This window comes from Bos mutus, chromosome 8, assembly GCF_027580195.1.
Source record: "Bos mutus isolate GX-2022 chromosome 8, NWIPB_WYAK_1.1, whole genome shotgun sequence".
In the NCBI taxonomy this organism is placed as follows: Eukaryota; Metazoa; Chordata; class Mammalia; order Artiodactyla; family Bovidae; genus Bos; species Bos mutus.
The window spans coordinates 27,752,643-27,883,096 of NC_091624.1; the positions used below are offsets into that span (position 1 = coordinate 27,752,643).

The 130,454-nt window shown below is 49.4% G+C and overlaps 1 protein-coding gene across 2 annotated transcripts; it reads right to left on the minus strand.

Moving 5' to 3' along the window:
* Window positions 1-28,649: 28,649 nt before the first annotated feature.
* Window positions 28,650-121,692, minus strand: PHF2 (PHD finger protein 2). 2 transcript variants are annotated; one of them, XM_070375251.1, is made up of 22 exons: window positions 121,195-121,692; window positions 68,863-68,948; window positions 63,518-63,632; window positions 56,551-56,711; window positions 53,454-53,595; window positions 52,467-52,653; window positions 51,224-51,386; window positions 50,167-50,254; window positions 49,593-49,699; window positions 47,923-48,014; window positions 46,545-46,634; window positions 45,578-45,937; window positions 43,772-43,891; window positions 43,224-43,342; window positions 41,232-41,410; window positions 41,015-41,085; window positions 40,007-40,167; window positions 35,447-35,721; window positions 32,991-33,086; window positions 32,370-32,479; window positions 31,286-31,676; window positions 28,650-30,621 (listed from the first exon to the last, which is right to left on the minus strand). In XM_070375251.1, the coding sequence occupies exons 1-22, from the start codon at window positions 121,290-121,292 to the stop codon at window positions 30,533-30,535; spliced, it is 3,300 nt and encodes a 1,099-aa protein (XP_070231352.1). In that variant the 5' UTR covers window positions 121,293-121,692; the 3' UTR covers window positions 28,650-30,532. The 2 variants fall into 2 exon arrangements, with proteins under 2 accessions (XP_070231352.1, XP_070231351.1); XM_070375250.1 differs by having other exon boundaries at window positions 40,007-40,170; window positions 121,195-121,691.
* Window positions 121,693-130,454: the final 8,762 nt, after the last annotated feature.

The window sequence follows — 130,454 nt, forward strand, 5'->3', positions numbered from 1 at the left end:
TTTATCAGACCAGAGGTGGCGAAATGCAGGATTTGAAAGCAGAAGGTTTAGCTCAAGTCTTTGCCCCCCAACTCACTGTATGTCTTTGGTCCAGTTGTTCCATCTTTCTGTGCCTTGTTTTCCTCATCAGTAAAAGGAGGATCAGAATCTGCCTCAATGGACTTATAGCTGAGCTCTGCTGAGTTGCTGTGGAGCATAGTCTATAAGCCTCTTTGGGGGAGATTTACTGGTGGCTGGCCTGATTCCTTCAATGTGTTTCACATGGACACCTTGAAAGAGGCACATTCTCTTGGTCTGATATATTTTTCCTCCAGAAATGTTAAGATGGAAGTGTAAGAAAATAGGCTCTCAAAGCAGAGTGATCACCCAGAAGGGAAAGCAAGGGATTTGCTTGTAACTGGACAAGCAGCCACTTGACGGAATGCACAGAGGTGATTTCTCCTCTGGAAAGGAGTAAGACTAAGTTTTTGGAGACCTTACAAAGCCTGATGACCTTTGAGGAAAGTAGGTGGAGAAGCAGGAGTGCTTTCCGTTCCCCAGGGGAGCTGCACAAGGAAATCCTGTGAGCAAATGTAAGCATTGGCTTCTGGCCAGCCGCATCCTCTCTGCACTAACTGTGTGGCTTTGATCAGGTCACCTAGGAGCCTCTTATTCACAGTGTCTACCATCTTCCTCTGAGCCCTTAGAATAGAATCTGCACAGGGTGACAGTAGAGTAGATGGCCATGGGTGTGGTCAGACTTCCACGTGAGGGCAACTCCCTTCCACTGATTTTGTCATTTCTTGAGTGCAGGAATTCGTTAGTAGCAAATACAGTACAAGCATCTACCATCCCAAGCTGCCAAGCACTGGATGCCAAGGTCCCTAGAGGGTAGTTTTCCCTCCCACATGAGGATGTCTGAGTCTCCAAGCATCTCTTTGGAGCAGAGGTTCACAGTAGTGGGAGACTCAGAGTGACGGAGGCCTATAGCATGAGTGAGTAAATGGGAAACTGAGGCAGAGTGGGACAGTCTTGCCCTCCAATAAAGGTGTCACTCAGCCCATCCACTCAGGGCCATGTGGGAAATTTAGCCTCATGTGGCCAGAACTCCCAGTTTTTTCTAAAAATTCAGACATCTGGATAATTATGTAAAATATCTATAGCACACAGGACAGTCTTGGTTCTGCAGCACTAGAAAACAACCTCAAATCCCAGGGGCTGGAAACAAGAGAGCTTTTTTTTCCAGCTTGCTCACTCATTGTCTGTGTCCCACAAAATCTTCAGGAGCCCCTCATTCCCATTGTTTACCATGATTTTTGTCCTGTGTGACTCGTGGAGAGGACTCTTTCTGTGTGGCTGGAGGAGCCGCCTCCATCCCAGATGTCTCCACACCAAGGAGAAAGCACTGTAGAATTACCCTCCCTTACAGTCAAATGCTCAGACCCAGAAAAGACACATCACCTTTGCTCATCCACAGGGCCCCATGGGCCATGGGGTACAAGTCAGCCACAACCTTTGGAGGCAGTCCCAGTTAACACCACAGCTAGCCATCCCATCTCCTGGTGAGTCAAGTCTGGCATCAGCCTGCAGGCCACACAGAACCCATCTCAGGTAGGATGTGGCCCAAGCGCATGGGGTTGTGTCTAGGGACTATGAGATAGTAAGGAGAGGTGCTGGAAGCCAGACATGACAGATAGCCAAACACAGAGTCTGCCCATCCCACGTGTGCAGGGACTGGTAAACACCATCACCTCCTGCCCTGACCATTCCTCCTCTCCCCTGAGAAGGTACCTCTCAAGAATCCCGTCCCTCGGGCCTGTGAGTATATATTCTCAGCAGGCTCCCTCCTGCCCTTTGACCTTTTTGTCTGGGATCATCCCATTGTTCCTCTCCTCCTAGCTGAACTGCAGCCCCCAAGAAGGGCCAGCCCCGTCCCAATTTCAGACTCACAGGAGAGGTACTCAATAGTTTGGAAGAAACAACAAATGAGCACATGGGATCCCCATCTTTAGATAAAAATTATTGTAGCCAATACTGTTGCTCATTTGCACATGTTGAGTACTGAGGCAGTTAGTCAGTCATTTCAGTCACTCAGTCGTGTCCAACTCTTTGCCACTCCATGGACTTCAGCATGCCAGGCCTCCTTGTCCATCACCAACTCCCTATGTTTACTCAAACTCATGTGCATTGAGTTGGTGATTCCATCCAACCATCTCATCCTCTGTCCTCCCCTTCTCCTCCTGCCTTCAATCTTTCCCAGCATTAGGGTCTTTTCCAATGAGTCAACTCTTTGCATGAGGTGGCCAAAGTACTGGAGTTTCAGCTTTAGCATGAGTCCTTCAAAAGAACACCCAGGACTGATTTCCTTTAGGATGGACTTATTGGATCTCTTTGCAGTCCAAAGGACTCTCAAGAGTCTTCTCCAACACCACAGTTCAAAAGCATCAATTCTTCGGTTCTTGGCTTTCTTTAAAGTCCAACTTTCACATCCATACATGACTACTGGAAAAACCATAGCTTTGACTAGACAGACCTTTGTTGGCAGAGTAATGTCTCTGCTTTTTAATAAACTATCTAGGTTGGTCATAATTTTTCTTCCAAGGAGCAAGCGTCTTTTAATTTCATGGCTGCAGTCACCATCTGCAGTGATTTTGGAGCCCCAAAAAAATAAAGTCTGACACTGTTTCCCCATCTATTTCCCATGAAGTGATGGGACCAGATGCCATGATCTTAGTTTTCTGAATGTTGAGTTTTGAGCCAACTTTCTCACTCTTCTCTTTCACTTTCATCAATAGGCTCTTTAGTTCTGTTCTTCTTCACTTTTTACCAGAAGTGTGGTACCATCTGCATATCTGAGGTTATTGATACTTCTCCCAAAAATCTTGATTCCAGCTGTGCTTTATCTAGTCCAGCATTTCTCATGATGTACTCTGCATAGAATTTAAATAAGCAGGGTGACAATATACAGCCTTGACCTACTCCTTTTCCTATTTGGAACTAGTCTGTTCCATATCCAGTACTAACTGTTACTTCCTGACTTGCATACAGATTTCTCAAGAGGCAGGTCAGGTGGTTTCGTATTTCCATCTCTTGAAGAATTTTCCACAGTTTGTTGTGATCCATACAGTCAAAGGCTTTGGCATAGTCAATAAAGCAGAAGTAGATGTTTTTTCTGGAACTCTCTCACTTTTTTGATGATCCAATGGATGTTGGCAATTTGATCTCTGGTTCCTCTGCCTTTTCTAAATCCAGCTTGAACATCTGGAAGTTCACAGTTCACGTATTGCTGAAGCCTGGCTTGGGGAATTTTGAGCATTACCTTACTAGTGTGTGAGATGAGTGCAATTGTGCATTAGTTTGAGCATTCTTTGGCATTGCCTTTCTTTGGGATTGGAATGAAAACTGACCTTTTCCAGTCCTGTGGCCACTGCTGAGTTTTCCAAATTTACTGGCATATTGAGTGCAGTACTTTCACAGCATCATGTTTTAGATTTGAAATAGCTCTACTGAAATTCCATCACCTCCACTAGCTTTGTTCATAGTGATGTTTCCTAAGGCCCACTTGACTTGCATTTCAGAATGTCTGGCTCTAGGTGAGTGATCACACCGTCATGATTATCTGGGTCATGAAGATCTTTTTTGTAAAGTTCTTCTGTGTATTCTTGCCACCTCATCTTAATATCTTCTGCTTCTGTTAAATCCATGATATTTCTGTCCTTAATTGTGCCCATCTTTGCATGAAATATTCCCTTGGTATCTCTAATTTTCTTGAAGAGATCTCTAGTCTTTCCCATTCTATTGTTTTCCTCTATTTCTTTGCACTGATCACTGAGGAAGGCTTTGTCATCTCTCCTTATTATTCTTTGGAACTCTGCATTCAAATGGGTATGTCTTTCCTTTTCAGCTTTGCCTTTAGCTTCTCTTTTTTTCTCAGCTATTTGTAAGACCTCCTGAAATAACCATTTTGCCTTTTTGCATTTCTTTTTCTTGGGGATGGTCTTGATCACTGTCTCCTGTACAATGTCACGAACCTCCATCCATAGTTCTTTAAGTACTCTGTCAGATCTAATCCCTTGAATCTATTTGTTACTTCCACTGTATAATCGCAAGGATTTGATTTAGGTCATACCTGAATGGTCTGGTGGTTTGCCTTACTTTCTTCAATTTAAGTCTGAATTTGGCAATAAGGAGTTCATGATCTGAGCCACAGTCAGCTCCTGGTCTTGTTTTTGCTGACTGTATAGAGCTTCTCCATCTTTGGCTGCAAAGAATATAATCAATCTGATTATGTCCATGTGTAGAGTCTTCTCTTGTGTTGTTGGAAGAGGATGTTTGCTATGATCAGTGTGTTCTCTTGGCAAAACTCTATTAGCTTTTGCCCTGATTCATTCCGTATTCCAAGGCCAAATTTGCCTGTTACTCCAGGTGTTTCTTGACTCCCTATTTTTGCATTCCAGTCCCCAATAATGAAAAGGACATCTTTTTGGGGTGTTAGTTCCAGAAGGTCTTGTAAGTCTTCATAGAACCATTCAACTTCAGCTTCTTCAGCATTACTGGTTGGGGCATAGACTTGGATTACTGTGATATTGAATGGTTTGCCTTGGAAGCGAACAGAGATTATTCTGTCATTTTTGAGATTGCATCCAAGTACTGCATTTCAGACTCTTTTGTTGACTATGATGGCTACTCCATTTCTCCTAAGGGATTCCTGCCCACAGTAGTAGATATAATGTCATCTGAGTTAAATTCACCCATTCCAGTCCATTTTAATTCACTGATTCCTAAAATGTCGATGTTCACTCTTGCCATCTCCTGTTTGACCACTTCCAATTTGCTTTGATTCATGGACCTAACATTCCAGGTTCCTATGTAATATTGCTCTTTACAGCATCAGACTTTACTTCTGTCACCAGTCACATCCCACAACTGGGTGTTGTTTTTGCTTCGGCTCTGTCTCTTCATTCTTTCTGGAGTTATTTCTCCACTGATCTCCAGTAGCATATTCGGCACCTACCAACCTGGGGAGTTCATCACTCAGTGTCCTATATTTTTGTCTTTTCACACTGTTCATGGGGTTCTCAAGGCAAGAATAGTGAAGTGGTTTGCCATTCCCTTTTCCACGGGACCACATTTTGTCAGAACTCTCCACCATGACACAGCGTGGCTCATAGTTTCGTTGAGTTAGACAAGGCTGTGGTCCATGTGATCAGATTGTTTAGTTTTCTGTGGTTGTGGCAAGCACTAGCCTAATAACCCAGCACTGGGTACTGCATGCTTCCTGAGTGGCAAAACCTGCTCTCATTTACTCCTCACAGCAGCCCTTGAGGTTAGCATCATCTTCCTGGTCTACAGATGGGGAGACTGAGGCATGTAGCTTGCCTTTAGCCACTGCCTCCACCAACTCCCAACAGCCACCTGAGATCCCTAGAGTGAGGAGGGGGCTGGGCTGGCCCACTGTGGGCCACATCAACCTCTGGGGCCATGTTCCTCCCACCTGCAGGCTCAGAATCCAACCCTGGGTTCCACCTCCTTCACCCCCTCTAGAAAGCTCTTGATGCACTAGGTGTCAGCAGGGGGGATCCAACTCCTGGAAGCCAGGCACGTCCAAAGACAACGTCCACTCAGCTCAGTCCTTAGTGCCCCCATGTTGATCCTGGACACCTGACGGGATATCTGTTCCATTGTCTCATGCTGAAGAGAGGCAACGTCCCAATCTACAGATGAGAAAAAACAAGTCCACAGGGCCAGCAAGCGTGGGGGCGCATCCCAGCCAGACCACCGCCCCCAGGGGACAACTTTGGATAGAGCCACTACACCAGACGGGACAATTGATTTGGCAAGGTGGAGATCACATTGTCAAATTATTTTTAATTGTGGTAAAATGTACATAAGAAGAAGTTGACCATTTTAACCAATTTTAAGTGACAATTGAGCAATGCTAGGTACCTTCACTGTGTTGTGCAAACATCACCACCATCCATGTCCAGAACATCTGCGTCTTGCATAACTGTAACTCATTGTTAAACACTAACTCCCCAGTCCCTTCTCCCCCAGCCCCTGGCACCCACCTTTCTACTTTCTGTCTCTGAGTGTAACTACTCTAGTAACCTTGTATAAGTGGGATCAAACAGTATTTGTCCTTTTGTAACTGCCTTATTTCACTTAGCATGATATCCTCAAGTTCCATCTGTGCTTTAACTTGTGTCAGAATTTCGTTTTTAAGTTTGAATAGTATTCCACTGTATGGCTATACCATATTTTGTTTATCCATTCATACATCAGTGAGTTGCTTCCCCTTTGGGCTTGTGAATAATACTGCTATGAATATGGGAGTGAAAATATCTCTTCAAGACCCTGACCTCAATTCTTTGGGATATATTTATCCAGAAGTGGAATCATTAGATATATGACAATTCTATATACATTGTTTGAGAGAGAGAGAGAGATTTTTAATGAATTTTTTAATAATTTACATTGATTGTAAGAGAGTGGGGAAAATATAGTTGAGAAAAAAAGAAAATGAAAAATGATCGCTTTTTTCAATTTTGCAGAAGAAACCCACTTTTAACATATGTGTATGCTTGCCTCCAGAGGTATCAACACGCTGTCAATCCGTCCCTCAGTTTACCTCCTGTAGGCATCGTTTGCAGCTGATTGCCCTGGGCTCAGCTGCACTGGGTGGTTCTGCTACCTCATGGGTGGACATTAGAAAGAGCACCTTGGCCTCCAGGTGCCACACCAGGTCTTCCCCCAGCAGAGGCCAGTGCTGCTCAAGGGCACCCACCCACAGGGCCTCGGGTCCCCAGCACCTCCCCCTCTGCCCACCATAGGCCAGGCGCCAGGCTCCGCGTGCCTTGCAGGTGCTGGGGGCCCAGCCTGCCCAGCCTCCCAGCGGCTCCAGAGTCATCTATGGAGTATATTCGAGCTGTCGTGTGGAGTTGAGTTTCTCTTGGCAAACGCTGGAGACTGACAAAAATATTCACGTCAAAACATTTCTGGTGCAAAATTTATGAAAGCATTTGAATTTGGCTTGGGCATTTTTTTCCTTTTTCCTTCTCCCCCTCCCCCGCCTTGTCCTGAGTTGGGGGTGGGGAGAAGAGATAGAGTCCAGATGTTGGTGGGAATTAACTTCTCTTTTCTCCCTCCCCCCAACCCCTCTGGCCAGAGGGACAGTGGAATCAATGGCCGCTGTGTGTCCACACAGCACAAAAGGCCGTGCGGCTGAGACCTGGGCTCTCCCTGCCTTGTGAGCACCGAGGAAGTGCCCCGGCCTGGAGTTTGCCCCCTAACCCCAGGGTCTGGGGTAATTGTCTGCAGAGGCAGCCCGGGGCCGGGCGGGCCATAATGATTTAGGCAGGATCTATTTCACTTCAAGCCTTTTCTACTCCGAAGAGGCCTAATCGAAAGTAATCTGAAAATTAGGGAAAATAAAAACCATGCCCACCGTTACATAAATACCCATTTCCTCGCATCGGCTGCTTGAAATCACCTCATTCCAGAGCAATGTGATGTTTGCCTGATGGGCAAGGCCGAGCCCCCAGGGGGCTTTTGATCCACACCGCCTGTGCCCTGCTCCCTGACAGGGACCCCAGAACAGAGGGTGGGAGCGGGAGAAGGAGGAGAGCATCTGGCCACAGGGCTGGCCCAGTCCCCATGGGGCCAGCCCTGCAGACATCGAATGTGGCCTGTGTGTAAAGAGGGTTTGGGTTTGAGGTAGCCCCGTGGACTGTTCATGTATTCCTCCATCCCATTTCCTCCTCAAGACTCAAGACTTTGCAAGGCCCTCATGACAGCTCCATACCTCTGCACTCATACCCTCTCCTTCTCCTGACTCATTTCTTTCAGCCCTCAGATACTCCCAGCTCTGCTGCCCTCTAGGGCCTTTGCACAAGTTGGTCGCAAAGTCTAGAGAGCCCTTGCCCAGGTTTTCACTCACCTCAGGCCTTCTTTGCTCTGCCATCTTAGATGGAAAGTCACTTTCTCAGAGTCGCCTTCCCCGGCTCTTTGCCACAGGACACCTCCTCACAGCACCCTCACTCACTTGACCCAAGCCCAGCATGTCGTTGCTGGGTCCTTGTTTTCTGAGCCCTGTGCGTGAACTCCAGGAAACAGGGGCCACATCCAGCTTGGTCACCATGACTAGAACTCAGTAAACATTTGCTGTCAGAATGAAGACGTTTTTCATGCAAGAATGAAATTCAATGTTTACAGAAGTGGGGCGGGGGAGGGATCTAGAGCACAGAAGGAAACCAAGTTAAATCTACCTGTACCACCCACCTCCTCAAGGGTTTGGCTGGAGACAGCAGCGTCCTGAGCCTGCAAAAACTCCCAGACCAGCATCCAACACTTAAACGGTAGTATTCAACATGGCTACAAATCCTCTGACATTTCATCAAAAAGTGAGGTCTTCTCTTGGATGTGCTGGGCCTGTGAGGAAGAATCTTCCAGATGGTTCTGGAGGTCTGCAGTCATTTGAGTCTTCCAAGTTAGGCCCCACATGGAATGTGTGGGCTCCATCTCTGGGCCAAACCAAGTGCTAGGCATGGAGATGTGACAGGGAGCCAGATTCTCTGTGTCCTTGAGAGATGGACCAGGATCAAGTGCCCCTTTGCTGACAGGAGTGGCAGTAGATGTGCCCAACTCACTCGGGTGGGGAAACTGAGGTTGGAATTGTACGTGAACACCTACAAGGGTGCTGGCCAGAAGACACATGCTTTGCTGGGCTCTTTCCTCCCTGCCTCCCTTCCTCCCTCTTCTGGCATTTCCTGGGGGCTCCTCCTACTCATTGCTGCACTCAGACCCTTGATTGAGGCTGACTGAGGAGGAGCCAGCTCCTCTGGGCCTCCATCTCTTCACTGGAATGAAGGACAATTGTCGATGGTAATGGATGATGGGATATCTGTAGGCCAAGATGAAGGACATGGACTGCCACAGCCCCACAGCCAGAAAATCAGCCATTCTTCCCCAGCACAACTATCTAGCTGGTTTGAGTTTTGCTCCTGGCAACATTTATAACAAAAATAAGGTGACTGGGGTTCCCCATAATAGAGTCAAGTCTGCTCCCTAAGGCCTTGTCTGCCCTGAGCTGCAAAGATTCCAGAACACTGTAATATCAGGGGCTGAGGGCCACCCAGTGCCACCAGGCAGGTCAGAGTCTCTGAATGCCTGAGAATGAAAGTGAGCCCCTGCAAATCAGGATAAGAGTCACCAGGACCAGTGCCCACAGCCAGCTGTACCCATGACTTTTCAAGCCCCTCAGTCCCACGTTCCTTAGAGGTGGGGCCCTGGCTCGAGAGTGAGGGCATTTCTAGAATCGATAATTGTGTCACTAACTCATATCCATCACATGCTCAGAGGTGGTAAGAATTTCCCATGTAACTATCCTTAATACTCAACACAGTCCTACAAGTTCAAGACGAACAGCCCCATCTTTTTATAGATGAAGAAACTGAGGCATAATGAGGTTGAGTGACTGAGTCCATTGTGACCCCCGAAGCCACAGAGAGGCCTGACACCCAGATACTAGCAGTTCCTTTTCTGCCTCTCAAGACCCATCTCTGCACTATCTCTGCCTCAATATCTGCCCAGTTGAGATCTCAGTGGTTCTGTGGGAGGCACGTCCTCCCAGCTCAGGCAGGATGGGAGGAGATGCCTGGGAAGGGGTGGGGCTGTGGCAGGTCACCCTGGAGCAGGACAAAGCTTCCAGTCTTGGGTGGAGGCTGGACTAGGGGGCCTTCAAACCCTCTGACCTCCAAGTTCCATGGGCCTGTGCGCCATAGGAAGAAGAGGCCCCTCCCCTGGCCACATGCAGCCCCCACCTACACCACTATCATACCGAGGCCTTTGTGTTGTCCCCCACCTGGAGCACAGTATCACCCACTGCACCACCCCCCACCTGGCCAGCCCCCTCTCAGGTCCTACCTGGGCTGGGCCAAGGGTTCTGCTGGACTCTGAAGCTCCAAAGTTCCTCTGGGGTTGCATGCATATCTGCATCAGCCTCCCCACCAGCATGGGCCCCTCAAGGATTCACACTGGATCAGAGCAATGCCCAGCAGAAGGTGCTGGTGGACGAGGAGGGGTGACTAGTGAATAACAAAAGGGAAGGACTCTTCTCTGGGTTCTGGTGTCCAGCTCCTCACAATGTTATGGGGGTACAAACACATAGCTCCCTGAGGCCATCTCATACAGGCACACTTGCCCCCTCCATCCCTTTACATGTGCCTCGTGCACCCCCATGCCTGCCCGGGATGGACACCAGCCTATCCAGACTTCTCCAGGTCCTAGAGGGTGAGCCATCATACAGTTACTCTCATTTCTAATCTAGAACCTGATGCTACATAGAGTGTGTGGCAGGGCAACCATCAGACCCACACAGAGTATGGCCTAGGTTCCAGGAGACAGAGTGTGGTCCCCATGCTAGTTGCCATTGCAGGCCCAGAGATAAGGCTTTGTCCAGCAACCCCTGGTGACCCTCTCTGCTCCTCTAAGCTAGGGGTCTCTCAACAGAAGAGACAAGTCTCTATAGGTCCCACAGGACCCTGACCCCATTCCCTGGACCGTGCTGGTCAGAGTTTCAGAAATTCCAAATCTGCCTCTGGAATGTCCCACTTAATGTATCAGGGGACTTTGATTGAAACTTCCATTTAACAGTACTGAACCCTGGCCCCTAAAGGAAATCAATACTGGCTATTCATTGGAAGGCCTGACGCTGAAGCTGAAGCTCCAATACTTTGGCCACCTAATGCAAAGAACTGACTCATTGGAAAAGACCTTGATGCTGGGAAAGACTGAAGGCGGGAAGAGAAAGGGATGACAGAGGATGAGATGGTTGGATGGCATCCCTGACTCGATGGACATGGTTTGAGCAGGCTCTAGGAGTTGGTGATGGACAGGGAAGCCTGACATGCTGCAGTCCATGAGGTCGCAAAGTCAGACACAACTGAACTGAACTGAACTGAACCCTGGATAAGGCTTCTCAGGCAGGCATGGGACCCAACTCAGGGCCTGGATATGCAGGCAGAACACACACAGGACCCTGAGAAAGTTCAGGAAAGCTGTGAAGCAAGAGAAAGTCATGTAACTGGGAGCACTGGAAGGACTGTGCTGAGGTATAGCAGGAGGTGAGATTGCAAAGAATTGCAAATGGCCAGTTCCAGGCAACAGCCTCCCCGGGAGCTGGGCAAGGAGAGCCAAGCAGGCTGGGGGCACATCGTGGGAGCACCAGGCTGGAGTGTCCTCCAAGCTGAGGTCGGAGGGGGCAGGCCCAGCTGGGGAAAGCTGCAAGATAGACCTGCAGGAGTGGGCCTGGAGGCTGGACACCATCCAGAAGCTGGGCAAGAGCTGTTCAGACCTGAGCCAAGGCAGGAAAGGATCCCCAGGACTTGACTTTGTGGATTGGAGTTGAGGGGTAACAGAACTAACCAGCAGAGGTGGGGAGACAGTGCTTCCCGAGGCCAGAAGCCCCAGGAAGGTGGAAGCCTCCTTTCCCCACAGAGAGAACCCTTCTAGAAGCCCTGCCTCTCAGACTAGGGTGGGGACCAAGCTGTCTCATTTTCGACCCTTGAAGCTTTTGGGGGGTGGGTGCTTTGAGGGCAGGCAGGGGCTCCCAAGGGTAATGTGTGTTTACCCGCAGTAGTCGGGGAAGGCAGGCCATGTGAAAGCTCCCGGAGTGGAGCCGGTGCTCTGTTGCAATTACCCGTAAGCCTGGTGTTTACATGGGGGTTTTACAGAGAATTCAAAGCATATCTTCCTGTTGCTTTGGCAGCAAAGGCGTATCAAGTGAGTGTTCAAAAGGGCCGAACTGCGTTTGCAAAAATAAAAACCAAATGGCTGAGTAATTTCCACCAGAGAAGGACTTACTCTCACAATTGCACGGTCTATTTAGCATGCTTTCATAAAACCTTTTAACGAATCAGCCGTGAACTTGAGTACCAGCCCAACCCACCTGTCGGACTTGCATTTCCAATCACAGGTATGGGTGCTCAGGAGAGCGGATGCAGGTTTCTGTCTCCCACGTGGAGTAGAAGCCTGGAGCAGGAGGCAGGCTCTGCGTGCCCAGCAGTAAGCATGTGAAGACCCTGTGCCAGCCAGGGACAGAGGTCCTAGCCCAGAGGGAATCCCAGGAGAGGGGGAGACAGAGCAGTAGGTCAGTGCTGTGACATTGCATGGACACGGGGGGACCCACGGAAGACCTGACTCAGCCTGGGGAATCAGGGGAAGCTTCTGGAAGGAAGGACTCCCTGAACCAGACACTAGAAGGATAAAGTAGGAGGCGACAGACCAGGAGTGAAGGAAGGCCCTGTGAGAGGAGTGTACCCTGAGAGAAGGCCAACCAGGACCAAGGAGGGTCAGTGGTTTGTATGTAGTCACCTAAAGGAGACAAGAAGAAAAATGCTTTCACATGGAAGATTCCATTCCAGAAGTACATAGTGAGCCATTCAGCCAAGCTGAGCCAATGGGGGTTGTTAAAGGAGCAGGATCTCAGCCTCCGATGAAGGGAGACATGTAACATGTTACTAAGTAAACCTTACTGAGGTATTGGGTTTTAGGGTAACTATGTGTTCAACTTAACAAGAAACTACCAAGATGTTTCACCCAGGGTGACCCATTTGATATGCTACCTGCAGTGTATACGAGTTCCAACATGCTCCACATTTTCTTCAAAATATGGTATTGTCAGTCAAAGTAATATCTGCATTCTAATGGATACCTAGTGAGTGACAGCTCATTACAGTTGTAATTTGCATTTCCCTGCAGAGACATTACTTTGCCAACAAAGGTCCGTCTAGTCAAGGCTATGGTTTTTCCAGTGGTCATGTATGGATGTGAGAGTTGGACTGTGAAGAAAGCTGAGCACCAAAGCATTGATGCTTTTGAACTGTGGTGTTGGAGAAGACTCTTGAGAGTCCCTTGGATTGCAAGGAGATCCAACCAGTCCATTCTGAAGGAGATCAGCCCTGGGATTTCTTTGGAAGGAATGATGCTAAAGCTGAAACTCCAGTACTTTGGCCACCTCATGCGAAGAGTTGACTCATTGGAAAAGACCCTGATGCTGGGAGAGATTGGGGGCAAGAGGAGAAGGGGCCGACAGAGGATGAGATGGCTGGATGGCATCACTGACTCGATGGACATGAGTCTGAGTGAACTCCGGGAGTTGGTGATGGACAGGGAGGCCTGGCGTGCTGCGATTCATGGGATCGCAAAGAGTCGGACATGACCGAGCGACTGAACTGACTGATGAATAATACGGGCTTCCCCAGTGGCTCAGTGGTAAAGAATCTGCCTGCAATGCAGGAAATGTGGGCAGGAGACGTGAGTTCTCCTACGTTGGGAAGATCCCCTGGAGAAAGGAAATGGTAACCCACTTCAGTACTCTAGACCTCTCCAAGTGCTTACTGGCCATCCGAATATCTTCTTCTGAAAAGGATCTTTCAACTCTTCTGCGTATTTTTGATGTTTGTCTTACTACTGATGTGTAAGAGTTCTTTGTGTGTTTTGGTTACACACATTCTATTTAGATTTTTTTCCCTTCTGAATTTTAGCTTGCCTTTCTTTTATATCTTTTTATTTTGAAATAACAATAGATTTAAAGCATGTTGCATAAAAATGTATGAGGAGTCCTATACATTCTTCACCTCACTCCCCCGCAAACCTAGGATATCGCATGACGATAGTGCATAATCGAAACGAGGAGATTCACATTGATCTGATCCATGGAGTTTATTCAGATACCTCCAGTTATAGATACACTCATGCGTGTGTGTGTGTGTGTGTAGCTCTATGCAATTTTATCACATGTAGCTTAACATAACTGTTACCCAGATCAAGATACTCCGTAGGACTACCTCATGCTACTCCTTTATAGCCACTCCCATCCCATCCCTACCTCATGGCAACCAGTAATCAGATCTCCATCTCCATAATTATGTTATTTAATAAATGTTATATAAAAGGAATCCGCAGTATGTGTCCTTTTGAAGTTGGCTTTTCTTCACTCAGCCTTGTTCCCTGGAGATTCATCCATATTTCTGTGTGTGTCAATATTCATTCCTTTTTCTTGCCGAGCAGTGTGTTTCATGCTATGGATGTACCAGTGTTTCCATACTCACTCACTGAGGGTCACTGGATCCTCTCCAAACTTCAGCTATTACAAATAAACATTCCTGTCCAAATTTCTGTGTGAAAATACATTTTCATTTTCTGGGATAAATGCCCAAGAGTACAGTCGCTGGGTCTTCTAGTAACTCCGTTAATAAGTTTAAAAGGAACTGCCCAAGTATTTTACAAAGGGGCTGCACCATCATGCATTTCAACCAGAACCATAGGAGGGATCCAGTTTCTCTGCATCCCACAGGATTTGGTGTTGTCACACTTTTTTGTTTTAGCTGTTCTGATAGGCATGTAATAATATCACAGTTCCCTAGTGATACTGCCTTTGAGTATCTTTTCACAACCTTATTTGCCATCTGTGAATCATCTCTGGTGAAATGCCTGTTTATGTGTTTTTCCCATTTCCTAATGGAATTGTTTGTCTCTTAGTGTTAGATTTTGAGAGGTCTATATGTATTGCAGGCATTAGTATTTTGTCATGTATGTGGCTTACAAAATTTTTCTCCCAGTCTGCAATTTATCTTTTCATCCTCTCAATAAGGATCTTTCACAGAGGGGCAAAATTTTTTACTTTTGATTTATTTTCCTTTTATGGATCATTCTTTTGATGTCAGGCCTAAGTAGTCTTTGCCTAGTCTAGGTCCCAAGGATTTTGTCCTGTTTTTTCCTAAAATTTATTTAGTTTCACATTTAAATCTATAATCTGTTTTGAATTCGTATTTGTACAAGGTGCTACATTTAGACTGAGGTTCACTTCTTTGAATTACGGCCCACCTCAGTCACCTCATTTTGACTTGATTACTTCAGTAAAAACTGTCTCCACTGAGACTCGATTACATGAGATCACTGAGCAAGCCACTTGGTGTAAAAAGGCGGCTCTTTCAATGGGGTCTTTCTTTGACATTTGATTTTGATTGGTTTGGGTCTTGCAGACCATGGCTATAAAGTAATCTCCAGTTCCCCTTGACGTGTTAGATGAGATGCTGCCTGATTCATGAGTCATTCAATAAAGCCAATTAGATCTTTTAAATTAAAAAAAAAAAGACTATATCACCAAATAAGGTCACAAATCTCCAAATACAGGGAGAACTGACTTGTTTACCATGTTAAGTCATGCAGTTCATGAACATGGTTTGGGTCTGCATTTGTTTAGGTCTCCTTTGATTTCTTTCATCAACATTTTATAATTGTCAGCTTTTCAGATTCTGTACATGTTTTGTTACACTTGCACCTAAGGGTTTGATTTTTTTTGGCATAAGTATAAATGGTATTATGGCTTTAATGTCAATTTTCAAATGTTCATTGTTAGTGTATAGAAATAAAGTAAACTTTTGTTTTTTGATCATTTATCTTTTAACCTTGCTGAACATGCTTGTTACCTCTAAGAGCTTGTTCTCATATTTTGTAGATTTCTTTGGATTTTATACATATACCATAATGTTATCTGCAAATAGAGACAGTTAAATTTCTTCCTTTATAATTTGTGTGCCTTTTCGTATCACAGTGGCTAGAACTTCTAGCACTATGTGAAATAACAGTGGTGAGAACAAACATCTTTCCCTTGTTCCCAAATTCAGAAAGAAAGAATTTAGCCCTTACGTGGGAAAACAATCCAAAAAAGAGTGGATATATGTATTTGACAACAGATTCATTTTATTGTACACCTGAAACTAACAGAAAATCGTAAAGCAGCTGTTCTGTGTGTGCTTAGTCGCTTCAGTCGTATCTGACTCTTTGCGACCCTATAGACTATAGCCCATTAGGCTCCTCTGTCCATGGGATTCTTTAGGCAAGAATACTAGAGTGGGTTGCCATGCCCTCCTCCAGAGGATATTCTTGACCCAGGGGTCAGACCTGTGTCTCTTATGTCTCCTGCACTGGCAGACGTGTTCTTCACCACTAGTACAACCTGGGAAGCCAAAATCAACTGTACCCCAATAAAATTTTTTAAAAAGAAAGTATTTAGTTCTTTAACATTAAGTATAGCGTGATATTAGCTGTAGGTATTCTGGTAGATTTTCTTTAGCAAGTTGAATGAGTTTACCTCTCTACTTAAGTTTGTTGAGGCTTTTGAAAATAATAATTGGCTATTGGATTTGTCACATTCTTTTCCTGCATCCATGGATATAATCATATTTTTTTGCCTTTGACCAGTTGATGCTGATGGTATTGGTTGATTTATAAAATATTAAACCAACCTTGAATTCGAAATAAATTCTACTATGAGTATATAAGGTTTTGCTTTATACTCCTGGATTTGATTTGCTTATATTTTGCTGAAGACTTTTGCTTCTAGGTTCCCAAAACATATTAGTTTTTCATTCTATTTCTATCTCTCTACTTGTACTTTCTCTGATTTTGGTATAAAAATAACATTGGTCTAATAAAATAAGTTGGCAAGTGTTCCCATTTTTGTATTTTCTGAGATAGATTTTGCAGAAGTGGTGATAATTCTCTAAATGTTTTCTAGAGCTTTCCACTGAAGTAGTTTTGGCCTGCAGATTTCTTTTTCAGGAGTTTTAAATCTGATTCATTTAACAGTTACATTACTATTCAGTTTGTCTCATTCACCTTGATTGAATTTTGGTTGTTGTAATGTTTGAGGAATTAGTCAATTGGTTTTTTCTAAGCTGTCAAATTTATTCTCATAGAGTTTATTGTATTATTCCCTTACTATGTTTTAAACGGCTGCAGGATCTCTTGTAATATCTCCTGTTTCATTCTTGATATTAATGATTTGGGTCTTTTATTTATCTTCGTCTTGCTAAAAGATTATCAATTTTAATGATATTTTTCATTAATTTTCTGTATTGTTTTATTTCTTTTCAATGTCATAAATTTATGCTCTTATCTTTATTAGTTCTTCCTTTAAATTGCATTGGCTATATTTTGCTCTTTTCCCCCTAACTTCTTGAGGTTTGAGCATGTATTATTGTTTTGAGAACTTTCCTCATTCCTAACATAAGCATTTAGGATTAAACTAAGATCATGACATCCTATCCCACCATTTCATGGCAAATAAATGGGGAAAAATTAGAAACAGTGATAGATTTATTTTCTTGGGCTCCAAAATGACTGCAGATGGTCACTGTAGCCATGAAATTAAAAGATGCTTGTTCCTTGGAAGAAAAGTTATAACAAACATAGACAACATATTAAAAAGCAAAAAGATCACTTTGCTGACAAAGGTCCATATAGTCAAAGCTATGGTTTTTCCAGTAGTCATGTATGGATGTGAGAGTTGGACCATAAGGAAGGCTGAGCACTGAAGAAAAGATGCTTTTGAACTGTAGTGTTGAAGAAGACTCTTGAGAGTCCCTTGCACTGTGAGGAGGTCAAACTAGTCAATCCTAAAGGAAATCAGTCCTGAATATTCATTGGAAGGACTGATGTTGAGTCAGAAGCTCTAAAACTTTGGCCACCTGATGCGAAGGGCTGACTCACTGGAAAAGTCCCCTATGGTGGGAAAGACTGAAGGCAGGAGGAGAAGGGGGCGACAGAGGAGATGATTAGATGGCATCACCAACTCAATGAACAAGTGTTTGAGCAAGCTCAGGGAGATGGTGAAGAACAGAGAAACCTGGAGTGCTGCAGTCCATGAAGTTGCAAAGAGTCAGACACAACTGAGAGACCGAACAACAACAAGGGCTATAAATTTTCCTCTTGGCATGGCTTTTGCTGTATCTCACAATTTTTGATATGCCATGTTTTGATTTTTATCCAGTTCTATTTATTAGTATGTTTTCTTTGAAATTCCCTTTTTGCTCCATGGGTTATTTAGAAATATGTTGATGATTACTTTCCAAGTGTTTGGAGATGTTCCTTTTGTCTTTACCTTATTGATTTCTCTGTATGATTTCAGTTCTTTTAAATAAGTTGAGGTTTGTTTTATGGCCTAGATTATAGCCTATCTTGGTAAACATCCCATGGCTGTTTGAAAGGAATGTGTATTCTGTTGTTGCCTGGTGATATGTTCTGTGTTCTCTCACTTGCTGAGAGTGAGATGTTGAATTCTCAAGCATAATTATGGCTTTGTCTATTTCTCCTTTCATCTCTATCAACTCACATGAAAGAATTGTTGTTTCATGCATAATATTTAGGATTGCTGCATCTTCTTAGTGGACTGGTGCTTCTATTATTATGTAATGTTCCTCTTTGTTTCTAGGAATTTTCTTTGCTCTAAATTCTACTCTATGTGATATTAACATAGCCACTCATCCTTTTTAAAATTGGTGCTTGGAATGTATATGTCTTTTTCCATTCTTTCACTTTCAACCTATCTATGCCATTATGTTTGAAGTGATTTTTTTTTTTTAATTCATGAGATAAGTTTTACTCTGTTTGCTGTGAGAAAAAAAAGAAAGATCAGCTTCTCTGAAACCCAAATCATTATGGTGGAAAGATTATACTGAATATGTTATTGGCTTATAGATGACCCTATAGGAAGTCAATATGTATACAGTTCCCATTAACCTGAAAAAACACATTATTTAAATTTAGTGTCTCAAAGAGACTTCTTTTTTCCTCTTTTTTTCTTTTTATGGCTCTGATCAATATTTTATGGTATCTGCTGTCTTGTCCTCCAGTGCAAACGAATGCATATCAGTCATTTGTATATTTAACGTGATAAACTCAGAAAGGTTTTCTGAACAAAACTTTGGTCCTGCTTCCAGATGTTTCATCTACCAGAAGTGAGGTGGTCTTGTATTCAAGGAGGTATCTTGTTTAGGTAAATTGTTTCTTAATTTCATAGAATATTCTCATCCCTACCTTCTAATGTTTATGGTCAGCCTTTCACCAGAAACATATATAAAGTGAATTTCTTGATGACAGCCTATAATTGGAACATTTTTAATCACTTTATCAATATCTGTCTCTTAATTGATGTACTTGTATCATTTACATTTAAAGCAATGATTGACATGTTAGTGCTTAAATCTGTCATTTTATTATTATTTTCTGTTTGTTCCTTTTGTATCTATCCCTCTGTTTATTTTTTCTTGGCTTCCTATAGGTTATTTGAACATTTCTGAGATTACTTTTTTAAATAATAAGGCTAACCAGACTTATTTACAATAGTTTTAAATAACTAAATACACTGATCTGTATAGTTTCATTAGTGGTTGCTCAAGGTATCACCACACCAGATACTGCTCATCACAGCCTAGTGGTATAGCTATTTTACCAGTCTGAGTGATGTGCAGAAGCCTTTCTTCCATCTAAACTTTTAAAATATATTTATTTATTTGGCTGCACCAAGTCTTATCTGTGGCACCTGGGATGCCTCATCATGGTGCATGGACTCTAGTTGTGGCGCACAGGCTCAGAAGTTGCAGCACGTGGGCTCCAGAGCACGTTGACTTCAGTAGTGCTGCCAGAGGGCTCTCTAGCTATGGCTTATGGGCTTAGTTACTCTGTGACATGTGGGATCTTAGTTCCCTGACCAGGGATCCCCAGCATCCCCAGCATCCCCAGCATTGCAAGGCAAATTCTTAACCAATGAACCACTGGGGAAATCCTTAGGCTTTCTTTATTGTATTTATTTTTCTGAATTTTAAAATTATTTTTTCTTTAGGGAATTCCCTGGTGATTGAAAGGTTAGGACTCTGTGCTTTCACTGCTGAGGCTTGAGTTCAATCCCTGGTCAGGGAACTCGGATCCTACAAGCCATGCAGTGTGGCCCCCAAATAAATAAAATTTTTTCTTTGTCTTTGCTTTTCACAAATTTAACTCTGACATGTCTGGTTGGTGTGGATTTCTTTGGATTCATATTGTTTGGAAACACTCAACTTCTTGAATCTGGATGTTTATATCTTTCATGTGGCTTGGTTTTTATTTTTTAAATGGAAACTTAGAGAAAACAAAACATTTTTATTTTGATATAATTCAATTTGCCAATTTTTATTTTTTGTCCATTCTAAAAAATCTTTACCTATTCAATGTCATGAAGGTTTTCTCCTATGTTTTCTTAATGATGTATGTGTTTTATCTTTTTAAGGTCTCTAATCCTTTTGACCTTAATTTTTGAGTGTGAATGACATAAGGATCAAAGCCCTTTTTTTCCTGGTAGACATTTAGTTTGTCTAGTTTTCATTTGTTGAAAAGAGTTTTCTATTCATAGTGAATTTTCTTTTCATAGTGAATTTGAATTCATATCAAAGCCTTGGTAACTTTGTTGGAAATCAATAGACCATATACATATGGATAAATTAATTCACTAGTAAAGCAATCTGGGCCTGGAAATTTTTTTTTTGAATGGGGGCTTTTTAATTATTAATTCAAAAAAATTTACACACAGAAGACTATCCAGATATTCTCTTCTTACATCAATTTTGGTTGATTGTGCCTTTCAAGGAATTTGTCCATGTTATGGCACTTGTCAAAAATTTATATAAAGTTGATCATAATATGCTTTTGTTGTTTTTTTTTAATGACTGAAAGATCAGCAGTAATGACCACCCTTTCACTCTTATATTGGAAATGTGTATCTTCTCCATTTTCTTATCTGTCCAGCTAGAGATTTATCAATGTTATTGATCTTTACGAAGAACCAAGTTGGGAGTTCATTAATTTTCTTTATGTTTTTTCCATTTTCTATTTCATTGTTTCACATAGCCATTTAAATGTAAACTTAAAAGTAATTAAAAGTAAATAAAAATTAAGAATTCAAAACTCAGCCACACTAGCCATATTTCAAGTGTTTAACTGTACTATATGAACATTTTCTTCATTGAAAATAGTTTATTGGTCAGCACTGGTCCAAAGGGTGGAAGGTCTTTTTTCTCAGTTGATCTCATCTCTCTTAACTAGACATTTTCTAAGCTTCTTGAGGGTCTTGGGAGGGCCAGGTGGCTCTTGAAACCACCCTGTCCTCTTGATGACTCTGGCCTTGGTCCCATCTCAGGCTTTGTGGCCACCTCCCTTCTTCTTGATCCCTTTTCCTCCTCTCATTCTCCACCTTTGCTTCCAGAGGGAGCCTCCAACACAGTGATATGTCCCTATACCACCTTTCTCAAATCACAGTGCTCCCATTACCTGGGCCCCACAGGACTTCCCAGCAGAGCATGATCTGTTTCCCTTATAGGCCTGAGTTATGCTTTCTAGAAGCAGCCCCCACTTTTAAATGGGCCACCAAGAACATCCATGTCACTTGCACCACCTGGCTTCAGTCACCCAGTGGACTACCAGAAAATGGAGACAGGGAAAACTGCCCCTGAGCTGTAGGGCTCCTTCTCTTGGACCTGGTTTATGACATAGGCCCCAGAGCACCTCCTCTCCAGGCCTTCCAGAGCCAGCCTAAGAAGGCAAGTTCCAGATCTCTGAGTTCAGCCAAGTTTAAGAGTGAGACAGAGAATCCAGGAAGATGTGCGTGCCCCACCAGAGGTATCAGGGGTGTGGGGTTAAAGGCCAGACAGCACTTGTCTGAAGTGGGCTCCCAGGCTATAGCTAGGGGATCTTGCACTCTGCCACCCAGGCTCCCAGGAGCCTGGTCCTGCCTGCACAGGTCAGGCCAGTTCACCACAATAGGAATGTCCATGACCCCTCCCTGCTAGTCTAACCATGCCCCTGACCACCTGCCCATCAGCCCTCAGGCCATGAATCACCAGCAGCCTTACAAGAGGAAGCAGTGATAACCCCAGGTCCCAGAGGGGCTGCCCTGGCTGCTTGTCTGTCTTAATCCACCCCTGCAGGGCAGGAATTAATAGCCCTGTTCCACACACTCCATGAGTTTCTCTATCTGGAGCTCTCTTCCTTGTAAACTCCCTCCCCCTATTTGAATATCCCTCTTCTCCAAGTCCCCTGTTGTCTCCCTCCCACCTCTCTGTTCCCTCCCTTCTCTGGGGTCCCTGATCCACCTTGCTTTCCCACCATGTACCAGTCACTGGTGCCCTTGCCTGCCCTGGACCAGGGGCTTCCCATGGCTCCAGGGCCCAAATCAAGGACATAAACTACCTTCTGGAGTGAAATAGGTCAAGAGGGGGTCCATTTGACCACACAGAGCATCCCCTGATGGGGCTGTAGGAGTTGAGCCATGAAAGAATAGAAGGCCTGGGATGTGGGGATACTGCAGGCAGTTAGTGGCTAAGCTGAAGAATGACCAGAGGAGGTAGTGTTTGGGGCTGAATATGGGGACTGTGAAGAAGGGAATCAGGGAAACAGAGTCAACGCAGGTCTAGTATAAGGCATTCTGGGGAAGGCTAAGATGCGGCCAGCAGGGCCATGAGACCTGACGAAGCCAGAACCAACCCATCTAAGTGTGTTGGCAGAAGGACAGAAAGGACCTCTGAAGCCCAAGGCAGTGAGAAATGAGTCTGGAGCAGCTGAGTGAGCACAGCTGAGGGTCCTCCAGAAGACTGCAGAGTGGAGCCTGGACAGCTAAGCCCAGAGAATGTCAGCATCTGGGGAGAGGAGGAGGGAGGGTTTGAACAGACAGGGAGGGAGCCCCTCCTTCCTGAGTGGAGACTGTAACTGGAGCACAAGCCCCTTTTCCCCACCTTCAAAACTGCTTCACACATTGTAGCACAGTAATTCAAGAAGCAAAGGGAAGGTCTGATAGATTGGAAATACATCCTAAAGCTGCAATCATGAAAACTTTATGGTCTGAGTCAGAACAGATGAAACAGAGAGGAAAAAAGAAAAAATTCCCTCAAAAGCATCCTTATTCACATTTGCCACACACCCCCAGATGTCTCCTTCTCAAGGAACCTCTCCCACCACACACACACACACACACACACACACACACACCCTAACCCTAACACTTCTCCTGGTAACCCCATGGAAAGAGCAGAGAACAGACACCAATAAACTTTCCAGAGCTTAATCCACAACCACTGAGAGACAGCCACCAATAAACTTCTGTGTGATATGGGTCACAAATTCCTGTATGTCGATGGAGGATAAACTCAGGATCTTAACTCTTGGCCATTACAGTTCATCGCAGGGGGTCACAGTTAGGTGGTCTAAAAAGAAAAGGAAAAGAAAATAAGACTGGGTTTTCCCCCAGGTTTGAAGATGAAGTAAATGACATTTGAGCGAAGATACTGATCTCAGAACACATTGCAGGAACCCATCGGTGAGCCTGGCATTGGTTTACCCTATGACTCCATCAGAGGTAAGATATCTGTCCCCATGTTGCAGCTCCCAGAGGTGGCATCTCCGTCAGCTGCAGGTGCAGAGCAAGGAGTTCCTGAGGCCCCATCACAGGCAAAATCATGCAGTTTTCCTAAACTCTAAGAGAAATGAACCAAAAAGGGAAAAAGGAAGGAAAGATGAATGTGGCAGACCAAAGCTTACTCTACAAAATGTGTAGCCCATTTATATGGTATTTCTCTTTGAAAAGCAGAAGTGTTTGTGGTGTACCTATACACACTGATTGTAGACCACATTCTAGAACAGCAGTCTACAAAAATCCTCCCTCTTCAGGCTAAAAAATCACATGTTGTAACACATGTGGCTTTACACACTTACTAAATCAGTCAAAATGAGTAGAAAAGATAAGCGGCAATGCCAGGCGCGTTGAGCGCACATCCGGGGCGTGGAGACCCCATTGACCCATGGAGGCCGCTCGCTTAGCACCTGATCCACTCGGGCCAGGCAGCAGAGACAGTGTGCCTGTGGGTGTGCGGATGCTCGGCCCAGCCTGAGCCAGGCACAGGCGCCCCATTCCCCTGACTGTCGAGGAGGCCAGGACGACGCCTCTGTTTTGCAGAGAGGAAGTCGAGGTCTGCAGAGCCAAGGCCATCTCCATTCTCCTTCCTACAAGCTCCGGCACAGCCGCCGTTTGGTGAATGCAGTTTGGGAGCGGGGGTGGCAGGAGGGATTGAAATAACACTGGCTGGAGTGTGGGTTCAGGCCGGTGGGCCGGCAGGCGGACAATTAATTACGAGGATCCCGCTTTGAGCCGGGCGAGGGCCCAGCTAGGCCGGGTGTTTACATGCACGCTCGTCTGTTTGGGGCCTGCAAATCCGTGTCAGATGTTAATGGAACAGCATCATTTTTCTGCCGAGGTGGCATCCCCTGGGATGTTTGGATGAGGCAGCCGATGGGACTCGGCCTGGGAAAGGCGGGCTAGCGTCTAAGGAGGGAGCCCATTTGTCAGGCTGCCCGACAGCCCACAGAGCACCCCTCCCACCACCTCTCTTCACGCAGCCCCGCCCGGCGTCCTTCCATCCAAAGCACTCTGGGGACGCAAAGCCCTGGGTCGTGAGAAGTAAGGATTCACTCCAAAATATGGGAGGGAGACTGCAAGCTGGAAGTGAGTAAACATTTAATTGAGCGTGGACACAACCACCTGGGTTCACACCCAGCCCAGGGCACAGCCTCTGCTCCACACACCTCTGCAAGTTGGGGTGTGCATGGCACGTCCATTGGCAGACCTCTCAGGCCAGGCCTGGCCACCTGAGGCCTGGCTGTGTCTTGTGTCCTGTTGCAGCTTCCCTCCCGAGTGGGCAGGCGTCTGCGGGCCATAGCAGAGAAGATCTGGGGGAGACCAGGTGGGGACATTCCACTCCTTTGTCTCCAGCTCCCTGCTTCATCCATCTCCTCCTCATCAGGAAGGCCGATGGAAGAAGAGGCCCAGAGAGGGGAAGTGACCTGCTGAGATAACACAGCCAACAGGCTGTCGGGTCAGACAGGTGGAAGAGAAGGCCCAGCAGAAGGTCAGGTGGGAATGGTGACCCATGGGGAGAAGTTGGCCCCATAGAATTTCTGTGTGGGTTTGAGATATCAGTCACTCAAGATGAAGAAGCTGAAGCCAGCCCCAGGTTTCCACAGCCAGGCAAGGTGAGGCCTTCCACAGGCTCCTTGGGTCGGGAAGGGGCAGGGGACACAGCCTGGACCAAGGATTGGGGCAGAAGAAGCCTTGCTGGAACCCTGGCCCTGCCAAGCTCTCAACTCACACCATCCCCACTGTTCTTCACAAAGCTTGATCCTGCCCCTGGGCCTTTGCTCTACTGTTCCCTTGGCCTCGGCACTCTTCCCGCATGATCTCTGGGGTCTGCCCAAAGGTCACCTCCTCAGAAAGGCCTCCCAGCTCCAGGACCCAAACCTGAGGTGTAGGGGGAGGTGGCAAGTGGCAAGCCTTGGGAAACCACATGGCACTCTGTCCAGCACACAGTAGGCACTCAGGAAAGTGTACCACACTGGCAGCATAATCACAACATGAAACCCATGGAATTTAGCACCAGCATCTAATGTCTTTGACATGAATTTTATGTACCATTATCATTACTGCTAAGGAGGTTTTTTCCACAGGGCTGGGAACACAGTCTTAAGTTTTATATCAGCAGCATCTTTTTCTTTAAACCTTGGATGGTAAGCACTCTTCACTCTTTCTCCCACACACTGTGCAGCCTCTCAGAACCATGGGCAAGGAAGCAGAGACCCCCGGTAGCCATGTGTCCAACAGAAGACCTGCCTCAGGGTCTTCATCTGCAAAGAGGGCTCCTTGTTCAGGGCTGTGCACAGAGGGAGGCTGGGCTGGGTCCAGCGGGGAACGTGAGGTTTGGGGAGGGGGGATTCGAAAGTCTCTGTGCAGCCTGGGAAAGGGAGAGACCCCCGTGATGGAGCGGAGAGTCAGGCAAGAAAACTGCTGCCCTGCCTGACTTCTGTCCCCTCCCCTGTACTCATCCTCTACTCCAGCCATCCTCAAAGATGGCACTTCACCTTGTCCCCACCTCAGGGCCTTTGAATGGTAGCTCCTTTCTGCTCTGGCACAGCTCTTTCTTCTGCATCTTGGGGAGTCTGCAGCAGGGTGTCTCTCACAAGCTCAAGGGCCCTATAACTGTCCTGCCTAGACTTGACTTGCACCGTAGCTCCACCAGCTGTGAGAGTCTGTACCTCAGCTTCCCCCTCGGCAAGACAGAGACAGTTGTAGGACCTTCATCAGAGGGTAGTTGTGAGGCGTGAATGTGCTAATAATATATGCCAGATACTTAAACAGGCCCTGGCACACCCAGCGCTTAAATAGTTCAGGACCAAGGTGAACTGATTATTATCATCTCCCTCCCAACCCTCACAGCATGCTGATGACTTCTCTTTGCCCACATCAGTCCCTTCTGCCCTTAGCCCCAGGGTCTTGCCCGAAGGACACCTAGCACAAAATGAATTCACGTTGCTATCGCAGGAGGACAGGTCGTTCCTGGCCCTCCCCTGCCCCCTGGTGGTCACTCTCAGTATTGCCCCAAGGCACCACACGGGACCCTTTCTTGCAAGTTTGGGGACTGGCCCTTGGGTTGGTTTAAGGCTCTGAGCATCTAGGCAGCACCATGCAAAGCAGACTGGGCTGTTGGTGGTGCTGAGCTCCCTCTCCAATTGCACAATGGTAACATGTGCCTGATGGGCATAAGGGGTGGAGGGAATAGGGGGGCAGATGTCAGAAGGGGAGGGAGCCCTAGAAGGAGGGGGACCCTAGGGAGACAGGACCCCGGGTGGAAAGTAATCCTCTTTTCCTCAGCCTACCCTGCAGCAGGCTGCTTGCTCACCTGCAGGGGCTCCCCAGGGCCTGCCACATCCCTACTGTGTGGACACCCTCTGTGGCTCAGCCAGCTGCTACCCCACCTCCCACCATCTGATCACCCTAAGGTCTGGTCACCTGCCCTGAGGCCTTTGCTTGTGTTGCTGAAGACATTTTCATCTCATGGGTTGCTCCAGGGAACTTCCCAAACTCCCTTCTTTCACCCGGAGTATAAGACGACACGATGGATGTCTCATCACAGACTGTCCCACCGCACAAGGGAGCAGGTGACAGTGAGCCGCAGGTGAGGCAGAATTTCCCCTGGTGAAATCGACCCTGAGGAAGCCTCTGTAAGTTTCTCAACATGGAGCCTGGAACTCAATGGGTGCTCAGGAAAATGACTGTAAAATTCAGCTCAACTTTGTAAGTTGAGTTGAGGCAATTTGTTATTTATGCCATGTTCAATGCACAGGACCCCAGCCACTCACGAGTCACAGGCAGAGCTAGGGCAGCCTGCAATAACAAACAAACAGCTCCAGCATCTCAGGCTTAACATGCAACCCTTTGTTTCCTTTTGAGAAGCTTGTTGCTGGTCAGATGGCTCTTCAGGACCCTGCTGCCAGCATCCTGTGGCCCCCTGGGGCTGCCTTGATACGATGGTGGTGTTCCACTTACATGGCCAGCCACCTGTTGCCAGGAGGTTGAGAAATAATGATTGAGCAAGGGACGATCCCGGAGCACTCAAGTCTCATCCACAGAGGGCTTCAGTCTGAGCCTTAGTTTATCTGTCAAATGAGGGCTTGGGTCCGTGGGGCCAGGCAGGGAGCTTTCTCAGTGGCCTTGCATGAAGATGAGAAGACCCCGGAAGGGCCACAGTGAGCACCAAGCATGGAGCAACACAGGCCCCTTGCTGCCCCTGCTACAGGCATACCGAGAAATGCACAGCCTGGGTCCACCTATAGTCATTCCTGGACACCTGGACTGCTGGGGTTAGAGGGAGGGCCCAGGGCTCAACTAGGCCAGGCTGCCCCAGGATGATGTGGGTACAGCCCAGGACAGGGCCTAGGGCCAGGGAAGAGACTCTGGGCACCTTCTGGGAGCCCTCCCCAAGCCCAGGGCCCTAGGTCCCAAGTGGCCCTCTGAAGACACAATCCCCACAGCCATGCTAGGGTGGGGAGACCCAAGGAGCACCCAGATAACTCAGCCTCAAGGACTCCAACTCAGAGGCTGGGCAGCCAGAGCCAGTCCTGGCGGGCAGGATGCACAGAACAACCCAGGGCTCAGCCCAGTCCTTTGGCGGCTATGGGATGAGGGTGTGGGGACCCCTGGAGGATCCTCAGGGCAGAATCTGGCTGGATCTGGGCAAGGACAGGAGAGCTGCCAGACAGGGTGAGTGCCTAACCTGGGAGTGTGCAGAGGCCCCAGTTGTGGGGTCCAGCAGAGCAGATTCAGGCTGTGCAGCTGAACACTTTATCCCAGGGCCCAGCAAAGTCTGAGGTGCCAGGCAGCTGGGGCAGCCCCAGAGTGGGCCCAAAGTCTCCTCTGTGGCGGGCCCCTCCGGCTAGCTGCTCTTTCTCCCTAATCTTCGATCTTCACTGTGCCCTTCACTGTGCATCTGTTAGGGTGGGATGGGGGATCTGCTTTTGTTCATCTGTTGTAAATAACATCAGATTTAGACTGAAATCCTGCACACATTCTCGGGTGCCTGTCACTGGACTCGCTAAACTGCACGCCTGTGAACACTAAGACACCAAGAATGTTCTACGGGCACCTAAGGATGCTTGGTGCTGGGGCTGGTATTGCCAGGGTCTCAAAGGCTGCCCACTCTGACCAAGGGTCTCTTCTGCCTGCTCCTACAGGCTGGCTCAGGGTGCTGTAGCTTTGGGGTACAGGGAAGTACCTATGCCCTGTGGGCAATCCAAGGGCTTTCCAAGGGGAATGTTGGCAGCCAGGGCCTGGGCCTTGGTAGGGGGCCTGGCCTGACTGCCCACCCTTAAACCCAGCCCACCACACTGGTCCACTCCTCTCCCCAGTGTCCAAGACCCCCACCATCTTCACTGCAGAGTGGACAACAGCGAACGAGGCAAAAACGACAAAGACGTGGTTCTGTACAAAACCGGAAATATTTTTACTCTTTTAAAACTTTGATCTAAGTTACCTTAGACCTCATGGACTCGATACAAGAGTAATATGAATTGGGAAATAAAACACTTTAATAGCCACAATAAACTTTGTTAGAAATGTACATGTTGCCAAAATAATAATAATAAAATTAAAAAAATAAAAGAGAGGAAGAGAGAGAACAGCTTGATGGCCAGGTTAGATTATATAAATGTTCAACAAGGACAGGAAAGGAAACCTTCAAAACGCTGGGTCAGAATAGTCAGGGCCCCGTGAGGCTCGCCCCTTCCAGCCTCTGGGCCCCGGGGCTGTGTCCCCCAAACAGGATGAGCAAGGATGGCAAGGCCCACACAAAGCTGCCTCTCCTCATGGACAGAACACCCAGGGATGGGCATATAAACAAAGCTCATAAGAAATGTACAAATATAAAAAGCTACAAACATTAATAAATTACAGCATCACAAAACACAGAAACACTTCACAAGGTGCTAGTAAAATAACTGTACCCCACCCCCTTCATCAACAAGAAGGAAAGAAAGAGCTGGTATTCAAGTTGAAGATTCCTCTTCAAATGTGTCTGAAATAGATCTTTTGTGTACTGTTTGCTTCTGTCAAGACAGATATAAGGCTGCACAGACATCACTTGTTTTTCAGGCAATACCTTAGTTCCTAAAAGAAAAAATAATAATAATAACCATAATAATACAAAGAAAGAAGGAAAAGGAAAAGCATCGGAAACCCAACTGTTCATCATACTCGGCAAAAAACTCGTATAAATGTTAATGAAGGACTCTATAGAAAGAAATTCCTAAAGATACTTTTACTCTTATAAAAAAGAAGTTATTTAAAAAGCTATTTACACGCTACATTCTATGAAAAATATGCTTCAGGAAATACATCTAAAATTAAAATACAGGATTGCCTGAGAAACAAATCCAGCCCCTCCATGTCGATGGGCAGACGCGTGGTCCAGGAGCCACCCGTGCACTCGACAAGTGACAAGATAGAAGTGCCTGGCCCCAAGTCCTCGGCCACCCGGCCACCAACTGCCCCACCAGGCATATGGCGGAGTGCTTTGGCTGGGAAGTGCTTCTCGGAGTATAGATGGTCAGGCTGGATGAGGCCCACCCACGTGGCTTAGCCTGGGCCCCCGGGATGCCACACTGTGGCTGGGCCCAAGCCCTTCCCCGGGGACCCCATGATGGCTCCAGTTCGCCCCCACTGACACACTGACCCTGCTGCCAGCCCCAGCCGGCCCCAAGAAATGCCCCAGACATTCAGGGCACAATACCCACCATCCGGCCCACCACCCACTATCTGGAGAGCACAGAGGCTCCTCTCCTAACCGGACCGAACACTCTCTGGACTTGTCTGAGAATCACTTGGGAAGAAAAGGGGGGCACATACACACCCCGATTTCTCCTCCTCTTCCTCTCTAGTGTTCTTTGCCTTTTTTTAAGCCTCTGGAGGCTACCAGTCTGTGGCCAGCTCAGACTCTGGGCCTGGTGAGCATTGGCTCACTCCTCCTTCCTTGAAGGACTCATGCTGCCAGCAGAGCTGCAGAGGCCCTGCAATCACACCCATGCTCGGGGATGCCTGGAGGCTGTCCTGAAACTGGAATGGTCCTCAAACGGGCAGGGCCACGTTTCGGGAACTGGTCACTCTAAGCAACTTGAGAAAGGACGTCTGTCCACATTGGCAAGCTCCGCCTGCTGAAGCAACAGATGCTCATGTGAGGGGGGTGGTTGCTGGGAGGAGGCCAGGCCCTCCCTGGGTGAGGCAGCAAGGCCACCCTCCTGGGGGCTGATGTTCTAGCGGGGCTCCGGGGGTCCTGAGTGGAGCAGAAGGATCCTGGCTTTCCAAACTTTAAAGGAGTAGTTTTCCATTCCGATGAATTTTCAAAATTTTCCCAAGCCTCTGTTTGGCAGTGGCCATGCCCTTTTTTGTACGTTTTCCTGGTGGAGGTGGAGACACAAAAAAGACAGGTGAGTGAGAGGAGCAGCATATGGGGGGGTCTGTAATCCCTCACTGAGCCCACATCCTTTCTGTAAGATGGGCGTGCAATGCCCAAGCACAGTGAGCTCTGCATCCCTCCAAAACCATCAACTGTCGACAAAATGCCCCACTCAGAGACTGTGTCGACAAGGGGCTGGGGCATGGCGTGTGCAGCAGGGACAGTCCAGGGATGGCATTAGGGCAACCTGGAGCTACCCCCATGTCCATGGCTGGCTGGGGCTCACGGCCGGGGCACAGTGGGCCTGGGGTGACAGTGGGGGTACCATAGGACCCAGCCAACTGTCCCACTCCTAAATCACATGGAGGAGCCTGGGTCACCCTAGGCCACTCCCAGTGAACCCTCAACAAACCATCAACCACACTCTGTCTCCAAGCCAGGACCCAAAGCCAAGGCCCTGGTAGTCTAAAGGAATGGACCTAGCTCCAAGGTACCCAGAACCAGCCCCCACCCCCCCACCCCCCGGCGAGTAACCAGAGGTCTCAGTCTTGAAAGGAGCCATTTCTTTCACACACTGACTGAGGGCCTGGCCACAGAAACTCATGGCTGCAGGGACAGAGACCTATGGTCACTCACAGGCAACTCAGGGTCAGCAAGCAAGGTACCTTTGGCAGCGGTGTTGTTGGGGGATGATGAGGAGGGCCTCCTCTGCGTGAGGAAGACCCCGGGGGCCATGGGCTGAGAGGCACGGCCGGCTTGGGCCCCAGTGAAGGTGCCAGCTGCTGTGTACTCATGGTCGACCAGGCTGCTGCTGTGGGACTCTGGCGGGGGCTCAGGTGAGCTGCCCTCCTGTGAGGCCTGGCTGCTGGCCGTGCTGGTGGAGGCCGGAGTGGTGGAGGCCGGGGTGGTGGAGGCCGAGGTGGTGGAGGCCGAGGTGGTGGAGGCCGAGGTGGTGCTGGCTGAGGTGGTGCCGGCAGAGGCGGAGGCAGAGGGGGAGGTGGTGTTGGGAGCCAGCTTCCTTTTGGTGTTCTTTTTCTTTTTGCTTTTCTGCTCCTCCTTTGAACAAAGCATGCAGGTGTGTCACCGCACAGGGCTGGCCAGACCCAGACCCTGGGGAGCAGACTGCAACCTGGGAGCAGCCTGGTCTACTGTGGACAAGGCTTCTCCCATGGAGCTGAGCAAGTCAGCACTGCAGGAGCAAAAAGGGCTGGACCATGCCCAAGCCCATCTCCAGCCACCACGAGCCCTGCAGAACAGTTCTGGGGTCTGTGGAGGGACCACCAGGCCCTGCTCTGTGAGGCCAGCCATCCTGGACATGGGGACGTCCAGGACACAGCATCAGCACTCAGCTGTAGTGTGGACAGACCCTGCCCAATCTGAGCTCACCTACTGGAGGACATGTAGTATGGGCCCCTCCCCCATCTCCCGAACCCCCCATTCCCCACCACCCTACTGTGAGCTACCATGGGACTTCTGACACCAGTTTCCAGCTTCTCTGCTTCCCACTAGCATGGACCTGGGAGCCTGAAGGAACCAGGCCGTGACAGCCCCAGCCTGGGTGATCCCCGTGCATGAGAGTGGGGGGAGCAAAGGCACTGGGGAGCCCAAGCCCAGGCGGACGCTCCCCGTGCATGAGAGTGGGGGGCAAAGGCATCGGGGAGCCTAAGCCCAGGGGGACGCTCCCCGTGCATGACAGTGGGGGGAGCAAAGGCACTGGGGAGCCCAAGCCCAGGCGAACGCTCTCCTCACCTGCTGCGACAGTTTGGCTGCGGCAGCTGCCAGCCCAGTCTCAATGGAGGCCACTCTGGTCCCCTCGCGCACAGGCCTGTCTTGCCTTGGCACCGATGGGCCAACCCGCGCTGTAGGAAAGAAGGTCAGCCTTCCTCGAGTCGCCACCCAGTGCCTGAGCACCCTCCTGGATCTCCCAGCCTTGCCCTAATCTGTCCCTGAATCCCAGGGACAAGTCACATTTTGGGGAAGGTCAGCAATAGCCCCAACCTCGTGTGGGGGTGGTTGCCCTCCACCAGCAGGACAGGAAGGGTCAGGAAGGGAGTGTGTTAGGGGAACCAGACCCCACTCTGTTGGCTGCCATGCTGGGGGCCAGGGGCAAACGGGACCCACCCAGGGATGCTCGTCAAGGAGAGCCAAGGCAGAGGGCCAGCGCACCACAGCGACATTGCACTGCCCTACTGGCAGGAGCTGGGATGCCTCTGAGTGTTTGCGAGAGCACTTGGCTGAGGTCCTGGGATTGAAGTGGAGCCCAGTCGGGGCTCAACAGACACCCTGTCTGAGCCACAGAGCCAGTGGGTGTGCAACACGACTGCTGGCATTCCGTGTGGACAGAGCTCCCCTCCCAGCCCCCAGCACTACCTGTCGGGCTATAGGGGGCGTCATCCGAGCCTTTCCTCTTCTTGGACCGGGACTTGAAAACAGGACTGTCCTCATCCGACTCCAGGGAGGGGTAAACTAGAGGCGGAAAGAGGAGGAAGGACTGAGCTGCTGGTGTGGCCCCAGCAGGACGGGAGCTGCAGGCTGCTGGCAGACCCTATGACTGGCACCCCTGGGGCCGTCTTCAGGCTCCATAGTACCAGCCCTCCCGGAGTGGCTGTCCCATGCACAGGCACAGGTGGCCTCTGAAATCGTCCAGCCCAGGCACCCCTTGGGGTCCAGAGAGGCCAGACAATGGGTTCCATCCAGCCCCCATGGCCACCCAACCAGCCACGCCTATGCCAGCCTGGCCGCCACACCCACTTGAATGCCCAGTTCTCAAGACATCTCTTCTGTTACTGTCAGAGAAGGGAACCTCTGATGTCCATGGAGCCAGCTGGCTCTGAAGGACCCCAGACTCTCCTCGACAAGTCTCTAGAGCAGGGAGACCCACACAGCAGTCCTGGGTGACTCACTGGGTGCCTCCTCCTATTATCAATAGGTTTAACCCCCAGGACCTGACCCATGTCCCAAGGGCACCCCCAAAATGGAGTTCACCCCACTGTCAGACCATGACAGCCCCCGCCAGTGAGGCCTGGAAGTGTCCACCAGATAGGACAGGCCCAGCGTCACCGCGGGAGGGCTCTCTAGGACAGAGGTGCAGCCTCACACCATCAGGACTGCACTAAAGACAGGCCCTGCGCCATGCGGGCAGCACATGGCCCCTCGCCCTGAGAAGCACACCGCAGCCCGTGGGGACTGGGACATCCCGGGCAGTGGGCCAAGGCATGGAGGTGGGTCCTTGCTCCAAGTCTCCTCCCAGGCAGCCAACAGCAACTCCTTCAGATCGTATTGGAACCTGAAGCGCTGGGCCTGGAGGGGCTACGGTGTGAGGTGAGTGGCCATGCCCCTGAGCAGAGGCCACAGCTATGGCCCAGTTGCCAACTTACTGCCCACCTCAGACTCAGGCCACAGAGCCACTCTGGGCCTTGGTTTCTGTTTACACAGACGCAGAATGGATGTGGTCTCAATGTGTCTATGAAATGGTATAGCCACTTCATAGTGGCTATACCTTCTCAGAAGGTGCCTTAGGCAGCGACCCAGGCAGACACCACAGATACAGGCCACACAAAACCCCCCGCAGTAGCACTATTCACAACTGCCGAAAGGTGGAAGCCATCCAAGTGCCTGGGGATGGACAAAGGGATAAACAAATGTGGTGTGTCCACACAGTGGAATGTTATCCAGCTAGTAAAAGGAACAAAGCTGACATGTGCTACAATGTGGATGGAGCCTAAAGAGTATGCTAAGGAGGACTTCCCTGGTGGTATAGAATCCATCTGCCAATGCAGGGGACACAGGTTCAATCCCTGGTCCAGGAAGATTTCACATGCTCTGGAGCAACAAAGCCCGTGTGACACAACCAATGAAGCCTGCACGTGCCAGAGCCCACACACCGCAGCTACTGAGCTTGTGTGTTGCAAGTACTGAAACCTGTGTGACTAGATGAAGCCTGGGCATGCCAGAGCCCACACACCGCAGCTACTGAGCTTGTGTGTTGCAAGTACTGAACCTGTGTGCCTAGAGCCTGTGCTCCTCAACAAGAGAAGCCACCACAATGAGAAGCTGGTGCACCGCAAGGAAGGGTCGACCCCGCTCACCGCAACTAGAGAAAGCCCACACGCACCAATGAAGACCCAGTGCAGCCAAAAAAAAAAAAAATGCATAAATAAATGAATAATGTGTTACTATAAGTTTAAAAAAAAAAGACTATGCTAATGAAAGAGGCCAAGCACCAAAGACCAAGTACTGTGCAATTCTGTTCACATGACACATCCAGATGAGAAAAATCTATGAGTTGGCATAAATCAGTGTAAATCACGGAGAAGGCAATGGCACCCCACTCCAGTACTTTTGCCTAGAAAATCCCATGGACAGAGGAGCCTGGTAGGCTATAGTCCATGGGGTCACTAGAGTCGGACACGACTGAGCGACTTCACTTTCACCTTTCACTTTCATGCACTGGAGAAGGAAATGGCAACCCACTCCAGTGTTCTTGCCTGGAGAACCCCAGGGACGGGGAAGCCTGGTGGGCTACCGTCTATGGGGTCGCACAGAGTCGGACACGACTGAAGCGACTTAGCAGCAGCAGCAGTAGCAGCAGCGTAAATCAGGGGAGGCAAATTGACTCTTAATGGACAGAGGGCAGGGTTTCCTTTGATGAAATGTTCTCCAGTTGGGGGTGCTGACGGCAGCAGACCCATCCCTCTGAATACACTAAGCACCACTGAGTTGCATGCTTCTAAAGGGCAACATCTAAGGCCTGTGAATTACATCCGCAAGAGGGTCTGGCTCCCAGCACCCAGGACAGGCACCTCTCCCTGCACAGCAGCACTCACCATAGTCCGAGTCCTTGAAGCAGGCGTCCAGGTGGTCCTGCTCCTCCTCATAATCGTCCAGGTCCACGCTGTTCTTGGCCGCCCTCTTCAGCAACCGCTTGCCTGCGCTCTTCCCACCAGCCCCGTTCTTCCGGGCACCATGGGCGGCCAGCGAGCTGCCCTTGGCCTGGCCAGCACCCCACGTGGTCTGCAGGCAGGAGTCGGAAGCCTGCAGGTTGGCCATGGACAGCATTCCCTGAATGGCTTCCTGTGTGCTGGGGGAGGCGGGGGGCTGGCTGGAGGCACAGAGAGACAGGCACTCAGCCCATGGCCCACACATCCTCCCTCTCAGCAGCCAGCAGAGGGCGTGGGGGGAGGACGGTGGGGGCTGATCATTTCCCCATAGAAAGGACCAGCTACCCGCTTCCTCTACCCTCTGCCCCCCATCCCCCAACATCGAAGGGAGAGCTGGAGGCCTTGGGACAGAGAGGGGCATAAATAGAGAAAAAAGGGAGGGGAAAGTGGAGGGAGGGGACGAGGGAGAGGCAGACAAAGGTGCTCCTGATCTCTCCCATCATGAGGTCAATAAGCAGAATCCCCCCAAGGACCCAGGCCACCTCTCCCTCCCTCTTCCATTCTCTGTGCACCCCTGCGCCCACCATGGGCTCCTGCACTAAGCCCCAGTCGTGGGTGCTTCCCCCACATCTCATCCAGCACCTGAGATGGAGCGGCTCAGCCCGCTCCCTCCCATGGCACTCGATCTCCCCAGGTGACCCACACCATCTTTTTATGACTGCATCTGCACCCACACCCTCACCCTTGCCCATCACCCCAGACATTTTTCCACCTGGGTCAGGAGAGTCCACCCCAGCCTCTGGGGAGCCTGGCCATACCTCTCACTGCCCCCTGGTTCCTGAGGAAGCAGGGCCTGGAATGGCGCAATGCTTGGCTCTCCTCCCTGGTCACAGACCCAGGAGGCCCAGGAGGCCCAGCAGTGGGCCCGTCTTGCATGTGTGACACTCAGGCCCCCTCCAGCCTGCCCCATGTGCCCCTGGGGGATGGACACACCCACAGGGCTGCCAGAACACAAAAGCAGCACCCAAAAGTGTACCCACAGAACCACGCTGGTGGTTCTGCATGGTCCCTGCCCCCTCCCCAACTTCCAAGAAGTGTTTGAAGCATCTCTAGTAAGACATTAAAATGAGAAGAAATCCCTGCTCAGACATAAAGTTCCCAAGACTGAGGTTGGAGAGTAAAGGGAGATAGAGCTGGCCCCAGGAAGCACAGACACAGAGGGTGGTCCCCTGTGTTCCTGGGGGCCCACCGAGACAAGCTTGGACAAAAGTCATCCTGCGAGGGGTACTGCTGGGCTCCAGGCCAGGGACTCTGCCCTAAGCCAGGAGGCAGCGACGGGCGGGCGCCTCTCTGGGCAGTCCTCCATGAATACCGCTTCCCCCAGCCCCACCCAAGACGTACTGGACCGCAGTGTTTTGGGCTTTTGCTAGAAGCGGATGGATTATGGTTCCAAAGCCACAAACAGTGGGAAAAATCAAGTATGATCAGACCGCTGTGGAGAGTTAGGAGCTCTCCACCAGACCTTCCACCTGCCCCAGTGTCCTCCCAACCCCCACTGTCCCGTGCCATGAAGGCAGAGGGATACCCAGACCCAGTCAGGAGCACATGGCATTTGGGAGTGGTAGTATCATTGCTATACCATCATCACTGATGCTTTCTGAGCAGGGATGGACCCCCCCACCCCCAGCCCGGCCAAGTACGAGAGCCAGCAAGAGCTGATAGATGGCCCCCCACGCTCTGCACCAGGCTCTCCAGTGCTCTGCAGATGAGGCCCTGAAGGTCCCAGGCATCCTCACCCAGCCTTATGGCCTGGACAAATGCCAGGCTTCCTGCAGGGATGGCAGGGTGGGGGCCAGGACACCCACCACGAGGGTCCTCCGGGAGCCAGCATGGAAGCCAGCCGCCTGCCTGTGCCATCTGGACGTCGTGGTCCCAGCCCAGCTCAGCTGCAACTGAGAGGGAGGGGTCTTGGAGCCCAGGGCTGCAGACTGGCCACGTGGGCCGGCAAATCAAGGAGCAAAGTCTAACCAGTGTGCATGGAAAATAATACCTTAATCCTCCAATTATCATACCAAAATCCTCTCCTTCCCCCCCGGCGGTAAACACTAAGCAAACCATCCACAAGAAATTAACATATTTTCCTCCATTTTCTTCAGCTGTTTTTTCCAAAAAAGCAAATACTTAAAACAGAGCAAATGGACCATCAAACACTGACCTACACTCCAAATGGGAGACTTGGGAAAGGAACTGCCTGCGGCGGCCAAGGAGGCCAGCCCCGGCAGGCACACGTGCACGTGTGCAGGCGTGTGTGAGCACACACGTGTGTACCTACAGATCAGTTCACAGCGCGTCCACAGACTGGCCGCCCTCTCCCAACAGGCCATGCCCTTGCTCAGTCAGGAGCCCAGGCTGCAGGCCCTGTGTCCCAGCTCCGGGCAGAGTTCTGGCACCAGCCTCATCTGCCCTCATCCAGTTTTGGGGGGAGCTCTCCATGGAGCTCACAGGGGACCTGGGTGAGCATCATTCCGTCACTGAGGTGCCAGCTAGCCAGAGCATTCCCAGAAGAGAGGCACCTCTGAAGAGATGTGGGGCCAGCCCGGGCACCAGCCCCTCCAGCAGAAGGGGGCTCACAGCCAGGCTTCTCCTCCCGGCAAAGGGGTCTCAGGCCAGGGTCCCTCCTGCCACCACCGAGGCATCTCTGCAGTTGAGGGGCTTGGGTCTGCCTTATCTACAGAAACCACTTCATGCTGAACAGGAAATCTGTACCCCACAGCTCTGTAGCAGCCTCCAACCATACTCCACTCCCATGAGAAAAGGCACCTATGGCTATCTGTGAGCATAACACTGCACAAAAAATGATAATCTGTGAAAGAAAATACAACCATTTGATTTAGGAAGAACGCTTTTCAATCAAGCCCTAATCCTCCTGCTGGGGCCCCACTGTCTGAGATGGGGCAGACATGTGCCTCCACCGGCCCAGGTAGCCCTCAGACCTTAATCCTGGTAGCACGGGCTGAAAGGCAGATCTGGAGGACCAAACCCGGATCAGACCACGTAAGCCCTGCCTCCCTCAGGCCAAGTCACCCCCCCTGGCTGGATGACACCATCTAGCAAGGTCAGCCTTCCAGAACCCCCACGCTTAGGCTCCATCATTAGCAAATGGAGACGCTAGTCCTGCCTCTGCTGCCTCCTAGCTGTGTGGCCTTGAGCAAGTCACCTAAGCTCTCTCAGCCTCAGTTTCCCCATCAATGCAGCAGGAATCTCCTGATGACTCAAGAACTAAGAGGGGAGCCAGCCCTCACCATGGTAGCAGACACTTCCAGAATGGGGAGGCTGCAGGGGACACAGGCCCCCGTCCCTTGGTCTGTCTGTGGTACTTGTAGAAATTCCATGTGGAAAAAAAAAAAATGTCCCATGATGCTTAAAAGCAAGAGCCAACTGGGGCCAATTGGGACCAAAAAGGAATTTAACTGGGACCATCCTGAGAAAAGGGGCTTCCCTGGTGGCCCAGTGGTAAAGAATCCACCTACAAGGCAGGAGACTCGGGTTCAATCCCTGGGTTGCGAAGATCCCCTGGGGAAGGAAATGGCAAACCACTCCAGTATTCTTGCCTGGGAAATCCCATGGACAGAGGAGCCTGGTGGGCCACAGTCCATGGGGTGACAAAGAGTCAGGTATGATTGAGCAACTAAATAACGACAATCATGAGAAAAGCCCCATGGCCTCCCATCCAATGCAAAAGCCCAAGAGAATTAATCCATTTCTCTCAAATCAAAGGATTGAAACTGGGCAGGCCTAGGCAGGGAGGACTACCTGAGCTGAGCAGACACATGTCCTGGCCTGCCTGATCGCCTGGAAGCTCAGGGCCTCCAGGAAAGGGCAGTATATACACCAGCAGTGAGTGGGCTCCTGAGGCCTCACATGTGGACTCAAACAGGTCTCAAGGGTAGCCTGGCTTAGCTCCCACACACTCCCAGTTGGGGTGGGAATCTGGGACCCTGGCCTATCCAGCCCTTTCTCATGGAATGGGCTCTCACATCCCAAGCTCTGAAGCCATCATCTCCCTTGCTGCAGATGACGGCTCTGCAGGGAAGCCAGCTTGGAGTCCCAGAGAGGCCCATGAATGCTCTTTACCCTAACACCAGGCAGACACTGTGGAATTTTCTTAGGTCATTTTTATGGCATTTGGGAAATGACGAGGCAGAGACAGCTGGACGTCCCAGTCTGGAAAAACCCTGATACCCTCCAGGTACCCAGCCTGGCCCTGCTTTCCCGCAGGCACACAGATATGGAGGCCCCACAGACTCCTCACACAGGAGCTCTGCAACACGAAGGACCTACATAGCCAGCCCCCGCTCACCTCCCTGGCCACCTGGCACCACCTCTGCCAGGCAGGGGTCCCACTCTGACTGTCCAGCCTCCAGGACATGGGCTGATGGAGCCCTGTTTGGCCCAACTCTGTGGAAGCACCCAGTCCCCCCAGTTCCCTGAGGGGACTAGGCCTACCTGTTGGGGTTGTACTCGAGTGCGCCAACCTCCTCGCTGGCCTGAAGCAGGTCCAGGATGCCCGCGGCCGAACCCCCGCTGTCCTTCTTCACTTTGGCATTGCGGGCGGGCTTGGTGTCCGTGTCTATGTGCAGTGAGCCCTCATCAGAGGAGTCATCGCTCTGCTGTAGGGACAGAGCAGCCAGTCAGAAAAGGGCTTGGGGGTAGGGATGGGACTGTTTCACTCCAGTGAGAAAAAGAGGTTTTTAAAGAGCTTGTCCTTGTGCTGAGCACCGGGAGGCTGACTGACCAGACACACAATGCAGAGCATGGGCGCCTGAGCTTTGTGCTGGGAGCCTGCAGCCCCAACTGCAGCACTGTGCCAGATGAGCCCTGGTTTACAGAACCTTATGTGAGAGCTCCAGTATTGAGCACAGATACAAGAAGAGTTGCCGTGGTTGGACAGGGATCAGGTGGGTGAACCTGCGCCTGAAGGACACCTGTTAACAGCCCCTGGCAGGTGGCTCCGCAGGGACACCCTGGGCTCTGCAGGTATGGTATCACCCGTCTTCCTGGAACTTGGCTTCCTGGGAGATGGCCATCACATCCTGGGCTGGACACGCGTGGCCTTGGAGGCCATCTAACTTAACCACCATACCTCAGTGCAAGACCCACCCCCCAGCAGCCTGGCCTGCTACCCTCTGTACTACCATCCTCAAGCATCAGGGAAACTCGTGGATCTGACTGAGGAGCGCAGCTCCAGAGGCCCCACCACTCAGACACCTGTAGACCTTCCACGAGCCCCGACTTTGCTTCTGCCCCTTTGTGCAGGGCCCCAGGGTTCACAGTCCCACATCTGGAGCCCAGCCAGCTTCCCCAGGAAAACTTCCCCTCTGCACTCCACCCAGAAGGCTCAGTCAGAGATGCCCCACCAAGTGGTAGGCGGGCCACTGCCTCAAGAACAGCCAGACACAGAGATGGCTATCTTGCTCACTCCCGTGACCAGTGTCCCAGAAGGCAGTCGCTTACCTTGTAGAGCGCCGAGTCCAGCTTTGGCTTTGTAACGGGCGTGGGCAGCGGCTCCTTCTTGTCCAGTAGGACTGAAAGCAGAGCAGATGGGAGTCAATGGCAACTTTGGAGGGGCACAGGGGGACCCTAGTCCAGCCACATCCAACGCCCACTCCACATGCCCAGGATGGCTCCTACGGGGCTGGGTCTGCCCCCTCCCCGTGTCCCCCCAACTCACAGGACAAGTCCCTCTTCGGAGCATTTTTCTTTCTCCTAATAGGGAATTCGTCAATCTTGAGCTCCCCATCATCCGACACATATTCATACTCATCCCGCACCGGCTGGGGCTTGTCCTCCTTGAAGTTCTGCAAGGCCCCGAACACCCCTGGGCCGGGCTGTGGCTTGAGGGCCTTGGAGCTGGGGTGGGAGAAAAGGGCCGGTCAGTGGGCATCTGCACAGCCTGGCCAGTGCCCCCAGCACTCCACCCCTCAACAGGCCTTGGAAGACCAACAGTAAGGGCTGGACCCCTCCCAACCCTACAGCCTCCTCTCCAATGCCATGACCCCAGCAAGGATAGCACACAACCCACGAGGTACATGCCCGGCCCTTTCTCAGGCTGTGTGAGGTTGTGCCCCTAACTGCCCCCTGATCCTCGCTGCTGGACGAGTGCTGGACTTCCGTCAGCCTGCCCTGGGCCTGATACAAGCTCAGAGTCAGACACAGCCAGTGCCAACTGGCCTGGGTTTTTTATTCACACAGATATTATGGAAAAATAATTTCAGGGCTGAGGTGTAGGAACAATGTAACAAATCTCCCTCCTGGGGCCACAGGGCTACTGCAAACGAGCAGAGTCCGATGCTCCAGCTGCTGCCCCCGGGGTCAGCTGAGGGCACAAGTGCACACTCAGCAGTGGGGAAGAGCAGGCAGGGCACAGGCGTCTGCAATTCCCAATGGGCACAGCTCCGGTTCCCAACAGTGGAAATACCGAGGACAGCTGGCAGTGAGCCCTGCTGGGTGTGGGCATGAGTTACATCATGCAACACACACACACGTGTACACACACATACCCGTGTACATACACATACCCGTGTACACACATGGTTATAGAATCATGTCTCCTTTTCTCCCTTCCATTTCTAAACTCTAGCACGGTCAGTCAGTCATACAGTTAATGCCGTCAAAAGCTCCCCGGGACCCACCAGCTGAGCTTCAGATAAGTCAAGGACATGCCCAGGGCCGTGAAGTCATGACAACAGATCCAACCCATCTGCTTGCCAAGAGGCCTTGGCACACTGCCACGAGCTCTTGGGAAAAGCAGGCCCACCTGTGCCGGGCCCTGCGCGCACACCAGACACTGATGGCTGTGTCCCGCGGCCTGAAAGTGGCCTTCTCCCATTTTGCAGATGAGAAAACTCAGATCCACAGGCGCAAAGTGGCCCCGTTCCCACTGGGATGTGTCTACCTCCTGTTTGTTAGGCACCCACGCTGCACTTTGGATTTAGCATACAACTGCCAGAAGGCCAGCGAGGGGCTTCTCGGTGGGTACAGGGCTCCTGGCCCACCCACCTCCCATCTGGCCAGCCCACCACACTGGTCAGCCGACCGAGATCCCTTACACAGTCTGGGACCTAGACACACCAGCTCACACACACAGACCCACCCAGGCTGGGTGCCCCACCTCTCAGCTTAGGGCCATCTCCTCCAGGAAGCCCTCCCACCAATTCCCTTGGGCACCCACGGACTCCATAGCACCCCAGGCCCCACAAATCCTCCTTCCATGGCCCCAATCACAGCCATAATTTCAGGTGGATTTGAGAGTACTGGGCTCATACCAGCCTCTCCTCACTGCCCTCTGGACTCCTAGGCCAAGATCCTGACCCCTACGATGTCCTCTGTGACAGCCCAGGACAGCACTTGGCTAGTATCTGCCCAATCATACCCTCCCCTCCTTGCCGCACACACCACTGCTCCCTGCCTACCTACCTGAGCTCTTTGGTTTAGGAGGCAGGAAAGGGGTCAGCCTGGTGAGGCCCTCATGAGGGGTGTGCCTGTCCTCTAGCTCAGAACAGAGGCTCATCTGCAGAGTCCTCCAGGCGAGTGTATGTGTGTGTATGAGGTGTGCACAAGCAGAGCATGTGTGTGTGTGATGTGGAGAGGAGATGCTCAGGGTATGTGTGGCAACATGTGGTGCGTGTACAACCAACCCCTCCTGGCACAAGCACTCACGTACCCAAGCAGTTTCTTGTTGGAGAAGGAGAAGGAGAACTTGGTGTCCTTGTTCCCTGACAGAGGAGACTTCTCCAACTTCTGCTCTTCCTCCATCTTCAGCAGGGAGTCGGGTTTGCTGTTCTGAAAAGCAAACCCAGGACCGTCCCTGAACCCCATACAGGTGCCCAGTGGGCAGAGGCAGCAGGACAGGCCAGCCTCCTCCCTCTGACATGTCACCCAAGGACCCAGGCCCACCACAGCCCCAGGTCCACAGGAACTGCCCTTGGATACAGACCAGCTCCAGGACTGCCAGCTCGAACCGGGGCAGGCCACTAAGGGCAACAGCGTCCATCCTCTTAGGCTAAGATGTGCCCACACCAACCCTCAGAAGGTGGCTCCAGGAGGCCACGTGCACACCCAGACCCTCAAAGACCTTCACAGCACACACCCTGACACACCCCACACGCGCCACCAAGCCCACACCTGCCTCACACACCACCTTCTTTCACTAACAGCCCTCCCTGAGGGTAGACTCACTCACCAGCACACCTGCACACACACACACCTCACCTTATACTTCCATTTGGCCTCTGACTTGCTCTTAGTTTGCTCTCGGATTTCCAACCGCTCCACGTCATTCTGCGTGCTGATCACCTCCTTGTTGGGCACACTCAGGACATTCTTTGTGGCCTAGAAAATACTAGCCATGATCTAGTAGCAGACATGGGAGGGCAGCAGGGTCCATCAGGCTACAATACAAAGTCCCTACAGCACAGAGTCCCCACCTCCTGCTTGCCTACATACATCAGTTCATCCATCCATCAATATACCCAACCACATATCCAACTAGCCATCCGTCCATCTGCCCACCCATCCAATTATCCCCCATCCATCTATCTACTACTCACCATCCACTATCCACCCACCCACCATCCACTATCCACCCACCCACCCATCCATCCACACCATCCATCCACCCACCCACCCATCCAATTATCCACCGCACACCTATCCACCACCCACCATCTACCTATCCACCACCCACTATCCACTATCCACCTATCCACCACCCACCCATCCAATTATCCACCTCACACCTATCCACCACCCACCATCCACTATCTACCTACCCACCCACCATCCATCCACCCACCCATCTAATTATCCACCATCCACCTATCCACCCACTCACCATCCACTATCCACCAACCCACCCACCCACCATCCACCCACCCACCCATCCATCCACACCATCCATCCATCCACCCACCCATCCAATTATCCACCACACACATATCCACCACCCACCATCCACCTATCCACCACCCACCATCCACTATCCACCTATCCACCCACCCACCATCCACTACCACCTATCCACCCACCCACCATCCACCCACCCACCCATCCATCCACACCATCCTTCCATCTACCCACCCATCCATCCACCCATCCATCCAATTATCCACCACACACATATCCACCATCCACCTATCCACCACCCACCATCCACTATCCACCTATCCACCCACCCACCATCCACTCCACCTATCCACCCACCCACCATCCACTATTCACCTATCTACCCACCCACCATCCACTATCCACCTATCCACCCACCCACCATCCATCCACACCATCCATCCATCCACCCACCCATCCACTCATTCATTCACCAACCATTCATCCATCCACTCACCCACTCATAAATCATTCACCCACCCATTCATTCAACCACTCTTCCTCCTCCTACCCTTCCTTCCTCCCTCTCTTCTTTCCATCCACTCATCCATCTATTAATTCATACATTCATCTGCCCTCTTTGCATTGAGAAAAGGAAAAACCATTTGTCCCACTTAAGCCCTGAAACATCGGGTAATGATGTTCCACTAGCAGGAAACCATTCAGTATGGCCTGTTGTTAGAGACTCACTGTTCCCAAAGTCCATACCTAAGACCCTCTACTCACACTGATGGGACTTCAAGGCCAGGCCTGCTCTCTTACTGCCACAGGGGCTCAGGGCCCCAAGGAAGCCTGGCCCATCATCACCTCCACTCCTGCCTCCCCATTGCCCTCCACTGGGTGCCTCACCCACCTTTAGGTTTCAGCCAATGTCTAGGCCCCAGGGAAGACTCAGCCGGCTTGTCCCCCCAGGTGACCCTTGATGGTACCACCCTGACCCAGGACAGACTCCGCTGCCTTTATCATGAGGGTCTCTCCCCAGCTGCCCACTACACCAAGCTTGCTGGGGCAGAGCCCAGCTGCCCTGGGTCTCCAGCACAAGGACACAGCAGGTCCAGCACCAGCCCACAGGCCCGCTCCACGGAGGTGTCTGCAGGCCCACTGACTACAGGTAGGGAGGTCAAGACCACCCACCTTGCCCTTCTTAGGAGGCTCGATCTTGGTCAGTGCCTCCTTGGTGTGGGCCTCCAACAGGTCCAGGTTGGGGATGGTGGGTGATGCTGAGCCCCTGCACTTCTTCCCTTTCTTCTTGCTCCCATCCTTGAGCTTCAGTGACTTGGGAGGCTTGGGGGGCTTGGGGGGCTTAGGAACTTTGGACGGCTTGGGCATCTTCACGGTTTTGGGAGTCTTTTTTTTGGACACTTTCTCCAGGAAGGACCGCGGAGGGCTGGCCTCAATGGGGGATGGGGGCTCCTCCTTTTCCCGGTCCCCAAAACAGACCTCGTCTGAGGAGACAGCCGCAGTTACTTCAGGTCGGGAGGCCTTGGAGGCATTCTGGGAAAAGGACAGGAAGAGGTGACCAAGAGTGCCCTGCTAGGAGGGTCTCACAGCCCCAGGCCATGGGGAACAGGCAGAAAAGGAGCATCTGTCTACATCACTGGTGACACACTCACACGTATCCTACACCATCTGTATAACAGGCTCACACCCATCTACACCGTCTATGAACACAGTCACACCATCCATACCATCCGTGTGACAATTTCACACCTGTCTCACACCATCCACATCAGCAGCCACTTGACCACTCTACCTCCTTGGTGGGGACTGCTGTCCCACCCCAAGGCACGGGGAGGCTGGGGGCTGGACAGGCTCGCACAAGCTGAGCCTCAAGGGGCTGAAGCAGTCCTTGCGGCAGAGTCATCCCCCTCCACGGGGGGCTACACAGCATCCCCACACTCTCTCATTCCCGAGGATCCCACCAGGAGACTGTGAGTCTGCCACCAGGGCCGAGGATCCAGCGTCATCGTGCAGCTGACCCTGCCCCAGAGGGCTGGGGGAGGGGATGCTTCCCATGTGCCCGACCCTCGCAGGATAACCAGGGAAGACAGGCAGAGACATCCCTCAAGCAGGGTCAGCAGGCCACCAGGGTGAGCCCTACCTCACTGAGCCGGATCTCTTTGGCGAGGTCTTTGATGAGCTGCGAGGGTTTGAAGTGCTCTGGGAGCTCGTCCTCATGTTCTGCCAAAGCCTGCAGGATAGCCCATGCACAGGGTCAGCTGCCAAGTCTGGGCACAGATGCCCACTCCCCCTCCACTCGCAGGGGCCCCAAGCAGGCTCAGCTTCTGTGGTTCCTGACTCATGCCCTTTGTCCCTCCAGGCTGTCCCCCATCTACCCAGCCAGGACCTCCAGCCCCACTGCCACCCAGACAGGCAGAAGGGAAGGCACTGCCACAGGCGTGGACTGGCTGCTGGGGGCCCTAAGGGCGTTAGCCCACTCTAGCCAGACACTGTGCCGACGAGGAGGCTCTGCCATGATCCCACTCTTACAGATGGACAGTAAGTTCCAGAGGGGAGGGGGTGCCCAGTGCCACTACCAGCTGTGACGTGAATGTAGGCTATCCCTTCTTCCTGGGCGTGAGGCCACTTCACCTGGCCAGACAACTGGTGTGAGTCAGGGGGCACACCCTGCCCCACTCCAGGCTTTGAGAACCGAAGGACGGCCCTAGGAGGGTACCTACTGCCCCACCCCATCCAGCTCACCCGTGAGAGACACACAGTGTTCCCCTCTTGGACTCCCCAATTCCTCAAGACTTTCCGGGGGCCTGGTGGGATCTGCTTAGACTATGCTGGCACCCCTGACTGGCAGGGGTTCCCAAGGCAGTAGACAGGGAGCCCTGAGGCTGACCAGGCCTCTCCCCTCCCTCTGTACCAACAATCCAGGCAGGATGCCAAGGGAAGTTGGAAGTTGCTTTTCTGGAGCCTCCCTGAGGAGAAGTAGCCACTGCATGGACGCTAGTGAGGGTGCCGATGCTTTCAAAGCGGGGGGACCCAGAAATGCTGCTTCGAGGGAGTCAGGAGGGGCACAGGGCAGTGCTCCTATGGTCGGGGGGGATGGAGGCACGTAGGGCAAAGGGACTGTCCTAGTCATAGAGCAAAGCCAGCTCCTGAGGTGACGCCTGCACCAGTCAGTGGGACAACGAGGACATCTCCACTCTCCTATTCAGAATGTGACCCTCCAGCCAGTCACTGACTCAAGTCCTCCCCGCTCCCTGGCCTTCAGGGTCCACGCAGTGCCATCTCTACCACCTCACCTCTTACTGAATCTCCCTGCCACCCAGCCCCCCCGCTCAGGCCAGGTCCCGAGGTGGTGGGCCCTCTCCCGCATCTGCCCCCACCAACAGATATGTGACTGGCCAGGTGCCCTCCACCTGCCTCTCACATGCTAGTTCCCACCGAAGGAAGGACAAGCCCGAGGGATGACGCCCCGCCTGCCGCCCTCCCTTCTGCCCTGGGTCACGCCTAGCACACTTCCCTACCTGCTTTCTCGTCCATGATCTGAAAGCACCATTGAGAATTTTAGCTCCTTGGACTAAATGAGGGGGCAGCTGCTTCCCAGATTTGTGAGAACCTGGGGGAAGACGGACGGGTTTGCTCAGGAGGGTACCCACTCTCCCCTGCCACCTGCAGGTGACTCAAAGCCCCGGTGGTGGGGGATATTCAGGGCCAGAGCTTTCAGAGGCATGTGACCACCACCACCTGCCCAACTGCCAACGGTTCCTCTTGGAACCCAGGGGATGCCCATCTAAGATGCTCTGCAAGGGGCAGGACTGGCCTTCCCACTGTCCACCCACCAGGCCCCTCAGGCAGTGGGCTGGCTCCCCCTCCACTGGGCCCCAGCCTGCGACAGTGAGGGACCACAGTCATGCCCCAAACCAAGCGTCCCCGATGCTGATCCCACCCGCTCACAGCCCCCTGCATAGCTCAGGCAGTGGGCCCACTTCCCACTGGGGTGGCCCAGGGCAAGCACCACCTCAATCACATCCTTGGGAGCCAGAGCTGCCCCCAAACAGAAGGGACAGAGCATTCCCCCTTCAGGCAGAGAGTTCACCATGGAGGCAGAACAGCCCTGAGCTCTGACACCACCAGATGACCATGTCTGGCCTGTGGCAAACCCCTGGGCCCTCTCAGCTCTGAGGCTGCTGAGCTGTCAGCCCCATCACAGAGGAAGGCCCAAGGCAGAGAGGCAAGGGCATCCCAGCAAGGCCCAGCTAGTCAGCAGTCACCCTAGCCAAGCCGTCCCCAGGTCGTTAGGGTGTGATTCTGCCCATACAAACCCCATTCCATCTCCCCAGCAAGAAACCCCAGAGCAGGGCAGTCCTTCTGCCTGGAGTACACGGCTGAAGTTTAGAAAATGATGGATGAATTTCACTGAAACCTAGCCAGCCCAGGTTAAGAACCATTTTCAGCCTTCTGATCTCAAATTAGAGTCAAAGTACAAAGGAGTCCTGATAAGGAGGTCTCTACTTGAGACTCTTATCAGAACACAAAAGAGCAGCTTCCTGGAAGGCAGGTGCTGCTGAAAAAGGAAGCTCTCCATGAAAGCAAATGCTCCTCCTGCATCCCTCACATGGCTGCAAAAAGTCTGGAGACCTGAGCAGGAGCTGGCCACCTGGAGTTGATCCCAAAGGCAGGGCTGGCAGGACGTAGGCTGGAGGGCCATGTTCATGGAGGGCAGGGACCCAGTAAAGCCCATCCCTCCCCACGGCCTTCCCCGGGGGACTCTGGCATCCTCACTCCCCCAAGCACAGCAGGGGTGCTACCGAGGTCCCTTGGCTGGTAGCCAGGCAGACCCCAGGCCTCTCGATGTCCCAACTGAGCCCTGTCAGTAACCACACAGGGCCATGGGGACCAAGCAGAACACACACCAGGTCTGGAAATATGTGGCCAGAGCTCCTGCAACACCAGACGACCCTGCAGGCAGAAGCCCCCTCCAGCCCCATAGCACACAGACAGGGAAAGCAAGGCCTGGGAGCTGAGGGGACTTTCTGCTCAGACCCCACAAGGGCAGCGCTCAGCCTGTGCCCCAGGGCCCAGCCGCCCTGCTGCATGATGGCAGACCTGTGACCACTCTCCGGCATCCCTGAGCTCCGCCCGCAACTAACTGCCCACAGCCACAGGCAAAGACGCGGACCAGGAGATGACGTACTTTTGAACGCCTCCAGCAGGTGCTTCCCCATGTACCAGCAGGCAGTTTCGAAGTTGGGAAACTGAGTCAGGCTGCCCAGTTTCAACCTTCTTTCCACTTCGTATGCTCTGGAAGCCACAGCAAAGAACTATTCAGTGTATGAAGCTCTGAGCAGGTAATGAAGGAAGGTGAACCCACGCCACAGCTAGAGGCTACACTGCGGCCATGCCCACTCGGGCCTCCCTGCTAGGCCTTAACAGCAAGGTGAACCAGGGGACCACCTCAGGATGACCGCTTGGTGTGAAGGTGAGCCCCAGGGGCCATGGCTGCTAGAGCTCTGGGTCAGTGCTCAAGGAGTAGGCGGCTCGGCCTTTAAGTTCCCCCCAAGTCTATTACAGGCCTGAGGCTGTCCAGCAACCAGGCAACTCAGGGGCCCTGGTAGGATCACAGCTCATCTCCTCCTTCCTCCCCACCACGCGGACGCCTGGCTAGGCAAACAGCCGTGCCGAGGGTCACCCATGGGCTGGGCCCGGCCAGGACTCAGGGGAGGCATCATCATACCACGGTGGAGCCGGGGAGTCAGGTGAGGCCCTACCTCATCTGCATCTCCACACTCAGGCTGTGGAGGAAATGTCCCGCGAAGGCCAGGCAGTCCACAGGCGTCAGAGTGGCGTAAATCCAGCCTGTGGGGACAGGGATGAGGCCACCTCTTCACAGTGTTCTCACGCCAGGCTCTTGGCATACCTGGCCTGACTCCAGCCAGCATGGGCTCAGGCTCCTACCAGCCCTTGCTCTGTGCCCCCATCCATCCGGGGCCCTGGAAGGTGCTCCGGCCCTGGCTTCTATGTAATGATTGGGTGTGCCCTCCCAGAAGGATGGCCTATGTTCGAACTGGCCCAGTCTGTTCTATCCAGCCCTGTGCGGTATAGACAGGGAAACTCAGGCCCAGGAGCCCAAGAGACTCGCTCAGACCCAACCCAGGGGTGGGCTGCCTGGCATTCCTGATCTCCACATGCAGGACGGACGGACAGGCAGAGCTGCCACAACTCCCAGGAGAGCTGGGTTTGTCCCCCCAGACTCTGAGAAATAGCTGTGGTTGTAGGAAACAGGAGTAGGGGCTAGACCAGGAAGGACTCGGAGGCACCCAAGTCAGTGGAAATGTGAGGGCCTCCATATATGACAACTAGAAAATCTGAACACTGATTGGCCATTGGGTAATACTGGCATGGTTAACTGTTCATTTTTAAAGCATGATGATAGTATTGTAATTATGTTATTTTTAAAAAGAAGCCTTACAGAAACCTTCACCTTAAAAGGTGAAGTATTTACAGGTGAAGCAAAGCGACATCTGTGAAGAGCATTATCTGCTCGTATCCTGCTTTCCCCTTTGTGTTTGAAATGTCCAGATCAGCAAACACCACTCTGACAGTGTGACTGGGATCTCTAGGCTGGGCTCTCAGGGCCCCATGCAATCCCACAGGCCTGGCCTCCAGAAGCACAGCCAGGCTGGAGGCTACAGGGCCTCATGGCCCCGAGGTGGCCCCAGAAGTAACCACAGAGCAGGACTGACCCCAAGGCAAGGCAGCACACACCCAGGGCGTGACCTCCCAAACATCAGAGGTGGGGCACACAACACAGGGGCAGGCACTCACCCGAGGGAATGAAGAGGGTCTGGCCCTGTTTGAGGGTGCACTTGTAGCATTTATCCACCTGATCGGCAAAAAACATCTCGCTGTGGTTTGAGGCTGACTGCCAGCGCTCATACAGGGAGATGTTGGCTGAAGCTGGCTTGATGAGATAGAAGATCTTCTCCCCCTGCCAACAAAAGGCCATTGGCAGAAACTGTCATATGCTGGGATGCTGGGGGTGGGTAATGCCCACCATGTCCCTGGCTGGGTCCCAGCTTCACCATTGTCCTCCCAGGCCCACCATTCCTCCCCTGAAACACTGGGACCACATGTGCTTTGCAATCCAGAAGTGTGCCTGTCAGGAAGATCCTGGGCATCGGTGCCTCCAGCACGTTCGGGGCAACCCCTGCCACTCCACACTCCATATCTTTGCAGCACTATGGATGCTGTACATGCCAAGGGGAACAAAGTTGTGACCTGCAGTCTGACGAGTTATAAGAAAGCTCTTCTCTTGAGAGTAGCCTGGGTCCCACTGGTGATGGAAGGATGGTACCCCCTGCCAGCTATAGCCCAGCTCTACGCTTGGTCTAGGGAGATCGACAGGTCCTCACTCCCAGGGCAGACAGGCTGAGGGCAGGAGATGCACAAAGGGTGGCAGGAGTGGGTGGCAGGACTTGCTCAGAGCCTCAAAGGGCTGGGACCAGAAGTTGAGCCACCTATCCTAGCCCAGGCTCCAGCAGGTCTGGTCGGGGTGGTGAGCCCAGTGCTCAGGGTCTCCTTTTGTGTGTCTTTTTACATCTCCCTTTCCCTCTGGCTGCCCTATCTGTTCCCAGCCAGAAGTCCCCTAGCTCTCTCTGCTGCTCAGATGCCAGCCACCGCAGCCTTGCTCCCTGGCCCCCGGCCAACCCCTCATTCTCCCCGTGGGGGATATTCCCTCACCCCCTCTTTCAGGACGGCTCCCCAGCACTGTTCTCCCTTCCCCAGACACCGCATTTGGTCACCACTACAGTGGGCCTCCTCCGATTGCTTCATGAGCCTCAATCTTTAGAAAAAGCACCACACATGCGCTGCTCTGGGCCTGAGTTACTCCCCAAGGGCCCAACATCTGTGTCCTTCCTGTGAAGAAACATCTTGTCCCTCCTCCTACCTGATGCTAGCCACTTTTAAGGCCTGTGGGGATACAGACGGTCCTGCCGGCTCTGGTCAAGAGCAGGTCTTGCCTCGGGCTCAGACAGGGTCCCCGTGGGGAGCAGAGGCCCGCGCTCACCTTGAGCACATGGTACCAGGCAGAGGCGCCCCCGGAGTCGATGTGAAAGTCGGTGTAGCTGTCCTTCACACAGATCAAGCAGTACTTGGCCACCTTGGGCTTGGCCAGCAGGGCATCGTCAGGCCAGTAGTTTTCCACCCAGGACAGTTTCTTCACGATGTCAGGAGGGTCCACAAAGCTGGACATTCTGGGGTCAGGGACAAGAAGGGCGGTCACAGTGACAGGAACCATCAGCACATTTGTTATGCCCCCTGGGGAGGCAGGGCAAGGTGCTCTGCGATATGAGTCCCACACCTATTTCTCCACCTCAGGCTACATGGCATTGCTCCCATTCTACCGGGCAGCAAACCGAGGTCCACAGAGCGGGCAGAAGGAGCCCAGCTGCTAGGTGGAGCTACAGCAGGCATCTAACACTGGGCTCTCCTCCCGAAGAGAAGGCCCGAGAACTATCTACCCCAGAAACAACTCCCTTCTTGGAGAGCTGGAAAGAGACTTTTCAGGTGGGCTCATGCTAGTGTCACTGAGCACGATGGGGCCTTGAGAGTAAACGTCATTGCTCATAAACAGCCCGGGCGAAGGGAAAGCCACTGCCCTCCAGAACAGACAACAGGGTGCAGCAACTTCTCGCCATGCTGGGCCATGTCAGACCAGATAACTCATCTCCAGGGAAGATGAGACAAGGCAGAGACAGCCTGTGATTCTATTAAATGTCACTGTCCTGGACAGAACGCACAATACTGCATCGAAAACGCCCAGCTCAGCAGCACCTGTGCGGTGACACTTCAGCCAAGCCGAGAACAGGGCTTCAGTGTTCCTGCTGCCTTGGGCACATCTCTGCCTTCAGGGTCATGCCTGCTCAGACAAGACAGTCACACATCATAAACTAGGCCACCCTGACCTCAACAGCCTCAGTCACAGGCCCTCCTCTTTAAATCTTCAGCATGTTCCAAACCAGTGTTTCTATCCCTCCGCCCTGGCCCTACTCACCTGGTGTCAGAGAACTCAAGGTTGGTGAGGTTGAGGACCCGCTTGCGGTTGGTGCTGTAGTAATAGTCCACAAACTCCTTCAGCTTCATCTTGCAGTCCTTCTGCTTGGTGACGTCTGTCACATCCACACTTCGCTCCGGGCCTGGGGAGGCAGCAGGGGAGGGTGAGTGCAGCCAGGATGGTGACGTGGCCTCCCATGACGTCGGGGGCCAGGATGTGCAGAGAGAATGCTCACTCACCCTCTGAAGACAACCGAGGGAAGGGCGGAAAGCTGAGGCTCTAGGCTCTGAGATCTGACCCTCCTCCCACCTGTCCTGCCCACTCCTTCCCTTGGGTGACCATGAAGATCCCCTGGTGCAGTGGGGTGGCACAATCAGGACCCTCAGCTAAGCTGGCCAGATAAGCAAATAAAAATACAGGACACCACATGAACTTAAACTTCAGCTAAACAATGGAGGTGTTTTTAGTGTAGATATGTCCAAAATAATACATGGGACATATTTACACTTAAAATTTTTTTAAATAAAAAAAACTGCATTTCTAGGACATCAACTCCACATTCTGAAGGTTGATAAATAAAAGGAAAAACATTTTTCCTACATTTTCTATAGTTGATGGGGCAAGTTCAAGGTAAAAATATTTTAGTGATAGACATAGCATTCTGGATAACCAAGTAAAGAGGAAAAGTTCTTTACAGAAGACTCACAATAGAAGAAGAGAAAAGGACAGAAGTAGTCAACTCTTCCTTTGCAACAGTCCTCACCATGGCTCAGCCAATGAGCTCAAAGGCTGATGGAGCTTTCTGTGGACAGTTGAGGCTGCACTGCCTAGACCACTGAAAAGAAGTGGGTGGCAGCACCCCTACCCTAAGGAGTCCTGCCAACAACATGAACTCAAATCTAAGCAACCTCCAACCACCTGTTACAGGAACTACTTGGGACAGAAGAACACGTTAAATGACACCACAAGGATGCTGTTAACCAAATCCCCAATATAAGATTTTCCCAAGTCAAACATGAGAGACTCTCCAGGAGAGTCTTTCTCCAACAGACCAAGGGAATGGGAAAAGGATGGGGGCTGATACAGAAGAGACTACTGCTGCTGCTGCTGCTGCTGCTGCTGCTAAGTCGCTTCAGTAGTGTCTGACTCTGTGCGACCCCACAGACAGCAGCCCACCTGGCTCCCCCGTCCCTGGGATTCTCCAGGCAAGAACACTGGAGTGGGTTGCCATTTCCTTCTCCAATGCATGAAAGTGAAAAGTAAAAGGGAAGTCACTCAGTTGTGTCCGACTCTCAGTGACCGCATGGACTGCAGCCTACCAGACTTCTCCATCCATGGGACTTTCCATGCAAGAGCACTGGAGTGGGTTGCCATTGCCCTCTAAAGGGATATAAAACCTAAAATCCAGTGTGAGGGTCTTGTGCAGATTCAAACATCCAAATACAAAAAAAAGGTGTTTTTGAGGCATGTGGGGAGACTGTAGGTGAGCCTTAGGTGATTTTGAGGAATTATTATTAGTGTAATAAAGGGAAATAATGGAACTGTGATTATACATTTTTGAAAACTGTTAGTGCTGTGTACTGGAATCTTCATGGGTAAAATGATGTTATGTACCAGAAATTTGCTTTCAAATAATTGGAGGAAGACAGAGTTGGGGAGATGAATTAACACTCCAAAGCTGGTGGGTTCTCTGACCAGTACTGGATACATGGGGGTTCACTGCTTACTTCTCTTATTCTGTGTGTGTATGAAAAGTTGCATTAAAAAAAAAAAACCCAAGAAGTGAAAGAAAGACCTTTAGACCTCTGGACCATCTCCTCCCTTATTCAGTAAGCCTCTTCCCACTCCTGCAGGCACAGCTGATCGGGCAGCAGGGGAAGCAGCATCCAAGGCAGGGCTGGCCCTACCCTTTGCAGCTGGCTGATCCTGGGGCCTAGGGACAGAGTTGTGAGCAGGACAACACTAGCTCCTATGTAAAAATAGCTTATAAAAATGCCTGACACCTGGTAGGCACTCACTAAATATTATCTGTTATTATAGGTGCTACGACATGGCAGAAACTCCCCTGGACAGCTGTCGCTGCCAGAATGAAAATGTGAGTCCTTTCTTCCTCCCCAGCACAAGCTGGTCATCCTTGGGCTCTCCCCTGGTGGGCTCCAGAGAAAGGGTGTTTCCCATCCCAGCCCCATTCTCCAGAATGCCACTGACTTCCTGAGTGGCTTGTACAGATGCTCTCCCTGAATTCTCATACCCATCTGCCCCCCACCCACAACTCACAGCATTAGGGATGCAGAGGCTCAAGAGCTCATAGACTGAACAACTTGTCTGAGGGCCTCAAGTACCTGTACCCTCCCATCCGGTAAGTGGCCAGAGCGGGCCAGGGCATTTGCCTTTTCAGGGTCTTTCCTTTCCCCTCTCCGCACTGGTCACCCAGGCATCCCTGTGACCACCCCAAGCCCTGGCAACCATGAGAGCCTCAGAGCCAGGGCAGTGTGGCCACCAGCCCCTCCGAGGTCACTGCAAGTGCATGCTGGCCTCTCTGTGCCAGATGATGCTGGGCTACATGGAGAGAGGCTACATCTGGCCTCTCTGTGTCAGATGATGCCGGCATGTACAAGCACCTGCCCCACCCAGAGGTGTCCTGATCAAGTGGGTCCATAGCACTGAAAGCTGCGGGGAACACAAGACAGGGCACCAAAAGTACCAGCGAGAACCCAAAGGGGTCCAGAAGGACAGGAAGCCCTGGGGCCACGGGAAGGCATGCCTGGGGCAAACGAGGGAGGTCAGCTGGGGAGGACATGGCACAAAGCTCAGGGGCAGAGGGCCACACAGTCGAAGTCCTCCCAGGCGTGACTATCATTAGCGCCCAACAATAACGAAGCCAGGGGACGCCATGCAGCCTCCATTCTGTGGGCACAGTAACTGAGAAGGGAGGAGGCCTGGGTCACACATCATTTGCTGGGGCATGGGGTCTCGTTCTAAGAAGAACCCCCCTAATGGAGCCTGGGAAGGGACCGGGAGTCATACCAGCTCACAGTGTATACAGGGACTCCTGGCTCAGGGAACCCATAACTCACTTGCAGGAGAGGACACTTACCCACGTAGTTCTCGACGTCACTGACGTAGAAGGTGGGGGCTGGGACCGCCAGGCCCAGCCCCTCTTTCTTGGGGACAAGGATGGGCTCGGTGAAGCCATGCTCTTCCATGTAGCCCAGTGTGAGCTGGCTGCCCGACACGCGGGCTACCACATCTTCTGCACTGCAGGGAAGTACAAGTCGGAGGTCACGTCAAGCCCAGGTCCCAGCCTCCATGACAGGCCTGGGTAGGGCCTCAGGGCTGGAGACATGGAGCCTGAGCTCTAGCCTGAGCTCTGCCCCCACACCCCAGAAGGAACGCCTCACTCAGTGGTCACAGGGCAGCTACAGGGTAGACATGGCAGAGTCCCACACACACACTCATCACAAGACCCTCGAGGTCCAGGAGTCCAGGGCCGTGGCGAGTGGAGAATGGGGACATGCCACACCTGTCCCTCTTACTATGACAGAGCGAGGCTCGAGAGGTGTGAGCAAGATCCCTCCTCAACCTCCCTGCTCTCCACTCGCCCCTCATTCAATAGTACTCTTCTTGAGTGCTCAGAGGTCAGACCGCTGCACAGGGGTTAGATCCTAAGGGCACAGCTGATGGAGATAAACCTCTTTTCACAGAGAACCTACCCCCTGGACAAGCTAAACACAGGACCCAGGGTGGCTGAGGTGCTGTGGTCAGCAGCTCTCCTGTCTCCTGTGTGCTGGATGCCACCCTGGGTGCCAGGGACCTGTGGGGCCCAGCTGCAAAGACCCCTGTAGGCTGATGCTGGAGAGGGGTTTTCATCAGGTAAGCATGAAATGCCATTAACCCACAGCTGAGAGCAGTGCTACAGCGGAGAGGACAGGAAGCAGGATCAGACTGGGCCTGTTGAAGCCTGGGGGAATGGGAGTGAGAGGGGCAGGGCTCCGAGTAGAGAGTACGTACTAGCAAAGGCCTTGGGGAGAGGAAAATGTGACAAGTGTGATGAATGAGAAGAACCAGGGTGGCTGGGGCAGGGAGGCAGAGGGAAGCACCCAAGTCAGTGGTAGGCCAGGCCACCTCATGCCAAGAGCACTGGGGAGCCACTGGACAGCTTGAGCAAGGCAGTGACAGTCAGAGGTTCATCTGGCTGCTCTGCAGACATACAGTGGACAGCAGCAGGACCAGGGTGGGGCAGGTGACCACAGAGGAGGAGGTTCAGCATGCAGTGCCTGCACCAGAAGGTGACAGTGAGAGGGAGGTGGCAGACTCAAGAATCAGATGATGTCTGGGCAAAGGTGAGCAGCCGAGGGACTGGTCATTGTGATCAAGGGACTGGGGCAGGAGTGGGGTTGGAGCAGACCTAGAACTGAGGAGGGACACACTTGTTGGGACTGGCCAGTGGATGCAGGTGCACATCCAGACAGGTCAGGAGCTCAGAAGGACCAGTGGCTGGAGAAAGAAGCTGAGGAACTGCTGGCCAAGGGACAATCTATGAGGCCAGAGAAACAGATAGTGGGGACCGAGCGGAGTTCCCAGAATCCCTCAGAAGAGCCGTGAGCAGGGGAGATCAGGCAGGGAGGACAGCCAGCACGGCATGGTGTCACGGCCTCTACGGAGGACATCTGACTCCAGGTGGGGGGCCCGCACCACTGCCATGTGTTAACAAGGGCCAGTTAAGTGAGGACTGAAGAGTGATTCTGGGGTTTGGGCGGAGTGTTAGGGATAATCCAGAAGGACTGAGCAGAGGGTGAGGAAGAAGGAGGAGTGTGCTGGGCAACTGCTGTGAGAAGCTCTGGGAGCACTGGGACAGCAGAGTCAGCCACGGAGGCCAAAAGGCAGTGGGAGGTAGAAGGCTGCCCTTGACAAGCTGGAATCCCAGGCTCTTTTCTAGTCACTAGTGAGAGTTCTGGATTCACACAATACCCAATGGATTGGGTCTGGAACTACAAAACCCATGGGGGCCCAGCAAGAGGCAAATATGAACCATTGTGTGGGGATACCTCAGAGCCCAGGGCAGACTGGCTGCCATGGGCATCTTGCCCCACACAAGGAGGTAAACCCCCAGGAGGAAGGGCCAGCAGCCTCATCTGCCCAGAGAAGTAGAGCCCAAGGACTGAGGATAATAGGATAATCGTAAAGGGGATTTTAAGACAAATACATTAAACCCATTCAAAGGGATAAAGAGAAGATAAAGCAAAGATCAGAGAAGGAGGGGAAAGAATAGGCAACAATGAAAAGGAATAGGAATTATAGAAAAGAAAAATATGATGATTGAAATGTTTACAACTCAGCAGATACATTAAATGGTAGCTGGCTAAACAACATTGAATTTGATTAAAAAAAAAAAAGATTTCAAAAAGTAAGATAGAATGGGGAAGAAGTGCTATTAAAACAGAAAACAGAACATGTTTCAGAACTTAGATAAAATACGACACCTCAAATTAAAAGTGCTTACTGAATCCTGAGAAGGATAAATAAAAGCAAATGCACATTAGAAGCTTCACAGTATACTTATGGTATATCAAAAATAAATTTAAAAAAAAATCTCAAAAGTTTCCAGACAGAAAAACAGATTATTCACCAAAAATGAAAATGAAACAAAACAAAAACTCCAGCAACTAGGCTGATAACAGTAGCAAGAAATGTCAAAAGAAACACAATATTATAATATCTCCGGAGTTAAAGGAAAATAACTTATAACCAGAATTTTAGATCCATTTTAGAAAATTAGAATCATGTAAAAATAAAGATGAAATAAAAATATTGTCAGACACAGAAAATATTTTTATAGAGCTTTTTTGGAAGAACTACTAAAGGATATAACTCAACAAGGAGGAAACCAAATCTTGAAGGAAGGAGTGGGATTCAAGAAATAATGGAAAACTGATCTCCAGATTCCACACAATCCCTCTCTTAATACCACCTGACTACTCTGCAGAAACCCACACGATGAACTTGAAATACTGAGGAAATACAAGGCACACAGATGACCACAACATTTTTTATGAAGAACAAGTTGGAAGGTACTTTCCAATTTCAAGATTCACTACAAAGCTACAGTAATCAAGATTGTGTGGTACTGGCATAATACGAGACATATGGATCAGTGGAACAGAATTGAGTGTCCAGAAAAAACCTAAACATCTATGGTTAACTGCTTTTCATCAAGGGTACCGTGATAATTCAATGGCAAATGAATAATCATTGTAATAACTGGGAGAACTGGATATGCACATGCAAAAGCATGAAGTTGGACCCTTACCTCATACCATATACAAAAATTAACTCAAAATGAGTTAAAGTCCTAAATATAAGAGCTAAAACTACAAAACTTTTAGAAGAAAACATAGGCATAAGTCTTAATGACCTTAAATTTGGCAATAGTTTCTTTTTGTTTTTGTCTAAAAACACAAGCAGCAACAGAAAAAATAACTTGGACTTAAAAGCATCACTACGAGCAAAGCTTGTGGAGGTGACAGAATTCCAGTTGAACTATTCCAAATCCTGAAAGATGATGCTATGAAAGTGCTGCACTCAATAAGCCAGCAAATTTGGAAAACTCAGCAGTGGCCACAGGACTGGAAAAGGTCAGTTTTCATTCCAATCCCAAAGAAAGGCAATGCCAAAGAATGCTCAAACTACCGCACAATTGCACTCATCTCACATGCTAGTAAAGTAATGCTCAAAATTCTCCAAGCCAGGCTTCAGCAATATGTGAACCGTGAACTTCCTGATGTTCAAACTGGTTTTAGAAAAGGCAGAGGAACCAGAATTGCCAACATCTGCTGGATCATGGAAAAAGCAAGAGAGTTTCCAGAAAAACATCTATTTCTGCTTTATTGATTATGCCAAAGCCTTTGACTGTGTGGATCACAATAAACTGTGGAAAATTCTTCAAGAGATGGGAATACCAGACCACCTGATCTGCCTCTTGAGAAATGTGTATGCAGGTCAGGAAGCAACAGTTAGAACTGAACATGGAACAACAGACTGGTTCCGAATAGGAAAAGGAGTTCGTCAAGGATGTATATTGTCACCCTGTTTATTTAACTTATATGCAGAGGACATCATGAGAAACGCTGGACTGGAAGAAACACAAGCTGGAATCAAGATTGCGGGGAGAAATATCAATAACCTCAGATATGCAGATGACACCACCCTTATGGCAGAAAGTGAAGAGGAACTAAAAAGCCTCTTGATGAAAGTGAAAGTGGAGAGTGAAAAAAGTTGGCTTAAAGCTCAACATTCAGAAAACGAAGATCATGACATCCGGTCCCATCACTTCATGGGAAATAGATGGGAAACAATGGAAACAGTGTCAGACTTTATTTTTCTGGGCTCCAAAATCACTGCAGATGGTGACTGCAGCCATGAAATTAAAAGATGCTTACTCCTTGGAAGGAAAGTTATGACCAACCTAGATAGCATATTCAAAAGCAGAGACATTACTTTGCCAACAAAGGTTCGTCTAGTCAAGGCTATGGTTTTTCCTGTGGTCATGTATGGATGTGAGAGTTGGACTGGGAAGAAGGCTGAGTGCCGAAGAATTGATGCTTTTGAACTGTGGTGTTGGAGAAGACTCTTGAGAGTCCTTTGGGCTGCAAGGAGATCCAACCAGTCCATTCTGAATGAGATCAGCCCTGGGATTTCTTTGGAAGGAATGATGCTAAAGCTGAAACTCCAGTACTTTGGCCACCTCATGCGAAGAGCTGACTCATTGGAAAAGACTCTGATGCTGGGAAAGACTGGGGGCAAGAGGAGAAGGGGACGACAGAGGATGAGATGGCTGGATGGCATCACTGACTTGATGGACGTGAGTCTGAGTGAACTCCGGGAGTTGGTGATGGACAGGGAGGCCTGGTGTGCTGCGATTCATGGGGTCGCAAAGAGTCGGACACAACTGAGTGACTAATCTGATCTGATCTGAATGAAAATTTAAAACTTTTGTGCTTCAAAAGACAGCAAAAAAGTGAAAAGACAGCCCATAAAATTGGAGAAAGGATTTGTACATCATATATCCAATAAGGAGTTTGTATCTAAAATATACAAAGAATTCTTACAACTCAAAAAGACAAAAAACAACTTTCAATGGGCAAATGACAGATACCCAACAAGAACATGAAAAGGTTCATGTTCTCAACATCACTAGTCATCAGGGGAATTCAAATTAAAACCACAGTGAGAGACCACTTCACACCTGCAAGTATAGACAGACAGAACCACCATGAAAATGAAGGTCACTCAGTTGTGTCCAGCTCTTTGCAACCCCATGGACAATACAGTCCATGGAATTCTCTAGGGCAGAATACCATAATGGGGAGCCTTTCCCTTCTCCGGGGGATCGTCCCAACCCAGGGATTGAACCCAGGTCCCCCAAATTGCAGGCAGATTCTTTACCAGCTGAGCCACAAGGGAAGCAACTCAAAAAGTCAGATAATAGCAAATTCTAGTGAGGACACGGAGAATGTTTTAAAACCCTCAGACACTGCTGGTGGGAATGGAAAGTGGTGTGGGAATTTGCTGTATGACTCAGGGAACTCAAACCAGGGATCTATAACACCTAGAGGGGTGGGGTAGGGAGGAAGGTAGGAGGGAGGTTCAAGAGGGAGGGAACATATGCAGATCTATGGCTAATTCCTGTTGACGTTTGGCAGGAACCAACACAGTTCTGTAAAGCAATTATCCTTCAATTAAAAAAAATTAATTAATTAAAAAAAAAAGAAACAGCCTGGCAATTCTTCAAACAATTATATATTAAGTTACCCCTAAAAAAATGAAAATATATGTCCAAACAAGGTATTTTACAAGAACATTTATGGTAGAATTCTTCACAGTAGTAAAAAATCAGAAATAACTCAAATTTCTATCAGCTGATGAATGAATAAACAAAATGCAGTCTATCCAAAGGGAATATTACTCAGCCATAAAAAAGCAATGAAGCACTGACACTTGCTACACTCTGGATGAACCTTGAGGATATTATGCTAAGTAAAATAAGCCAGTCACAAGGACGACATATTATATAATTTCTTTTAGATGAAATGTTCATAATAGGCAAATCTACAGTGATAGAAAGCATGATTAGTGGCAGGACTTCTAGGAGGAATGTGGATCATAAATTTATTTTCGAGGTGATGGAAACCCTTCAAAATTAACTGGTGTGGTGCACAGAGCTGTGAATACACTGAATTGTACCCTTCATATGGATGGATTATATGGTATATGAATTATATCTCAATAAAGATGGGAAAAAAGAAAATAAGAAAGAAGCCAGAGAGGAAAAATACCTTATCCATAGAGGAGCAAGGAAAGAAGTTGCACTGAATTTCTCACCAGAAACCTTGCACTCAAGTAGAGAATGGAATGAGTCATTTAAAATGTTAAAAGAAAAACCCCGCCAACTTAGGAATCTGTGTCCATCAAATTATCCTTCAAAAAAAAGGAGTAAAGACTTTGTCAGACAAACAGAAACTGTCTTCCAGCTGTGAAGGGCCAAGGGTGGTTCAGAGCCGCTGTCTATACAACCACATGTCCACACAGTCAGGGTGCCCCCCCTCACCAGAAGTGATTTCCGTGACCCTGATCCTGCCCTCTGCCCTCACAAGGACAAGGGTGTACAGGGGGAGGGGCACTCTAAGAAGAACCAGGGACACCCCACCAGGACATGCGCACAGAGGAAAGCCCATGGCTATGATACCAGGACCCGCCACATCCACATCAGGCTGGATACCAGCCCCCACTCCTGGTCCATAAAGTGGGGACAGTGGCTCTCTCTCAGGAATGTGCCGTCGGAAGGGCCATACCAGGTGGGGGAGATAAGACTCTTCCCTCCAGGGCTGTGAAGGTCACAATCACCTATTTGGGGAGGTGCTGAGAAGGGAGAGATCAGCTCCCATACTGGGAGCACCTGGAGTTTCTGCGACTTTGCTGCTTCCCCTGGAGGGAAGCCCATGGCCCTGGAGCCCCAGTGCGGGGTGCGTATCCAGCCTCAGGCTGGAGAGGAACAGGCTGCTCACCTGGGAAAGGTCCGGCTCCTCAGCTCCTTGATGAAGAGCTGGCTGCCATTCTGCACGGGTTTCACTTCCGGCGTCTGCCCGGGGCCATGTTTATGCCAGGTTCGCTTCTTCTTCACTGTGGGGGAAACAGGAGGCAGGTCGTCACCTGCAACACCCTCCCCTCCTCATGCCTGCAGAGACCCAGCCAGGAGGGCAGCCACCATGAATGCTGCAAGACTCAGACCTCTCAGAGGCAAAGAAGTTGGGGTTCCCTGGCCCCCACCCACCCAGCCTCCCCAGCCTCTCAGGACCCCGAGTTGACACATGGTCAGGAACTCCCACCTCTCACATCCTGAGTCACAGCCCCCACCTCACCTCTTACCCCATACTTCCCAACCTGCTGGCTCAGATGATGGCACTCAAAGCTGGGGCTTCCTAGGGCCCCACCTCACTCAGCACTTAGTCTGCTGAGAACTCTTCAGAGGCGCCCCCTGAGAAGCTCCCACCCACGGTCATTTTTCAGGACCCTTCTCACCTGTCTTACCCTCAGACTTGCCCTCAAATAGCACAGACTGCTGCCCTTCCCCACTGGGATCTTTGCTGCCATGACAACCCACAACTCACAGGCAGAGCAGCCCAGCCCCATCTTCTATGCCCACTGCCCTCCCCACTCCCTGCCCACCACTGCCTGCCCATCCTCAGGGTATCGTATTGTCACACCTGCTCCCAGGGCACTGGACACACACTTCTTGGACTTTTACACGTGAGAATGAACACCTGTGCCTCCTGGGCTGTGACACATGCTCACGCACGTACACACATGCACATCCACATGCAACCACACATGCCCTTACGGGACCAGGACAGGCACGTGCACACTAGGACACACACACACATAAGGACAAATATGCACACACACTAACATACGCTCCTACTGGACTTCGAGCTCCCAGAGGGAAGGAAGCTATTTCCTTGATACCTTCGGCCCCATTCAGGGCAGCCATGGATAACTCAGTGAGTGAAGATGGGCCAGGCATGGAGACCCATCCTGGGGGACTGCCTCGCAGGGTTTTAAACATGATTCTCAGGCAGAGATGTGACTGGAGGTGAGGGAGAGCTGGCGGGGCCCTTAGAGTGTCTGTCCTTCACAGACAGGGATCGGGTAGGGGCTGCAGTCCTCCTGCATTTCAGTGGTTGTGGGGATGAAGGGAGCTGACGACTGCTCCTGGGTGGGACCTGCCTAAAGCAGGAAGCGGAAGGCACTGGATGCGGGGTGGCTGAGCTGACCTCTGTTCCAAATTGCCACCTCTTCCCTGTCTCATCAAGTCATAGTTCCTTGAGACTGTCTCCTAAAATAGGTGATATATACATCATGCTTGGTCTCCCAGACCAAAGTGCAAGTGCATATTATGGAAATCAGGCCCGGTCCTACAAAGGAGGGGCTGGAGCTAGAACTTCCGGTGGCAGCACCAGACCCAGTGAAAGTGAAAGTCGCTCAGTCATGTCTGACTCTTTGCAACCCCATGGACTACACAGTCCATGGAATTCTCCAGGCAAGAATACCGGAGTGGGTAGCCTTTCCCTTCTCCAGGGGATCTTCCCAACCCAGGGATCAAACCCAGGTCTCCCGCATTGCAGGCAGATTCTTTACCAGCTGAGTCACAAGGGAAGCCCCACCAGACCCGGAGAGGAGTCCAAATCTTTCTTGCCCACCTATCCTATAGCTGTGTGACTCTAGGCAAGTTAGTGGGTGTCTCTGTGTCTCATCTTTAATGCTGGTTCTGGCTTCCTGGGCTCCTCGTGAGTATGGAGGGCCCTGTGCCAGGAGACACATGGGGTGACTGAGTCTTGGAGGAGGCATACAGCCCAGAGACAGCACATATGCAGGCAACAGTGGGCAGCAGAAGAAAGAAGCAGCATCTCCTCTGCCTTCCAGGAGCCGGGCCTGGGGCCCCTGCTGACCAGGGGCCAGTGGCAGTCTTGGGCCATCTGGGCTTCCTGGGCCCTTATTCAGGACTGGGCAGCTTCAAGCACCTCGTGTAGAGGCTGGAATATGCCTGATACTGTGGCTGGAGCAGGTATGCTGGGACAACAGCCAAAGATGAAGCTGTGAGGCAGGTCTGAGTTCACAGGGGCTACTCTTGAATCCCTCTGCAGCCCTGACTGGTGGGCTCCTTCCCTCCCCAGGGTCTAAGACCCTCCTGAGCTCTAAGGCTGAGCCTTCCCTGCCTATGGGTGGCCCAAGACACCGTCTTACAAGCTACCCAGGGGACAGCTGGAAGCTGGCGGGGACTCAGCAGACCCCTCTGGGTTACAGGGGCAATACGTATATCCCTAAGACATTTGACAACACAGCTCAGCCCACCCTCCTAAGCATAGCTTGCCCCATCCCAAAGGTGTGACAGCAATGCTTGCCTCAGGAAAAAGGAAAAGATAAGAAATTAGTAAGTAACCTCTTAAAAGTCTTTTGGACTCTGTGGGAGAGGGAGAGGGTGGGATGATTTGGGAGAATGGCATTGAAACATGTATAATATCATATATGAAATGAACTGCCCATCCAAGTTCGATGTATGATACTGGTTGTTTGGGGCTGGTGCACTGGGACGACCCAGAGGGATGGTACGAGGAGGAAGGAGGGAGGGGGGTTCAGGATGGGGAACACGTGTACACCCGTGGCAGATTCATGTTGCTATATGGCAAAACCAATACAATATTGTAAAGTAATTAACCTCCAATTAAAATAAATAAATTTATTTTTAAAAATTTTCCTTAAATTCTAAAGGAAATCAATCCTGAATATTCATTGGAAGGACTGATGCTAAAGCCGAAGCTCCAGTACTTTGGCCACCTGATGAGAAGAGCCAACTCATTAGAAAAGACCCTGATGCTGGGAAAGATTGAAGGCAGGAGAAGGGGATGACAGATGATAGATGGTTGGATGGCATCACCGACTCGATGGACATGAGTTTGAGCAAGCTCCGGGGGACAGTGAAGGACAGGGAAACCTGGCGTGCTGCAGTCTACGGGGTCGCAAAGAGTCAGACTCGAATGAGTGACTGAACAACAAAACCTCTTAAGCAGTCATGGAGCCAACAAGAGGAAACACTAGGATTCAGAATCACTTTAAGGGTCATGTCACTTGCCTCCCATGAGCCTTCATGGGAGCCTGTGGGCCTGAGAGTCACAAACCAAAGTCAGTCCAAGGGGCAGATGGCAACAGCATGGACAGGGAACCCTGCGAGCTCGCAAAGACAAGGCAAAGCACGAGGGGTGTGGCCTCAGGTCCAGCTGCTCCGGGAGCCCCGCCTCCATCCATTCCCAGGGCTCCATCCCCCGCCCCCACCCTGTCCTGGCCCTCTCCCTGCTGTCCTCACCTCACTGTGCCCACCACAAACCGCACCCAGGCCAGGACAGGGAAAGGAGGCAGGCGCGTGGGCTTGGGTGGTTCCCAGGGGGCACAGGGTCATCAAGGGGCCTTCCCGCAGAAGGTGTGACTGGAGTTCATGCAGCAAAAACCAACCAGTGTGTCACAGACAGGCTCTGGTCAGGGCACACACATGTAAAATGATCGGTGATAGGCAGTGTGGGAATGCCCACTGGCGGAAGCTGCTAGAATCTGTGCTTTCATCCCTGATGGACACACAGCCCATCAGTGGAGTCTGAGTCACAGAATTTATAAAGCACATGTGCACGCACACACACAATGCACACATGCACACACACAGTCAGGGAGGGTTGGGTCCCCCCAGGCGGCAGTCCCACACTGCTGATCTAGGACAGTGCTATAGAGGCATCCTGGCCCCCCAGCCTCCCTGAGCACACCCCAGGGTAGTGCCTATCATCAGCTGGGTGGTGTCTCCCAGCTCCAGCCCTTATCGGCCCCCCATCCCACTCCCGGGGCCACGAGGTGCAGACCCGGGTGCACACCCTGTTCATCTACCCTAGCCTCCTGGAAGTTCATGAGGTATTAGAAATGTAGACTAAGCCACGGGGCGACAGGCATCCTCCTGTGTCTGCTGTGAAGCCATTACCAGAAGGATCGGGTACTTTAGGGCAGACATATTGCGAGCAGCGGTGCTGCCAGCCTCTAGGGCTGTGAGGGTAAGTTAGGAATTTGAGAACCTTCATGCCTGGGAAGTTCAGAAGCCACCAGGCCTTCTTGTCTTCTTCTCATGCATTTACCACATGCCCACAATGTGCTGGAAAGTAGGGCACAAAAGCCAAAATAAATACAGTTCCTACGGTCACTCAGTGATGATAGAGCACAGGCTAGGCAAAAAGAGAGGCCCAAGAAAGGTCGAGGTGAGGCAAGACGACTCTTCACCCAGCTTCCCAAGGGGCTAGGTTGGGCTTGCTTTGCTGGCCTCAGCCTACAGAATAGGACCGCTGGGGATGGGCTCCGGGTGGGCTCCTACCCCACCCTGTGCCAGTGGATCTACAGGACTCCATACCTCTATGCCCACTGGATCCACTGGGTTACCCCACCAGGGCTACAGGGCTCTAGCCCCGGCAGATCATGGTTCTTCTCCCATGTGGACCTGGCCTTGGAACTTGCCTCCCAGCCTTGATGTGGGGCCCTTTAGAGCCACCCTGGATGAGCCCATGCCTTGGAGAGCACCCACTAGGTGCCCCCCACACCCTGAAAGGGCCACATGGAAGGGGAGGGTGATAAAGTCATTGTGATGTACAAATAGTAGTGTGAGAATGGGAATTCTTTTGCATTTCAAAAATACAAAACTCCTTGGCCATATACTTCAATTAAGGGGAAAAAAAAAAAAAAAAACTATTAGTTGTCCTCTCTGTACTCTTACTTATTAATAATGTAGAACTGACAAGAAATAAAATGCTTTGCATTGCTGAAAAAAAGATAGAGAAAGGGGATCACCTAAGATTCCAAGCAAGGAGTTCTGGAGATAGGAAGGAGAACAGGTTCCCAATAATGCACATTCCTAGAGCGCTACATAGATAAGAAGCGGCCAGCTGGGCAGAGCTGCGATGGATGGCTCCTTGGACATCTCCCAGGCTATGTCCCCATCTCGCATTGCCTGGTCACTGCGAATGCTAGAGTTTGCAACCCCTGTCCTGGCCTTTGGAGGCTGGTGGGCTCTCTGCAAAGGTCATGAGGGGCCCTAGATGCATCTGCAGGCAGGAGATGATCAGGAGGAGCCACAACCAGCCCACTAAGGCCATGAGGGGCAATAAATGAGACAGAAGGAGGTCCCTAGGCACCAGAGACCCCTGGCTGCAACCACACAGGGCAGTTGACTCCAGCAAGGTAGGGTCCAGTTGGGGCTGGGATCAAGGTCAAGCAGAGACCTCACCCCCATAGTCAGATCCAAGGGGCAGCAGAATGGTGCTATACTTACAGGTGGACTTCCCGTGGGTTTTCTCACAGTTTGGGCAGTGGTATATGTCAATGTCTGGGGCCTCCTCCTCTTCCACTCCAACACAGCTGAAATGGAGGAGAAATAGATTATCACCAGCAGTCAGCAACTCCTTAAGTGCTTCCCCTGCAAAGCTCGGCAACACCCTGGGAGAAAGGGAAGGTGGTATGAGGGCAGTTGGGGCAGAGTATGTGTGACGACAGTAACTCACAGGTATGGGATGGGGGACTCAAAATGGAGAGGGAGGGTCAAGGAAGGCCTCGCCATGTGTGACTGGGAGAGGCAGAGGGGACTGGCCAGACTTTAGGCTTGCCTCTAAGAAAGCCATCACTACCTGTCACCACAGAGTCCAGAGAGGCTGAGGCAGGAGGCGGGAGATGGGGTGTCTCACAGCCCAGGCACTCCCATCATTTCACCACAGACAGTCTGCAGCCATGGGCAGGGCCCCTGCAGACCCCAGGGAGCTGTACCATGGTGCTAGGACAACTAGATATCAGAAGGGTGAAACTGAACAATTACCTCACACCACACACAAAATTAACTCAAAATGGATTAACAATCTAAATATGAGAGCTAAAACTATAACACTCTTAGAAGAAAACACAAGGGTGAATCTTCATGACCTTGGATTTGGGCACAAATAGGACATCAAAAGTACAAGCAACAATGAGAAGGAAATGGCAGTCCACTCCAGGATTCTCACCTGGGAAATATCACGGACAGAGAAACCTGGCAGGCTATCTCCATGGAGTCACAAGAGAATTGGACATCCAAGCCAGGCTTCAGCAATATGTGAACCGTGAACTTCCTGATGTTCAAGCTGCTTTTAGAAAAGGAAGAGGAACCAGAGATCAAATTGCCAACATCTGCTGGATCATGGAAAAAGCAAGAGAGTTCCAGAAAAACATCTATTTCTGCTTTATTGACTATGCCAAAGCCTTTGACTGTGTGGATCACAATCAACTGTGGAAAATTCTGAAAGAGATGGGAATACCAGACCACCTGATCTGCCTCTTGAGAAATTTGTATGCAGGTCAGGAAGCAACAGTTAGAACTGGACATGGAACAACAGACTGGTTCCGAATAGGAAAAGCACGCCAAGGCTGTATATTGTCACCCTGTTTATTTAACTTATATGCAGAGGACATCATGAGAAACGCTGGGCTGGAAGAAACACAAGCTGGAATCAAGATTGCGGGGAGAAATATCAATAACCTCAGATATGCAGATGACACCACCCTTATGGCAGAAAGGAACTCAAAAGCCTCTTGATGAAAGTGAAAGTGGAGAGTGAAAAAGTTGGCTTAAAGCTCAACATTCAGAAAACGAAGATCATGACATCCGGTCCCATCACTTCATGGGAAATAGATGGAGAAACAATGGAAACAGTGTCAGACTTTATTTTCTTGGGCTCCAAAATCACTGCAGATGGTGACTGCAGCCATGAAATTAAAAGACGCTTACCCCTTGGAAGGAAAGTTGTGACCAACCTAGACAGCATATTCAAAAGCAGAGACATTACTTTGCCAACAAAGGTTCGTCTAGTCAAGGCTATGGTTTTTCCTGTGGTCATGTATGGATGTGAGAGTTGGACTGTGAAGAAGGCTGAGTGCCGAAGAATTGATGCTTTTGAACTGTGGTGTTGGAGAAGACTCTTGAGAGTCCCTTGGACTGCAAGGAGATCCAACCAGTCCATTCTGAAGGAGATCAGCCCTGGGATTTCTTTGGAAGGAATAATGCCAAAGCTGAAACTCCAGTACTTTGGCCACCTCATGCGAAGAACTGACTCTGGAAAAGACTCTGATGCTGGGAGAGATTGGGGGCAAGAGGAGAAGGGGACGACAGAGGATGAGATGGCTGGATGGCATCACTGACTCGATGGTCGTGAGTCTGAGTGAACTCCGGGAGTTGGTGATGGACAGGGAGGCCTGGCGTGCTGCGATTCATAGGGTCTCAAAGAGTCGGACATGACTGAGTGACTGATCTGATCTGATCTGATCTAGCGACTAAAGAAGACCATGCTAAAAATATTTCCAAGAGTAAAAGATATTTTCTTACCTCCTCTGTTGCTTTAAAAATAGCATTAAAAAAAGGTAAAATTAATATGCCCAAACATTGTGAATAAAAGACTAAAAGTTTAAAAAAAAAGTACAAGCAACAAAAGGAAAAAGAGATAAATTGGACAGTATTAAAATTTAGAACTTTTCTGCATTAAAGGACATCAAGAAAGTGAAAAGGCTTTTCACTGTACAGAATGGGAGAAAATATCTGCAAATCATATTCCTAATAAGGGTCTATCACTGAAATGAATAAAGAACTTCACAACTCAACAACAAAAATGACACATCAATTTTAAAATGGTCAAAGGTCCCAAATAGAAATTTCTCCAAAGAAATACAAATGGCCAACAAGCTCATGAAGAGATGCTCAACATCATTAGTCATCTGGATGCCATGAAATGCAAATCAAAACCAAGAGATACAACTGCACATTCACTAGGATGGCTGTAGTTGAAAAAAAGAAAATGGGAAAAGAGCAAAGACTGGTGAGGATGCAAAGAAATTAGAACGCTCTCGTATCACAGGGCTTTCCTAGTGGCTCAGACAGTAAGGAAACTGCCTGCAATGCAGAAGACCCGGGTTCGATCTCCAGGTCAGGAAGATCCATTGGAGAAGGGAACAGCAACCCACTCTAGTATTCTCACCTGGAGAATTCCATGGACAGAAGAGAATGACGGGCTACAGTCCACGGGGTCACAAAGAGTCAGACACAACTGTGTGACTTTCACAGTGGTTTACATCTCACAGGTAAGGAATGTAAAATGATACAATTTCTATGTAAAAACAGTATGGCAGTTCCTCAAAAAGTTAAACATAAAAGTATCAGATGATCCAGCAATTCCACTCCAAGGTATAGACCCAAAGGAACTAAGAACAGTTTCTCAAACAAATCCTTGTACACAAATACTCACAGCAGCGGTAGTCGCAATAAACAAAAAATGGAAGCAACCCAAATGTCCATTAACTGATGAATGGATAAACAAATTGCAATGCTGCCATACAACGAAGTACTATTCAGCCTTAAAAAGGAACGAAGTGCTGATACACACTACAGCAAAGACGAACCTGAAAAGCATTGTGCTGAGAAAGGAAACCAGATAAAGGAAGCCACATACTGCGATTCCATTCAGATGGTCACACCCAGCAGAGGTAAATGTAGAAAGACAGAGACCTACTGGTAGCGCCACTGCACTTCCAATTCCCAGTTTCCTCTAATGGACTCTGTTAACAGCAGCTCCTCCCAACTCCCCCTTTTCCTCTATAAAAGAATGGTCCTCTCCTTTGTTCCCTGGACTTGCCTGTGCTCACCAGAGACCATGTCTCAAACCGTAATTCTTTGTTGTGCCTGAATAAACCCATTTTGCTGGTAAAATAGCTGGCTGTGTCATTAGTTTAGATGAACAGTGCGTACTGCAAGTCCACACCGGGCAGTGGTTCTAGGCTACTTCTCACTGGCAGCTCCTGGAGCTCACAGATGCTGAGGATGGCAACCTGCCCTGAAGGGCTTTCCTCTGTCCCAGCAGAAGTCATGCATACCCACAGCCCACTGGGAACCCCTGCCTGCCCCAGGACCCAAGGACAAACGAGAAGGGCTGTCATGGTTCTGCTGCAAGGCCTCTATGTGCCAGCACTGACCCTGCAGGCAGGCAGAAGGTCTCAGGTCAGATGACACAGGGCCCATTCAACAGGTCGGGAGTAAGGTATACCGTGGAAGGCCCAAGGGGCTTCTCCAACGTAGGCTCTAAGGGCACAGGGGGGACCACTCCCACCCAAAGGCCTCATAAGGGTTGAGTTTCAAGTCAATCAAAGGGAAGGAAACCAAAGCACCTTAAAATACAAACCCCCCAGTTGGCATTTCTCAGGCCTAGTTCCTCAGACTGGCTCCCCCAAATACCACCTACTGGTCCCACACATCCCTGAAGCCTCATCATGCTCTGGAAGGCCCACAGCAGGGGCCTCTGTGACAGATGGGGAAACTGAGACCCAGAGGTCACAGCCATGTGCACTGTGCATGCGGATACTCCCACCGCAGCCCTGGGAGCTCGCTCTTTAGAACACCACCATCTGGGGGGCACAGGGCTCACATGGTCCAGGATGGGTCTGGCTGTTTGCTGTGTTGTGCAGGAAGGTCCTGGGACTGAAAGGGAAAGTGAGAGACAAGGAAGGTGGGCCCCGTTCTGCTGGGCACACCTGAGGGCTGCCCCTCACCCAGGAGAGCCACCCAGGGCTTGGGGCTCCCAGGGAGGTGACCCCAGGCAAGCCTGCCCTCTCCTAATGGGAAATACCAGCAGCAACCCCCCTCAGAGCGATGCATCACCGCCCTGTATGTGTCCATGACCCTAACAAGGCCACCTGTGGAAATGAAGTCCCCAGATTCAGCCCATTGGATGTACCGTGTGCAGGGGGGAACCACCCCAATCCTGTCTTAAAGATCCAGCGACCCACTGCCCAGTTCAAGATCCTGTGTGCAGAGCACTAGACCACACCTGCTCACTGCCATTCTGTCAGGGTTGCTTACTGAAAGCAGCTCGTTTATTTTATTATCCCAACGTTAAGCCTTTCTGAGTGCTCCTAAGAAATTATTTGAGATATTATAGAAAATCAGAACAAGAGAAACATCAGAAGCATTTTTCTTGCCCCAAAGCCAGAAGCAAAGACACTGCGGCTCTGAGGGAGACTGTCACCCCAACATGCATCTGGATCAATCACCTAGGTGATTGTTTAGTGTGCGTGATCAACGCCATCCATGGTGAGAAGAGAGGCAGATGTATTCACATTAAGTGGCTGCTAGTGTGATGAGTCATCATTTAAAGACAAAAAAAGAAGCACACATTTCACATTAATACACACCAATCCCCTGCCTTGCTGTACTTAAGTACAGTGGGCAAGTATCAATAGTTAAAGAGCATCCAGCATGGATGTTAAGTCACTTTGGTTTTGTCTGACTCTTCGTGACCCTATGGACTGTAGCCTGCCAGGCTCCTCTATCCATGAAATTCTCCAGGCAAGAATACTGGAGTGGGTTGCCATTTCCTCCTCCAGGGAAGCTTCCCAACCCACGGATCGAACCTGAATCTCCTGCAGCTCTGGGCACTGCAGGTGGATTCTTTACTGCTGAGCCACCAAGGAGCATCAGTTTGAAGAAAATTCCAATTATGCACGTGTCTGCACATGCATGCCCTCTACAGGCACCCTGTTAAGGGCCACCTGAACCCAAGCAGCCAGACTGTACTGAATACGGAAGATACTCTCCCCACTGGAAACCCCTGCTGGCTCACAACAAGAGCTGGACACCCAAGGACTTCTCTGGATGGACACTGGGGGCTCAGCAGGCCCAGCCTGCTAGTCCTCCTGCATGCACGGCAAGGTGCCCAAGGTCCTCACCTGTCCCTGCCCCTTGTGGGACTGCAGCAAAGGCTCTCTGCGGACACAGTGAGCCAAAGAGGCAGGTGAGAAGGGTCCTCGCAGCAACCAGCCCCAGACTCAGGGGCTTCTCAATGGAAGGTGGGTATTGCCCTCCTGGGAAGTAGGCACTGGAGCTTGCCACACACTCCAGGCCCAAGCAAGGGTTCAAAGTTACCTGCCAATGGTCCAAGAGAAAAAGGAGGATGAGGGGCATCAGCTACAAGCTGGGTCCTGGACATGGCCAGGCCCAGCTGCATCCATGTCCCCAGGATCATCACAACCACTCAAGGCAGTCCCAAGTGCAGCCTGGGAGGGTCAGCTCTTTGGGCAGAGCTGGCCAGGGGAGCACACTGGGGAGAGCATGAGGGTAAGGTAGGGGAGGGGAGCGAGAGAGAGGGGAAGTGGAGGCAGGTAGCTCAGGGCAGAAGAGGGAAAAGACCAGAAGCTGGGAAAGGTGCTGTGGGACCAAGGCAGGGGAACCGTACATAGACCTCAGAGGCTAGATGGGGACAAACGTCATCCAGGATATCCGTTCAAAAACAGAACGACAATTTCAACAGCTCTGACACCTTGGCAAAGACACAGGCAGCCAGATAATTGTAGCATTTATCCTTTTTAATGGAGAAGGCAATGGCAACCCACTCTAGTACTCTTGCCTGGAAAATCCCATGGAAGGAGGAGTCTGGTAGTCTGCAGTCCATGGGGTCGCAAAGAGTTGGACACGACTACGTGACTTCACTTTCACTTTTCACTTTCGTGCATTGGAGAAGGAAATGGCAACCCACTCCAGTGTTCTTGCCTGGAGAATCCCAGGGATGGAGGAGTCTGGTGGGCTGCTGTCTATGAGGTCGCACAGAGTCGGACATGACTGAAGCGACTTAGCAGCAGCAGCAACAGTCCTTTTGAACTCTGATGAGAATGCTGCTGCTGCTAAGTCGCTTCAGTCGTGTCCAACTCTGTGCAACCCCACAGACGGCAGCCCATCAGGCTTCCCTGTCCCTGGGATTCTCCAGGCAAGAGTACTGGAGTGGGGTGCCATTGCCTTCTCCATCTGATGAGAATAGTGGTTCCCCAAGCACCCCACAGGCCATATTTCTTAAAGGACAGGAAGTTGTGAGGGCCAAATCCAGCCTGCCCAGCCCCAGTGCCCAGGGTGGAAAGCTGTGGTCCACCCAGGTGGTAGGCAGCAGGCAGAAGCACAGACTGCCAGGACCACCTAAGACATCAACATGGACCCTGTTGACCCCACGTTCCCTACATTGGAGAGAATCCAGGTCATCAGGACCCAGGACCCCAGGTCCCTAGGAGAAGGCTGAAATGAATGAGTGACGTTTCTACTGCATTTTCAGGGGCTCATGACCTGATGAGGCTGAGAACTGGTTTGATCTGAGCTCCCAGGGACCCCAGCATGTCAGAAAGTCTACCCCAAACAAATGTTAAGTTCATTTGGTCCCCAGAGCCCAGTAAGTAGAAAGACAACAGAATTTTCAAAGACAGAAGTGAGCGGGAGATAAGACACCAAAGATAACCAAGAAAAAGAGAACTGAGGAGTTTGATGCTGCAGATTTCAGACACTTGCAAAGGTGGCAAAATCAGGTCAGAAATGCCAAAGCAGCCATCCACCCTCCAGGAAGTCCTGCTTGCAAGGAAGCCTGGGTTCCCTGTTCTTTGTACAAAATCCAAACCTACCCCTTGGAGATGCTCCGGTTGTGAGACCAAGGGCCAAGGGGGATCAAGAGAGGAATAGCTCTTCTATGGCCATCCCACAGGAATCCCAGCTCTGCCAGCCAGTAGGGTGACTTTCAGTAGCACGTTCTAGAATCCTACCCCCAAGCATGCAGGGTACAACCTCATGGTAACGGCCCTGCCAGAGGAGCTCCCCAGAGCACAGGCTCCTGGCACGGCCTGGACACCCCACCACTCTCCTCTGCTCAGTCTTTGAGAATCAAGGTTGGAATTTTCTCATGAATCCAAAATTAGACTGCATTGTGGTTTTTTCCTATTGTGTTGTCAAGGATGTTGATTTACCGTAAATCACAACTTCTGTAACACTGTTTTGATTTTTTTAAGTTAGAGGAGGAGCCTCAAAAAAAGGAGGTGGCCCCTTTTAATTCCAGAGGGAAGGTGGAGCCCCCACACTGTGAAGCACCGAGGAGGTCAGAGGTGGCACAGCTGATTTGTCAATAATGGTCACGGCACGTGGGGCCACTTGGACTCATCCTGCCCGTGGAGAAACTAACATGGGAAGAAGCCTCCCCAGATACAGTCGTGTTGCCCAGGTTTAAAAAAGGTTTCCATCCTTTGGGCCAGTAATTCCACAATCTCAAACCTAGTATAAGGCAGAAAGTAGAAATGCACACAAGATTCACATGCAAGATGGTCCACCCCATGATTATTCACAATAGTGAAAAATTAAGAACAGTAAACTTTTCCAGCCAGGAGGTCAGAGACCCAGGTCATGCTTTGCTCACACAGCAGGATATCACACAGTCACCAAAACTCAGGTTTTACACATTTTTGAGTTTACGTGTTTACAATGTGCAGACACTAAACTACAGCCCTGGCACACAGTGACACAAGAGGGCTCCACCCTGGTGCCAGGCAATGGCATGCTTGTTTTCTCTTTACACTTTTCTGTACTTCCCTAAATCACTGAAATGAGTGTGTATTTCTTTCCATAACAAGTAGCAAAAGTCTTGCTTTATTCAGAAGATCAGAACGATGTCCCTTCCTAGCTCATCTCCTCTACATTTCTCAGGTCCTGGTATCCCACTGAGAAGGGTTCCTGAGCTGTCCACCCTGCCACAAGGCTAGGACACTCATCTCAGGGCCCCTGGGTTTCCCCTGGGAGCCTCGCAGAGGGATGAGTCCACGCTGCAGACAACAGGGAGAGGCAGGGTGGGTGGATACTGTATGGAAACCTGGGCGGGCCAGGGAGCCCCAGAAGGCCTGGGGGTGCCCAGCAATTCCCCTCATGATGACTTCATCCCATGTCAAGCCAGCCCCACTTCAGGGCCATCCCCTTCTTCCTGCATTCTCCCACATTTCTGCCTGCAGTCTCCAGAAGGCGCCCAGAAATGGGTCACTGGCACATTTCCACATGACAAAGCCATAGGGATCACAACGCAGTTACAACTTTGCTTCAAGATGGTCACCAGCCACATATCATCAAACTTAAGGTGGTCCTTTAGACCCTAATCACGTGAGCAACCACTCACTGAGTGCCCAGCCACTAGTCCAGGAGCCACACAACCTCCACACGACAGGGGAGAAATCACAGTGGGAGAAGGGATTTGACCCCTTCAGAGCCATACAGGGGCTCAAGACAGTGTGCCTGGTGCTCCCAAGATGCTCCCAGGCAGCAGCTGTCCACAGGTTTTGTGGTTTCACCCTAAGACCCTCAGGTATGGTGTGCAAGGGGAAAACGAAGGCCCAGAGAGGCCCACATTCACCTGGACCACATAGAAGTGGGGCAAGAGCAGGTGAGGTCAGCCAGGTCTGTCTGCACCCCACACCTCATATGCACCTCAGGAGCCCTCACAGCTCCCAGTCAGCCAGCCTGCTGTGCAGAAGCGGGTAGCAAACACTCTGCCACAGAAGGAGCTGGGGGTGCAATAAGGATTGGACCCCTGGTGCAGCTGAGCCCTCAAAGGACAAGTTCATAAAGAGGAACAGGAAACAGGAAACCACCAGACCTGGCCCAGCTGGATGAGCCTGCCAGTGGGTTGCCTGGGTGCCTGGGATGACAGAGTGCCAGCCATGGCCTGGGGGGGCAGCGGAAGACACTGAGCCACAGAGGAGGGTCTCACTCCCAACTCTGGAGGGTAGTCAGCCTGAGGACTCAGTATATCAGGACCCCCAAGGGTCACACATGCAGATGACACCACTCTAATGGCAAAAAGCGAAGAGGAACTAAAGAGCCTCTTGATGTGGGTGAAAGAGGAGAGTGAAAAAGCTGGCTTAAAACTCAGAAATCAAAAAACTAAGATCATGGCATCTGGTCCCATCACTTCATGGCAAATAGAGGGGAAAAAGTGGAAGCAATGACAGATATTTTTCTTCTTGGGCTCCAAAATCACTGTGGATGGTGACTGCAGCCATAAAATTAAAAAATGTTCGCTTGCTCCTTGGAAGGAAAGCTCTGACAAACCTAGACAGCATACTGAACAGCAGAAACATCACTTTGCTGACAATGGTCCGTAGAGTCAAAGCTATGGTTTTTCCAGTGGTCATGTACGGATGTGAGAGTTGGACCATAAAGAAGCCTGCACACCAAAGAACTGATGCTTTCAAACTGTGGTGTTGGAGAAGACTCTTGAGAGTCCCTTGGACTGCAAGGAGATCAAACCAGTCAATCCTAAAGGAAATCAACCCTGAATATTCATTGGAAGGACTGATGCTGAAGCTCCAATATCTCGGCCACCTGATGTGAAGAGTCGACTCACTGGAAAAGACCCTGACTGGGAAAGATTGAAGGCAAAAGGAGAAGAGGGTGGCAGAGGATGAGATGGTTAGCATCACTGATTCAATGGACGTGAACTTGGGCAAACTCCAGGAGATAGTCAGGGAGGCCTGGCATGCTGCAGTCCATAGGGGTGCAAAGTGCTGGATATCACTTAGAGACTGAACAACACCAACAAGGGTCACACAGACCATGTGGCTTCCATCCGGACCTTGTGGGGACCCAGTTACAGAGCAGTGACAGAGCTTTGGTGCGGGCAAGTCTGTCTGCTGAGCCCAGATGTAGACTCGTAGAAAAAACCCAGGCAGGCATTGTCAGAAGGCACTACATTTGGGGGTGGCTATTACACAGTCACAGATAACTAGGGCTGTGGGGAGGGATGAATACTCAGAAGAAATGAAAAGAGGTTCCAGAACATGAAGGACAATTGTTCTCCTAGCCCCTGCTGAGGAGGCAGGTAAGCTTAGAAAGGACTGTATGTACAATGCCCAGCGCCATACCTGGCACAATGCAAGGGCCTGCAAAGACAGTTTACTGCTTGCTGTAGTCATCACCACCTTCACAGTCATAATCACCATCATCATCACTACAACCATCACCATCACGATCAACATCATCACTACTATCACCCACCATCACTATCACCATCACCATCTTGGTCACTACAGTCATCACCATCATGATCAACACCATCACCATTATCATCACCACCATCACCATCACCATCTTGGTCACTACAGCCATCACCATCATGATCAACACCATCACCACTATCACCCACCATCACCATCACCATCACCATCTTGGTCACTACAGTCATCACCATCATGATCAACACCATCACCATTATCATCACCACCATCACCATCACCATCTTGGTCACTACAGTCATCACCATCATGGTCACTACAGTCATCACCATCATGATCAACACCATCACCATTATCATCACCACCATCACCATCACCATCTTGGTCACTACAGTCATCACCATCTTGGTCACTACAGTCATCACCATCATGGTCACTACAGTCATCACCATCTTGGTCACTACAGTCATCACCATCATGGTCACTACAGTCATCACCATCATGATCAACACCATCACCATCATCATCACTGTCATCAATTTCTCCCGATGAGCTGATGGATCATGACACAAGCTCTCCCTTCTGTCAGCAAGTGGCTGAGAAAGAGCAAAACTCCAGCGCAAAACAAAGAATCTGCATGGAAAGAATGTCAACATCTATTCCTATTCCCAGATGTGTCATGTCCACTCCTCCAGGACTCAGAGGTGAATGGACTACAGCCCAGCCCTGCCTGTCTCCAAGGAGAGAATAAGGGGCCAGTGGCCTCTGCTCAGCTGAGACACACCCCATCATACCCACAGCTTTTCCTTCCTGGCTGTAATGTCTTTGTTAGTACTTTTCCACACTTCCCTCAGCAGGATGGGGCACCCAGGGGAATATAAGCTTCCAAGGGGATGGAAGATATGGGGGAATGGAAGCCATGGGCGACAAAGCCATGATGGGGGGATAAAAGCCATAGGCAGACATGCTGGACAGGAGTCTCCCTCATTCTCCAGGCCAACCCAAGAGCACCACCCACAGCAATCTGGAGGAAGCACCACTGTAGGGGAAGAAACCCCTCTCTCCCAGTTCAAAGGTTTAAACAAGGTGGGTCATGACCTTGTAAGTTGATGTCGCTCAGTCTAATGGGTGGAGGTGGAGGTCAAGGTCCTCCATGTTCACATACCTCTTCGGCCAGCCACCGTGAGGCAAGTGACTCGTGTCCCTAGTCTCCTTCATCTGGTATAGGCACAAAGGCAGTGCGAGGGGCAGTGAGAGGGCTCACAGGACAGAGAGGAGCAAGCATAGGGGCCTGGGAAGCGTCCCAAGTGAGGCAGAGTGAAGCCTTGGGGAGTCTACACACAGGTTCCACTCTGGGACAGACAGGACCCTCCCCGGTGAAGGTAAGAGACACAGGCAGAGGCGGACAGGCGACAGTGTGCTGTCCACTCCATGTCACCATCACCTGAGAGGGCTCTCCCAACCCACTTCCCATTTTGAAATTGTAAACCCTACAGAAAAATTGCAATGGATACCTGTCTTCCCTTCACTCAGGTTCTCCAATGGTTAACAATTCCCCTCATTTGCTTTATATCTCTGTAGTTTCCTTCTTTTTTTTTTTCTGAAACATTTGAAAATCTGTTACAGACGTGAGGACTGGCCCCCTAATTCATCACCCTGCAGTCTCCTAAGAACTGAGCTGTCTCCACCATAACCACAACATCAAAGTTAACACCATAAGACATATCCTAAAGCACGTATCTACATATCCATATTTTCCCAGTTGTCTCAACAACATTCCTCACAGCTGTTTGTATTTGACCCCAGATCACACATGGCACCAGCTGCCCAGCCTCTGGCTCCTGAAATGGGGGCGCTGCTGTGTGTGCTTAGGTGCTCAGTTGTGTCCAACTTTGAGACCCCATGGACTGTAGCCCATTAGGCTCCTCTGTCCATGGGGATTCTCCAGGCAAGAATACTATAGTGGGTTGCCATGCCCTCCTCCAGGGGATCTTTCCAAGCCAGGGATCAAACCCAGGTCTCCCGCATTGCAGGTGGATTCTGGATAACCAGCTGAGTTACTAGGGAAGTCCTAGTTGGGGTAGGGGTGCTATTTTTCTCTGGTGCTGTGGCCTTTTGCAGGCTCCAGGCTGGTGGTCTCCTATGTACTCTGCGTTCTGGATTGCCTGGTGTTTCTGCACGACCACACCTGAGCTGCGTTTCTGACACAAATGCCCCATGGGGAGTGTTGGCATAGATCACAGACTTGAGTCAAGCTGTGCCCCCATGGGTCAAGCTGTGCCCCCATGGACATGCAGACTGGAGTCTCTTGGGTGGGACAGGCCCACTATCAGGTCAAAAAGAAGGGACTCTGTTGTGGGGGGGGGAGGTCACTCTGTTGCCCCTGCAATGTCTGACCTACAGCCTCAGTGTCCAGGGCTGACCCAGTTATTGCCCTGGGATTTCCACTTAACAACATGTTCTAGCAAATATATTGTCTTGGCAATATGTCTAGACAACTTTTGGGAAGGCTTTGAAGATCTGGACCCCAAGCCCCACCTAACTTACTGGATCAGGCCCATTTCTAAAGACAAGCTGGGGCCTAGGAGCTGCGAGAACAGGGCCTATTTTAGGAAGCCAGGTGGGGCCAAGCCTATGCTCTTTTCAGCTCTCACCTGGGGTTTCTGTGAGCCATCGGAGCTATAACTTCCTTCATTGGGGCTATAACCCCTTGCAGAAAAGCAGGCCACATGCACAGCATGAGTCCCAGGCTCACTCCTGGTCAGCATCCTTGGCCCTCGGCCATGGTCTCCGCCCAGGTGCCAGCTTTACCTAGGAATTCACTGTTCAACCTCATTTCTTGACTATATTTGCTAAATGAAAACCCCCAGAGCGACTGACTGGAGGAAACCACAGATGGAGCAGACCCCCTCCACGTGAGACATAAGTCACTTATCCTCCATGAACCCTGTTACTCAGCACTAAGCAAACTGCTTTGCCCAGCGCATCTCCAAAGTCCCAACAGCGCTAAAATTCCATGACCTAGAAACTTACAGGCAGCCCCATCCCAGAGAAAGCAGGGAAGTCCTTGATTTCCAGTCAGCCCAGAGACTCCAGTACAGAACCAGCACTGAGCAGACACCCCTCGACCCTGCGCAAACAAGAACAGGAGGGGACCAGAGGGAGGTCAGCACTTAAGGTCCCATAATGTTCATGCAGAGTTAGCTAAAAAAATCCTCCTAAGGGCTGCCTTCTTAAAATCTTACCCCTAGAGCATGTAAAAGTACAAAACCACATCTGCAGGTTTTGGGTAGGTAAGTATTTGTTGGAGAGAAGCAAGCAGGACACAGAGGCTCCTGACACTAATTAATTAACCTAGGCCACAGCAGAGCTGGTCACGGGCCCCAAGGGAAACCTGGCCCTTCCCACACCCCACAGAGATGCAGCTGAGGGGAACACCTCCCCACGGCCCTGAACGGGTGCCTTGCTTCTGGCCTCAGGGACACAAAAATCCAAATAACTCCAAACAATGAACAGCAGCACCAGGAGTAAAAAATACCAAGTACCCAAATCAATGACAGCTTTCTGTGGAGTGCTATGTGCCTCAGGGAGACCTCAGTTTAGGTCTGGACCACATGTCAAGAATGGTGGAAACAGTAGGAAGACTTTTTGCAGGGAAAAAAAAAAACAGTGAAACTGCCTGACCAGTGATTCAAATCATGGCTTTAAGTAAACAATTTACAGAAAAGGACAAAGTGGTTTTTCAACATATGGAAAGGGATGCAATAGCACTTGTAGTAAGACATGCAAACCCAAATGCAAGGTTTCCCACCTATTGCCCGGCACAGCCCTAAGACGCTGGAGAGTACCTGGTGAGGTGACACTGCAGACAGACGAGCATTCAACGTCTCAGCGAAAACACACACCGGCAAAGCCTGTAGAATGGGAGCTGCCGATACTGAGAACGTGTGCATCCTGTCTGCGATTCTCTCCCAAGAATGCACAGGTACACGAGCGAAGGTGTGCACAGGGCATTGACTGCAGCAGCAGCCAGGTCCCCATCCAGGGGAGACTTAGGCAAATGTCTGGAGCGCCAAGAAATACAAACTCTACACTTGCTATCTGAGCAATCTCCAAGATATACTGTGCTGCAAAGAGCACAAATTTCAGGAGGGGGCACAGCCCACACTCATTTTGGAGGGCACTGAAGGAAATTAAAAGACGCTTACTCCTTGAAAGGAAAGTTATGACCAACCGAGACAGCGTATTAAAAAGCAGAGACATTACTTAGCCAACAAAGGTCCATCTAGTCAAGGCTATGGTTTTTCCAGTAGTCATGTATGGATGTGAGAGTTGGACTATAAAGAAAGCTGAGCGCAGAAGAACTGATGCTTTTGAACTGTGGTGTTGAAGAAGACTCTTGAGAGTCCCTTGGACTGTAAGGAGATCCAACCAGTCCATCCTAAAGAAGATCAGTCCTGGGTGTTCATTGGAAGGACTGATGTTGAAGCTGAAACTCCAGTACTTTGTCTACCTGATGCGAAGAACTGACTCATTTGAAAAGACCCTGATGCTGGGAAAGATTGAGAGCAGGAGGAGAAGGGGATGACAGAGGATGAGATGGTTGGGTGGCATCACCGACTCAATGGACATGAGTTTGGGTAAACTCTGGGAGTTGGGGATGGACAGGGAGGCCTGGTGTGCTGCAGTTCATGGGGTCGCAAAGAGTTGGACATGACTGAGCAACTGAAGTGAACTGAACTGAAGGAAATGCAAACACATGCTCCTCTGTAATCAGAATGTTCTGGAAAGACTCAGAAACAGAACCTCAGTGGCTAACTTTGGAGAAGCCTGGTGGTCAGTAGGGAGGAGACAGACTTGTCACTGAAGACAAGTTTTGTCCTGTGTGTGCTATGCTGCTGCTGCTAAGTCGCTTCAGTCATGTCCGACTCTCTGTGACCCCACAGACAGCAGCCCACCAGGCTCCCCCATCCCTGGGATTCTCCAGGCAAGAACACTGGAGTGGGTTGCCATTTCCTTCTCCAGTGCATGAAAGTGGAAAGTGAAAGTGAAGTCACTCAGTCGTGTCCGACTCTTCGAGACCCCATGGACTGCAGCCTACCAGGCTCCTCTGTCCATGGGATTTTCCAGGCAAGAGTACTGGAGTGGGGTGCCATTGCCTTCTCCATTTCCTATGTGTACATATTGCTATCTCCGTTTAAACATTATAAAAAACAACTGTAATCCCAATAAACTGACTTGATTCACATCAGAGCTATTTGAATTTCTTAAGTATATACAAATAAACTTTCAAAGAAATACTCTTCTGACTCTTGAAAATAAATCTGCATAGAATGTGGGTCATAAACAAGTGCTGGCGTGTGCTTATGGTATGTGCTCAGAACTTTCTGAGAGCTGCTTGAAGCAGGTAGGAACTAAAGGCTCTTGTAGCATCAGAAATGAAGGTACTCTCAGCAAAAATCAATCCCATCCAGCCTCTCATTTGTGAGACAAGGACAGTAAGGCCAAGTATGGTCAGCAGGCCTGCCCACTCTGCTTTAATTCCTTTTACAAATCTCGTTTAGCATTGTTCTGGGACACGGCGGGAAGCAGGCTGCCCAGTGCACAGGGACAGCCTTCCCTGACACAGCTCTAAGGACACAACAGAAGCCTGGCGCTCACAGGTCTCCACGCGGCCGGCCCTCAGACACCCACCACATGTCTGCACGGCGGGGATCTGAAGGTCATCCAGAACAACCCGCCAAGTGGGCCCTGACTGTGCACAGTGGACACTGCAGGCGGGCCACAAGGCAAAGCGGGCAGGTGCAGCTCAGCTCAGCGAGCAATGGAGATGAGGACACCACAGCCCAAGGCCAAGCAGGCCCGTGGGGGCACCTTGTGGATGCGCACTGAGCTGTCAGATCTCCCAACTGTTCAAGAAAACCTAGGAATGCGCATCTTTATGTGACCAGCGAACCAGTGGAGTTACTCAGTCGTGTATGACTCTTTGCGATCCCATGGACTGTAGCCTACCAGGCTCCTCCATCCATGGAATTTTCCAGGCAAGAGTACTGGAGTGGGTTGCCATTTCCTTCTCCAGGGGATCTTCCTGACCCAGGGATCAAACCCAGGTCTCCCGCATTGCAGGCAGATGCTTTACTGTCTGAGCCACCAGGGAACTCATGATTTTAGTATGTTGTAGCTAACGGAACTGTTTTTGAAAACCCTGTGTGGACCAACATCATGGGCCCTGCACACACCTGTGGTCCAGTGGGCAGTTTGCAATCCCCACCCCTACCCCAGACACAAGGTCAAAAGGTACCCCCTTGCTCTGGGCAACTGAGCCCAGCTGAGGCCCTCCTGCACAGCCCAGTGTCAGGGTAGTGAGAGGTGCCCCTAGCCTCTGAGGCCTTCCAGTGATGTCCTTGACCAGGCCTCAGTGATGTCTGGGGCAGCAATCCCTCCTTCCCCACCAGCATGGGGTCTGCACACATTCTGGCTGAAAGGCAGTACAGCAGCAAAGGGACTGCATCGGTCCTAGGAGACTCTGGGCCTGGAGCTACCCTGGGACACTGACCTGCCGAACTAACAGCACAGCTAGTATGTGGAAAGCTACGACACCAGGATGCCAAGAGTCCTAGTCTAACCCAGGCCTGCAGCAGCATCAGGGTGAGCAGGATGGAGGAGGGTGGCTGAAGGGGCTGCCCCTCTGGGCCTCTCTCAGCCTCCGTGTCCATAAACTACAGCAAGAAAGTCTACTTTTCAGCTTCCCCAGGTCAGGAGAGACAAAAAAACTCACCAACTAAAGTACCCAACAAGAGGGGAGCTGTTCAGTTTCCACCTATCAGATCATTGTGTATCCAAAGGTTTGTACCGACAGTGACACGCTTATGCCCTAATACAGGAAGCAGTACACTGAGTCATCCTGAAATCCACACACAGGAGAGATGGGAGGGAGGTTACTGGGAACAGTGGTTACAAGTAAGCATCACTGCAGAGGGGACAGTTTTCTTGAACAAAAAAATAAGCATATTAAAGGCAAAAAAAAAAAAAAAACCCGTCTGAAGAAACAGAGAAAGCATGAGATATGAGAGAGATAGAAAGCAGGGATGTTGGAATTATCAGATAAGGAATTAAAATAACTATGATTACTATATGGGCTTCCCTGGTGGTTTAGATAGTAAAGAATCTGCCTGCAATATGGGAGACCTGAGTTCAATTCCTGGGTGGGGAAGATCCCTGGGAGGAGGGCATGGCAACCCACTCCAGTATTCTCGCCTGGAGAATCCCCAGGGACAGAGGAGCCTGGCGGGCTACAGTCCGTGGGGTCACAAAGAGTTGGACACAACTGAAGCGACTAAGCACAGCACATGATTACTATGTTAAGGGTTTTAATGGAATAAATGGACAACATGTAAGAACAGATGGGCCATGTAAGCTCAGAGGTGGAAATCCCAAGAAAGGAACAATAGGAAGTGCGAGGACACTGGTTTGATCCCTGGTCTGGGAAGACTCCACATGCCTCAGAGCAACTAAGCCTCTGTACCACAATCACTGAAGTGTGCATGCTGCAGCTACTGAAGACTGCACACCCATCTTATTTGTTCACAACAATAACAGCAACAATGAATTTATGGATAAGAGAAACGAACGATGGCCACGTCACAGGAGATGAGAGGGAGGAATAGGGGACACTGTCATAAGGAACTTGAGCTATCCATAAGTGGTAGAGTGTATTTGAAAGTGGACTTGGCTTAGCCATAAATATATATATTGCAAACTCAAGGGCAATCACTAAAAAAAAGTTTAAAAAGAAGTATATACTAAGAGAGGAGAAAAAATAAAATCATATAAAATGCTCAATTAAAACCAGAGAAGGTAAAAAAAAGACTGGAAGACAAAAACCAATAGCAAGGACAACAAATAGAAAAAGACAACAAATAGATCAATCCAACATTTTCAATAATTACTTTAAACATCAATGGTCTGAATATACAAACCAAAAGAGAAATAAGGGGGGGGGCGGTAATAAAACATGTATTTTCTATCAGAAACTCACTTTAAATATTAAGAGAGAGATTAAAAGTAAAGGGACAATGTGGGGGTGGGGCAGTATGGGAGCTCTCTGCGCTTTCTGCTCAGTTTGAATCTAAAACTGCTCTAAAAATTAAAAGTCTATTAGGAAATAAGTAAAAAAAATTTAGATGAAGGGGAAAATGCAAAAGGATGAAGAAATATATATTGTTTCTTACACTACTGAAAAAGAAAGCCAGAGTAGCTAAGTTAATTTCAGACAAAATAAACTTCAGAGGAAGAAAAATCATCAGGATAAAGAAGGGCATTACATAATGATAAATGGGTTCAGTTTCCAGGAAGATATACCAACCCTGAATGTGTCTATGCCTAATAACAGAGCATCAAAATACCAAAGGCAAAAACTGATAAGCTGAAGGAGAAATAGACAAATTCATTATTATATTAGAGATTTTCACATCCTCTAACAGTAGTTGACATATCCAACAGTCCGAAACCTAAGTAAGGACATAACTGAACAGAACACCACCCACAACAAACTTGATCTAATTGACATTTAAGGAATACATCATCCAACAAAAGCAGAATAAACATTCTTCTCAAGTCACATAGAACATTCACCAAGAGAGATCACATTTCTGGGCAATAAAACACATACTAACACATTTTTTTAATGTAAATTTATTTAATTGGAGGCTAATTACTTTACAATATTGTATTGGTTTTGCCATACATCAACATGCATCTGCCACTGGTGTATACATGTTCTCCATCCTGAACCCCCCTCTCACCTCCCTCCCCATACCATCCCTCTGGGTCATCCCAGTGCACCAGCCCCAAGCATCCTGTATCCTGCATCGAACCTGGACTGGTGATTCATTTCACATACGATATTACACATGTTTCAATGCCATTCTCCCAAATCATCCCACCCTCGCCCTCTCCCACAGAGTCCAAAAGAGTGTTCTACACATCTGTGTCTCTTTTGCTGTCTCACATACAGGGTTATCATTACCATCTTTCTAAATTCCATATATATGTGCTAGTATACTGTATTGGTGTTTTTCTTTCTGGCTTACTTCACTCTGTATAATAGGCTCCAGTTTCATTCACCTCATTAGATCTGATTCAAATGTATTCTTTTTAATGGCTGAGTAATACTCCATTGTGTATATGTACCACAGCTTTCTTATCCATTCATCTGCTGATAGACATTTAGGTTGCTTCCATGTCTTGGCTATTATAAACAGTGCTGTGATGAACATTGGGGTACACGAGTCTCTTTCAATTCTGGTTTCCTCAATGTGTATGCCCAGCAGTGGGATTGCTGGGTCGTATGGCAGTTCTAGTTCCAGTTTTTTAAGGACTCTCCACACTGTTCTCCATAGTGGCTGTACTAGTTTGCATTCCCACCAACAGTGTAAGAGGGTTCCCTTTTCTCCACACCCTCTCCAACATTTATTGCTTGTAGACTTCTGGATAGCAGCCATTCTAACTGGAGTGAAATGGTACCTCATTGTGGTTTTGATTTGCATAACATCCACTGGATCATGGAAAAAGTAAAAGAGTTCCAGAAAAACATCTATTTCTGCTTTATTGACTACGCCAAAGCCTTTGACTGTGTGGATCACAATAAACTATGGAAAATTTTGAAAGAGATGGGAATACCAGACCACCTGACCTGCCTCTTGAGAAATCTGTATGCAGGTCAGGAAGCAACAGTTAGAACTGGACATGGAACAACAGACTGGTTCCAAATAGGAAAAGGAGTACGTCAAGTCTGTATATTGTCACTCTGTTTATTTAACTTATATGCAGAGTACATCATGAGAAACACTGGACTGGAAGAAACACAAGCTGGAATCAAGATTGCCAGGAGAAATATCAAGAACCTCAGATATGCAGATGACACCACCCTTATGGCAGAAAGTGAAGAGGAACTAAAAAGCCTCTTGATGAAAGTGAAAGAGAGTGAAAAAGTTGGCTTAAAGCTCAATATTTAGAAAACGAAGATCATGGCATCTGGTCCCATCACTTCATGGGAAATAGATGGGGAAACAGTGGAAACAGTGTCAGACTTTATATTTTTGGGCTCCAAAATCACTGCAGATGGTGACTGCAGCCATGAAATTAAAAGACGCTTACTCCTTGGAAGGAAAGTTATGACCAACCTAGATAGCATATTCAAAAGCAGAGACATTACTTTGCCAACAAAGGTCCGTCTAGTCAAGGCTATGGTTTTTCCTGTGGTCATGTATGGATGTGAGAGTTGGACTGTGAAGAAGGCTGAGTGCCAAAGAATTGATGCTTTTGAACTGTGGTGTTGGAGAAGACTCTTGAGAGTCCCTTGGACTGCAAGGAGATCCAACCAATCCATTCTGAAGGAGATCAGCCCTGGGATTTCTTTGGAGGGAATGATGCTAAAGCTGAAACTCCAGTACTTTGCCCACCTCATGCGAAGAGTTGATTCATTGGAAAAGACTCTGATGCTGGGACAGACTGGGGGCAGGAGGAGAAGGGGACGACAGAGGATGAGATGGCTGGATGGCATCACTGATTCGATGGACGTGAGTCTGAGTGAACTCCGGGAGTTGGTGATGGACAGGGAGGCCTGGCGTGCTGCTATTCATGGGGTCACAAAGAGTCGGACACGACTGAGCGACTGAACTGAACTGAACTAATTATGAGTGATGTTGAGCATCTTTTCATGTGTTTGTTAGCCATCTGTATGTCTTCTTTGGAGAAATGTATGTTTAGTTCTTTGGCCCATTTTTTGACTCGGTTATTTTTCTGGAATTGAGCTGCAGGAGTTGCTTGTATATTTTTGAGATTAATTCTTTGTCAGTTGCTTCATTTGCTATTATTTTCTCCCATTCTGAAGGCTGTCTTTTCACCTTGCTTATAGTTTCTTTTGTTGTGCAGAAGCTTTTAATTTTAATTAGGTCCCATTTGTTTATTTTTGCTTTTATTTCCACCATTCTGGGAGGTGGGTCATAGAGGATCCTGCTGTGATTTATGTCAGAGAGTGTTTGCCAATGTTCTCCTCTAGGAGTTTTATAGTTTCTGGTCTCATGTTTAGATCTTTAATCCATTTTGAGTTTATTTTTGTGTATGGTGTTAGAAAGTGTTCTAGTTTCATTCTTTTATAAGTGGTTGATCAGTTTTCCCAGCATCACTTGTTAAAGAGATTGTCTTTTCTCCATTGTATATTCTTGCCTCCTTTGTCAAAGATCAGGTGTCCATAGGTGTGTGGGTTTATCTCTGGGCTTTCTATTTTGTTCCATTGATCTATAGTTCTGTCTTTGTGCCAGTACCATTCTGTCTTGATGATTGTGGCTTTGTAGTAGAGCCTGAAGTCAGGTAGTTGACTCCTCCAGTTCCATTCTTCTTTCTCAAGATTGCTTTGGCTTTTCAAGGTTTTTTGTATTTCCATACAAATTGTGAAATTATTTGTCCTAGCTCTGTGAAAAATACTGTTGGTAGCTTGATAGGGATTGCATTGAATCTATAGATTGCTTTGGGTAGTATACTCATTTTCACTATATTGATTCTTCCGATCCATGAACATGGTATATTTCTCCATCTATTAGTGTCCTCTTTGATTTCTTTCACCAGTGTTTTATAGTTTTCTATATATAGGTCTTTAGTTTCTTTAGGTAGATACAGTCCTAAGTATTTTATTCTTTTCATTTCAATGGTGAATGGAATTGTTTCCTTAATTTCTCTTTCTATTTTCTCATTATTAGTGTATAGGAATGCAAGGGATTTCTGTGTGTTGATTTTATACCCTGCAATTTTACTATATTCATTGATTAGCTCTAGTAATTTTCTGGTGGAGTCTTTAGGGTTTTCTATGTAGAGGATTATGTCATCTGCAAACAGTGAGAATTTTATTTCTCTTCCAATTTGGATTCCTTTTATTTCTTTTTCTGCCCGGATTGCTTTGAAACACACACTAGTAAATTTAGAAGACTAGAAGTCATACAAAGAATGCTCACATACCACAATGGAATTATACTGGAAACAAGTAAAAAAAAAAAAAAAAAAAGACATCTAGAAACTCCCCTCCCTCCAAATACTTGGAGATTAAACAACTCACTTCTAAGTAACACAGAGACTAAGTCTAAGGAGAAATTTTAATATATTTCTATCTAAATGAAAATGAAACACAACTTGAGAAAATTTATGGGATGTAGTAAAAGTAGTGCTTAGAGGGAAATATATAGCACTGAATGCAAATACTACAAAAGAAGATCTAAAATCAGTTATCTCTGCTTCCACTAGAGGAAACTAGAAAAAGAAAACTAAATCCAAGGTAAGTATAGGAAAAAAAATAATAAAAATAAGAGCAAAAATTAATGTAATTTAAAATAGCCAATAGAAAAAAATCAAAGAAAGCAAAGTATGGTTTTGGGGGAAAATCAATCAATTGATTAGCCTCTAGCCAGGTTAACAAAGGAAAAAAAAGAGACAACACAATGTAGAAATGAAAGAGGGGCCATCACTACAGATCCTATGGATACTGGAAGGGTAATGAAGGAATATTATGAACAACTCTGTGCTCAAAAATTTGATAAGCTAGATTAAATGAACCAATTTTTTGAAAAGTTCAATCTACCTCACACAAGGGGAAATAATCTGCTTATGACTATATAACTATTATATTAAAGAAATTGAATCAATATTTTAAAACTTTCCAAAACAGAAAGCATTAGGCCCAGATGGGCTCTCTGATTAATTCTACCAAACATTTAAGGACAATATTATACCAATGCTCTACAATCTCTTCTAGAAATTAGAAGCAAAGGAAATGCTTCCAATCTCATTCTATGAGGCTATCATTACTTTAATACTAAAACCAGACAAAGACAGAGAAAGGAATAGCAGACTGACAAAGACTAAAGAAAGGAAAATGATGGACCAATATCTCTTTTGAACATTGACGCAAAAATCTATAAAACATTAGCAACAAATTCAACAGTATATAAAAAGACCAAGAGGGATTTATTTCCCCTATAAGTAATATTGGTTTAATATTTGAAAATATAACACAGTCCACCACAAAACAGGCTAAAGAAGAAAAATTATATAATCATATCAATAGCTGTAGAAAAAGTATTTGACAAAATCCAACATTCCTTCATGTAAAATTCACAGCTAACTAGGAATAGAGGGGAATTTCCTCTACTTGGTAAAAAAAAGACCTAAAAAAACAAATAAACAAAAAACAAACAAACAAACAAAACCCCCGAAACTTAATATCATACTTAATATGAGAAACTAGATCAGGAATAAAGCAAAAATATTAATTACCACCATCTTACTCAACGTGGTACTAGAAGCTCTTAAAATATAGCTCATAATATAACACAAGAAGAAGAAATAAAAATATGCAGATTGGAAAAGAAGAAATAAAACTATCCTTGTTTACACATGATATGACTGTCTATGTAGAAAGTCCTAAGCAATCAACAAAAGAATCTCTGAAACTATAAGTGATTAGAGCAAGGTTGTGTGATACCAATGTTAATATACAAAAATAAACTGTTTTTTATATACCACAATGATAAATTAAAATTAAAAACACTTTACAATTTACATTTGCACCCCCAAAAAATAAATACTGAGATATAAATCTAACACAACAGGTACAGGTCTATATGAGGAAAACTGTAATATAAAACTTTGATGAATGAGAACTAAATAAGTGGGAAAGTACTCCATATTGATGGACACAAAAGAATCAACACTGTCAAGATGTTAGTTCTTCACAACTTGCTTTACAGATTTAATGCAATCTCAATCAAAAAGAAAGCAAGTTATTTTGTGGATACTGACAAACTGATTCTAAATTTTAAACAGAATAGCCAACCCTAAAGGAGAAGAAAGAAGTTAGAGGACTGACTACCCAACTTCAAGACTTACTACTATTAAACAAAAGTGTGGTATCAGTGAAAGAATGGATAAACAGATCAATTCAGCAAAAGAAAGACCTCAGAAATAAACCCACATATACATGGTTAATTGATCTTTGATAAAGAAACAAAGGTAATACAATGGGAGAAAGATGGTCATTTCAACAAACAGTGTTAGAACAACTGAACACCCACATGCAAAAAGAAGGGGGTGGGGGACTTTCTTGGCGGTCCAGTGGTTAAGAATACACCCTTCAAAGCAGAGGATGAAGGCTGGATTCCTGGTTGTGGAACTAAGATTCCATATGCCAAAGGGAAACTAAGCCTGTGTGCCACAACTGTGCCCACGTGCCTCAATTAGAGAGGCCATGTGCCGCCAACTACCAAGCCCACATGCTCTGGAGACCACGTGCCACAACTAGAGAGAAGCCCACAGGCCACAGCAAGAGTCACATGTCTCAACGTGCCTCAATTAGAGAGGCCATGTGCCGCCAACTACCAAGCCCACATGCTCTGGAGACCACGTGCCACAACTAGAGAGAAGCCCACAGGCCACAGCAAGAGTCACATGTCTCAATGAAGACCCAGTGCAGCCAAAAATAAACAAATAATATTTTTTTAAAGGAGGCGGGTGGGAGACCTAAGTATAAAATGCAAAACTATACATTTCCTAGAAGATAACATACAAGAAAACCTAGATAACCTTGGTTTGGTTACAACTTTTAGATACAATAAAAAGCATGATTCTGAAAGAAAAAATTGATAAACTGAACTTCACTAAAATTAAAAACTTCTGCTCTGCAAAAGACACTTTTAAGAGAATGAAAGGATAAGCCACAAACTGAAAGTCTTTGAAAAGCATATATATGAAAAATTACTAGTATCCAAAATATAGAGAGAACTATTAAAAATTCAACAATGTATGACAAAAACCACCACAATATTGTAAAGTAATTATCCTCCAATTAAAATAAATTAATTAAATGAAAAAAATAAAAAAAAAGAAAACAACCCAATTTAAAAATGAATCAAAAACATTAATAGACATCTCACCAAGAAAGGTACACAGCTGATAAATAAGTACATGAAAAAATGGTCCACATCATATGTCATCAGGGAAATGCAAATTAAAACAACGAGATACAGCTCCACCAGTTAGAATGGTCGAAATCCGGGACACTGATAACACCAAATGCTGGTAAGGATGTAGAGCAATAGGTGCTCTCATTCATTGCTGGTGGGAATGCAAAAGGTATAGCCACTTTGGAAAACAGCTTGTCAGTTTGTTTGGAAACTAAGTGTACCCTTCGCTATTGTAAACAGTGCTGCAATAAACATAGGGGTGCACACAGAAGCAACCTAAACGTCCATCAACAGAGGAACGGATAACGATGATGTAGTACATATACACAGTGGAATATTACTCAGCCATTAAAAAGAATGAAATCATGCCATTTGCAGCAATAAGGATGGACCCAGAGATTATCATACTGAGTGAAGAGAGGTTAGAGAACCAGAATACCATATGACATCCTTTGTATGTAAATTCAAGAAGACATGATACAAATGAACTTACTTACAAAACAGAAACAGACTCACAGACGTAAAGCATTTATGACTACCAGGGGTAAGGGATAGTTTGGGAGTTAGGGATGGATATGTACACACTGCTATATTTAAAATGGATAACCAACAAGGACCTACTGTACAGCACAGGGAACTCTGCTCAATGTTATGCAGTAGTCTAGATGGAAGGGCAGTTCGGGGGAGAATGGATACATGTTTATGTGTGGCTGAGTCCCTTTGCTGTCCATCTGAAATTATCATAACATTGTTAATCAGCTAACCTCCAATACAAAACAAATAGTTCAATAAAAAAAAAACTCAGTGTACTCTTATCATTCAATCCAGAAATGGCACTCTTTGGTTTTTATTCAAATAAATTGAAACCTTAACATTCCCACAAAAACCTACACATGGGTGTTTTTAACAGCTTTATTCAACTTAGAAGCAACAAGATGTCCTTTAGTAGTTAAACAGATAAATAAGCTGTGGCATATCCATGCCATGGTGAATACTACTTAGCACTAAAAAGAAATGAGCCATCAAGCCATGAGAAGACATGGAGAAAACTTAAATACATATTACCAAGTGAAAGAAACCAATCTAAAAAGACTACATATTGTATGATTCCAACTATATGACATTCTGGAAAAGTCAAAACTATGGAAACAGTAAAAGATCAGTGGTTGCCAGGGAGTATGGATTGGGGGAGAGATCACAGAGGATTTTTAAGGCAGTGAAAATACTCTATATTATATCTATAATGGAGAATACATGTCATTATACATTTGTCCAAACCCATAGAGTGTAAAATACCAAGAGAGAATCTCAATGTAAACTATGGACTGTAGTTAGTAATAGAGTATCAATACTGGCTCATGAATTATAACAAATATATCACACTGTCAAGATGTTAATAATAGGGGAGGCTGGAGGTGGGTATGAAGGGATACATGGGGACTCTATACTTTCCACACAATCTTCCTGTAAATCTAAAATTACTTCTAAAAAGTTTTTTTTTAATCACATGGAAAAGTTCCACATGTGTCCACATGCTTACTAACAAAAATCCCAGAGAGATGTGGGGAGCCATCCAGTGAGAATGCTGGAGAAAAGCTATGAAAATCTTATGAGAAAATCTTATGAAGGAAATATTAATAAAAACCTACAGAAACAATATATATCTCACAGATTACCTAAAACAACTTAAAAATGAGCAAGCAAATAGACAAAAACTAGGATATAAAAAAATGCTGACTTACTGGGTAATGAGATAGTGAAACATGCTGCTGTTTAATTTTGGAACCTGATACAAATGTAAATCATCTCTCTAGATTGAAAAGCAAGGCCTAGGCCTCCTGTTCACCCCCATTAAGCTCACTCTTCTCCCTGATTCCCTGATGCCAGGAGGAGAGCTCAGGGCTCCAGGCTCCAGGCTGAGGCCCCCACTATGCCTGACCCTCAGCACCCACCTGGTGAAGGGGCTCTTCCACCCACCATCCACCATCTGCCTCTTGGTCTCATATCTGGAGCACCATCTGTCTCCCACCTCAGAGGGGCCTCCTTATCTCAGGAGCTTCTCCTGCCCCCTCGCAAATGCTCCCCCATACGCTCCCAGGTCAGGATCAGAGTGTCCTCTCAAACAGCAAAAATGCCCCCTTGGCCAGCAGGCTTCTGAGATAGCCACAGACACTCTAGCAGGGTTGAGTGAGTGCAGGATGGGCCACCCCAGATTCTGAGCCCATCAGGACCAGAACTGGCTGTGGCCTGGGGATTCAGAGGTGCCCGCTGGGCAGCCTCCAGGTGCTGACTAATGGGGCAATGACAAGGTGAGCATTGAAGGCGAGTGTACTAGGCCAGGCCCAACATACAACCCCATGGGGATGCCATCAGATAAAAGTTCCAAAGAACCCAGGATGTTTCTGATGTACTGGGCATCCCACACAGGAGGCCTGAAGCACAGATGCCACTAACCAAGGCAGGCACGGGGAGCCACACCCTGGGGAAACTGAGGCCATGGAAAAACACAGGGAAATGTTTACAACATCAGGACATGTCTCCAACCGTGTGGAAATGGCACCCGCGGCCTTGAAGTATCTAGACTGGGCCTTGTCCTAACTGGGCACCATGACCCAGGGCACCACTATGAGGCTCCCAGCATCAGCACCGTCACCTGGGCCAACTGCCTCTGCAGCCTTGGGCCCCTGGGAAGGGAAACCACAGACCTGGGAGTCCATCTCCATGTCTCAGCTCCCTCCCCACATCGGTGCCCCTGCTGGTCCAGGAGACTCAGGGGTCGGTCCTTCATTCCTCCCTGATGGAAAGACTCTTAGGCAGGGCCCCCAGCCCCGGGCTTTGGAAGAATTAGAAAGTTCTATCTCCCTATGGCCTCACCAGTCCGTCACAGCACAAGAACCACTCCTGTGTGCCCCTGAGGGGGCAATATTGCAACAAGTGAGCCATACTACCAGCCTCAGGTCCTTTCCTTTGATCAAACAAGTTCACTGCTGGGACTGCCCCCCAAGAGGTGATTCCAAAGAACCCAGGATGTTTCTGATGTACTGGGCATCCCATACAGGAGGCCTGAAGCACAGATGCCACTAACCAAGGCACTCACGGGGAGCCACACCCTGGGGAAACTGAGGACATGGAAAAACACAGGGAAACGTTTACAACATCAGGACATGTCTCCAACCCTGTGGAAATGGCACCCGCGGCCTTGAAGGCCAGGGGAGCAAACACAGGGCTGCAGACCATGGTAGACTATGGGTGGGCCTGCTGTTGGGCCTCGTTTCTCCTCATGACGCTATAGGTGTCTTTACTGATCAGTAACTCTTCTCACAGTCCTGCACCGCTCAGTCACGGCTCCAGTCCCTTTCAGGCCTTGCCAGAGAGGCAAATCAACACAGGACCGGCCCAAGCCCACAGAATAGCAGACAGGAGCTGGCTAAGCCGCTGCACAGGCGTGGCATTTCCAGAGCCCAGCGAGCAAGGGAGAGGGGGTACACTGTAGGGGGCCATCTCAGATGCTCCAACAGCCCCTAGAAACTACACTGGGGGGCAGGTGCCAGCCTCACAGCCCCTTGGAGCGGGGGGAACAGCAGCTCCCCGAGGCCTCGGGAGAACAGAATTTTAAACACAGGCGATGACCTACCCTGAGGGAAAGGAGGACTAAACCCCCGAGTACATTATATAATAGTCATCTAATAGAAGACATAAAACAATTTTAAATAATTGGAGGGGGAAAAAAAAGATTCAAAAGCATGAAACACACTCACACATGCTGGGGAAAAAAATGATCAGACAAATCTGAAAAACTCCAACTTCTAGAAGTGAAAAATGATATTAAAATTTTAAATTCCATGAACAGCTTAAGCAACCAACTAGACACATTTTTTTAATGTGTTCATAGGGTTCACAGAATTGGTGAACTGGAGTCACCAAGAATGTAACACACAAAGAAAAAGACATGGGAATACGTGAAAACAAAGTTAAGGGCCATGAAAGAGAATGAGAAGGCCCAACACAAGAGAAAAACTGTTGCAGGGAGGTGAGAGGAGAATGGAAGGAAGGCCAAGAGATGGAGACTGAGGGCTGTGCGGAATCTAAGAAAGGCCTAGCTCAGCTCTAGGAAGCAAAGCCAGGGCAAGATGGAAAGTAAATAGCTGGAGAAGCCCAACATCCACCTCGGTGCCACTTGCAAAGCCCTGCTTCCCTTTCTCCAAGAACCTCTTCCCACTGCTGCCATCATGTTCATAGGGAGTGGGGGGACCAGTTGCTTCGATACCTGGAACATCCTAGGGAACAAACAATCCCTCCTTCGTCCTCCAAAAACAATGTTTTGGCTTTGCTCCCACCCTCCTGGGAGCCTTTCTGGTGTGCCCATTAGGCACTGGGGCTCTCACTGGGCACTGAGCTACCTCCCGGGTCCTCTCAGGCCCATGCAGACCCTCCTGGCAACAGTGAAAGGGATGAGGATGCCGATTCTCCTGCCAGCCATCAATTACCCCTTCCAAAATGCCAAGTAACCCCAAACTCTGGTTTTTAGAGTCCATTTGCCTAATTTGCCTAATTTCTTCTCTAATTTTTACCAAATAAACATAAAAAAAAAAAAAAAGAAAGGATTAGACCCCCTTTGTGTGTTTTCCACCAGTCAGAGCCTGGCTGTAAACTCAGCATGACTGTGGTGTCATGACAGTCTTTCCCTCTCTCAGGCCCGAGCAACACTTAACTCTTTCATGACATAATGCTACTTGAAACTTTCCCTGCTGAGCCAAGGGGGCTCCAGCTGACTGCCTCCAGGCTGGGGGGCTGAGACCTTGTCCACACTGGCCTGGGTTTGACAGGTCACAGGATGTGATCACAGCGTGCTTGCTGGCCTGGGACTCAATCTGCATGACAACCTTCAAAGTGGCCCTCCCACTTTCACTCTACAGGTGGGAAGTGGGGACAGGTGAGGGGCTCACTCAGGCCAGGTGCTGAAGGAGGCTGTACAGATCCGAAGGTGCAAAACCATCCCACCCCATAGGAAGGCCAGGCGGTCTCACATCAGTGGAGCACTGTGCTGGGCTCCCACAGTGAGGACAGATTTCTGACTAAGAGATTCACAAGGTGATGCTCTGGAAAATTCTTAGACTCTCCTCCTAGTGTGTCTGCTTTTTCCCCTCTGGAGAAAGCATGTGCAGCATCCATGGCCTCAACATTTTACAAGGGCCCTCCCAAATTCTCAGGGTGCTGACACAGGTGGCCATATGCTACTCCATTGCTCTGTGGCTGCCACATACACACACACACTCACATACCATACACATATACATGCAAACACACTCACAAATACACCACACACATATACAAAAATACATATACACATATACACACATAAATCCACACACAAATACACTACAACACATATACACATACTCCACATGCCACAGACTACACACACACACACTCTACACATGTACACTGCATCCCCCACATGTACCCCATACATACACACACACACACCTCTGCAAGGTTCTCCTCTCACTGGTAAAGCAGGCTGGATCAATCTGGGGGACACAAGGCACCCCAGTGGCCAGGTTCCCTCCCTGCAAAGTGCTGGGAGCCTGGGAGTCCCACCTTTCCTGGCTGACAAAGATACAGGTCTGGGCTGCAGGGTGGCCAGAGTTAGCAAATGAAAATACTGGACACCGGTCAGATATGAATTTCTGATAAATAGAAATTCAAGCTATTTTTATCTAGCACCCCTACCTGCATGTCTAAATCCCTTCTGGCTCTGAACCCCACAAGGTGTGAAATGATGGTTGGACCCCATCTGTCTCAGCTGAGACACTGCATGCTTTGGTGGAGACCAGGAAAGGTGAAATGCAGGCGTGACCATCAAACACTTCAGGTGGCAGGCTGGCTCCCTCGTGAGCTGTTTACTGGCACTGGGTCTTGTTTTGAAACACTGGCATTCAAACAATGAATGTAGACACTTCTTTTATTTGGCCTTTTATCCTCTGGGCACCCCCATCTCCTTACAAAACCTTGACCATCGCTCACTCAGAATTTGTCTGAAACTCCTCCTTGATCCCTTTAGAAACTCACTTCTTGGACTTACAGATTAGAAAGGCTGAGCCAGAGTTGTGGAGGGGCAGCAGCAGCAGTGTGTGCCCCGTGAGCCTGCTCCGGGGCAGTTCATGTCTGCTTCCCAGGCCAGCCCAGTGCCACCTGATCCCCTGCCTGCCACTGCCCCAGGAAGGTGAATGTACCGGACATGAAAAGTAACCCTGAGGGCAGCCCCAGCCCCACAAGCCACCCCTGAAACTGCCCTTGAGATCCTCCGCAGGGCCCATAGGAACAGGTGTCTAAGCGGCTCTACCTTCAGGCGGGGGCTGGTCAGCAGACCTCACCCTGGGCTCTGGGACAACCAAGGGTATCCAGCAGGGCTGGCTTGCTGAGGCCTGGACTGAAGGGAGGCAGGGGCTGCAGAACAAAACTGGTACAAATGAAATCATTTATGAAGAACACGCACAATAAAAACAGTTTCTGAGGGCACAGGCAAGAAGCACACGTGTGGAAAGGTGGAGGCTCGTGCTGGACCCCCAGCAGTGGAGGGGCAGAGTGGGGCCGCAGGGAAATGCCCTCCTGGAGATGATCACAGTCCCCTGCACAGGGGCCTCTGTGCCGGACCTCTCCTGGGGTCAGAGGCGGCTGACCCACCAGGACACACTCAACAGCACACGCCTGTGGTAGAATTCTCCGAAGGACAACTGTACTTCCTGGGGCTCTGGGTCAATAGGACACCCTCCTGGGCTCTTCTCTGGATCACAGCCAGTCCTGGGGCAGAGAGGCCTAGGCCCACAGGGGCTAGCATTGCGGGTGCCACTCTTGGGGACACAAAACAAGGATGAGACCTGAGCACATGGCAGCCAAGACTGCCAGCTGTGGAACCAGCCTGGCCTAAAAGGCCTGTGGTGCTCCTCTTCAGCCCATCTTCCCAGCCAAGGGGACCCCACCCCAAGCCTCAGGGCCATCCAGCTGGGCCTTCTCAGAGCCTGAAAGGTGAGCGGGGGCCTCCCAGAAAAAGCCAGGATGCAGGGCCGTGCCTTCCTCCAGAGGACAGCCGCCAGGGCCAGGACTAGCAGGGCACAGCACTCAGACTGAGACTGGTGGCTTTCCCCGCTCATCACCACCACCTGCGGAAGTTCCATCCAGCTCATGAGGTCTCTGCTGGCTGACCATCCCTTGCAAATACCCAATGCCCCTCGTCATGGCCTTTCTGGTGGGATGGGAGCCGAGTGTCAACAATCTGGCAACAAGGAAGTCGGCAAGGCTCCCACGAAGCGTAGCCACATTCATAGGGAATTGGCGTCATCATTATCAGTCAGCCTGATTCTCACCGGTCAGAATAAACAGGGTTCACAGTGGGTTTTGTGCCTGAAGGGATCAGGCTCTCCTGTCTTCTCTTAGGGGCCTTTGGACTTTGGTGGTCATGAGACAGGCAGCAGCCTTCTCACCAAGGCTGAGCAGCCAAAGGCCACAGGGGCAGACCGGCTGACCCTCCGGAAAGATGAAATGCGGGGGCCTGTGAGTTGAGCTGCATGAAGTGTTGAAACTTAGAGGGTGCTCCTGAGTACCACGGTACACATCGGTGATCCCCCTTCTGGGTATTTAGAGGAGGAAGATGCCAGGCTGAGGTGCCCTCCTAGACAGGGAAGGAGTCAGAAAATCAGAGAAACAGAGAGCTAGGAAGAGAGGAGTTCTTTAAAACTCCCTGCTGCTGCTGCTGCTGCTGCTGCTAGGTCACTTCAGTAGTGTCCGACTCTATGTGACCCCATAGATGGCAGCCCACCAGGCTCCCCCGTCCCTGGGATTCTCCAGGCAAGAACACTGGAGTGGGTTACCATTTCCTTCTCCAGTGCATGAAAGTGAAAAGTGAAAGTGAAGTCGCTCAGTCATGTCCAACTCCTAGCGACCCCATGGACTGCAGCCCACCAGGATCATCCATGGGATTCTCCAGGCAAGAGTACTGGAGTGGGGTGCCATTGCCTTCTCCTAAAACCCCCTACTCATGGCTATATGCATATTTCCCACACTGAATAGAAAGGGCGGTTGAAAGAGTCCACAAATGCGGTAGGGGATGAATGACAGGGCTTCAGCAGCTGGGAAACTGAAATGTCACCTACAGGCTAGGTCCCAGACTCCCGAGAGGATGTGCCAGGTTCCTCCGAGAGACAACAGAGGCCTTTCCCCAGCAGACCTCAGAACACTCAGCCATCTCTCACATCCCAATATAAGCAGAGCTGTTAAGCCACACCATGCTGGGCACTGCATGTCCACCGCCCCACACACCCAGCAGCAGCCGCTTCCAGCTCCGCAGGTGGGGAAACTGAGGTTTGGCAGCCTCTGCTCTCCTTCCTTCGAGAGCTCTGTCTTCCCCCTTCCCGTGGCCAGCAGGTGGGGGTCCAGGAGCAAAGAGGAACCAGAACAAAGGTCCCAGAATGCACACCTGCTGCACACCACCCAGCACCTCAGAGCCAGGCACTTTTTAATTTTTTTAGGACTCGGCAGAAATTCTGAGACTCTCAGGCACAATTTCCCTAACTCCGTCCAGAGACACACCTTCAGTTGTCGGCATCAGCATCACCCCGGGAGGGAAGCCCCCAAGAAGCTAGAACAACTCTACCCATTGGCCCTGCCCACCAGCTCCTCAAAGCTCTAGGGGCCAGCTGCGATGGTCTGAAACCCTCTCTCTCCCCAGGATAGACCCACCCAACCATAGAAAACAATCACATTCAAGAAGTGCAGGACTTTAGGGCTGGGAAAGTATTTGACATCACCTTCTCCCGGTAGCTTGGACAGTAAAGTATCTGCTACAATGCGGGAGACCCGGGTTCAATCCCTGGGTCGGGAAGATCCCCTTGAGAAGAAAATGGCAACCCACTCCAGTATTCATGCCTGGAAAATCCCATGGACTGAGGAGCCTGGTGGGTTACAGTCCATGGGGTTGCAAAGAGTCGGACACGACTGAGCGACTGCTCTTCACTTCACTTCACTTCTCTAGAGGTCTCAGCCACACCTGACAGCCTGCTCATCATTTCCAGAGCCCCAGTATCTGCCAGGTGCAACACAGGGTTGGGCTAGGTGGAGAAGGCAAGGCTCAACAAGGCTACCAGTCCCAACAGGGTGGTCTCTGCTCTGGTTCTCAGTGGGCACCTCCAGACCCCTTTGGGTTGCTGACCCAGTGCTACACGCAGTTTCCTTCCATCCTGTTCTGGGAAACAAGCAAAGCTCCTTGACTTCTCCTCACCCACAGCTGTTCAAGGTTGCCCCCCAAGATAGCCACCCACTCAACCTGGTTCTGCCTCTTCTGCTTCAAGAAAACAGGAGAGGAGGAGCCTGGCTCAAAAGAAAAGTCAGGAACAGCTGGGTTCAGCTCACCCAAAAGGATGGACGGTCAGAAAGTGAGCAACTGGGAAAACGTCCACTCCTGCTGGCTGCCACAGACACAACTCAAACAGAAACCAGTTATCAAATCTGAAACAGTACAGTATCACCTGTGTGATGGGAGTAAAACTAACAGTAATATGAGCTCGGTGAAGTAGAGAAAGTGAGTTGACTTAGGGACGTGGACTTTCTGTTTGATGGGGTCATCTTGGAATCCCAGGTCTACCATCCCTCCAAGACAAGGCATCTTTGTGGGGAGTGGGGGAGGCTGGTAAAGGGCAAAGTCTGAGGATCTAATGTATAACATAGGACTAGCGTTCATAATACTGTATTATATAACTGAAATTTGCCAAGAGATTAAAACTTGTGTTCCAACCAAAAAAAAAAGAACTATGTGAGATGATGGATATGTTAATTGACTCAATTGTAGGAATCTTTTCACAATGTATACCTATATTAGATCATCACATTGTACACTTTAAATACATTACAATTTTGTCAATTATAACTCAATAAAGCTGGAAAGAATAAAACTGAATTTTGTAAAATGTATAAGAAAAAAGAATAGGGCATCTTTGAATAAGCACATATTTGGTGCAAACCAGCTGTGTGGACACACGGACTTGGAAAGGACACGTGCCCGGCAGGTGCATCTGTAGGATGTTCTTCCTTGTGCACTGCAAAGTGCCACCTGGCACACTCAGAAAGGACATGTGCACAGACACACAGATGCACATGTTCTCAGGGTATTCCAGAATTGGCGTTTTGAAAATGAATGGTCACACACTGAATGTGGTCAGGAAATATTTTCTATAACACCAAATCCTAAAGGTTTACATTGTATTTTCAGAATTCTTTGCTATCATTCCTAAAGTAGATCCAATTGAAAGTAGCTCTCCATACCTTTGGCCCTAGGTTACTCTAATAATTTAGTATCTGTTAGTATCCAAGTGTGAAGAAGGCGATGGCACCCCACTCCAGTACTCTTGCCTGGAAAATCCCATGGATGGAGGAGCCTGGTAGGCTGCAGTCCATGGGGTCACGAACAGTCGGACACGACTGAGCGACTTCACTTTCGCTTTTCACTTTCATGCATTGGAGAAGGAAATGGCAACCCACTCCAGTGTTCTTGCCTGGAGAATCCCAGAGACGGGGGAGCCTGGTAGGCTGCCATCTATGGGGTTGCACAGAGTCGGACACGACTGAAGCGACTTAGCAGCAGCACAGCAGTATCCAAGGATATATGAGTAACTATCTGGCATGTCTAAGTAATGGCTTAAAGCTCTGTGCCTTTAGCATGTCTGATAAGGCTGGTGTCCGCTGGTATCTCCCCAAGGGCCCCCTCTTGGGTCACACCCCCATCAGCCTTGCAAACCACATTTAGGGCACTAAGGCCCCACTTGCTCATCCCTCACATGAAGCGCAGTAACTAGGGGCTTAGCCTAGTTAGTCTAAAGGAGAGAAATGTGAGGACAGACCAGAAGGAGCTTGGCTTACAGGCTCTGCCCTCCAAAGCTGGCTGCACTCTTGGGTCCCCATCTAGAGTGGGACACTCCAGCATAAGAGCAGATGGTGACAGGACGGTCCTGCTGCTTTGGGAAGTGGTCACAGGGCTTCAGTCACTGCGCCTAGTTAGCTGAGGGGCCTACCTCAACCCATTAGCCTGAGGCCCCATCCCTGGGAGACCCACAGTGGGTACAGGGTCCTATGAGGCTTGAAGTTCCACTTGCAGAAAGATGCTTGGGGGTGATGGGGCTCTTGGGTGGCAGATGGAGCCCCTTCTCAGCAGACAGGTTGCAGGCCAGGCTACTATGCATTACTGGGGGCTAGGAGGATAGCATCAGAAGAAAGGTTGCTTGAAGGACCTTCAGAGTCAAGGGTCCTAAAGAAGGCTGCCCTCAGCCTAGCTTCCGGGTGGCTGTGAGGTTGGGAGACACTCATTCCCAAGTGTCTATAAAACCTATAGAGTAAGTCCCCTACATATGAACCTTCAACTCGAGAACTTTCAAAGATGCGAATGTGCATTCTCACGTACAATCACACAAGTGTCACGTGCGTGCATTCTCTACAAGCAGTTGTACTTTTGTGTACTTCACTACAGTACTGTATAGAGTTCCGTAGCACAGTGTCTGTTTCAAGCCCAAGGTGTCTGGAAGCAAGCGTAAAAGCAGCGGCAATATAGCTGGCACGACTGTACTTTTTAAGGTACTGTACTGTAAGATTTAAAATACGGAATTTATTTTTTGTGATTGTTATGTATTGTTTGTGTGAAAAGTAATATAAACCTATCATAGTATAGTACTATATAGCCAATTGTGTTAGTTACGTACCTAGGCTAAATTCATTGGACTTACAAACCTGCTCTCAGAACAGAGCTTGTTCATATACAGGGGCCTTACTATAGTCTACAAAACCTGTAAAATGCGAGGAAGGGCAGGATGACCTCTACACTCTGACAACCTTATTTTCATGCTTATTTTAGTTCTGCTTATAAAAGTAACCTTATGTTCCTAGAAAACAAGATGAAAAGTACAGATGAGTATGAAAGCAACAGGAAAAAAGACACTCTCAACCCTCTTAACATTTTCTTCCAGCATGTCTTCTGTTTTAATTGATTCATACCAACTAACATCCTATATAGATGATATAGCATCTTGTTTTATTTTCCTATTTAATATTATAGTGTAAATGTTTTCCCATATCATTAAAATCTTGTCATAAACATCTACTGTTTGAGACTGAATAATTTCCTATTGTGAGTACATTATAATTTATTTAATCATCCCCTCAATCTAATAAGAGTCTAGAATCCTTGATATATTAAATGAATATTCAAAATGTCTCTTTATATATTTTTAAACCTGTCCCGGTGAAATTTTTTTTTTTTTTTCTCTCTAATTTTATTTTATTTTTAAACTTTACATAATTGTATTAGTTTTGCCAAATATCAAAATGAATCGGTGAATTTTTAATAGATATTCCAGATAAATGGCATGTTCTCTTTAAAAATCAGAAGCAGGTTCTGGAGCATTTATTCCAGCAGTTTCTAAGGAAACCAATTATATGCAGATATACAGAAAACACAAGCTCTGGGAATTACAGCCTTCCATCTGGATAAAATCCTCAGAGACTCACAAGGTGGCTGGGAAGACAAATTTGACCTGAGAGCAAATGCAATCCAAGGTCATATCAACAGAAATAACACTCTAGGCCCAGGGAGGTGAGGTGCCTGTCCTCAGCCCCTAACATATCCCTTGGAAGGTGTTTAGGGGTAGGGCCTGGGATCCAGCTCTGTGCTGTGACCCTCCAGGTGACAGCGCAGATGAAGGATGTGCTCTGGTTGTAGTGTGGCCACATCTGGATGGAGGACTAACTGGTGTGCTTCTATCCTGGTGGAACATTCTAATATCTGTCCTTTGCTTTTTTTTTTTTTTTTGGTGTCTGTGTGTGTTCATGTGTTTACCATAGAGGACAAGAAAAGCAAAGATCAGGCTATGGAAACTTGGATGGGCTCCAGTGGGCACTTGCTCAAGACTCTCAGAAGGCACAAAAAAAGGTGTGGGCCTGGAGCAGACGTGTGCTGCAGCCCTCTGAGATGAGCATCTTATGATACGCCTTTTGATGGACCCTATCCCAGAGGGGACCAAGCCATGGGGCTAGGATGGTACAAGTTGGGCCTCAAGGGACACTTCAACAGCAGCCATCATAGCCACTGGGCAGTGAGCATGGCAAAAGGACACTGGCTGCGCTTGACCACATCCAGCCTAAGTCAGGGGCCTCACCTGGCTCCTGGAACAGGCCCTGCGGACGAGATGAGGCACACAAGACCTTAGATCTCACTGTACAGGGGCGCCAGGGTCCTCTGTCCATCCGACGCTGACGATACCAGCAAGCACAAGCACACTAGGCCGTGTCCATAGTTCCGCCCTACAGACAGGACATTTCCGGAAAGGCCTTTAAGATTCTCCTGCCAAGCGACTGGTCAGAATGGCAGGCTGCCAACTGCTGCTGGGTGGCTTCGCCAAGAGCCTTTTCCTTCACTAACTTGCAGTGCGTGCAGATCACGGTGAACAGGCCAGCACCACGAGGTGACTGTCCGCTCCCAGAGGACCCCCGGTACAACAGGGTGCTGTGACCGTGAGCCATCATCCAGACCCGCGGCCCCAGCACAGGGACCATCTGTACAGGGACTGCCCCAGGAGTTTAAAAATGAACTGAATCCTGGAATCCCAGAGCGTCAGCAGGGAAGTGGCAAGGACACAACCAGGCCCAGCTCTGCCATCCCTCAGGCCTCTAGTGACCAGCTCTGGGATGGCAGGGGATGTTGAAGATAGGCTGGATCCTGATCCATCGTTCCAACAAGGGACCTCGGGGAGCTGGCCAGGCCTCCTAGGTGATAGAGGCTCCACGGACAGGGCAGGAGGGCAGGCAGAGAGGGGAGGCTCCAGAAGGACAACCCAGCAGCGGGCAGGCCTCTACCAGAACAGCATCGGGCCACGTCCTACTGACCCCAGAAACTCAAGGCCAGTTGGTCACAGCCTCCCACTGCAGATAGGCAGCCCGACCACAAGGCGAATAGGGGCTCACAGTCATCAATCACTCACTGAAGTCACAGAGGATAAAGGGCTTCCAGGACTCAAACGTGTGCTTCTTAGCACTGGAGGCAGGGGGCCTTCCCCAGGGCAGAACCAACCAGGAGGGTTCCAGCCCATCTGTGGGAACGCCCCAGGGTCTGGAAAGAGCTTCATTTTTTGTTTGCAAAAGAGAGGGCTGGACCAAATGCTCCCTGGGACACCCCCACTCGCACACCCTACTCCAATGGTGTGTCCAGAGGGCAGGAGCCATTGAAGTGTCTGGATGGTGGTAACATTGGTCCCCAAGGCAGAGCACAAGGGTTGGGGAGCGGCCACTCTCTCAGTCAGCTTTTCAGAGGGGAGGTGCAAAAGACCACCCTAATTACATCTTTCTTTTCCAAAGAGTAGTTTGAAATCTAATAAAACAAAACAAGTCTGAGATCTAGAAGAAACTGTGAAAGGGCAGCAGCACCATGATCCTTAATGGCAGCCTTTGTGATCAGGACCACGTGGAATACACCCCATGTCTGTGCTGCAGGGACCACCATGGGGCTGCTGAGTGATGCCCAGCTCTCTCACAGGATCACAGACAGCCCCAAGAGCAGTTAGAGTGCCCATGCTGGGGCTGGGGTCCCAGGTTTAGGGGTGTGTGAAGGTGCCACAAGGAAGTCACACAAGCCAGAGACATGGTTCCTCAAAGGTACACAAACTCTGGAGGGTCTTCAGTGTCAGGATCAGAGGACAAAGGGATCTGAGAGGCCACGACAAGGCACGCAAGGCCTAAAGCAAACCTGGTTCTGTGGGGAGGACCAGGAGTTGGGAGTGTATGGCAATGGAACAACATGAACTCCTGCTCTGTGACCAGGGTAGGGCAGTGATGTGAGACGCTAACAATCAGGGAAACTAAGCCAGAGTATGCACAAACTCAACCAAGGCTGCAAATTTTCTACAAACCTAAAACAAGTCTAAAATAAAAGTTCTTAAAGAAATAAAAGCAAATGAGGCTGACCTCACAATAAGACTCAAAAGGAAAGGAGAGGTGGCAGGGGGTGCTTCCCTGGTGGCTCAATGGTAGAGAATCCACCTGCCAGTGAAGGAGACATGGGTTCGATCCCTGATCTAGGAAAAACTCACATGCCACAGAGCAATTAAGCCTGTGCATCACAACTATTGAGCCTGTGCTCTAGATTCCGGGAGCCAAAACGACTAAAGTCCGCACGCCCTAGAGCCTGTGCTCCGCAGTAAGAGAAGCCACATAATGGGAAGCCCATGCACTGAAACTGGTGAGTAACCCCTGCTCGCTGCGACTAGAGAAAAGCCTTCGCAGCAACAAAGACCTAGCACAGCAAAATAAATAAATAAAATTACTTTAAAAAGGAAGGGAGAGGGGATATTTAGCAAACAAGTGGGCTTTCACCCTCTGCCAGTCCTAAAGGTTTGCAGGGGCTCAGAGTACTACTGGAGCAGGAGGACGGAGAGCATGGGAGTGACACCCATCCCACCCTGCCCTGACCCAACAGAAGAAGGCTGCCTCTCATTTTACTTCTCAGATTCAATCTGCTCTTTTTGTCTTTATTAGAAAGCATCAGGGCCATTTCCAAAATCCTACAACTGCAGGGCAAAAAGAATTTAAAAGTGAGTTAATAACTAGACAACTAGAAACTGAAGTAATAATGTATGAAAACTGCACTCTAAAACCACAGTGAGATAAACAATTTTTCACCTTCTAGACAGAGTTGACAAAAAAAAATCAAAAAGTTCAGAAAATGTGTTGCTAGTGTGTAGAGAAATCTGTACAACCTATCTGGCAATTTTAAAACCTATAATGCGTTCCCCTTCAACTCAGCAGCCTTATATCTTGGGATTTATCCAACAGATAAAGTTGTACATGTGACCACATAACTATATGTACCAGGATGCTCCCTGCGCAAAACTGCAGTTGCTACAGATGAGAAGAAAGCTTAACGCCAACCAGGACCTAGGAGTCAGGAAAATGCATCCCTGAGCGCAGACAGCACAATGGAGCCCTCGGTGAGACCCCTGTCCCAGGCAGAACCGTGCCCACAGCATGCGCCTATGCGCCTGTGTGCCTGAGGAAAGGGAGGGGGGCGGCTGCGCCACACAGATGCTGTATAAACAGAAATCTCCCTGGAGCTTTTCTTAAAGAGCTGCAATCGAGTTGGTTCTGGAGAGAAGATAACTTTTCACTACCGATTCCTTCACACTCCTTTTTAAAAAGCCAGATCCTAGTATTCCACTTGCAAATTTGTTCAAATAACTATTTTTAAGTGAATAAATGCAGTTATTCCTATCACAATAAACATAAAGAAAAGGGGTCAGAAGCTCCATTTTCCACCCAACGAAAGTGAATATGTTTCTGCAGATGTTCAGTCACCTCTTCTCCTCCACCAGGGACAACTGTATCTCCCGAAGGACATCGGCCTATGCCTAGAGGCACTTTTGCTGTCACAACTGAGGGGCGGTGCTCCTGGATTAGTAGGCAGAGGCCAGGGTTGCTCCATATCCCGCAAAGAACTTTCTGGTCCCAGTGTCGACAGAGCCCAGATGGAGAGATCCTGCTTTAACGTGCATGGTATATTTCCCCAGACAGTCCAGTCTAGGGCCAATTTCAATTATCAAAAAGTTTTTTCTCAAACTGAATGCAGATCTGTCCGCCTCTTTCTCCAAGCTTCAATCCAGCACTTGGTTTTTTCACAGCCCTGAGGCTGGCACGGCTGCTCTGCAGAAGGATCAGGCAGAGCTGCACCTCTGGACCTCGGCCGCTGAGCGCCAGGAGGAGCAGAGCCACATGGTGCTCTCTGGTCCCACCAACACCCACCTTCTATTCCAGAGGGTCACGCTGTCTGTGGAGCAAAGGAAAGGAACCACGTGCCCTGGGAAGCTGGAGAAGGGGACTGGATGGGCAGGACTGGGACATGGCGTGCAGGGTCTGGGAAAGCACAGCTTTTGAGGCAACCTAGGTACAAGTCTTCAGAGCCCTAGTCCCACACCTAGCAGTGGCCCAGTGAAGTGAGAGGATATAATACAACACGGCCCCTAGACTCACAAAGATGCCCACCCCCACTTAGTGAGTCACGCCCAGGTTCCCCTGTCCACCTCCACTTCTGGAGCCAGGGACCGAAATGCAAGTACCTAATGCTTACACACTGGGCAGGGGGCAGGGGTTCTGGCAGACAGGGGCCCAGGATTCTGAGAGGGACGCTGGAGAGGTCCAGGGGCAGAACCAGGACAGGACGGGGGTCGGCTACATAAGTACCCAAACTGGGATCAAAAGGTCACCATGACAACAGGGTATCATGAGAACCACAAGACCGAACAGCAGCTAAGACTTTCACCCTCCAACAGCACAGGTGAAGCAGTGCCTGCCAGACTTTCAACTTGCCAAGGGGAAGGCAGGATGGCAAAGCCCCACGTGCCACTTATCAGCCAGTGACCCAGGCTGGCTGCTGGCCCTCTCCAAGCCAGATTCTCCTAGGCAGACCCAAGTGTGGTGCCCTTGGGAAGCTGCTGAAAGAACAAGGGGATGACAGAAAGTATCTTGCTGGGAGCAATGAGGCATCACCACCCCCAGGCACCCCCTTTTTCATGAGCAATAGCTCCAAAACAGCTGGGAGATTAGCCATAGTTATCTTAAATTTCCAGGAAAGAGATTCCATAAGTACCAACAAAGGCAACTAACCCTGGAGTTTTGCAAATGTCAGCAGAAGGATGTTTAGTGAGAACCCATCGCAGCTCTGATGCACACCCACTGTGTTGCTTCACGGGGTGTCATGGGATCTCCCTCCCCACAGGGTCTGGGGAGTCCTCTTGGGGAGCTCACTGCACACCTCTCTGGGCCTTGTTCATCTGGCAGGCAGACTGGATCAGGCTGCAGTTTCTTGATTGTCCCAGGATGCCTAGAGTCATACTGCACAGGGCCCCAGGCCTCAGCCTCTTCTGCAGGAGATGGGGGCTGAATACCTATTCCTGTGTCATCTCTCCAGGTGACAGCAAGTCAGCCCAGGAGGGTGGTGAGATGGAGCCTGGGCAGGGAAGGGCCTATGTGCCCCCACTGTTCCCAGAAAGCACTTTCTCACTCCCCTTCCAGCCCAACTTTGCTGGAATTCACATCCAGACTCTGATCTGGGGGCAGTTCTTAGGGGCTGGATAAAATGAGAGGCAAAGTCACAAAGTTACAAAAAGATTTTCAAGTATCAGAGTCCATGTAGCTGGGCTGATCATGCATCAGTCTGGGATTACCAGCGTAAGTCTAGCTGTCCCAGGGGGAGGCATCTATGAGCTCAGACCTGGCCCCAGGGCAGTCTCCAAGGCCTATCCAGCCACTCACACTTATCCAGCACCATGGGACCTGTGCCCAGCCCATGCTGTGCAGAGCACAAGAAATGAGTTCCACCCTGCACTTTTATGTGAAGCAGAAAACGGCACCCTACTGGAGGGACCCAGACCCAGATGCATCCAGCCAGACTGTGCCCAAAGTTTCCTGGGCAAGCAGCCTACCCCAGCATAAGGCTCATGGTTTAGTCAGCAGCTTGCACTACCATCCCAGGAGCTTATTCGCTGCCCTCATGCGCTGCTCAGCCCAAGGAGCAGGGCTGACCCAACCCACAGCTTCACAACTGCTGGGAACTCTCACCTTCTGGGGTCCCAGGCACTGAACCTTGTCATTAACATCAATGAAGGGGCATTGGTAGAGGGAGCTGCTGTCGTCCCAGCCTATCATGTGGTAGTGTTGACCTCAGAGAGCTGATCTTTCTAGCCTCAGCTTGCTTGCCTCTCAATCAGAAAGGCCCACCACCACCAAGCACTCAGAGGCAGTGGGAAGGTCAGCAAGGCCACATACACTACAAACCCAGCAGCAAGCCCTGACTACTCAGTTGTAACTTCCTTAACGGTCACCATAAAGGATACAGAGACCTGTATGGCAATCCCCAGACAACACAAGAAGCACCCCTACCACATGTGTATGAAAAATGCCTAACCCAGGATGTGACAGAGGGAAGGCTCAATGAACACTTAAGATTAAAAAGGAAAGTAGCACTCCTCCCTGGGCATGCACACACTCTGGACACATGACATCCAAAGGCGAGCAGCTGAGCATGTGCATACCTCAGCACCTGCACCCAAGCATGTCTGGTTCAGGAAATTTCACCACCACATGTTAAAAGGTGATTAAAAAAAAAAAATTAAAATGTGTAAAAGCACTAGCAACAAATACAAAAAAGATATTAGAGAAACAATCCTACTTATAGTTGCATCCAAGAAGATGGGGTACCTAGGAATAAACTTAATCAAGAAATTTAAAACTTGCACACTGAAAACTACCAAAAAATTGCTGGAAGTAATCAGGGAATACCTAAATCTAAATAAATGGAAAGACACCCCATGCTCATACATCAGAAGATATAATACTAAGATGTCAATACTACCCAAAGCAATCTACAGATTCAACGCAATCCCTGTCAAAATTCCAAAAGCCCTTTTTGCAGATATGGAGAAGCCAATTCTCAAATTCATATGGAATTTGCAAGGAGTCCCAAAAATTCAAAAAAATTTTTTTAAAAAGAACAAGGTTGGAAGTCTCCCACTTCCAAATTACTACAAAGCTACAGTAACCAAAACAGCGTGGTGCTAGCAGGAGGACAGACACACAGACCAGTGGAATGGAAGAGAGTACAGAATTAAATCCTCGTGGATATGGTCAAACGATTTTCAGCAAGGCCACCAAGACTTTCATAGGGAAAAAATAGTCTTTCCAACAAATGGCTCTGGGACAACTGGACACCCACATGCAAACAAATGATGTTGGATCCCTATTTCAAATCATATATAAAAATCAACTGACAATGAGTCAAAAACTAAATATAAGAGCTAAAACTGTAAAACTCTTAGAAGAAATCAAAGGGGTAAATCTTCATGACCTCCAGATCTGGCAATGGATTCTTAGATATAACACCAAAAGCACAAGCAACAGAAGAAAAAGACAAATTAGACTTCACCAAAATTAAAAATATTTATGCATCAATGGGCATTAACACAGAAGTGAAAAGACAACCCATCAAATGGAAAACACGTGCAAATTTTGTATCTGATAAGGGTATATTGTCTAGAATATATAAAGAACTCTTAAAATTAAAAAAAAAAAAAATTCAAATGGGCAACCTGTTTCAACAGACATTTCTCCAAAGAAGATATGTAAATGGACAAGTGCATGAGAACATATTCAACATCATCAGCCATTATGGAAATGCAAACCAAAATCATAATGAGATACCACCTCTCACCCACTAGGATGCCCATAATTTTAAAAATAAAAAACAACGTGTTGGTAAGGATGAAGAGAAACCAGATTGCTCCCACATTGATGTTAAGAACGTAAAATGGTGCAGATGCTGTGGAAAAACAGTTTGCTGGTTACTCAAAAAGTTAAACATAGACTAATCATATGACCCAGCAATTCCCTAAACAATTGAAAACAAGTCTTCAAACAAATATTTGTACACAAATGTTCACAGCACCACTACTGACAATAGCCATAGGTGGAAAAAGCCCAAATAACCCTAAACAGATGAATGTATATACAAACTGTGGTATATCCTTACACTGGAGTATTATTCAGCCATAAAAAGTCAACGAAGTTCTGATACACACCACAATACAGATGATCCTAAGAATACATTATGCTAAGTGAAAGAAGACAGACACAGAAGGTTACATATAGTATGATTCCATTTATATGAAATGTCCAGAATAGATAAACCCATAGGGACAGGAAATAGATGGGTAGTTGTCCAGGACTGACGGGAGGAGGAATGGGGAAGTTGTCTAATGGGTTTTCTTTGGGGGTGATAAAAATGTTCACAACCTAGACAGAGGTGACAGCTGCGAAATGTCCTGAATGTACTAAATGCTATTAACTGTGCACTAGGGGCTTCCCTTGTAGCTCAGTCAGTAAAGAATCTGCCTGCAGTGCGGGAGACCCGGGTTCAGTCCCTGGGTTGGGAAGATCCCCTGGAGAAGGAAATGGCAACCCACTCCAGTATCCTTGCTTGGAAAATCTCATGGACAGAGGAGCCTGGTGGGCTACAGTCCATGGGGTCGCAAAGAGTCAGGCACGACTGAGCGACTAACACTTAAATTTATAAAACAGTTAATTTCATGGTATGTGAATTTCACCCTAATTTTTAAAAAAGGATGAAAGGCTTGTTTCTCCATTTGCCTGGACAAACACCACAAGGACCTTCAGTTCTTATGCTTAGAGGCAAAGCCAGTCACTGGCTGGAATTCTAACTACGTTTGTCCACAGATGACCCAACACTTTGGAGGGAAGTGAAGAGACCCTGTGCCCTAAAGCACAGGGCCAAGACCCATTCCAAAGAGCGCTGTTAGCCTCACCACCAAGCCAAAAAGCTGAGAACTGAGACAGACAGGAGTAGGGAATGGAGCTGGAGTGAGACATGGAGGCAGGGTGCAGAGATGGAGACATGGCTCTAAGTGGGAGGCCGGGGGGCTGCTGGGTACACTTGAGGCACCAAGGGTGTGCAGAGAGCCCAGCTTCCCTACCTGCCACCGGATGTGGCCTTTCCGCTACGAAGATGTCTCTATCCACACTGCATTTTCAAACCCAGGGACAGGTATGGAGTTTTCAGCACACTTGAGCCAGAATATGCCAAATGCCACTTCTGCCCCCACCCCTGGCAGAGATGCCTACACCAGCAGTGGGTGAGGAGACAAGGGCCCTCTCCCTGTGCTAGAAGTAGGAGGCCAAGGTGGCCTGCCTGGCCCACCACCATCCAATAAAAAAGGATGATTGGGAACTAATCCTGACACCACAAAGGCCAGACAGAGTGTGAGCCCTGCAGTGCTACTAGTCACACCAGTCACTTAATAGCTTTGCTTTACCCACACCGGAATCTTAGCAGTTGGATTCTTCTAGCATACTCTGTTGTGGAACATTATTTTCTGGCCAACACTCCCTCCTAACAGCAAAACTTCTCATTATTTTGGAAAAAGGCCCTGCACATGGCCAGGTGCCATGATCACAGAGGTGAGGGGATGGACCCACAGATGGTACCTGAGCGTGGCAGGGTCCGCTTCAAGTATCCCAAACTTTGCCCGAACTCAGGCCATCTGCAGCCGCACCTAAGCCCAAGAGGCCCCAAACAAATGCAGGCTGCAGTGCAGAGGCCCGCATCAAGCATGCTTCCAGGCCAATATTTTCAACAAAAGCAAACATTCTGATGATTACCATGAGCTCCAAGTAGCTTCCTTTGAGTTTCATCTCATTTGGAAAGGATCGATGGACAGGGGATATCTGTTCTGCCCTCTATAATTTGGCAGGACATTCCCCCAACCTCCTCTGGAACTTCTTAAGCTCATTCAGTGAGAATTCTTCATTTTAAAATGACAAATCATTATTCCTAACCACGTCAAACATGCCACAACTCGGTCGCCATGTGAATGGCACTTCCCACTATATTAAGGGATCTCACATTAGAAGATTTAATTGTCAGCTCCGCTCTCCCAGATTGCGGCACTGAGGGCCTGAGCCCTGGCAAGCCCTTCTTTCTCTCCAAGTTCACACAGTTCGCTGGCCAACAGAGCCACCCACCATCCCACTCCGTGGTACTGAGCAGCCATGAGGGCCAAGGACCCAGGAAGAGGATCTGCCCTAAAAAGCTTAAGGCTGGGTGGGGTGAAAGACATGGCAAAAGCCCACAAAGGTCAACCAGTCCTGGGGAGGATGGGCACAGAGATAGGGCCCTGGCGAGGAGGGCACGTGGAGTCCAGATGGCAGGACAAACACACAGCAATCAGAGGGGATCTATACCAGGCAAGTCTTGCCAGCCCACCTTAGAGTACCTGTAGAATTCAACCCCTTCTCCCCACCCCAGTCCTCACCCCAGGTCCTGCCTGTCCCCTCTCATCTGGGCAGGGACCCCTGTCCCCGTCCTCTTCCCCAGCTGCGTGCACAGCATCCAGAGGACCCCTGTCAAGTCCTCAGTCCCCTCCTACCACTGCTCTGCTCAGTGCCCCAGAGTGGTTCCTGTCTCCAGCCACACCTGCAGGCTGGCCCTGATGCACCTCCCTGCCCCACACAATGCTTCCTCCGGCTCTGAAACACTCCCCAGGCTGGGATGGAACTCCCAGCCCACAAGTTTGACTCTCACAGAAGAAAACCTGTAAGAGGCAAGGGGATCTGCCTTGTTACCCCAGGAAACCACAAAGCTAACACTGCACCCCATACAGAACACGCACCCCACAGTACTTGCTGAGGAATAAATGGAACTTCCGCCTCTAAAGGACTGGCACAGCACCTCAGCTTTCAAACTCTTTAAAATCAACTTTACTGATTATGCTTCCAAAAACCCTTCAAGCTCAATACAACAGGAACTTAAAGAGGGTCAGGAAGCTTCAGGATCTCTGATATCTCACAGAGACTCTTCACATCAAGATGGTGAAAAGGTGAGATGTCCAGGTCACTCCCTAGAGCTACTTACTGGTCTAGAGTTAGACGACTTGCCAAAGGCAGACACACAGGGTCTGGCAGGAGGCACAAGCATGAGAAGCCCCCCATCTCTTGGCCCCCATTTCTGGCTCTGTGGCACCCCAATTGAGGAGGAAGGTTCCCAATGCCTGAGTGGTGCCATATCTGCTCAGACAGATAAGACAGCTCTGAGGACACCCAGCCACAAAATCTATCCCTTCCCAGTCAATCAATTTCCAGGTGACACTGCAGTGGGTGCAAGGAAGGCAGACTGGGTTGACACGTTATCCTAGCCCCAGGAGTGACCAGTCATGGTCAAGATAGGGTGGAACACGAGCTCCTGCCTTCCTGGCTGCCCAAGTACCAGCTCGGTCCAGCAGAAAGACTGCCGCAGAGAATGCCAGAAGGGGTAGTCAGGGTTCTCCAGGCTTCCTGCCAGGGTGGACACATCCTGGGAGCAGGTTCTTCCCCTATGGAAGGAGACTGCCTCAACCATGATCTCAGCCGGCACTGCTACTAGAGTCCTACCAGCAAAGAGTTGGCCACTGGGAGTGAAAGTAACTTCAGAGACCCCCTTCCAATCCATCCAAAGCGGGGTTCATTGTAGGGATGTGATGGGTCACAGGTGGAACAAGAGGGAGCCTGTTACTTTCACAGTTATGTTTATTTTTACAAGTACTGTCTACAGCAAGTTATACTAATGTTCTATTTCAGGGAATGATACGAAGTTTCCTTGGAACAGAAAGATTCAGGAGAGTAAGGAGACACCAGAGTGAAATGCAATGTGGGGTCCTGGAACTAAATAAATCTGCCCAAGGCCTGAAGTTTGGTTAGCAGTGTGGCCCCAGTGTTTCTGCCTGTTTCTATGCTTGCAACATAATTTGATAAGATGTTAACTTTAGGGGAGGCAGGGTGTGGGGTACAGGGAAACTGTACCTTTTTTTGTAACTCTTCAAATTCTCTCAACACAAAAAGTTACAAAGTATTCAAACTTTTAGAAAGTGAGTTGAGATGTTTGAATATGAAGTGAACAACAGTACAGATGGTACATGGATCTGAAAAGAGTAGAGGGTCATCCATCCAGGAATATCTGGAGATTTGGAAACATTGTGGATCATGTCATACACCTTTCTGTCACAGTGGAGAAGGGTCATGACAGGAGAGGTGGGAGGTTTGCCCAGGGGTGTGAGGGCCGCATATAGCCTTGTCCAACCTCACCAACAATGGTCCCAAACTCTGACCCTATGTTCTCCCAACACAGCACCTCCCCTGAGCCACTCAGGGGACGAAGCACTACAGGAGGTGCTCTGGCCCCTCAGGGTTCACTCACTTCTGTAAAGGACCCTTGATTACACACAGAGAAGATGTGCCCCATGGCACAAGGGAAGTACAGCCCCTTTCAGACCGTAGGGTGACCCCACATAGGTGGAAATGAATCTGTGCTGGTCAAATGATCTGTGTGTATATCAGATTAAATCAAAGACTTCACATGAGAAATAAGAAATAAAGAGAGAAGACTTCCCCCAAACATCCCCTTTGAGGTGTCAGGGCACATCTTTCTCCCTGTCTCTACCTAAGCCAATCCAGTAAATGCCACCATCCCAGCCCTCAGCCCCTTTCCCCTGCTCGCTCTCATTCCCAGGTCTCTCCCTATCCACTCCGCTCCTCCCACTCACTACGCCCCTTCTCAAAGTCCAGCTCAGAACTGGCTTTGCCTGCCCAACTCAAAGGAGGGAAGCCACACAAGGGTCCTCCCAGGCCCTCACACTCCTCCAGCCTGGGCACCTTGGGCAGGCTTGCAGGCCCTGGGTAGGGGTAGGGGAGGAGGGAGAGGTCCCACCACTTTCAGGGCACTCCCGGCCAGCTTCTCAGCATCTCTGGACCTGAGGAGCCATGAACGATCATATGGCAGCCCGCACCCTTGATCCAGCCATGAACTCTGAGAGGATGCCAACTGGTGGGTGTGCATAACAGCACTGTTCTGGGCAGACCCCAATGCCCATACTCCAGCCTCCACTGCTCTGCAGGGTCTCCACAGTCCTGGGAAGGCAGCCCAGGATCCCCACGATCTCAGTGGGAGTTCCTATCCCATGGCGGCTCAGCCCTCCTCACTGGTGTCCCTGGCACAGGCACTGAGCTAGGACTCAGGCTTGGCACTGACCAACCTAAGCAAGCCCTGTCACATCTGGCTGCCTAGCCCCACACATGCAAACTGTCAGAAGTAGATAACACAACCTACCTTTAAGGGCCACTCGCCCATCCACAGTTAAAACCGGGGTAGGGGGTGAGGGGCTTGTCTCTCTGGAAGTTGAGGGACCACGTACCAGCACACACACAGCCTCTTGCCCCCAGCCCTGCTCCTGCTGGGTCTAAGACTGGAGCCTAGGAGGGCACACTACCCTGGCCAGCCTCTGGCGGTTCCGCTGAGGCCCAAACACAGGAGAACCTGTTGGAGCAGTTTGGGCACCAGGATCACCTCCTCTTCCTCCTCCGCCACTTACTTCTGGGTGGGAAGGGGCCTCTGGCTTTTGAAAACTCGGCACAGGGCCAGGTCATGGTCACGGGCAAAGGCCAAGCCTCACCTCCCCCCACCCCATCTTCCTCTGAGAGCAGAAGGTCAAGTCAAAACCAGGGTGGGCCTGTGTCTGGAACACAGAGGGAGGGGAACGGGGAAACGTGACGGCCAAAGAGGAGGCGGCAAAGCCACAACACCCACACAGACCCACCATTCTGTCACCCACACGCCTGCCGGGGATGTGCAGGCCGGCCGTGTCTAGGAGCCCCGCTGGGGCCGGGCAGGGGTCCCTGCCTCCCGGACAAGGTGCCGGAGCTCCGGGCTGCGGCGGAGGGTGGGCGCGCCGCCGCCACCTGGCCGGGCCCCACGTCCGTCCCAGCCCCGCCGGCGTCCGAGCCCGCCACTCGCGCGTCTCCCGGGCCCGCGCGGGGAAAGTTCCTGCAACTTCGCGGGGGAGGCGCCGGGCCTGGGCCTCGGGAGCCCGGCCTCCGCGGGCCCGCTGTCAGGCGGTCCGGCCTGCTCGGCGCCCCAACTTCCCGGCCCGGCCCCCGCCCGCCGCCCCCCGCGGACCCGCTTTGTGCGCGGCGGCAGTGAGGGGCGCCCGACCGGCCCCGGCCCCCGGCCCCCGCCCCGGGCACAAAAGGGCGCGCGGCCGGCGGGAGGCGGCGGGCGGGCGGGGGCCTGCAGGGCGCTCACCGGACCGGGCCGGGGCCGGGGGCCGGGGGCCCGGGGGACGGGGATCGGGGCCGGGGCCGGGGCCGGGCGGCTGCGCGCTCACCTGCCGTGGAACCAGTCCTTGCAGGCGTCGCACTCGATCATGAAGCGGGTAACGTCGTAGGGGAGCCGGCAGACGCAGTACACGGGCACCGTCGCCATGTTCGCGCGCCGCCCGCCCGCCCCTCGGCCCGCGCTGCGCTCCCGGGTCGGGCCGGGCGGGCCGGGCCGGGCGGGGGCCGGGGCCGGGGCCGGGGCCGGAGCCGGGGCCGGGGACGGGGCCGGGGGCGCACGACAGCCCGCGCGCACCCGGCCGGCGCGTCCACACAAAGCGGGGCGCGCGGTGCAGGGCCGCGCCGGGAGCCGCCCGCCGGCCCGCGGGGCGCAGGGCGCGAGTGTGCGCGGGGAGCGGGCCGCGCGCGGGACACAAAAGGGAATGGACGCGCGGGGGCGGCGGGCGGGGAGCCGCGGCCCCACCGAAGGGACCCCCGGCCGCCGAGCGGCCTCTACGTCAGCGCCCCGGGTGGCGCCGCCTCCGCCCGCCAGCCAGGGCCGCCGCTCCCGCCGCGGGAAGGCGGGCCGGGGACCGCGGGGAAGGCGGGCCAGGGTACCCCTCTGCCGGGGGAGAAAGTGGTCCGGGGGAACCGTGCTGGGGGAGAAGAGGGACCAGAAGACCCTGCCCGGAGAAGGTGGGTCGGGGAACCTGAAGGGAGAGAGAGTGGGCTGGGAAGACGGAGAAGGTGGGCTAGGAGACCCCTGAAGGGGAGAAGGTGAGCTGGAAGACAGTCACCTGGAAGAAGGTGGGTCAGGGGATTCCCCGAGTAGAAGGTGGCCCGAGGATGCAAGGGGAAGGCAGGTCTGGGAGACCCCTGGGTGTGGGGTGAGACCCTGGAGGAGGAGAAGGAAGACGTCCTTCCTGGTTAAGAAGGCAGAGGAGCAACTACTTGACTCTTAAGTTTCTTCTGATAAGCAGCAGAGCAGGGGGGCAGCTTGGGGGCTGTTCCTCCTGTTGCCTCCTCCCTCCTACCTTCCCAACTGAGTTTCTGGCTGGAATACAACTTCCCTTTCTCCCTTATTCCTGGCTGGGGACTGCCCTCCCTCCTTCACAAGATCTGTGGACTTCCCTTGATGCTGAGCCCTCAGAGGAGGACATAGTTCAAAGGATCCAGAAGCATGCCGGCACGAGTCAGCTCTGTGAAGAGGAAGAGGTTACCTGGTATTTGAGCTGCCCAGGAGCCCTGGTGGGAGCCCCCAGGCCTGGGAGACCTAACGCACAGGAAGGACATTAGGCCCCAGGCCTCCTGTCTGTGTCCCAAACTGCTGAGTTCTGCTGGTGGCAACAAGGATATAGGAAGACGAGAAACAAGGATATAGGAGGAGAGGACTGCCATGTTGCTCTGGGCTAGTGGTCATCCATCTCACCTATGATGGTCAGGGTCTTTGGCGGGTGGAGGGTGAGGGGTTCAGGCCCTGGCTCTGAGGAATCTTTTCCCAAGGCATTCTATAGCAGACTGTCCCCGGCCTGCTACCCAGCTGCTGTATACTTTGGGGATCCGAGATCATTTCAGGATGCTAGAGCAGAGCTGGCTCCTAATTCAAAGTAAGGAACCTGTCTGTGCTCCCTCACTCTCTTGGCCTTCCCCATCCTCTCTGTATGGTGCTAGGAGATGCAGGCTGCCACAAGCATAGAATTCCAGATTTGGGGCAGGAAACGGTCCAGCTCACTTCACAGAAGCATCCCTGACAGGTACCCTACCAAGGCCTACAGCTCCTAAGAGTCACTTACTCCACTTGTAGGCAGCTCAGTTGAAGCCCTCTCTTCTGTTGAGTCAAAATCTGCCTTCACATTGTTGCCCAGCTTCCCTCTACAGATGGCCCCTCAACTGCAGCCTGAGCAATGCCCAGAGCTGGGCCTTAGCTGGGAGGGACTAGGTGAGAGTGGGGAAAAGAAGCTGGAGAAAGGGGAAGTAAGGAGAAAGGAATTATCTCCCCCCCACACACATACACACACACTCTTACACATTGGTGAGCTGCCCAGGATCTGGACTACCTTCTTATCTGAATTCCAGCTGTTATCCTCCCTTCCAGAGTCCTTCCTTCTGATCCTTCTGATGACGGCCTGGATGGCCCTGGAAAGGGAGTAACTATTAAGCATTGTCCACAATTAACACCCTGATGTGAATTGGTGCAAGTAAACAGTGCTCAGCCAGTAGATCAAAGTCTGCAAGGAAGCCCGAAGAGCCTGGCCTGGGCACTGCTGAGTTACCTTCTCCCATGGCACTGAATGGGCTTCCCTGGTGGTTCAAGTGGTAAAGAATCTGCCTGCAATGCAGGAGACCTAGGTTTAATTCCTGGGTCAGGAAGATGCCCTGGAGAAGGGAATGGCTACTCACGCCAGTATTCTTGCCTGGAGAATCCCATGGACAGAGGAGCCTGGTGGGCTACAGTCTATGGGGTCACAAAGAGTCAGACACGACTGAAGGACGAACAGTTTCACTATTTTTCACTTTTCATGTCAGTACTGAAGCACTTAAACCAGCAATATCCCCATTCCCCCCACTTGTCATCTATTAGAGCCAGAAACTTCTGGAGACCAACTTGACTGTGGTCCAGGGGAAGCCAACCTGACTGTGGGCAGTCCTCATCTCTAACAGTTCCATTTCCTACTTTACAAATAATGATAATAGGTACCCAGCATTTATCAAATGCTTACCAGGTACAGTACACTGTGTTTAGTTCTTCAGACATGGACCAGAACTCACCCAGCTGCTTGTAAAGCACTTAGCATATCCCCTGGGTAGTGATTATTACAAACTCAGCACTCACATTGACACCTTAGGTGTGACTGCTGCCACTTTAGAGATAGGTATATAAACAGGTGTTGTAGAGAGGGTACAGGGCTTCCCTGGTGGCTCAGATGGTAAAGAATCTGCCTGCAATGCAGAAGACAGGGGTTTGATCCTTGGATTGGGAAGATCCTCTGGAGGAGAAAATGGCAACCCACTCCCATATGCTTGCCTGGAAAATCCCATGGACAGAGGAGCCTGGCAGGTTACAGTCCATGCAGTCGCAGAGTCAGACACAACTGAGCAACTAATAGACATGGTATAGTATTGATGCCATTTTCTGAAAGTGAAAACTGAGGCTCAGAGCAGTTGAATGGAGAAAGTCACCTGACTAGTGAGAGGAAGGAGCAAGCCAGGAGCCCAGACTTCTCCAGGGCTTGAGCCTGCACTGCCACCCCTTGGTCGCCTCCCAGGGCACCCCGAGCACATGCAGTAGGCGTGGGAGCCCGTCCTCCGCCCCCAATCATTCACCACCGACCTCTGGGATGGCTCTGGCCACCCCACCCCACCCATCTCCACCCCCTGCCCTCCAGCACTGCCCTGTCTACATCCATAACCTCTTGTATCTGGAAGTGTCTATTGAGATACTTTCCTATTACTCAAAGCACTTCCAAGGCTGCCTGCCAATTATGGGTCCCAGACTCTTCTTCTCTTTGGAAGAGACTTTCTCCCTATGACTTCTCTCTTATCCTCTGTCAGAAAGCCTGCCTTATCTTTGTGTCCTCCCTCTCTGTCATTTATTTCAAAATATATTTATGTCAACATATATTGAACACCTGCTGTATGCTGAGCAGTGTTGTAGCCATAGAGCACTTAGCAGCCCCAAGTGTTGTGAAGCTCATATGGCAGTAAAGGGAAACAGCAACACATATAGTGGGCTGGGCACCACAGTGCCCTATGGAAACTGGCACAGTGTCAGGGCTGGGCAGAGGCAGAGAGCTTCTGAGGTGACTTGAAAGCAGAGGCCTAGAAGTGGTGAGTTAGGGAAGGAAAACAAAGGGAACTTAGATGGAAGGACCTAGGAAAAAATGGGAGGTGACCTTGGTATTCTTCCACCCTAAGATCAGTGGCCCTCCATGTGGTCTGCCCCTTGCCTCAACACGCATTCCCCCAAGTTTGCCCCATTCCTCACGGCACATCACCCGTGAGTCTGTGCAAGCGTCCAAGACTTCACGACTCACCCCTGCCATACTGTAGGGGCGAGGGGGTGGGCTGCCAAACTACATGGCCCACGCACTGCCCCTCCACCCCGGCGCTCTGGTGAAGCACGACTGCAGTGCTGCATGCTCTGCAGAAAGCATCCGAGGACAAGACGTGCTTTATTCACCTTATTAGCCAGTGGAAAAGCAGCATCTTCCAGTATGTGTTTATTCATTCACCTACTACTCAACAAAGTGTACCGCATGCAGGTGCAGGATTTTCCACTGTGGTAATGTACATAACATAAAATTGACCATTTTAACCATTTTTCAGTGGACAGTTCTGTTGCATTAAGTATACTTACAATATTGTGCAGCCATCAACCTTATCCATCTCTACAACCATTCTCATCTTTCCAAAGTGAAATTCTGACCCTAACTCCCCAATACCCCTTACCTCCAGCCCCTGGTAACTACCATTCTACTTTCTGTCTTTATGAATTTAATTACTCTAGGGACTTCATATGTGGCATCATTATTTGTCCTTTTGTGATGCTTATTTCACTGAGCAGAATGTCCTCAAAGTTTATCCATGGCATAGCATATGTCAAAATTTCCTTCCTTTTTAAGACTTTAAGATACTTCGTTGTATGGATATGCCACATTTGGTTTATTTGCTCACTGTCGTTAGACACAGGTTGTCCCGACCGTTTGGCTAAGAGCACGGGTATACAAATATCTGTTCAAGTCCCTGCTTTCACTTCTGTTGTGTGTATACCCAGAAGTGAAATTGCTGAATCATGTGGTGATTCTATTTTTAACTTTTTAAGGAACCACCATACTGTTTTTTCACAGCAGCTACAGCATTTTAAATTTCCACCAACAGTGCACAAGTGTTCTAATTTCTCCACATCTTCATCAGCATATTGTTCCTGATTTGGGTTTTACTTGTTTGTTTGTTTCTATTTTTTATAGCCATCCTAATGTGTGGGAACTGGTGTCTCATTGTGGGTTTTTTTTTTTGAAGTACATTTTTTTCTATTTTGATTGATTTCTCAATGTATAGTCCAATATAATACCAATTTTTAATGGCAAAAATTTAGTTCCACTGAAACCCCATGATCACTGTGGTCTTGATTTACATTTCCCTAATGATTAGTGATATTGAGTATCTTTTTATGTGCTTAGTGGCTATATATATATATTATTTGGAAAAATGTCTATTCTAATCCTTCATTTTTGATTTGAGTTGGTTGCTTTTTGCTAAGTTGCAGAAGATTTTTTAATATATTCTGGATATTAATTGCCTATCAGATATATGATTTGCAATTATCTTCTCCCATCCTGTGCACTTTAAGTTTTTAATTTTGATGAAGCCCAATTCATCTATTTTTTGTTGTTCTGTTGCCTATGCATTTGATGTCATATCCAAAAAATCTTTGCTAAATTCAATATCATGAAGCTTTCCTCCATATGTTTTCATCTAAGAGTGTTGTAGTTTTACATGGATGGACCTTGAAAGAATTGTCCTTAGTAAAATAAGTCAGAGAAAGACAAACACTGTATGTTATTACTCACATATGCAATCTAAAAAATAAACTAAGAATATAAAAAAGAAAAAAAGTATTGTAGTTCTTAAGTATAGGACTTTGGTCCATTTTCAATTAATTTTTGTATAGGACATGTGAAGTAAGCGTTCATCTTAATTCTTTGATATGTGAATATCCAGTTTTCCCAGCACCATTTGTTGAAAGGGCTGTCCTTTCCCCGCTGAATGGTCATCACACCCTTGTCAAAAATCATTTGAGCATATGAACCAGGGTTTATTTCTGGGTTCTCTATTGTATTTCATTGGTTTGTGTATCTTTATGCCGGTACCACATTGTTTTGGTTAGTATGGCTCAGTATTAAGCTTTGAAATTTGGTAGGATGAGACCTCCAACTTGGCTTTTCTTTTTCAAGCTTGTTTTATCTTTTCTGGGCCCCATGCAATTCCATATTAATTTGAGGATTGTGTGTTAGTCACTCAGCTGTGTCCAACTCTTTGTGATCCCATTGACTGTAGCCTGCCTGGTTCCTCTGTCCATGGGATTCTCTAGGCAAGAATACTGGAGTGGATTGCCATTTTTCTTCTCCAGGGGACCTTCCCAACCCAGGGATTGAAGCCAGGTCTCCTACATTGCAGGCAGATTCTTTACCATCTGAGCCATGAGGATTGGCCTCTCCTTTCTGCACAAGGGCTATTGTAATTTTGACAAGGGTTACATTGCATCTGTAGAACACTTTGGGTAGTATTGACATCTTAACAACAGTAAGTCTTCTGATCCATGAACATGGGATGTCTTTTTAAATTGCTTTCAGCAATGTTTTATCATTTTCAGTGTATAAGTGTTTTGTCTCCTTGGCTAAGTTTATTCCTAGGTATTTTATTTGTTGGATGCTATTGTAAGTGGAGTTGTGTTTCCAATTTCCTTTTTGGATTGTGCTTTCTTAGTATATAGAAACAAACTAATTTTTGGTATTGATTCAGTATGTTCTGGAGAAGGCAATGGCACCCCACTCCAGTACTCTTGCCTGGAGAATCCCATAGACGGAGGAGCCTGGTAGGCTGCAGTCCATGAGGTCGCTGGGAGTCGGACACGACTGAGCGACTTCACTTTTACTTTTATGCATTGGAGAAGGAAATGGCAACCCACTCCAGTGTTCTTGCCTGGAGTATCCCAGGGATGGCGGAGCCTGGTGGGCTGCCTTCTATGGGGTCGCACAGAGTCAGACACGACTGAAGTGACGTAGCAGCAGTATGTTCTATGTTTGCTGAGTTTGTTTTTTAATTCTGTTATTTGTAGAATCCTCAGAGTTCTTAAATATTGATGATTTTACATGACATAAGATCATATTATCTATGAACAGAAATAATTTTACATCTTCCTTTCTAATTTGAATGCTTTTTATTTTTCTTTCTTTCTTTTTGCCCAGTTACTCTGGCTAAAACTTCCAATAGCACATTGGATAGAACTGATGAAAGTGGACATCTTTCCCTTGTTGCTGATCTCAGGGGAAAAGTTTTTTAATTTTTTAGTCTTTCACCATTTGTAGGTGAAAGTATGAGTATGATGTTTGGTTTGGGCTTTTCATGTATGGCCTTTACTATATTGAAGAAGTTTCTTTCTATTCTTAGTCTGTAGATTTTTTTGTGTGTTTGTTTATTTATTTATTTTTTTTTGTTTTGTGTCAAATGCTTTTTCCTGGCATCAATTGAGATCATCATATGGTTGTTTTTCTCCCCTTCATTCTGTTAATGTGGTCTGTATTACACTGATTTTTTAATATTGAGTTTAAGGATATTGAACCATCCTTACATCCTGGGAATAAATCCTATTTGGTTAGGGTGTATGATCCTTTTAACATGCTGTTGAGTTTGGTTTTCTAGTAGTTTGTTGAGGATTCTCCATCCTCAACATATGTTTATAAAGAATATTGTTTTGTAATCTTCTTGCAGAATCTTTGGCTTTTGTCAGGGTAATCCTGACTTCACAGAAAGGATTAGGAAATATTCCCTCCTCTTCAGTTTTTGGGAAGACTTTAAGAAGGATTGATGTTAATTTTCCTTAAATGTATGATAGAATTCAGTGAAGCTAAATTATGAGTTTTTCTTTAGTTCTATTCAGATGTTCTATTTCTTCATGATTCAATTTGGGTAGGCTGTGTGTTCCTAGGAATTTGTTCATTTAATCTAGATTATCCAATGTGTTGGCAAACAACTAGTGCATATGTTATAGTAATGGACAAGGCATACACCATCCCTACCTCCAAGGAGCTCATATGCCAGAGCAAGAAACAGACATGTAATAGATGTCATGGGGAGATGTCAGAAAGGAGACACTAATTCAAGGTTGGGTGTGTGCTTTTGTTAGTGGATGAGTTCATGTGATGAATGCAAAGAAAGTTCTAAGAGCAGGCTCTTCTTGGACTACCTAGACCTTGGTGATCTAAACGAAAAGCAGTTGAAATGAACAGTAAGCCATGGGAACTTTGGAAGCCTTCTGGGTTTTTCTGACAGGTATGAAAGTGTGCCTTTTCATACTGTTCATGGTGTTCTCAGATATGCAGATGACACCACCCTTATGGCAGAAAGTGAAGAAGAACTAAAGAGCCTCTTGATGAAAGTGAAAGAGGAGAGTGAAAAAGTTGGCTTAAAGTTCAACATTCAGAAAACTAAGATCCTGGCATCTGGCCCCATCACTTCATGGCAAATAAATGGGGAAACAGTGGAAACAGTGACAGACTTTATTTTGGGGGGCTCCAAAATCACTGCAGTGGTGACTGCAGCCATGAAATTAAAAGACGCTTACTCCTTGGAAGGAAAGTTGTGACCAACCTAGACAGCATATTAAAAAGCAGAAGCATTACTTTGTCAACAAAGGTCTGTCTAGTCAAGGCTATGGTTTTTCCAGTAGTCATGTATGGATGTGAGAGTGAGAATTGTAAAGAAAGCTGAGCACCAAAGAATTGATGCTTTTGAACTATGGTGTTGGAGAAGACTCTTGAGAGTCCCTTGGACAGCAAGGAGATCCAACCAGTCCATCCCAAAGGAGATCAGTCCTGAGTGTTCATTGGAAGGACTGATATTGAAGCTGAAACTCCAATACTTTGGCCACCTGATGCAAAGAGCTGACTTATTTGAAAAGACCCTGATGCTGGGGAAGATTGAAGGCGGGAGGAGAAGGGGATGACAGAGGATGAGATGGTTGGATGGCATCACTGACTCAATGGACATGAGTTTGGGTAAACTCCAGGAGTTGGTGATGGACAGGGAAGCCTGGCATGCTGCAGTCCCTGGGGTTGCAAAGAGTTGGACACAACTGAGCAACTGAACTGAACTAGTGAAAGAGTGGCCTTCTTTTTGTCCATCTCTAGGATGGTCCAGTGATGTTTGGAAGTCGTGAGTTTGTAGATCAAGGTCCCTCAGCTGGGTGACCATATAATTTACTATCCAAAAATGTGCTGGTAATAAAGCACCAGAACAGGCACAAACAAGGCTATTCTGGTCAAACTGGGACCAAGGTGGCCCTCCTATAGCCCACACTTGAGTTAGTCAGGTCTGCAGAAATGGACATGCAAAAATGCCAAGAGGTGGTGTGAACAGGTCTGGCCAGGTCTACCATGGGTGCCAGTGCCTGCCAGGCACAGTAGGCTAAGGCCAGCCAGGATACCCACCCTGAAGCAGCTCAAGCTCATCTGGGTAATTCCCACCTGGCTTCCACATCATTCCTCAGAGGACTCCCTGATACCCTCCTCCATCATAGTTAAGTTCCTACTTTCCTCTGCATTTTCCTTCA

Bases quoted from the DNA above. Each gene is read 5' to 3' on its own strand.
- PHF2 (XM_070375250.1), bottom strand. From the start codon at position 121,292: ATGGCGACGGTGCCCGTGTACTGCGTCTGCCGGCTCCCCTACGACGTT. The intron at 49,700-50,166 runs GTAGGGCCTCAC...TGTGGCTTCCAG, and splicing joins AGTGTGGAGATGCAGATGAG to AGCATACGAAGTGGAAAGAA. The intron at 35,722-40,006 runs GTAGGCCTAGTC...CTGTGCCTCCAG, and splicing joins CTCGAGTACAACCCCAACAG to CCAGCCCCCCGCCTCCCCCA.